The following is a 143415-nucleotide window of genomic DNA, read 5'->3' as shown; positions in this document are numbered from 1 at the left end:
CCTTTTCTTTTTGTTGAAATGGTCAAAGAAGGTTCTTAGAACACTGTGCTAGTGTACCTCTTACCAAGCCCTTCCTTCAAAGTTTTTTCAAGAGGCCTAATGAAGATCAGTTCCATCTCTATGAGTGTTAATCTTTTAAACAGTAAACAATGGATATATGATCCTCTAGTTGAGGGGTTTTTTTTGTCCCCACCTAAATCTTCAAAAAGCCATTAACTCTAAAAACGAAAAACGGGGAAAAGGCGAAGGCTTCAACCCTCTTCTGTATCTTCCTTTTCCCTCTAAGTCAAAAATTTCCTTCACTCCACCAAGTCAAAAAGTTCCTTTTCACTCAACTTTTTTGCTTGGGTACGTTTGTTTTGTAACGTAAATTATAGAATTCTTTATCACCACTCCACCCCTCCATTTGGTAAGATTTTGTTATCCTAAGTTTGTATTTCTTTAGTTAATAATTTGAATATACTGATGTTAATATAAAAAAAAAACCATCAAAACTTCACATTTATTTCGAAGTATTTCCAGGATTGAGGGGCTGTTTCGTAACTTTAGAGTGCTTGTCTCATAATTCTAGATCTCACATACTTGTATCTCTATGTACCTAAAAGCATTATGAGTTTAAATTTAAAAAAAATAAAAGCGAATGAAATCTAAATCCTGCATTCATTTCAAAAAGAGAATCTGTTATCTATATTTCATGTCAAAATATGAAAAGAGGATGTCGCTTATGGACCAGTTCTTACACAGAACAGGCAAACCTGGAAATATTTTTCTGTTCCTTTCCGACCCCCAGGGACGGACAAACAATTGATTTTTTGTATCTAATGTATTCGAAACTGATTCATGAATCATTTAGTCGTCACTGGATTAGCAGCCTGCCTGATCCCATTCAATTTCTGATCTTAACAGGACAGCATGAAGCCACCAACGTGTTGATTTCACGAATCATCTTTGCTGCTGAATATGATATTATTGTTATTGATGGATTGGCAACTGAAATAATTCTGCTCTAGGAGAGATTACTTGCTCACAGAGGCTATTGGACTGAACTGGGTGTTGGGGAAAGTCCGAGATCAAGCAATTAGCAGCAGAGAAACACCTTCCATCAACCAATATCAGCAATGAAAGTTTGAGTAAGCCGCCGAAAGTTGAGATTGCCTCCTTGATATATAGAATCACTTGCAGAGCTGTCTTGAATTTGATGGGTCTTGCTGTAAACGGGGACTGTACAAGCGTCAAGGGTCGAGGTTGCCGGAACTTGCAGTCTCGCCGGCATGAGGAACTCCAGTGAACTGCACGTGAGTTTTCAAAGCGACAACCTTTTTGGTGATTCTATCTCATGCGGCCAACTTCTCTTCTCAGTCCCCACCTGTTTCAGAGTTTCCTAAATTCAATTGTTTTAAATTTCCCAAACATATTTAAATCACCCATCTTAATTCTTAAGTAATCTCCAAAATATTACATACATGAGAGATACATGCCCTTTTCACTGTCGCCATAAAAGTACCAGTCCACCAAACTCTGATTTTGAGTATATAGGATTATTCTAAGATTGGTTATGGGCCCATGCTTCTTTGATTGTGTTGATTATATGTTTCAGGTGAACAGGGGTTAACAACCACCGCCTGAAAAAAAAGATCCTCCTTCCTTTCCTCCTCCACCCCAAATTCCTCCCTGCCGGCAAAATCCTGACTGCATCAAGAACTTTGGTGGGGAATGGTACACCCTTTAATGAATACCATGATCATACCATTTGCTTTCTCAAGCAAGTAGCACCTATGAGAGTCAAACTGACGAACGTGTCACCTTGTTAATGTTTTATTTACTGTAAATTTGATGAACATGCTCCACTTATTTTAATAAGTTGAGCCACAATAAAGGCAGAAAGAAAGACTGTTCAACGTGCCAACTTCCATGCATCCTTCTTTACCTTTCTATCCGTATCTTCCTTAACTATAAACCCATAAAACCCAAAAGAGTTGGATATGATTCAGGAAGTTTCAAGTATAAGCTAAATCTGAACCGTTTAAGCTTTGATTCTTTGGGCTTTTGTACGTCATCATTCTACTGAACCTTTCATAACAAAGGTGTGAACAAATTTAATGCCAACGATAATAAACGGTATTGTTTTCAATGTGTTATTTGACTCTTTCCGTCTTCTAAAAGATTCTACTGCTCTTCAAATTTTCGCTTCGTGTTAAATTCATGGCTAAGTTATCACCATGCACGTCCTTCCTATATTTTACATAATGAAAGGTTTGAACGCGCAGCAAATTCGGGTTTGAAGTTGAACCCTGTTTGAATCCAATATTCATGAACCAGCATTCCAATTGAAACTTTTTCACTGAATCAGATAGTGACTGCAAATGAAATTAGATATAAGTTATCCATCTCCAATGGCGGACCCACACTAGAGCCATAAGTGGGAACACACCCATCCTATCCAAGAAATCTTTACCCAAGTTGGCAAGTATATCCGCTCCATATTTTTCTTTGTGCACGTCTTTTTTCTTCAAGCCTCTCTCTCTCTCTCTCTCTATAGTTAAGGCGAGATCCATGGTTTTAACAAACACATGATGTCAATTCCACGCATAAATTCTTGCGGGAAACCCCGCACTTTTTTCATCTTCCTCCTCCCTTTCTTCTTTCTACTTTACCAATTACTGGGCTTAGTCATTCTTCCACTTCAGTCAATTTGTAGCAAACCGCAGCAAGATTAAAAACAGGGTTGTGAATTTTTCAGAGAAATCGACAGGAGCACATCTTCTCTAGGTCTCTCTGAATCCCTTCTTCCCTGGGTTTCAGAGAAACCCTTGTCGGAAACCCTCGACAAGGGTTTCAGAGAAACCCTCATCAACGAGGGTCTCTCTGAAACCTTTGCTGAGGGTTTCAGAGAAACCGTTCTGGACACAAAGAGAGAGAGGGAGAGCGAGAGAGAGAGAGAGAGAGAGAGAGAGAGAGAGAGAGAGAGAGACTCACCATCGTCACGAACAACCCCGCGCCATGGCTTCGAGCTTTCGTCCATTCGAGCTTGCTCCGGTCGGTGAGAGAGAAAGTGAGAGATGTTTCGATGATATCAAAAAAAAGTTTTTGAAAACCTAAGTTAAATCAGCCCTGGATCTAAGATCCGGGGCTACAAACGCTACCTTATCATTTAAACCTTTTGGATTCCGGTTGGGTAATTAACTAGTTAACACTAATACAAGCGGGTTACTTTGCTTCTTATTCACTGATGAAGTTATTTGATTTTTTCTGAATTGTGAAATAAAATTCTGCAAAATTTTAAGTCTTATTAATCGGTAATAATTCAGAATGATTCAATTTTCTATTCAAAATCCGGTTCAATTTAAAGCCTATTTAATTAACGTTCTTCTCGTTGATACTAAACAATGGACACATCACTTACCCACAAAGACAAAAACAATTAACATCTAAATAAAATAGTCAAACTAAAGAACTCTGATGAATCAGGTAGACAAATCACCCAGAGTCATGTTTATGTATGGCATGGATGATTCGGCAATACATTAATAGCACGAAGAAAATGATGAATTCTACTCATTCGCTGAGGAAACGAAGGCATGTACAACTACGGCAAGACATTAAAAACACAAGAATAATGATCAAGTCAAGCCATTGCTACCACCACGAGCTTCACAAGAAAGAGAGCAAAATTGCCTGCTTGCTTGTCACAGAGCAGCAGAATCTGGCCCCCAAACTTTCTCTATAGTAGCTCCGGCCTGCAATTATCTTCAACTTTATGCTGATAGATACGGCGCGCTGCCACCATGTAAAAGACTTTTCCAACATAAGCTTCATCATACTATTAAATACAAGCTTCTATGCGCACACACAGACGCGCATAAAGAAGCTAACAAAAGCTTGGTAATCAAGAAAATTTCACAAGGCAAAACATAGCCCTTTCTGCTTCTTGTCGTTGCAGATAAGGATGCATTCAAAAGCCAGGGCATGCTTGCTGGTGTTTTCCCATAGCGTCATCACCAAACAAGTCGTCATAAGCTCCACAGCAGCACAAGGAAAGGTCGCGGGTCACAAACATGGGTACCATATTCATAGAGATGGATCTAATGATACAAGTGATACCCACCTATAAAGTACATGTTTCATCCGGTAAGGAGCCATTCTCTGATTAATCATCTTCACCATTTGAAGCAGCTCTGGGCAACCATTGAGTTGCAGAGTCTTTGCATTTCTCTGCAAACTGTCAGGTTATCCCATCGTTTGGTTGACATAGTTCACAGCCATTTTTACTTTTAGTGACTCAAAATCAAAATGAAGCCGCTTAAACCATTGTGAATCCTGCTCCAGCAACCTCAGAACCCACTCTGCGTTCTCCATGATGCACCCCAGAACTTGATTCAGATGTGGCCCTCAAATTCTCACCAACCTCATGCTTGCAGAGTGGACACAATGCATTGATCTTTAGCCACTTGTCGACACATTCTGAATGGAACAAATGTGTGCACGGTAGCTCTCTGAGTTCATCATTGTCGACATATTTTGCCAAGCAAATACAGCAGACCTGAAAAAACACAATGGCCATGTCCGCAAAAGCTTGAAAGCTATTAATGCAAGTTTGACAAGTCACGATGCCCATAACCTAAATACAAGAATGAGGAAGAAAGACTAAAACAACTTTGCAAATCACAAGGGCCATGACCACAAAAGCTTGAAAGCTATTAATGCAATAGATCAAGCCTGTGGCAACATGACTCAGACACATAGTCCACCAAGCACGATGACCAGCTCAGTGCAGCCGGTTGTGTCAACCACCCTGGTCACTGTAAGTGCATGCTCCGAATTTAGCTCTCCATCTTTAACAATCTTTAGGTGCAGTTTTTTTGGCCAAATTAAATGTATGCTCAGTTACTGCCCTTTATGCACGACCAAATTCACTGATCTCTAACAAGGTCTCCTATTGACACACAACCAACAGATGGATCACAGACTACGCAGTCAATTGGTTCTGGGTATAAAACATAGCACATGGAAGAACATGCAAGTGACTTGAATTGAAGGACAAGGAGAGACAACCAAAGGCTGTATTGTTAGGTCCATAATCTGATCTCTCTTTTTTGCAGGAAGCACCAAGCATGTTTCACCTATTCAAACTTGTAAGGCTAGATCAACCAAAACAAACCAAATGAGTACGAAGGCATAAACAGTGCAGACTTACAGCATCCTCTGCAGAAATCAATCTCTCCCATTCCGTACCAACTCCTATAACACCACCATCAACCGAACTGTCACTGTGGATCTCATTCTCATCTTTGTTTCCTCCATGGCCATGTCCGGCCTTGAATTTGTACTTTGGAAGAGCGCTGATATCTTCTGGACTTGCTCCTCGGGCATGAGATTGGTCCTCCCGGAAACCAAGAATAGATATTATACATGGCAAACAGCAACAGATGGTTGCACAAAGAATAAATGGCATGGCATATCCAATGCAGCTGAAGGTCAAAAATACTATACATAGCCTGCGAATGCAAAAACATAGACTCAATTAACCAACATAATGGAGAAAGAGAGAGAGAGACAAACGCAAGATGAGCTTAGTCAAAAGAGTACCAGCCATACCTATACAAGTTTGGAGCTTCAGAAGAAGAGGAATGCCCACCAAAGATTAAAACATTACCAACCACAAACCAAACAGCAAAGAAGCAATCCAATGCCATCTTAAGGTAGTCTACAAGAACCCTGATCCTATCAATAAGGAATTCAAATAAATATTTGAACAAATAAATAAAATGGCAAAGGATAAATTCATCAGGAATAAGTCCATAAACAATATCTTAGTGTACAAATGAGAAAGCGGAACCCATGGTTCCAGGTGCAACTGTACAAAGAAACACACTAAATATATAGTCCCCTTTAAGAAACATAAGTCTAATGAGTTACCATGATAAAAAACACAGGCATAAGGCTTGTCCTTTTCCAGATCATCCAAAATCACAAATTATTTTCCGAACTCCTTCAACTTTGCAGTGGTCACTAGCCTAAGTGCTACAGACAAGCCCTAAACCCAACCAACAGATTTGTTAGCAAGCCTGCACCTTCCACACTGTTGGTATCCCATTGAACGTCATGGATCGAACTCTGGATGACATGCTCACAGAGATAAGTCAGGAGCAATACATCCATATACTGAGATGGAAAGACAAAGGAACTTAGAGCAGCTATGTTGCCCTAAGAGGCTCAATATCATCCCAGGAACAAATGGGTATGGGAGTTCCCAGTGGCTTTGTTTGATATGCTTCTGACCTGAATGAAAGCATATTTCAGATATAACATGGCATAAAAGAAGAGGGCTAGGATTCTGCGCATTCAACAAACAAGACCAGTAAAGATGAGTTGCTATTGCTACTCATCCCATAACCACTAATATCAACATGTTGCCTTTCCTCATGGTGAAAAACAGCTAAAGAGAACTTAAAAATCAATCAAAATTCCTAGTAAAACAAGAACAAATAAAACAGATATGATTGACATTCTGAGTCAAACTAGAAAAATGGAATTACATGAAAGCATTAGTACATAAAAGTGAAATTGGTTTTCTCAGAGCATTTTAAATGGTAAATGATCATGAATTTGTGTGGTAGTATCTTTTATGCAACTTAATGTAAATTTAGAAAAGGAACTGGTCTAGCTGTCTAAGTTCACAATAAACAAAAACATGGAAATAAGTACAATGAATAGTCAGACACAGCCTGCAAGCAGGTTCTTTGGTCTCCTTACAAAGGTAAGGTAAACTTTCGCAGCAGCATAATTTGCTTTAATACAACGCTATCAACTGATTCAATCCTACATTAGCCATGAAACCGTATGGTTGCTTGAGTAGCTTAAAGTCTGCCTGCTATTAATCTATTTATAGCTTTCTACAAGGCATCAAAATTCACCAGTGATGCAGAAGTCACCATGGGTTCAAGAAGCTTCCACCTTAGAAATTACACTGTTGGCGAAATGGCATAAGTACAGCGCGTTAAGCACTTGCCAGGTCTTCTATCTCAATATTGGGTTCTTCATTATTGAGAAAATAGATATAACAACTAAATTTGATTTTCTATATTAGCAATGTTTTAAATAATTTTCTTGAATAGCTCACAGAATAATTACTTGAACTATGTTCGCAGAAATACAGTACCTTGAATTTTGCGAGGCATTTTGATCATTCCATGAGATTGCACTGTTCTGACGACCAACCTCTTCTTCAGGAACCGGAGAAGTTGATGTTGCTCCATGAGAAGATGATTCTAAATAAGGGTTGCCTGCATCAGAACCAGCATGTGCCTGAGCCTGTTCCTGTTCTGACGTACGGTTGCGTGAGATATAACGCCAATAAAGAAGTGGCAGAGTGGCGAGACAACCAGAGGCATAACCCACGACCCAGACAAACAGCGGAGCCTTAGGCTTCTCATGTCCTGATAACGATAAAACAATTACGGATGCAATTATCTGGCTCATTGCAATCGCAAGTTCAATTGAAATCCACAACCCTGAATTGAGAGGACTCCTACGTCGTCGACCATAATTATTGCCTCTTCTTAGACTGTTTCTTGCAGAAGGCAAGGCAGATGATGGAGGGTTTCGGGCATGCATACTGTCTCTTGCCGTCCTTTCCTGTGATGTTCCTGAACTGGTTGAAGCGTCAAGTGAATTTGATGTAGCTGTAGTTCCCTGTGTCATGCTTATGACATGCTCGTCTACTAATGGGCTCGATGGTCTATCCATTAATAAAGGGTGCTCGTCGTTCTGGTCTTCACAATCTACTTCAGAAGAGGCCAAGTCCATGGAAATGCCAACGCAGCAGTACAGGCGGATGGCACATAGAAAAGGAAGTGCAGTATCAGTTTCTCAAGGCACTTGTGCTGCTTCTGGGAGGAAAAAAAGCCAATTTTCAGCCTATAACATCATCTTTTCATCCAACTGCTGCTACAAAGTACACAACTGAAGACAGACTTTATTATTAGGATAGGTGCTCGGCACTTTTCTGAAACTAAACAAATAATAAAACATAAAGTCTACACGTGGTTATTCTACAAAAAGCCACATTAGAATAATTAAAAGACCAAAGTGAAAAAATTGAAAACTAATATGTAATTCTATGCCACGAAAGTTGGAGCTAGGGATGGTAATGGAGATGCACAGCGGGTATGTATAACATGATTAGTGAAGGTCAACAGTTTTCGTGATTGTATAAACTACATCTTACTAATTAGCATGAAAAAAGCTTCCAGAAGTCATGTGGCAAACATGACACCCGACCATTCCATCAAGTAGACCTGCACTCAGAATTTACATTAAACTTGATTCCCCACTCAAGGTATATTGAGCAAATGGGCATGGTCGAAAAGATGTGCTTAGGGAACTCAGACAGGAGCTAGAACATTTATGCTTTCACAGCAAACTCCAGGGTCCAGAAAAAGTTTTTGGTGTGTGCTCGAATGAATCAACTTATCCACGCAGATATAGTTGTTACGAAAGTTCGAATCATGCTCTATTAACAATATCAACTTATCCAATTTTGTCTGGATAGTTACATGCATCCACTAAAGATTCAGGTCCACACATACACCAACAAGATGGTGAAAATAACCATCTCAGGAACCGATACTTCATGCGAATATTCATCAATTTGCCGCTGGAATGCCGCATAAGGAACCAAAACTCACAAGCCGCAGAATCAAATTCGATTACTAATTAGTAAATGAAATGGAATAAGCAAGGTTAAGAACGACGAAGAAAGTTCCAGAACAAAACAATTATTAATGGGAACTGAAAGATATTTTTGAAATGAAATTCGCCACTGACTTCAGTCCCTACAGTCTTCATCAAACTACTGAAAACAAAAGATGTCCCACAAGATGCCGCAACTCCCAAGTCCTCGGAAAAATTGGGGAAGAAGTGAGGGGAAGAAAGAAGCAAAAAAAATCAGATGATCACTTCATTAGTCACAAAAGGAACCCCAATTCCATTAAAAACTTCACCTCGTTAAGTAAGCTAACAAGCACAATCCGAGATGCCCCAGAGAAGAGAGAGTAGCAGAAGCAATGAAACGCCACTGATTCACAATCCGAGGTGTCCCAAACCGAGAGACGAAAGGAAAATTAGGGCGAAGGGAATGACAGTGAAAAGAAGCCCGTTCTGAAGAGGATTCGAACGATAACAAAATCTGAACAGGAACAAGAAGTAAAACTAAAACGATCAACACTCAGGAAAAAAATGGAAAAGACAGCCTGAGAGAGATACGGAGAAGGAGAAAGAGAGGGAGGTGGAGATCAGGAGATGGGAAGGGAGAGAGAAAGAGACTCCAAGTAATCCTTAGTCAGCAGAGATTTTCGTTTAATTAATTTAAATAGAAAAAAAGCAAAGTGTGGACGTCATTTTATTTATTCATTTGTTTTGGTTCCTAAATTTTTCAAGTTCCTACAATACCAACGCCAAACTCCCTCGTTTTGCATTTACATTTAAGAATTGCACGCTAACATAATAAAAATTCAATTAATGGGTTGTTTGTACGATTTTTTTTCTCATAAAAAAAATTAGATGTCAATTATTTTTTTCTCTTTGGCCTTCATAAAATTTTGCTAAACTTTATATTTGGGTTTATCGTGCTTGTGGTCGGGCTTGCTCCGCCGCAATCGTATTGCGGCATATTCTCACAAAATGAAACTGTGACCAAGTGGATTTGTTTAAACCATATGTCAGAAAGTCGCTTGAGCGAAGCCAATTTTACGAGGTTACGTTAAGCATTGTTTATGGAGATTTATGCAGAATTTCATCTACACAGTAGATTTGAATGGCATATAATTTTGAACAATCTAATTATTATGACTATGCTGCTAGAATCTACAGATTTGGCTCTCTAGTAAACGTAATTATTTCTTGGTAAAAGTGGTTAATAATTTTAAGAAGTTTTTATTACACTAGTTTACCTGCCATGAGATCCTCGACGGTTTGGATTATTCTTTACACCTTTCAACTATGCATAGTAGTGTTTATAAGAATAGAATTGATGACCGGTCTTTTATTGTTGCATCAGTCTGACCAACTATATTATGTCCCTTGAAACTATTTACAAAACTTTAAGAAATTCAATGGTTTTTATAATGTAATTTCAAATCAGCAGTTGTAAAGTTTACTATTTGCTTCAACAGTGAATTGCACCTAACGCAGATCAGTAGGCTAGCGTCCATGTTTTGACGTGCTATGCTGTCAAAAATGAAAAATTCTTTTATATCAAAACCCAACAAATAAAAATAAGTACAGCTACAAAGTCTCTTTAGCTGACCATGGTTGGTCCCTTGGGCAATAGAAAGTTTGACAGTTGTTTTTTAGTTGCATAATAGTTGTTACAATTTCAATGGTTGCCTTTAGATAGGCAGAATTTTAGTTTCATGCACAAACAAACATGAAACTAAAATGCTAGGAAGAAAAAGTTCTAGAAAATCAAACAATGCTACGTACCCAGCATTCTGATGCCCGGATATTTAGTTCCAGGTATTCAAACACTACCTGAAAGTTCCGTCTCTAGAACTGCATTCGCCAAGGGGAAAATAGAGAGAGAGCGAACCAAGATTTTACATTCAAATGATTCTTGCTACATGTATCAAAATTTAGCCATGTTAAAAGCACCAGGCAAGTATGTGCAAAGTTTATATTGGTGGACATGTCATACTGTACCTGGCTATGCATGGATATGAATCTGGCCAGTTTGTATCCGAGTTTCAACGTGATCCAAATTTGTAATGGGCACTGACTGATTTCTTTTCCCTCTTCTGGTTGTTTCTCTGTGTAAAGTTCATGCCGATTCTTCATTGACCAGCAAGAAGGTCTCCCTGTTGCTCTATGACAGAAAAGGCAAACTCTGAGTATTGAACTCCAACGAAAATCTGGATACCCAGATTTATAAAGCCTTCTGGATTTTTGGCTTGGATAATGGTGAAAAACGAATAGTCACAAACGCAAACGTTATTCATGAAGTCTCTGATTAGTTTGATACATAACCTGCACTGAGATTTGCACAACTGAGAATTCACCAGAAAACGGACAGATGGTCCAGAATATTACTAGTGATGATCAATACGTATTTGCTCTGAGATCTTTTGGGCCTGTGCGGAAGGAAATATCTCATTGTCTGAAGCCTTCCTCCTCCTCCTCCTCCGATCTTGATCTAGGGCCACATTGCTACCTATGCATACCAGTTGTCGTCTCCTCTGCTGCTGCATTTTGCAAAAAACATAATACTTGAATGGAAACTGATCAGTATACACAAGTGCCAGAGAGCGACGAGTTCCCAAATCTCAAGTGCAGTTTCCACGTGTTTGAAACAGCAAAGTTCCGTGTATAAGCGGGGTCATTGTTAATATTTTATTAATTTATTTTCATCAGCTGCTGTTTGACAGACCTTTACCTACTCATGCCAAGAGATGAATTTTAAAATTGGAATAATTCAGAGAAGATTTAGCACCCTCTCTCTCCTTCTATCGGGCGCATGGTTTACGGTGTTACTGGAGACGAAAACTATCCTGTTTTTGAGAGAAGGATTCTTCCTTTTGGGTCACCTTGAGGTCAGAAAGGTTATCGCGACTCAAAGTAAATGAATTCAATCGAATCGGAATTCTCTTCTGTTCGTGTTTTAGATGCCTCTGAATCCCCACAACTTTGCTCAGTTAAGAAAAACAAGTAAATGGCACAGTTTTTCCTAATAATTGACAGATGGGTGAAAGTTAACTGGAAACAAAAGCATTCAAACACTAATACAATTCGAATATAGACAATGTCCAGAACATGATTCATCCTTTTCGGTGGCCGTTGAGGTTAGAATTGTTCTCGTTACTGAAGGTAAACGGATTCAATCAAATCGGCATTCTCAGAACATGACCTTGACAAATGCACATGATGAAAAAAGGAAGCCATCAAAGTCATAACCAAACAAAAATATACGACAGGGTAGAAAGTTTAGGCAGTGATATAAAAAAATCATTGACTATAATATATAATAATTCTAGTGGCAAACTAGAAGAAAGAGTAGATAAATCTGTTTTCTTCCCTTCTCTTAATTTGGGGCTTACAAATAGGCATCGATAAAGTAAACTCATAGGGACGCCTGCTCGGTGCTCACCGAGAGGAAGAGAGTACCGTGCGAACATGGATGAGCTGACAGCGTCTGCCAACTGAAGTGTGTGCGAATAAGCTCGATAATCAGCACCAGAATTTTGCTGCTGCTTCCGATGGGCGGTGAAGGTAAAAACTAGGAGGAACTACAATCATGTGAATATTGTTTTTGTATTTTGCTCAGCACTTCAGTGTTTTACATGTTCAATGCGAACGATTTCACTAGCCACAGTTATATGTAATATTTCTTTTTTTTTTTTTAAATGCCCACACTGAACGCCTTCTCTTTATTGTAAATTTCTCTACTTTCAAAAGAGAAACTAGATCTACAAATACTGCTTTTATGCAGTTTTACCATTAAGAATAGTGAGTGCGTGAAGGGCACAAGACGGGTAAGGTTGAAAGAACACATGACCAAGACGATCATTCCCGGAGAAACAGGCCCTACATCCCATCACAAGACAAAAGAAATAGAGAAGAGATACAGAAAAACCTCAGTGGCAGCAAGCAACCAAATTGCTTTCTGGCAGCTTACAAAAAAAGCACTAAGTTGGAGTCATTTCTCCAAAATTTCTTCAGGTTATTCTTCAACCATGGGAAGGTCCACTGTTTCTTTATAGAACACTACGAATAAATCAACTGGAAAATACAAACAAAATTTGACAAAATATAAGAAACTAATTATACACATCCAAAACATCATTTGCCCCTTCCTCAAGGTGTGACTCAATGGAATAAATTCCACAAGATTACAAAGTCAAATAAGAATAACGCAGGGACCTTGACTTACCTATATATATTGGAAATCAATGTGCCAAAGCTCTTCTCGATGAAGCATGAAGAAACTGCTGCTTCAAAATCTCTCTGGAGAATTCAATGTACCGAGTGCCAGCTGGCTCCCCAAATCTGTGCAGTTACTTTCCGGGGTTCAAATTTCTGAATATGCCTTGAGAATTAAAAGATGGACCTCGAATGAGCTTCTCCTACTGGATATTCAAAGCCTTCAGGGAACTGATGTTCCCATTTAGAGAATGGGAATCTCGAACACTGGCACCACAGTGCTCCATACCTCCATTCTCTGGTGCATTGTTTAAGTTACCATCAACTGGCTTCACTACAGCAGAACTGCAGACTCCTTTGAAGTATGTCGAGTAGGGAAAGTGCTCCGCACACCTAGTACTCCACCCTATATAGGGAGAAAAGAAAAAAACATAAGCATTAAGCTTTCCCAATTAGACTTCAAATCAAGATTGTGGCTCCACGAGTTATGGGTAAAGCACCACACTGTCTGTAACATATATGCCTCTGATACACGGATGCCTACTGTATCAGCTATCAACAAAGCTACAAGAGAGGTCATCCACCCAACACATGCACAGGCATGCCACCCGAGAGAGTGAGAGAGATTATCTCTATGTGAAATGGGCTTAACTACTACCAGCCAATCACATCAGAGAAAGAGATCTATTTAATTTTTTAAGGCAAGAATTTTAGTGCATTTTGGAAGGAGAGAAAATGAGTTGCAGAAAAACAATATCCAAGCGATTTCAGAAACACGATATACTTACGATAGAAAAAAAAAAAAAAGGAAAGACAATTCTTAGTCTCTTATATATAAGATCAAGTATATTCATGCAGCGTGCTGAAAAAAACAAGCAATGTTGTGCACATCATAATATGCTCATCCAAAATTACTCAAGCAGGCATAAAGGACAAAAGAAACACCAAAATAGAATATAAAGGCCTAAAGAAAGTTTTTTAGGTACATACTAGAAGCAGCATCAGGATCAGCAAAAACTGTTCCCAGCAATTGGTGCACAGCAATACAATCTTTAAGTTTCCATCCCACACTGGGTCCACTAGGACTAGATCTGTTCAGAATCAACGTATGGACATGTTCAAACATGAATAAACTATTGAAATGAACAAAAAAGCCAGAGGAAAAGAGTAAATGCTTGATCAAGTGAAAATGTACATTGGACCACACATGAACGATTCTTCCACAAGCTTAATAGCCTCAAGTTTCCTTTCAGGGTCTAGGACAAACAACATCTCAGCTGCGACAGCTCTATGCATCAAAGAATCTTCAGAAAGCCAGAATATTAGTTCAAACATACTTCAATCACAAAACTCAGACTGAAAGAACAAAAAAAAATAGATACTGACCCTTGTGAGCATCAAGGAAAGATTTGTTTGCTTCAACAAGAGAAGATGTGTTCTGCAAGCCTCTGGTAAATATACAGCCAATGACAAGGTTAAAAACTGGAATATAATAAGCCAAATAAATGCCACTATGTACCTTAGTGTAGGCCGTTCTGCTTCTAATACACTCCATACAAGTTTCTCAGAGTCTGTCACTGGTGATGAAAACCCATCGAATTTATGAAAAAACAATATCTGAAAATATCAAAAGGCCACTTAGAAATTTTACAAATTTATACCAAATTTCTGAGAAGCATACTTATAACCAATCTCAACATTGATATAGAATATATGAGAATGCACTATTGTCTTCCATACTTTGCAGGATACCTTCAGCTATGAATAGATTCAGGAAGCAAACTAATTAAACATCCTATGCCTACAAATTTACTCTTGGCAAGTCAACATCCAGAAAAATTATTCCCCCCTTAATGTGGGACAAAAATCAAAAGATTAATTAATTACAGTAAAAAAAAAAGAACTTCCATTGCCAATGATTTTTTTTTTAATACAAAAAAATGGTGTGCAATTATGAGAACAAACTGTCATTTTTCTGTGCCTGCTCAATCAAGCATAGGACCATAGGAGCATATCAAGATAGTCATGCCACAATTACGAATAGACAATCCAATAACTTCAAGGCACAATGATGCCAGTACCACAGGACGTATATATCCATAATTCGAGAAGAAACAATACAGTGGAGACTTTGGTGTGAAATACATTTTTTTCGTAACAATGGAGGAAACTTACGCCAAAATTTTGGGTATAAGCTAAGACAACAAATAATTTACTAACATAATTCATCTAAACATTTTATTTCATACATTATATATATATATATATATATATATACACACACACACACACACACACACAGAGGAGAGAGAGAAAGAGAGAGAGGGGAAATAAACAACAAATAAGAAACGAATGCAGATGACAACTGGACATTGCAGCAAACAGCTGATAAACATGGATTCTATGCAGGAAGAAGCATTTGAATATAGAGATCAGGAAAAGCAAATCATAAAAAGAAATGAGTATAGATAAGAACAAGGACAAAGTAATGTAATGAACAGTCGATACTACAGATATTTTATGTGGGAAAGCATTTCAATAAAAACAAGTGATATTTAGTTATTGCATTGAAACATACCAAGCAACGGTGAGTATCTGGGCTATCAGGATCTAGTTTAAGCAGTTGCTTCACAGCCTGTAACTCAATATAGTCATTTTGTTAACAAAAGAAAACTCCAAAGAACACCTTCAACATCTAAATACGTGCAGAGCTTAGATGGAAAGCAAAAATATATCAAATCATATATCCAGGTAACATAAATGATGAAAGCGAAAAATTAGAGAAGTCATGATTATTTGACTCGATGTTGGTTCCAATGCCTTAAAACAAAAATCACTTAGCTTCCATTTGATAGCCCCGGATCTTAGATCCGGGCTGAATTAAAATCCTCAGATCTAAAATCCGAGAATTTTAAAAATGTTATTTTTAGAAACCATGTTTGATGATCATTCTCTCTCTCTCTCTCTCTCACCTGACCACCATGGCGGTGGCTGGTTCATTTCTTTTTTCCTGATCTCTTCATCACAAGCGAAAGGCAGATGAACTCGACAATGGAGGTAAGTCGGTCTCTCGTGGATCTGAAATCTGTGGATTAGAGACCCACAGTTTGCTTTACCTTCTATCTTCTGAGCAAATCCGACCTCGGATCTAAGATCCGAGGTAATCAAACACGGCCTGATGGAATTTTTTTAGGGTATACACCAATGACTCAAAAAGATCTAAGCAAATCCCACTGCTAAGGAAACATTTCTGCAATTACACAAGCGTGATGCCCAAAGAAATTTGGTTCAGCAAGCAAATTACATGCCTTCAACTGACAATTCATGCAAACAGTTCACCATACTTGCAATATCTTGAACTTTTAAACTGAATATTTTTTTTATTTGTTTTTCCCTTACCAACCAACCCGTCATAGGCAAGCATAACTTCGGTCAGATGTCCCCAGGACATGCATGAATACATGTTATCACGCAGGTTAGATACTAATTTATACCAGTAGTTGTTTAATATTTCTAACGATTTCAATGTTTTTCCACTTAGAAACATTCTTTAGTACTAAAACATTGTAATGCATTTTCTACAAAGTACTTGTGCCAAGTTTGCATGATCCTAAGTTGCTTTTGAAGCCCATATGACAAGTCCCACAAATTATTGCAGCATTGAACCAGCCAAAGCAAGTTTATTCTACTGTGCTACTTGCATTTTATTTAGTTGTCAAATAAGGAAAAAACAATTTGAGATTCTCAAAAAATTAAACCAGCAATAAATATTTTTATAACCGTACCAGTTTATTGCTTACTCAAGTGAAGGAAGAACTTAAGCTCGCCACCTAAAAAAGGCAACTGGTAAATAGAAGGAAGCCAACTTGAGGACAAACGCTCCAGCCACCATTTTACGGTGTAGGAAGGAGAAAACAACAGATAGATTACAGACTGAAAATCATCTGTTTAAACGGTTGTATTTCTAGTTCAATAGTATCACCAATAATAAACAAGTCTACTCATAACAGGATACGCCCATGCTAATAATTTAGACTTGAAAATATACCTGAAATGCTAGTAAAATCTTATGCTTCCTCATGTTCAATTCAAAAGAAAGAACATGTGTTTCCACAGACGCTGATGAGTTCTTTTGAAGCAACTTCAAATACTTAGTAGCTTCTGCTAGAAGGTCTTCAACCTGTTAGGAATAACAATAAAAATGGGATTCAATTTTTTGTCATTTCAGCAGAAGTCAAACTTGCTGTTGCTTCATTATGCAATTTTCACAGCAACAAAAAATTGATAATTTTCTGAATTTCACCTGCAAGAGTTTCTCTCCATGAGGATCAGGATCCACTGGCTTCGCATGTTGTCGCTTAGTATTTTTGGATACACCTGCCGCACTTGACTCCTCCTCATTCTTCTCCTCTGCTTCCTACAGAACAGCCCAAGATTCCAATATCGTAAACATGGGACCATGTTTGCCAAATTTCTGGACCATCAATTATCGTCGTTCCATTCACCAATTTCAGTGAGGTTCTACAAGTCTACTAGGATTCAGAAAGTAGTATGGCCAAGGGCACTGGCACCTACACAAAATCACACTACTTCTCGAGAGACATCTCCAGATTTACAACCAAACATGAGGTCTCTTCATTCACTTCATTGTTTAGAAACTACAAACTAGTTCTTGACTCAATACAATTTTATAATTGATGTAGCATGTAGTGCATTGATAATTAAAGGAGCACAAACACAAACTTCCACACATGGTAAACACTATATGATGCCAATGCAGTAATAATCCAGTGTTCAATAGTGAAGCCAATGGTATGAATGCCCATAGCCTAGCATATAACATAAAAGCTGTACTCTTAACACCAATGTCACACCCATGCCATGCCCTCACCTATACCTCATGCAAACATGGCACTAAACTGATAACAATAAGCAACAATCATGAATAGTTCTACAAACCCTCTTAGCACGAGCTTCAGCCTTCCTCTGTTTCTGCTTCAATTTCTTCTTCTGAGAAGGAGGCAGTTTTGACATCTCATCTTGATCTTCATTCACCAATTTAGCCGGAGAATCATACAACTTCATATAACATCTGCACCTCAAGGATCAAACTAGTTACACAAATTGGAAGATATGCTCTGAGATTCCAAAATGATGAGCTTTAACCAGTAGCAGCAATCAAGAAGTTACAACAACCAGTTTCATTCATAATCTTTTGGCAATAGGCCATACCTAATAGCCCCCACTGCTGCTTTATGGAAGTAGGAATGAGAATGCAAACGATCCTGAAACCTCAACATTTCCACATAAGATCGCAATGTCATTTTCCTCAAGCAATAAGAATGAAAGTCAAATTGGTCCTCTGTCATATCTGCATAGTGCTTCTCAACAGCCAAAAATTTCTTTAAAGCCCGTCCCAGGTCACTCTGCCGAAAGTAGCTTTCTCCTGAAGCCAGTTCATACCTTACCAAGAAGGAAATCGCAGAAGCCATAAGACATCCATATACTCAAATTTGCACTTATAATAATCAGAATTACAGGTAACAAGGGCTAACCACATGCACTGCATGTCATACAGGTTATTGTGCTGATCCCCATCCTTAGTGAACAATACTGCAGTCTTCTCTGCTAAACCCACCTTTTCAACAGTATTCCCAGTGGAAGAAAAGTAGTTAACAGGTAATAAAGATACAAATCGAAGCATGGTCGAGAAAATAGATGCACCATGTGTTAATGTAAACCTGATCAGCCTGGAGCATCCGCTTAACACATTCACTGTTTATGAAACGATCTGCCAGATCCATTGAACGTGCTTCATCTGCCAGTGCAGATGCTGCAGCTAAATCACCAGCATGTTTCAAGATTCTGCCCTGTGTCCAACAGAGTCCATGTTAACTCTACAGCATAGAAATGACAAAAAGTAATAATTGTCTCAACAGGCACAATATGTCACATATCTCAAGAGATTCAAGCTGCACATAGGAGCCGTATTCCTCAAAAACCACTTAAAGAGAAAAAGATATATTGATTGTTGAAATTCGCAGGTGATAGGAGAGGGAACGGGATTGGTAAGAGACTAAGAGGAACATATATCAGGTTTTCAAATTGATGGTGGCAAGTGATTTTAATGACAATGAGGTCCTTCACAATTCTGATCCAGCAATTCCAGGTGTAGTATTGGAAGTGGCTTCTTCTAAAGCCAGGAAGAAAGCAGTAGCTTGCTGCCACTATAATGTTATATCACATAAAATAACCCATTTATATCCGCCAATCCTAAGGCCAATGTCAACTAGAAACTACCAAATTATTTTGACAGAAAAAAAAAACACTCAAATATCAAAGTCTGCCATTAACCACTTGTATATCTTAGTATATTTATTAACTCAAGAGGTTACAGGAAATTTCCAACTTGTGTTTGTTATCACCAAAAGTCAAGTGTCTTTATGTCAATTTTTCCTCATAGGATCACATAAACCTGGCCTCAAAGGAAGAGAAGTCAACACTTTGATCTGGTTTAAAATATTTTCTTATTTTCACATGTTCAACAGTCTCCTGGACTATAAGTCCTCAATAGACAACCGCTTTCAAAACTGTCAAGATGTGGGCTCTGTAGATGACCCAGCCAAGTTGCAGAATGTTGGACTTCATGATGACTCATCCAAATTGCAGAATGTTGCACACACGGACAAAATATAAAATGATGAATTACGTGCCAGTGCCCCAAATTTAAATTAAAGTAAGCTCTTATAACAGGCAGCTATGAAACCAAAATTACTCAAAAACCTCCAGCATTACCATCATACCATGGACATTATATAAAATGACGATTTATGTGCCAATGCCACAAATTTGAATTTAAGTAAGCTCTTACCACAGGTAACTATGAGACCAAATTACTCAAAAACCACCAGCACAGGTACGTGGTAACAATTTTGAACTTCCAGAAACATATGCCATATGCCACGGAGTCACAGACACTACTTGGAAAAATTGATCCAACAATGAGTCTTTCATGCAGTACGCTTTAATGCCTTGAAAATGGTTTTGTACGTACATACCTTGACAGTGTACAAGTCAATTACAGTTGGGGTGTGAGCAATAGCCTGATCAATTTTTGCCAAAGCAGTATCATACTGCCCTTGTCTGTCATAATGCTGCCATAAAAAGAAAGTTTCAAAAATAATCAATAGCTAGAAAATGAATGGACTAGGAACATAAAAACAAGGAGCTGTGGTTATTACTAAATATTGGTCAAACCTGAGCCAACAAAAACAAAGTCCACATAAAAGTTGAAGGGGGCTCCTTCTGTGCACTGCGGTTCACAAAAAAAAAAATGCCTACCAAGTCAGGAAATAGAAAGACAAATTATTACAGTCTAATATGTCCATATCCTTTTCTCATTTTTTTTTATAGACATGGAGTTCTGGGGTACTACTGGAGAATTCAAAATCCAAGAACAGAAGCTCAACAACAATGCATAAACGATATAAAGTAATGTGATATCCAGTTTAACACCTTTTTCCAAGAAAATTGGCTCACACCCAAAACCAGTCATACATGTCAAGAAAATGAGATGGAAAAGACCAAATAAAAACACAGATCGAATGCAGAAATTTCAACACCCATTTGTCAAGCAGATGAGAGAAAAGATGGGAAGCAACAAAGGAGCCATTTTTTAGCCTGTCTATAGGTTACCAGATTTCTCCAAGTTGCAGGAAAGGAAAAAACTTAAATAAACAAGAACATGACAGGTTGTCTTCATTTCAACACAGGATATGCATTCTTTCTACCTGTGACACATTTCAAGGAGACAAATAGAATAAAAAATAATCACATCCAAATAAAACAGCATAAACGTACATTACCTTCCAGGAAATTGCCCTGTTGTGCCTACAGAAGCTTCCAGCTCAAGAAACAACTTTTCCAAAATTTTGACCTGTTAAGCAGCTTCCAAAAGAATGAGTTGAGATTTCCACCAAAAAAAAATGATAGCTTCTACTAAAAGTGGAGAAGACATCAAAGCAATAACATAGAATAATACCTTTTCTGGGCAATTGTACAGTGGACGAAGATCGGAGAACAAAGAAGGAACACCCTGATTGCACATGTTGCCAGCAAGATTAGAACTACAGTAATAAAGGAAGAATTGATGGCACAAACAGTCCAGAAGTCAATTTTACATTTTTATAGATCCATATGAAGAGGAAAACAAGGAAACTGTGTGTTTCCAACTACTAAGAAGAATGAAAACACCCATCTGAGAAACAAAAAGATTCACCTTGGTTAGAAATGGCCTTATATAGTTGTCTGCAGCCTCCCGAAACATTTCACCATTTAGGTAATCTAAAGGTATACGCTGAACATAAAAAAATGTAAACATAAGATTAATGGTTATACCAATTTCATAACTTATAACCTAGATCTGAGCCCGAAAAAAAACAGCAAGGAAATCTTGAAGGAACAAGAATTCACTATTAACCAAATAATGCCAAAAGAAACAAATTTACAATCGCAACAAAGGGAAAAATGAAAAGACATAACTCCAAAAAAGAACTTTGCGTCTCAAGAAGGCTATGAATTAGGATAGCTGGCAGTACAGCACACAGGTATACAAACCCCTGAAGGTTTCTCAACAATTTTTAATTCTTAAGTCCTCCCACACAAATGGAGTGTTTCAGTTACAACACATCTTGTGCATATCAACACGTGCTATAAGTGTTAATAAAAGAATTATAGTTAAAACTACACATCACCACCTGATAGAAAATTAATGCATCTTATGAAATTTAAGGTGTCTAATGATCTAACTAATCCAATCCAGAGTCATTATCATTAATTACCAACAAATACACTTGGATCAAGTGGTTTCGTTGGGAAAGCAGAAGCACGTTCTCCACCACAGGTTCATTAAAACACCGCCCAAACATTTTTATTGTACAAAATAAGATGCATTCAAAATTTGCACCTGACATAGCACATCTTCCAATGTCGATATATCTGAATTTTCAAATTTTTAACAGTTTACATCGATTGTTAATCCATAATTTATGTTCTAGTGACCTCATTATCTATTGGATTTAGCAATCCCAGAAATTTCCAAACTCCTTAATGTGAGGGAAAGCAATCATAATCCATGTGCACAATCTTCAGATGAGCAAGAAAACAGAAGGCAATGTAGACCTTTTTAATGGGCCAACTTCATTTCAGTAGATCGGAGATATAGAAGCCAACAAACTACAGCAGTATAGACCACCCAAGAAAAAAATGAATGGCAATCACCTTCACTGCTGATGACCAACTAAACTGCACTTTTAGAGATTTGTATAAGTTGTTTAATCGGTCAGCTTCATCTGGTGAATATCCACCACTTTCAGAATACAGACCTAAACACTTCTGCAGACCTTCATAGTATCTGTATAAAAGAAATAACATAAAATCAAAAAACAATTAATCTTCAACATTGTCCACCATAAATTTAGTGAAAGCATTGACGGAACTATTATTCCTTGTAAATAAAAAAAAATATGCATAAAATTGCTAATCTGTCAATAACAACCACATCTCCAGAAGGGAAGAGAGACAAGCAAGCCACATAAGAACAGAACATAAGGCTAAAATACATGCAAAGAAAATACTGGCATCAAATAAGGCCCTTTAACCATAAAATATGGAATAGAAGGAAAAATCAGATTGTAACACCAAAAATCAGTGGGTATCATAAAACCAGTGTGCAGACAGGCATGTCAAGAAGTTAAGCATGAGTCATGACTCACTCATCCATAATTAGCCATAAATTTGAAGCTCCCTGTATTACATGATGGGAAAGAGAAAAATAAATTTTATCACCACACACACAAATAGTGCAAGAATAAAATTTTCCACAAAAGAAAATGTAGAATAAAGAAATTCAGTGGATATCATAAAGCCAGTATATGTAAACAGGTATGTCAAGGAATTTTGCACAAGTCATGACTGACTCATCCAGGCTTGACTATATATATATATATATATATATATATATATATATATAGTCAAGCACCAATGTTTTCAAAACTGATATTTCACATTGTTCAAGGCTTCGCCAGCATCCTGCAACGCTAAGTCACAGATTGCATCTCACTATGTTAAGCAATACAAGAATGTTATTTTAAACTCATATAGTTACCATACCAGAATTAGTGACATTTTGTAAAGAGCTTCCACCATTAGCAACTGCTGATCATGTAAAAATTTCAAGTACATTCCAATATAAGTTATGTGACACAAAAATCTTTCTTCACATAGGTTTTCTACATTTTTTTCAGTTGTATTATAAAAAAAAACTAATAAATTTTTTCAATAGTTTGAGCAAGAAAATATCAAGCCTGTTAACTGACACCCTTTTGATAAAAACATTTATTCTTCCTTTATTAAAACTTGAGGATAAATCCAGGTAAAAACATTTTCCAAAAGAAACCCCAGGAAACCGCGATCTTATATCCCATCAATGCCTCAATTTTTTCATACCAGTGCATTTTTTTCAAATAATTCCACCATGTCACCTCCTGAAAAAGTAAGGGGTCCATATATAAGAATCCACATAAACTGATAACTATTCAGGCACTCCCTCATTATTGATTCCTCAATGTTTTCATGGAAATCTTGCAAACTAACTTCGTATATAACTTCATTTATGGGGTCAGAACATTTGAGGTCACCACTTCTCATTTCTAATACCAATATTCCTTTCCCATGTACGACTAACGATGTTTGCAAGCACAAATTTTGTGTATGCCATTATTCAGCACAATCATTTTATCTAACGACACTAATATCTAAAAGGATCATAAGCACCAATAAATAGCATGATATTGTAAATTCTGCGCCAAGATGTAATATACTTTGCTCAAAGCCTCAAACTGAAAATAGAATCATTAAAATAAATAAAAGCTAAACCAAAAATCTAGGACATGCAGTTTAAAATATGCATCTCACTATTTCAACACAATCAAATACAATACCGGTAATTATCTGGATTCATGGCGAGCAAAGCTCTATAAATCTTTTCTGCCTCTTCCAATTGACCAGCCTTCACCAATAAGGAAACAAGCTGTTCTCTGTATGCCAATTTATCTACCTGGAAATGAACTTCAACATGTCAACATCCATAAGAGGAAATCTAAAAGAAAATTTTAAAAAATCAAACAGTTGTGACATACTTACAATCTTTGCCTCCTTTTTATGAAGCTCATCCAATGCTCTATCATAAAACCCACATTCTTCCAAAAGGGAAACCTTCAAGGAATTTAAATATTAAAAGATGAAGAAAATGCACAGTTGCAAGATCACATCAACAACAACCATACAACCACACGATAATAGAGTAACGATAAAATGACAACAACAACAACAAAAACCCCAATTAAAACCAGTTCCACATGTAATGTTCATGGATATTTCATATCTTGAAAACCACAAATTGCATTCACTATATCAGTTTGAACTGAAATAATTTTATTAAAGGTTACAAGTCCTTGTTAAAATTAGGAAAATCTCAGATATACAGTCGACAAAAAAATTGCAGACAATGAGAACATGCAATTGGATAAAGATGAAAATGAGTGGAAGAGAGAAGTGAAAACACCATAAAAAAGAGAATAAACAAAACATGAAACACAAGAATGGGTTGTGTGACTTTTAAAGGGGGTGATTAAAACGCACACACTCTCTCCCCTCAATGCTTGGATCATAGCCCAACAGTCTATCAGATTTAGGTGCAAATAGGGTGCCAAAAATGGGTTTGACTTCAAACAGATCAAACCCAACAGGATCCAGGTTTCCTAATGAGAAAAGAGACCAATTAGTATTTAAATCAGACCCACAGAGTTGATCAAAGGACCAACGACGCCAATAGACATCTGATTAGTAAGTCAATGAAAATTTATAACACCCCATGTAAATCCAGGAACCAACTAAGTCACCATCATTTGTAATGTGAAGAGATTAGTCTTAACCAGGTCCAATAGAGCAATTTCCATATGAAGAATGAAAGTAAAAAAATGGAAGTAAAATTTTATGATTAGGAGGATGGGAATTATATTCTAAAATGGATGGAGTTTTAAAAAAGTGTATTTGTATTTGTGTAAACTAGTTTTGACAAATACTAAACAACAACACCAAAAATAATAACACTGGAAAGGTAAAGGAACATAAAACTAACTGATCTCACCTTGTACAAAAGCATTTCTCCATGTTCATAGCGCTCATTGTCAGGAGGATAATCATCTTCAAGTGTACCTTCATATGCTTCTAGAATTTCAACTGCTTTTGAAGGACTAGAGAGAAAGCGAGAGAAGTAAAATTAATAAGTGTATATGCTGAACGATTCATGAACATCAGACCAGACAAATCCACTATCATGAGAAAAATAAGAAGTACGACTTCTGTGAGAAATTAGTTCAAGAAAAATTCTACTGTCACATGGCAATGCAAAATTTTTTGTTAGTCTAGAATTTCAATAAATTACTTTTTTTCAGTAACCAAACAGAATAAACCAAACAATAGGTTTAGCTAGATTCAGAAATAATAATTTTTTAACCATAATCTCTTCCTTATTTCTTATAAAAATCCCATGACGACTAGGATCAAGAATTTCGCTACAAATTCTGGACCTCAACATCCTGCTGCTCATGGCATTTAATGATTGGTATTGGAAATGAACGATTGTTTCCCTAAAATAGATCCAAACAAAAAACAGAAGCAGAAAAAAGATGGCAGAGGTACAGCACCATCCAACCCACACAAAAAGTTCCAGAAGGATAACTACTTTCTACTTTCAGTATTTAAGGCAAACCATAATATTCTCAAAGCATGATATTGTCATACTGTTTTATCTTACTATATGAAATAACATAACATTTACAGTACCGATCAGCTAAGAAAATTCACAGTTCTCTATTTGCAGAAAGAAACCATTTCAAATCACTACCAACTATGAGGAAAGCTACATTTATCATGTTTAAGTTTTGTGCAATTTATAAAAATGAAGATCTAAAACGAACTATAGACGTTAGCTTTCATTCCAAGTCTACTCTTATTGTTTACTTTGCAAGTAGAAGGACAAAAATAATGCGCAATATTTCTAAGGCGCCTTTCCATCTTTGAAGTATGATATCCTTCAGTCTCTCATTCTCAGTGCCTCAGTCCTTAGACCTAGCCTAGGAGTCGGGTCAGCTCTAGGCAATATCCAACCTAATCCATTTCTAGTGACGTAGTGATTAGAGTTTCTCACTCTAATCCCCGCGGGAAGGGCACCAAAGAATGCAAACAAAGGGGAAAATTACAGGAAAACAAGGGCAATTCAATAATCAAAAGAGAATTAGGGTTTCTTAATCATCCACTTTACTAAACTTGAATGAATCACACGTTCCACTTAAATAGCCTTAAAAATGGATCTGGATAAAAAACAAAACTCTATCAGAAATAAAAGATCTAATAATCCATAATAAAGCAGATACATAAAATGGACCCTCTACAAGACCCGCTCCCAACATATCAGCCCTGCGTTATCTAGTAACCAGATTTGTACTCAGGTTTGGAGCAGGATAAGATGGAAGTCCATTTAAACAAGAACCAGTTCAACTAGTACTGGGTTTGTCTCATATCCAATTTGAGCTTAAATTTGGAAGTGGATTGCATTTAAAAAAAAAAAACTGAATTGAATTATTAACTAGATCCTGTATTTTTGCTATGCTTGAATAATTGGATCCAGCATCAGGCCATTAATCAGACAAGCACAATGCTGTGGCCCACTGTCACATGGTTGTTGAGACATGGTTTAGTGTTAAGCCAGGAAAGACTTGACCAAAGGATGATATCAGAAGAGTACAAATAACAGGAGATATCAGAAAGTATGTTGACTGTGAAGGTACATATAGGCCTTTCTTCTGTGGGAGTCACTAGCTTACTTTGAATTTAAATGGTGTGCAACTGCAAAACCTATCCAGTTCATGCGATGATTAGGCTTTAACGATAGAAGTTGCTGTCTTGTCTCCACAAACCCTGCCAAGTCCCGCATTTGTGCCTGCACAATAATAAGAATTAGCAAAGCAGTCAAATCTATATTATGTCTTTCTATGAGAAAGCAGAAAAGAGTATCAGTCAGGTCTGGTACCAAATGAATTAATGCTTACTAACTTTCAGGAAGTTCAGAAAGCAATGGAAACTTTTACAATGAAAAAGGGATCATTTTAAAGGTCAAGTTGTCAAAAAAGAGAAATGAAGAAAAATACGTCATTCAGCTTCATCCTTCATATACAAAGAAATGTGTTAAAAAGAGCACCCGCCCGAGGCTTCTATGTGAAACAGAGTTCAACAGTAACAAATGTAAGGCCCATGACAAAGGAAAACAATCAAATGAAATAAGAAAATGGAAATGACAAGAGTACAGGTGGACACTTCAAACAAAGCATAAGATCTCAGCATGACAGGCTATATGACAACAAAAAAAGGGAGCAGACTCATCCTAAAAGACAGACTCATTGCTCAATAATTAGGAGAATAGATCATCTAAGATGTACTCCTGATATATTACCCATCATAAGACACCCATGTTATCCTTCTCAATGAAGCACAAAGGAGTAAAAGACCTTTGGTGGACTTGCATACCAACTGACGCTGTCTCTATGGCAGCAAGAATACATGGAAGCTGTGACAGAAAGTTAAACTGCATACAGGAAGCCAAAGGCCAGATTTGGTGCTGCCTGTCTTCCCATTAGGATAGATTATAGTTTCACTAGTTTACCACAGTAGTGTTTTCCTTTCCAAACAAGGTGTTTTCCTTTCCAAACAAGGTTATAACCTTTCAATCATTACCACCAGCAATCTTCACCTCAGGTACAGTACCATTACCCTCTTCCATATGGCATTTTTACCATCGCCATGTATTTTCCTTACCCAAAGCTGCTTCATATTGTCTTCTACTTATTTCCCATAGACCATAGTCTTAATTATTGCATAATAACAAGTATTGGACTAAGCGTTTAGTAAGTTTAAAGTTTTCTCTCCAACCCTATTTTGCCGACTAGGGAACCAGTTTGTGGAAATCAGAAAGCTGATAAAATATTGAAAAATAGGTCTGGACACCATGTGCAACATTTCAAAGCTTGAGAAACTCTTGAGAAGCGATCAAAATGCACAAGTTAAAATAGTACTGCATCTGTCTAAAGAGATGTAAGTTTTCCTTTTCTTTTCAAATAGGCAAAAAAATGAGCCCAATAAGAAGTTAAAAGTCAAACATTGCCTCAAAAAGCAAAAGAAATAAGGAAACAACCCCCACTTCCATTCAGTTTGAACTTTAAGTTCATTCAGGCTGACCTGTAGAAGTGATAAATCTCGTAAAATCTCAATATTGTCCGGGTCAATCCTCAAAGCGTTACGGTAACATTTGATTGCTTCCCGATATTCCCTATCTGACCGATAAAGAAGGCCATAAACATGCCAGCACACATGACTTTTCAGGTCATTCTGCAAAGGAAACAAATAAAATGTTCAAAACTAGGAACAAAGTTCAAAGGTGAGAAAGTTAAAACACGAGAAAAAAGTTATTGTGCAATGCAACTTTTAGAGAAAGAGGCTGGAATACCTTAAGCCCACGTCTCACAAGCTCATATGCTTCAGTCTTACGATCCATACAATTTAAAGTTAATCCCTTCATCGATAAGGTCTCTACAGAAGCAAATCGCAGGACAATCGCAATAAGTTCCATGTCAAGAACCATAGCATTGATGGATATAGAAAGAAAACAACCACATAAGAAGACTGTATGTTATGATGTGGTCCTTCTACCGAACTACATCATTTGAAACAAATTAAATAGGATTCTGAACACAATCAAGAGTCCAACATCACGTCAACATCATTAAACCTACTGCCTTAAGGTAAGCTACATTTTTCATGTTATCTTCTCCTTTTTATGGAAGCCATCCAAGAAAAAAATCATCATCTTGTGAACAAAACCATGCATATATGCCTTTTCCTGTGTCAATGCCAATGTCCATGTTGTAGTAAAACCACAAGCTCAACTCATCCAGAAAGCAAATCCAACTTGGACGGGTATCAGCACAAGCAACCCAAGAAGATGCACCCAACATTCCAAAAGGTAAGACAACATTCAAAACCATCTGCAGACAGTTGCCTTTTCTAAACCAAGCTGCATTTGGCCTGAGAAATCTAGTCTACCTAATATAAACATTTTTTTTAGTTGCTGGAAACGTCATAGATGATACACACTAAGAATCGGCCTCAACCAAAGAGGTTAATGAGGAGCATTGGCAACGCTATAGAACTAACATGATATTTTTGCAATTTCCAAAGCCAACCAATATTCAAACTGAAAACACCGAGGACAAACCTGAACTTTCCTCAACATTTTCCAATATTTCAACATTTCCATATTTTTGTTAATTTCTTGATGAGTTTGAAAAAGCAAACAACTACCCGTTCTTAAAGAAGAAACAGAAAAGGACCACACTTTGGCTGGCCACCAGTGGGTGAAACCCTTCAAGTCATCCTGCCCATCAAGGAATAATTCCGGCTCCAATCTCAAAAAATCATATCAACTTGGTTATCTTTCAAGTCGCCCTACCAACTGAGTGAAGACGCTATGTCCATGTATTTTCTCTCTCTATGTTGAAAAATGTGTCAAGCTTATGATTTATATATGTGAAAGGAGAAAAAATCTGTGCCAATTCTTTTTATCACTAATAATGCATCGCCAGTGTTTAAAACTTCCAAGAATTTGCTGAGACTTTTCCGAGGAAAAGAATATGACAAAGGAGGTCTAGAAAAAAAAAAAGGAACCGTTGCCAAGAATTTGCTCAGAATGACATTGATGACTATTACCTCAAGACAACAATTATTCATATTGACAAACTGTTTGACAAGAACGTAAATATCCAGAGGATGTAGATGAGACAAGGCCCGCCAGGAACTGAGGTAGGCAAGCAGGAAAAGGCACCGTTCATGCATAAACCAGACTTAGTATAATCACAAATCAAAATATGTTTATTGGTATGTTTAGCAATATGCCAAAAAAATGAAATCAAGAGATCCCTGAATTACATGCACACAAAGATATAAACAGCTTCATTGTTTGTGGGAACAAATAAAACAATATATGCTTTTATCAGTTCAACTTAACCCGCCATAAAGTTGACACCAGTCAAGTAACATGTTAAACTAGGGCATCAATAAGTATACTAGAAAAACACAAGACGAACACTATACTTAGTTACATTCATTATCACTTGAAAGTATAGTCACAGAAAACACGTTTTTTCAAAAAAAATGCAAAAAAAAAAAAGCGATCAATTAACTAGCCATTTAAAACTTAAAAAAATACGTTTTTTTGAAAAAAAAACATTAAAAACGAAAATTCACGTTTTTTCAGTTTTTTCATTTTTTCAGTTTTTTTAATGTCAAACAGCTTTTTTTTTCATTTTCTATTTTTAATTTTTTGCAAATGTACTTATCTTTTGATGTTTGTGTTATTGGTTTCTCACTTATATTATTTGTCCCCCATTTTTAGTTTTTCAAAATTTTTAAAAATTTACCATACTTTTCCCTTTTTTTTCAAGCTCGCCGTATTTTGCTCGAGCAAAACCTCGCCTTTTAAAACTCTAAAACTCTGAGACTTTATTTGTAACTATGTTGAAACATCCATCTACAGTCCATCTGATACATATCTTGATTTAACTATAGAAACATGATTCCACAAAATCGTAAAAAATTATCAACTGAATATGCTGATTCAACATATACAAAAAAGTTCCATGTCAACATAAGAATTAAATGCAGTAAGCTTAACAAGATAAAAGCATAAGTACCTCCATGATCCGGAAACTTTTTCAGTATCGCATCTGCAGCCTTCAGGCCCTTCTTATATTGCTTGGTTTCATAAGATTTCTGCAAAACGCCATGTCATAGCAAGTTAAAGCAAAAAAACCAACGTACAACACCGTCTGCTAACACAAAATTATACATCGATAATTTAAAATTGAGTTTTCTGAACTATAATGACACATTTCAAGAAACAAAGAGTTTGTTTCTATTCGATTTTCCCAAACACTCTGGCATTCTGGTTCTGTCATTGCACATCGTAATATACCTCAACGTATCCCACCTCCACCTCATAAGCACGAGCATCCAACATCCTCCCATATTCAAACCTTCCGACTGGGATTTCATGAAATTTTCCGAAGAAAAAAAGGGATAAACAGAAGAAACTATTGCCTCTGTAACTGCTCGATCAGATAAACCACAAACTCGTAAAGATAATAGTTAATGACTTCCACACACCCATCGGAATTGACAAACATGCATCTTGGTCTTCAACTAAAATTTCGCGCCAAAAACATGAAAGACTAAGTGTCACATTGCATCGGACCAGCTCAGACCCATTCTATTATATTCGAAGCTAGCAAACTCAGCACGTTGATAAGGACTTTCAACAGACCAATCCAATGAACCAGACCAATTGAATTGTCAAGGCCCTTTCCGCCCGAAAAACTTCAACAGACGACCCATTTCCAGAGCAGTGAAACTTAGATAATTATAAGCCCTTCAAAAAATTCAGTTAGCCGAAGACAACGACAATTTGACTTCCACTATATCATTAACCAATACCCTAACCCTACAGACCACAATAGACAGACAATATTGCGTTAAAGTAATCGAGCGAGCGAGTTAGTGAGTACCACAATGAGCTTGAAGAGATTCGATTCTTTTGGCGGAAGGGATGAACCCATTATTCCTTCTTCTTCCTCCCTCGCGTCTTCTTCTTCTTCTTCTTCTTCTCCGCAGAGAGAGAGAGAGAGAGAGAGAGAGAGAGAGAGAGAAACGTGTGTCAGACGAAGAGAAAAAGAGTGACGAGGAGAAAATGGAGATGGAATTCTAGGGTTTTAGAGAGAGAGAGAAAGATATATTTTATCTGAGACCCTCACCGCGAAGAGCCTATAGTTGTAACTGAAATTAAACATATGCAACTGAAATCGCACTCACAAAACAAGGCGGAGATTATCTCTTCGTCACGTCATACATAAACTCCTTTTCTAACAAGTGGCGAGAACTCGTGAATGAGCTTGATTTTTATGTTAGCACCACGTCATCACAGAACCCAACTTGATCAACCTGCGGATACCGCAATCCAAGGACGTAGAGCTCAGCTCCAGAGTCGAGACCAACCTGAGCATGAGTCCGGTGTGGGTTCTTAGCTCGGGTCAGCTCGGTTCCAGTTACTTCTTGGACGTCCTTAACTTACGTTAGCTTCACGAAACACCATCATATCGATGTGATTTCTAACGGATCCACCAAGTCGCTCTTTCCAATGTAAATGTGTGATCCTTGATCCCAAATTTTGACATGTTACAACTATTGTTCTTAAAATGTTAAGAGACCTTTCATACTTGACTTATTTCATTTTGTTTTTCCTTTTTGCTGTATTTTTTCATGGTTTTGTGAATCAATAATGTAAGAAGTTATAACATTTCATCGACCTTCTAGTTGTAAGCAGGCCTATAAAATTTAATGTTGCTTTCATAATGTTTGTGGTGGGGTTTTCTCTTTAGCTAAAGACAGCTGATATCATTAAAAGCTTTTGCAATCGAGTTTCTTATTTTGTGACCAATGTGAACTTCGACCACCAAGTCCTACCGGGGCATTTGGTAACAAAATTGTTGTGTTCTTTGAACATGGTATTTAATGTATGGATTCCAAAAGGAGACATTGAGCACTGCATTGCAAAAAGCACAGTAAAACAAAAAAAAAACAACAACAACGCCCCTACGAGGGCAACACTAGGAAAAGTTTTGGTAACGATAATGATGAAGTTAAAACTTAAACTGACGTATCTTAACTTGACAATCTTTGCATTTTCCTTGCATTAATTCCTAATGTCCTTTAGTGTTTTCACAAATTTGAAGCTTGTTGTACTCGATGGGGTCGTTTGGAGACTTTGGGGTTCTTTGGCTTGGGGAAGATTCGTAGAACTATTGTACAAATGTTTAATAAATATGCTCTTATTTTAGGACAGATTTGTAGAACATTCGCACGATATTCCTAATGTCAAACAGCCCTTTCTTGTCACATGTGATTCATTGAAACATTAATCCTCTTGTTTTATAAATCTACCTCAATCTTTGGTAGAGATAACTATAAAATATTATTTCATATATCTATCTAAAAATTGAAACAGATATGTGAAACAGTATGGTACTGTTTTTATTACCAAAAGACCCCTAAATGTCATTGAGTAGGATGTGTATTTGATATCCACTTTGGCCTAAGCCCAAACATATAGCTATGAGCAGAAAACATTTTATTAATTAAAAAAAATAGATGCTAACTATTTTACCCCTTAATACCACATACCATAGGTTATTTTGATAGACAATCTTTGTTTATTTAATAATCAAATCCCATATTGAGTACGGGTTGTTAACCTAAAAGCTTGTTGGAATGTATGTTCCTGGAATTTGAAAAGTCAACTCTTATCGAATCAACTGTGTTGATGACATCTATATAGTAGAGAAATATATCGCAAGTATTTGAACCTTTGAGATTTAAATTGAATATTTGCATAGATTTCTCCACGAGCTAGCTTTAACTGGAGTTAATCCGAGCAATTCTCAAATATCCTAAGGTACTCTTCGTTTGGCTCCAGATTGGATGAAGCTTTTTGTAAATAAATATTGCACACAAGCAAAAATATAGCCAATTCAGTTATCAAACAAATGATAAAGAAGTCAAATCTACGGAAGAATTATTTTAATTTATTAGATTGTGACATAAATAGCAAATTGATTCATAGAAGAGACGCAGCCAAGAGCTTGCAAAGTCAACTAAGTTAATAGGACATAAATGAAAGAACTCTGATTTGGTTTCTATATAGTTGCTTGTGAGAGCAATACTCGTCTACCATATTAAATTAATTACAATTGAGAAAGTATTAATCCACCTCAATTAATTTGACACTGTCATATCAATTATTGCCTAGATGCATGAATTAATGAAAGTGAAAATGTTAGCAATGACCCAAAATCAAGCAGTCTGTATATGGTTAATTTTGATATTTTGGTTTTCTTAGTTGGCTCAAATTAGATCTGAATATGACTTCTCATGTAATTGGGTTATCCAAAACCCAAACTGTTTACATCCCCACTGTTAGTCTTATAACCTAGTGGATCTAATACAGTGTGATGAAAGGTTTTGTCAAGGGGGGAGAGAGAGAGAGATACAACAAACACAATTCGGGTTTGCAATTTCCATCTGAAATGTTTGGATCCACAACATTTAAGAAACGAAGGGTTTGTTTTGAACTATAAAAGAAGGAATATTTGTCAATATGAAACATTGTCAAGAAAAATGCTTCCATTAATACCAACATTGCTAAGGCAGTGACAAACATCCCTTCGAGTGACAAGGGTTTGACCCACTGCTCGAAGAAGGTCGAATCCTCCACCCAACCACTCACGAGTGAAAAGCATCCTTTCAGTGCTCTTTAACTAGGTCAAGTGATAATATAATAGATGTTGGTTCCAATGGCCCAAATTTGGGTCCGGTAATTGGCTTCTGACAACAAATTAGATATAAGCTTGTCAGACTCAAAGTCAGATCCAAATTCGAATTAGGTAATTGGCCTCATAATTTTAGTTTGGAAAATCTATTAGCTAGGGGAACGTACCATAAAGTTCATTTCGAGTCTCCAATCAACAGTTCGGATTCAAATTTCATAAGAAAGAAATTTGAGTTTATTTGAATTTTTCCATATATATATATATATATATATATATATATATATATATATATATATATTGTCAAGAAAAATAGTTGCGTCGCTATCAAATTGCAAAGGCAGTCAAAAGAACGCTACTTTAATTATTTCTTTTACAATAGAGGCATGAAGCATGGTACTTTGACAATGGGTCCGGTTAAATAATAATCTAATATGTGGGGATGCAATGGTCGAGACTTGGGTCCGACATTAACTCATCGATAAATCAGATATGAGCTCATCAGACTCGAAATATGGATCCAGATCCGAATGCATAAACTGAAGTGTTCTGATCTCGATTTTAGTTGGGAAAACCTAAACCATTTCGGACGTGTATGATTGTTTCCTCCAATAAAATTTCGACTCATAAAAACTGGATTTGGATCGGATGCAAAATGAACTTCAATAAACTAGCCCTCCTACAAGTAGGTTTGGTAGACCAACTTTTTAAATGTACAAAAGTTTATTCTTAAGGGGCTTGTTTGGTTTCTCTTGTCCCCATCGGATTTGGATATGGTTTTCAATATGCTACGTCCAATGAGGCTATATATTGTTAAAATGGATCCAAATTGGCCTGATTCAAATGGAATCATGAAAGAACAGTTAATTGGCATAATATTTAATAAATGTCTTGAATTTTATTATCTGTCTAATAATTTTCTAGCAAGCATTGGTTTTCTAAACATTTCAAAATTTTTAAATTTTCGGATTTTGGTTCTATTAAGTTCCGCCAATTTTCTTGAATCTTTTCGGAAAACGAATCGATTCCAAGACCCATGCAACACCGATAGAATAAGAAAAGGGTCCGAACCCACTTGATTTGTGGATGTGAGTCATATGATCCTTGTCCCATTTGCCATGAACCCTTTCATCCACATGGAAAGAAAGCTTCCTATCAGCAGGAATGAAGTTGGTGATCCATTAAGAACAAGAAACCGAAAGGAAAATGACCCCACACTGGATGGGGAAGTTGGCTCTTTTTGCTTTTCTTTTTTTATGTATAAGTTTAAATTCAAAGAACTTATAAAATTATTTCATACTGTCAAGGATTAAATTGGATTGCTGAGAACTATATGTATATTTTTTTTGTTAAAAGGACAAGTACCTAGTTTTTTAGGTGTATAGGAGTCTTCCATATAAAAGGAGGTGCATCTCTACCATTTCCTGTTCTAATTACTGCTCAATGTAAAGCCAACAAATATCCATCTCCACTTCTTGATGAAGCGTAGATAGAGATCTGATGGATCGGGTATACCCGATTAGCACTTCAATTTCAAACCCGTTTAGTCAAATTTGGTTAAAAAAAAAAAAAAACTGGGTACAATGGTGAATCATATTCAAATTTTCCATGCATTATCGTTACTTTAGCTGAATTTGAGCTTGATATCTAACTGAGATCCAACAAAAATTCAGCTCAATTACTTATTTACCTTAGATGCTATGCTGGTCCCATATTAATTCAGCTAAAAGAAGAGGACACCACTTTCAGCCTGGATCCAGCCTTATAGGGACCAATTAAGTAGAATTCAGTAAATGTGAATTTGACCTCCTTAGCAATCCGAGAGCTTGCAGTCTAATAGGGCGTTTGACAAGAAGAACATTGTGTTTTAGGAATACATCAATTCTCTGTTTGATGAAACATTTTATGATTATGTTCAACATTTGGTTGTTGGAGTTAAGAACAACATATATAATTACGCTATATATTCAGTAAGAGCACGGTATCTTACAACATGTTTTCTAAGAATATTTGTTTCATTTTCTCAAACGCCTTGTAAATGTTAAACTGTGCACCTTGTACGCACCCTTCTGTCAACTTGCATTGAAAAACTGTTGATCAAGGAACATTCAATTGCTTTTGACTTAACTAGTTCAAGAGACCTAGCTCTATCCAATAACATCACTTGATTAGAATTTAGGAAGAGTAACATAACATCCAGGTGTAGAGGCGGAGGCTTATTTGTTTCTTGTATCTTCAACATATTAAAGTAACTTTCGTGTGCATCAGCAACGTAGTTTTCATACGAGAAACTGTACTTCATCCATAGACATTTTCGCTTTTGACTGGGGAAAAAAAAAGTAAGAGAATGTCGTCAATATTGGTGTGCAACGGTCAGTACCAACAACAAAACAAAATGACAAGGGACTGAGACACGCCAGCCTTCAGAATATGGAGTCCACATGTTGCCTGCCTCACCCAAATGTAAAAATAATAATATAAAAAAAATGCTCTTTTGGGTTTTTTTTTTTATGTTAAAAAAACCAGTTCTAAATCACAGATATGAGTTATCGGAGGCAGGGAGCCTCTTTTTCTGGCAGCAACCTCTCGCTCACCTAAAAATCGCTGATATGGGTTGAAGCACATCAGTGCATATCAGTCGAAATATTGCATCTTTTGGTAAACGAGACTCTGCAGATACTGACATTCACAGCATCGCTAACAGGCACTAATTAGTAATAATAATAATAATAATTGATTATTAATGTTATTTTGGTTAATTTTAAGAATAGGTTTGTTGGTCTATCTCGCACAAAATATCTTCCTTAGCTTCTCAGCGTGCTGTATCTTTTTATTTTTCCTTGTAGACATCTGGATTGGCACTTACTACTCAGGCACCTCCAGTATGAAAACATTATATGCATACAAAATCTATAACGAAGGTTCAATTAAGTCACGCTCTACCCTGAAAATAATGCACATCCAGAGGCTAACGAACTGCAGCTTTGATATTAATCTGATCAGAATAACAGCAGCTTTGACATTAATCTGATCAGAATGTGGTTTTTCCCGTCATTAATATCGATGTGCATTGGATTGGTCCACGTTAACCGATAGGCATTGTATTGCTGACAAAATTTACGAAATGAAGTCCAAAATGATGTTATTAAAATATATGAAGTGCATGGGCCAAATCGGTCTGTATTGGCTCACATGGCTCCATTTTAATGGATATGTTTTTTTGAATGGTAAAAGTCCCATCATCAACTCAATTCTCATGGGTATTACTTCCTTGGATTGCAAACATGTGTCCAGCTCCCCACCTAGCAACCCACTGAAATTAGGGATGAAAGAAATGAAAGAAAAAGGCTTTGCCCTTCGGTGTTCTCCTAAAACAACATAAATTTGTAAGCAACAATTGAATCGGAATTTGTAATTTTGTACATGGACTAGTTGGTTGGGTGCCAAAATATATTTACATAATAACCATAAATTCCATTTAAACAATGAACAAGGGATCTCGGTTCCCACAATGAAAACCGCGCGGGAGTTGTATGATCGTTTGACCACCAAAGGAAGACGTGCACAAAACAGGCAGGTTAAAAAGGACAGATTTAAAGAAGGAAAAGAAACTTTAGCTGTATATTAACAAAATATATCAACCTCACTTATTACAAAGAATAAGCATCTATAATACAAAATGGATGATACAGGAATGAACTCTGAAAATTTCCACCCGTGGAATAGCTAAACACCAAATATAATACAATCAAAGAGGAAAAGAAAACTCGGAACTGTACAATAGATTGTACAATGTATATTTCTCATCCACGCCTATCACTCCCCAACTCAACGAATTATATTTGTCTGGTCACTCGGTCTCACGAAAATTGATCGTGCCTGTCAGTAGACTCAGGAACAGCAGCCGGCAGTCGATTGAGATTGGGCTGTGCAGGTGGTGCGGTCAAAGCATAAGTGATCCTTGATGATGAGCTCTCTATGAGTCCCGCAACGCCAGCAGCAGATGATTGGGCATTTGAAGGAAGGAAAAGGTCATGCCTCTGATCCTTGTATGCAGTCCAAACCTGTAAGAAGGACGCACTTATCAATATTCTTGGAAATTTGAAACTCGATTAAGATGCATCAGCAAACACGTACTTTAGGCCAAATAGAAAGAAGGTTGCAGGGATCAATCTAGAGAGAGAGGGAGAATAATGTACTCATACAGTGGAACACATAAACCAACTAAAAGGCCCGAAGAACACACAAGAACTTCACAACATATGCATGTCCAAGTTACACGTCAGTTCATTATCAACAGTAATTCACATTAACTATATTTGCAAATGCGATAAACCAAAGGTCTACATAACGTTCCTCTGATATTTTCATAATGAATATATTCATGTAGTTTTTCCCGTTTTGCTTCAGCGTCTATAGATTTTCTGGTTGTTTTCCTTGTTCAGAAAATTTCCAGAAATTGTTTTTTAGACTGTCTTGACACGTGCTGCTCACTTATCTTTTCTGATAGAAGGTAGATGGAGAGTCCCCAAGGAGGTCGTGGAGGAAGCTGCAAAAAGTTTATCAAATTTCATATGTTGGTAAAGTTGGCAGCTACATTTTATATAACTGCGAGTTTTTTTTCCCACTGTAAGTCCTGCAGTTTCTGACAAAAGAAGCTAATTCCAAGCGACAGTTGACAGCGGCATTCACCAACATCTTGCAGCACTGGGAATAACTAGAAGAAAATGATGCAAACAAATAGCAATAAACCAATGCAATGCAAGAATTGCTCCTCAAGCATCAGCTTAGTTAAAACCCTGATTAATCTGACTAGTTTGTGTTGTCAAACCAGCAATTAGTTAGTTAGAGTAGTCTACTAGCCAGCAGACTAATCTCTGACCTTATGCAATATATATATATATATATATATATATATATATTTATTTATTTATTTATTTATACAGGTCATTGGACAGTGGGAACCAACGTATCTCACATATTATCAAACATTCCTGATATATATCTAGAAGATGTCGGTTCCCACAAACAGTGGGAACCAACATATCTCATGTATCATATATCGAACAGCCCCAACCAATATTCCTCTCTTCAGTCCAAATCGTATGCCCTGCATCCTCATCCATTTCTCTCTCCCTCTCACTCGCCAAAAGCATCCCATAGAGTCTTCTCCCCCAGCCCCAACCTTTCTCTCTCTATCTCTCTCTTCGCTTTATGTCTTCTTCCTTGGCCCCATTGCCGTCTTCCACTCTGTCTCCCCCTCTTTGGCCCCATTGCCGTCTTCCACTCTGTCTCCCCCTCTTTGGCCCCCTTGCCGACAATTAAAAACTTCAGCATAAAGCTAAAAAACTTGATATCAACTTTGAAAGATTAAAAAACAAGGCCTTGATTTTCAGGCGGACATTTAAATGGACTCAAGAAAATTTACCACAGCTAAATATTTTAGACAAGGTATGGATTACTGTGTTCAATTCCTTGTTCATTCTACTAGTGCCTTCACAGTCTTAGTTTTATCAACCACACAAACTCTTTAAAGCCATTATTGTAACTTCTGAGTACTTCTTGTGAGCGCCCTCCAAAAGCACTTGAAATATTTCACGTTCAATGTTGTTTGTAAGCCTTGCTTTAGTGTAACCTCTGCTAGGGCATTGTTCATAGTCAGCCACCAGAAATAACCACAACAAAGAATAAGCGGGGAAGCATCTGTGGCAGAAAAACCGAACACCTCTCAATTAACCACTGTTTGTTTGTAAAACCATCATGCAGTCTACAACAGCACAAGTTCATTGGAAAATGCAAATCGGGAGTCCTCTGACTATTATGAATGATTACTCTGGGTGAAGAGGGCAAGCGTAGAAATAGAGGTGCAGATCGTCCAAGCATAGGGAGGGTAAAGGAAAAAAAAAATTAAAAAAAGGTACGTGAGAGGTTTGAGAGCCCCTCAAAGAGAAAGAAAAGGGCTGCCAGAGGGCAGCCCCAATCTAGAGGACTGAATGGGGCTCTCTAACCCCCCCACCCACCCCACCTTTTTTCAAACAAAAGAAAGGAGCTCTCTGGCAGCCCCAATGTAGAGGATAGACTGGGGCTCTCCAATAACCCCTGCAAGCTCTGTCTGTGTGAGAAAGAGAGAATCCATGGGGAGGTCAGGGCTGGGAGAGGTTGCTACGGGATGTTGTTCACAAGAGACAAAGACAGAGAGAAGGCATATGGCGCACATGAGTGAGACCAGAGAGGAGTCAGCGAGAACACATTTCATTGATTGGGACCATTCCATGTATGACACATGAGTTACATCGGTTCCCACTGTCCATGGGAGCCGAGGCTCTCTCTCTCTCTCTTTCTATATATATATATATATATATATATATATATATATATATATAAGTCAACCCTGCCAAATGCCATATAGTTGCAGGATAACTGAAATTTAAAAATTCATTGGTAAAAGGACCATAAATCGCTAAAGTTATCATAAACCATCGCCACACCATAAACGTAGCTATTGCCAATTTAGTGATTTTTTAATGGCATTTTTAAATTTTTAGCCATTTGGCACCGGCACAGGGGTGGGAGGGAGGCAACAAAGGAGACAAGAGAGAGGAGGGAGTGGGTGATACTCCACCCATCTCTATCCCCACCTCGAGATACGAGAATCTCCCACAACCCCCTTTCTACCGTCTTCCTCGTTCCACCCATGGCGGCACCGCTACCCTACGCTGGCATGCTGGTGCCTACCTGACACTGGCATGAGATGGAATGAGGCAGGAGAGAGAGGGAGTGGGACAGGGGGAGAGTGAGAAAGAAATGAAAAAAAAAAATATAAACCATGTGAACCATCTGAAATGATGGATGGCTCAGATGAAATGTCCATGGAACGTCTACAAACATGGAGTCAATGTTCACATGTATTTATTTATAGTCAATCAATGTGGACAGATTTGGACTGACTAGTGCCAACTAGTCCTATTATGGTTACCATCCTGCCCCCAAACCTAATCTAAGAACTCGTATGGGAAAAGCCACAATGATGCAGCCTTCACTTTTTTTTCTGACGGATCTCTTCTGCATAAATGCCCCTATTTTATTAAGAACGACAGATTTAAATAAAAAATTAGGAAAACGAAAAAGCAGAAACATCATAGATCACATGATGCTGCATTCACTTAAACCTCCTAATGCTCTTAATGTTGAGCAGGTGAGAACGATAAGAGCATTTCAAGAAAGAATCATGTGAATCTACAATATGGTATAAAAGCATATCTAATCAAATAATGTAGGAATGAGATATGCCATGTACATTGTATGTCAGCAACCATGTGTGCACGATAACAGTGAGAAGATTTCAAAGGCCAAAACATACATTAGTAACAACAGGCAGCTTTGGACTAGCAGGAAATACAAACGTATCTTGATGAGACCTACCTCTGAAGCATTCAATATGTCACGAACTTTTGTACAATGGGCTCCTTCTGTTGCAAATGCATGTAATACCTGAACACAGATAACCATTTCCAATTATCACAAGATACAAATACGAAAAGAAAAGGTTTAACATGTTCAAAGTTCTCATTCTTTTCCATGCCAACTGCCAAATAAATATGGAATATGAGTCATATGACTAATTCAAACTGGTTTACATAGCCACCCTCATAATGTACAAGGGAATCTTAATACAACCTCAACAGCAAGAACTCGCCCAACAGAAGCTTCTGACTCGTTCCATTTCATTTGAGCACAAAGACCATGTGTACCTCCAGCCCTCCAATCCAACAGCCCAAGAAGAACTTCAACGAGGCCAACTCTACATGATCCACTACTAGCCCATAAGCGACAAGTTGGACATACAGTCAAAGAGAAGGTACTAAAACTATAAGAGTGGCTTACTTTAATCCTTGTGCAACAAGCGCATCCCTTGCCCTGTTTCCTGCAACGACAACTCGTTTTAAGGTTTCTAGTGCAAGTATGCTACCACCGGGCCACCCAATTGCTTTCATCAACAAGGGAACAACCTATAGAGATAAAAACATGTAAACCAAAACTTCATGAGAACAGATAAACCAATTCCAGATAATTAAAAGATAATAAATGCAAACAAAAAACTTACATTATCTTCAAGTTTTTGCAAAAATTCAGACATTAATTTAATACACCTGAATTTGCAAAGGCTCACTTTTGTGGAAAAGATGACAGTAATAAACTCTGATAGCAAATCAAAGATATACAAGTTTTCTTAATAAAAAAACTAGGAGATGACAAAGTAAAATCAAAAGGACTGTGAATCCAAAATTTATAGAAGACATGGTATCACAACATGAGATCCTCCTCAGAATATGCTAATTGAAAATGCTATTTTTAGATGTAGGTCACAAATTCAGAATAAAGGACAAGAAAAAGCTTCATCTATTTTGACTTTTGTCATCAATCAAAACCTTTCATAGTTTCAAAATGGAAGAAGCAAGTTAAAAGAAAAGAAAAAAGGAAAAAAAAAAAAAAGAAAACTGGACCATCAACCAAGCTCTACCTATAACAATTCGAGCAATTAACCAAGAAGAGCACTGAATTTCATCAAGAAAGTTGGAACTTCGGTGAAACATAAATTGTGGTATATTTGGAGTCTGGGACTCCGGAGTATATAGTAAAGGCCTGAACAATTTTTTTGGACTTAGACAGACAACTGCAGCAGCATAAAGTTTATAATAAAAGATAATGCACCCACGGAAAGTACCAGCTCCTGAATGGACATTCTTTTTAGTGCCCCTCACATAAGATTTTTAAATTTCTATTTGTGGTGATCCAAAGGTAACAATAAAAATTCCCATGGTTGTTGCGACTGATATTGCAGAATATCATCCCAGGTATACTCATAGCTCCACAAATTTTCACAAAGACAAACAACTTCCAAGTACAATAGTGTAACTATTTAAGTCACTGTCCATGTCCATACATGGGTCTGCCAAACATCATGACCACTTGTAGCCTGGTCAATCTTTAATTTGTCGCATAAAATGAATTGGTCAACGTCTAATGAGAATATGAGCAAGCTAACATAGATGAGCTGTTTGGTTTGGCTCAGTTAGACTTGAAGCTTATTGACAGAATAATTAAGTTGAAACCAGATTCTTGCAGCCACATCTACATCCAGCTAGTTGAAAGTGTCAATTCAGTAAACAATTAGGGGCAAGATGATAACAATTAGAAATATCTAAGAGAAAATAGCTGATTCTCTTACCAGAAATCCCTGGGAACATCAGGCCTAGGTTCCCTGCCCTCACAAGAAAAATAAGACAAGGTCTAACTAGTCCTAATAATTTGCATGCTAGCTCTCTAAATGCTTCACACGCACAAAAGTTTGAAACTTAAGGATCTCATAAATCTTAAAAGATATCTCTCCCCTCTTTATTACGAACTTTTGCACCCTGGAAATAAAGTTTAATAAGAAGCCTTCCTAATAAGGCCAAGAGAAGCCAGTTATCAAATGCAGGTGTGAGATAACATACACAAAGAGAAATATTATGACAGCATTATTATCATATACCTGGGGACTTCCCACACTTGTGGCCGCCATCGCTTCAGCGCAAGCTGTGCTGGCTGCAAGTTGGTGTAAAACCCGTAAACAACTGAGACGCACACGCTCCTGCGGCGTCTGTGTACTAGCTTGCTTTTGTTCATCTTCAGATGCACAAAACCCATCAGATTGGACATGATTCTCATTTTGCATTTCAGCAGATGCCATTGTCTCTCGTCTTCCTTCATATGCCATTGCTGCAACAAGCTTGGGAACGTATCCCAGATATCCAACATGGTCAGCAAGAGCAGGGTGCACACGTAGTAAGGACACCAATGCAGCGGATAGAAGTAACGGCAACTCAGAATCAACAGCTTGCATGTCATAATGTGTTGCAGCAATGGATGATACATACTGATCTAACAATCCTTCTAAGAATCTCTTTGGATTTCTTAATGGAAACTTAGGGTCCTTCAAGAATAATCTTACATATATTCCACCAACCTGCTTATAAACAAAGAAGTAAATACAGTTTTATTACTTTATACAAAGTAAAATTGCAAGGAAAGGCTTAACACAAATATTTACCTGTGGTTCATCCCTCATCTCCTGTTGAGCAGAAGCTTGTTCAGGAACATCCCAGTCAACAACACGGCCTTTCATCTGCTCACGATATAAATCAGCTGCCATGGTTGAAATCTGAGCAGCTAATGATGCTGCCATTGCAGGTGTCCAAACAAGTTCTGGTGTCTCTGTTGTCTGTTCAAGAGCAGTGACAACCATTTCACCAGGTCCATCTCTTATTGCAGATACTAAACCATCTGGCAGGAACCTTGCCAGAGTTATTGCTACTCGTGGCCCATGCATTGGTTGGCTGACAAGCTTTCCCAGTAAGGATGCACATGCTGCCCTTTGCTGCAGAGGGATTTCCTCTGCATGGCATGAAAAGCAAGCATCAAACAAAAACTCATGGACAAATAAATAAGTAAATACAAAAAAAAAAATCCAGAAAAAAGAAACCGAACATGAAAAAGTACAACCAGCATAGATCTGGTGCATACAAGATCTTGATAAAAAAAAGACTCGCCCTCCAACTTCAAGTACTTGTATGTTTACAATAGGAAGACTTGAGTTGCACACATGCAAGCCAACTATTCCTGCCAACCTTAAAAACTAAAAAACGAACAAGGAACCTCTACTACAGAGAATTTGACAGTAATAACTGTTTAAAACAAATTGCTATTCCTAGGGGACTGATGGTACAGTTTTCTGATAAACCAACAATAGTGATAAACACACTATATATCTACTCTACAAAACTTATCCATGACCCATTTATTTATCCACTCTTCTCTTCATCTTTTTTACTTCTTTCTTCCTCCCCCCTCTCTCCCTCCAAAACATTCAGAACTCAGAAGCATGACATCAACAAAATATGTTCATACAATTAATATTCCAATTCATGCATACATTACTCTGACCACAAGATCCTACACCCAAAAAATTACCTTGCAAAGGCAAAAGAAGTTCTAGAATGTAAACAACGCCACCATGTTTGGCTGCAACCCATGCAAGCTCAGGTGTGCTTGCCAATGCATATAACACATGAAGAGCTGCTTCTCTGCAACTGCGGGAACCATGCAGCATTTGCAACAAAAGCAATACACTTGCACGATCTGCAACCATAGCCTCAACACAAGGAGCATATGCAGTTAACTGTGATAGCACACTGAGACAAAGCTGAGGAATCTTGCTTTCAGAAGCCACAGGCACAGAGAAACACTTAAAAAGAGGAACGAGCTGTTCTTTGGTAGAAAATGTTGCAGCAAGCTGAGGATTACTTGTCAGCAAATTCTGCAATTTGCAAAAGACAGTCATGTGTCAGATCCATAAACTGGAATCAGCACTAAATTAATAGAGACATTACCTGAAGGGATGTCAACCCAATGTGAAGATGCCTAACAACTTCTGACTCCTCTTTACCTTCCAGCTCCCCGTCAGAGGCTACAGAAGAGCCAACATGAATTTCTTGTTCCTCATTCGGTAATGTTACAGCATTTGAACCAGATTTAGGCGACTCGGTGACCAAATCTTTTATATTGTGCCCCTTATCTTCTGATTCTACAGTAGCAGTTTTATTGTGCACCAATGTTGATATAAAATCAAGGAGAGCAACACAAAAATTGTCTGGCTCACTTATATCAAAATCTGGCTGTTCATTATACACTCTTAAGTATACATTGCCAATATGAAGCTCTTTAGATAGTGCTTCATAGGAAAAAGCCTGAGCTTCTAACAAATCATATGAACCATCAGGACCCTGACTTCCCCGCTGCTGATCCACAAACTTTAGCAATTCTGATCGTGTAGATGAATTCCAGATAATCTGCATTGAAATTCCAAAGCAGAAAAGAAGAGCAATGATGCACAACCATGACACAGAAACAAAGAGATGAGAAGTTATCCATTAAGGTAATGTATGTTGAATCAATGAGCATCAAATTGAAAACAGAAAATAGCAGGCTCAGACAGTAGATCCTTAACTAAAGCAACCATAAGTGCATCTCGACGGAGCACCTAAAAGATCAGTAGAGAAAAATCAAATATCATATGCAACTATTATCCATCATTGACGCCATCGGCAAGTTAAGGCCATAATTACATATCATGAAGCCAAACCAGATTATAAGGTGGACTGAGAAATGAACGAAGACGATGAAACCATGAACCTACACCATATGTGAAAATTTTGTTCCAAGGCTGCATATAAGCTCTTTCAAAAATTATTGAAAGCTGCATTTTCATACGCTAAAATAACCACTGCATCAGCTAGATACCAAAAACTTCTTCTGTGGTCAGAATTTCAATGCTGACTTTTAAAGGCATCATGTCACAAGCAAAGTGAACCGTGGAACTTATCAAAATGACATGACATGACGGACTACAGGGAAGCTCTTATCAAAAGTCCCAATTGTTTCAAACTTTCTTTCTATTTTTGGAATGGGATATTTACGGAATCCCCATGAAGAGGATCAATATCTATATAGACACATAGATCCATGGATCCATACATCTCGATCGGAAAATAATCAATAGAAAAAGAAAGAATCATATCCCCAAGGATTGGGGCCACTTTTTACAGGTCAGGTATCCTCGATTAGTTTGGTGCTGAACCTTATGGGTCCATGAAATAGCTATAGTTTGATACATAATTGAAATTCCCCTGATCGTATTTCTCCAGAGATAAAAGAAAAGATGGGTAATCTGTCTTTCAGCATAAATAGACCAATCAATTCAATTTAATCAGGCTGATCAAGAACAGTATGTTTGCTTTCTGTCAACTTAACAGGTCAAAAGGTGCAAACGGATTCTTTCCCTATGATAATAGAACATGAAATGCAAAAAAGAATAAGAGGTTTGCGGGTTATCTTTCAATTAATTTATCTGCTCATTATGATGGTTCAGAAGTTAAGGTCGTTAGCTTACTGTATATGGATCATATCATCAGATCGAGAGTCCAAAGTCATTGATCTCATGATGTTAAATCTTTTCCAAAAGAGCTTCAACATGAAGGACATGAAGAGATTAAGTGGTTCCTTGGCACAGTGGTAAGCAGAACTCTACATATCTACAAGTGGCTCAATAAAAATATGTAGCACATATTAGTGCAGCATTTTGTAGCCCAAGTAATATAACTGGATCATTCAGCAGAATGAACAGAAAGCATCATAGTGTGTATAACATACCCAAAAAGGTGTAGAGAAGGACAGCTAGCAATCTAGAGTATGCTTCAATCACTCACTATGATATATCATATAACATGGTAAGCAAGTACCCATGCATTAACCCCAAAAGTTTTAGAGCATTCAAAATGATAATGAGGTTTAACAAAAACAAACCAAAAAAGACACAGGAGCTTAATTAATGGTGCCTGTCAAACATGAGGCAAAACATCAAGTATTCAGCATGATGCTGTACAAGAATAAATAAACACAAACTGATTGATAAGGAATGATTTTGTGGCTAGAATGCAAGTCACAATTATATGGAGACTGTTGTAAGTAAATAAGCATGCAGGCTCCATTTGAACAAAACCAGATAATGGATGATGGAATATCCTATGTGGTGCAGAATGTCGGACTTCAAAATAATCAACGGGTCTTCCCTCTGGCACAACATACGTTAACAGTCAAAGACAACAAGGTATGTCATTTTGTCTGTATCTAGTCAACTACATCAATAAAGTGCTCGGCCGCATCATAAGAAGAGGAAAAGAAGACTAAAAGGTGGTGCTATTACTTAAGGCAGACCATCCAAGACCCAAATGGTACCACACAGATTTCAGTAACAACAAAAGCCCGAAAGGAGGAACCATATATCCATGGCAAACGACAAATAAACGCTGGAATGGTGATCCTTGCAGTTTACCTCAGGCGACTCCAAATTTGCATTCAAGTTTGACAGAAGATCTCTTGGAGACGGGCTCTTAAGCATATCCGCAAGTTTTGGAGTCAGCAATGCTTTAATTACAGCTGCTGCTGGTCTATTAAGTGGTGTACTGCCGCTATCCCCACAATATCCACTCAGCCTTGATAAGGCTTCAGCTGCACGAACTGCATGCATATTTTTTGCTGCTTGCACACTAGTGCCAACTCCATGTGCTTCGGTTACATCAGTTTCTTCAGCAGTAGAGTCATACTGAAGTAGCAATGGAAACACATACCTAGCATAAAAGCAAAAAGCAGCACCAGATGAAGAAGCAGCCAAGGTGTTATTTTATCAATGCATGTACAACAAGCCAGGTCTCCTATGCATGAGGCACATGATGAATTCATAAATTATTCCTAGAGTTACACAAATGCAATTGGAGGAAACTATAAAAACTAAAAAGCAATAAGAAAGGTCACACAAACATCCTCAAATAGCATTTTCGGATAAGAAGATTGATATAATAAAATTTTAAAGATTTTCCAACATACCAAAGTACACCAGCCTTTAACAAAGCCTCTTGCAGTTCAGATGAAACTGAAACATGAGCAGCCGTTTGAAGAGCAGCATCAACAGCTGCTGGTACAAGTTCCAGCTCTGTACAATGCACAATATCCTCAACCAATCCGCCAAAATTCAGTATTTCAGATCTGGCACTCTCAAACTGACTTAAAACAGAAAATGTGCGCATCACATTTGCAACAATTACAGCAGATGGTTCACTAGCAGAAGTAGTAGGCTGAACAACACACATGCAGCGAGAAAGAAGGGTTGCAAGAAGAGGTATTCCACCATCCCTCACAAGCTCCTCACCATTTAATGAAGATGATGCGCACCTACCAAATAAAAATTAGGACATGGTTTCAGTGCTTTGTTTCACTAAAAGGGTTTATAAAGAAAACGCAAACATAAACACTAAAGCAAGGACTGAAGGAAACATTACATACGTCAACCATATAAGCTCAGATGCAGCAACAAGGAGAGGAACTCTTTCAGAGGAAAGAAAATTGCTGTCATCCTTGTCTACAGTAACGGCATTCAGCAGCATTGGATATCCAGCATATTTAAATGGTTCCAGGACATCACCATATCGCCTATATAAAATGCATTGTCCCTTCAGCAACAACAGAAGCCTCCAAAGTTGAGGTCCTTGCAGTCCTTGCATGGTAGCCTAGGAAGTCACACAAGAACATGATACATGTATTAACGCCTACAGAATCCCAGATGCAAGAGTGAAACTTCAGATACAGAAACCAATCTCTCAAACAGTTGGAATTCCAAAAAGGAATTAATGCCTCAAAATTTGCCAGCCGTACTAGCTTAAACAAGCAACCAAGAAGAGAGACCAAAAAAAAAGGAAACTTGTCAAAAATTAACAGATGAAAAATAATGAGAAACGCAAAACTGGTAGAAAATTTTATTTTAATAGTTTCTTGTTAAAAGATAAACCTCATTAGTACACCAAGTAATTTTGGAGAACAACAAGAAACCTATGGAATTAGTGAAAATAATCAATAAAGATTGAGACCAACAGGGGTTAAAAAAGTGAAGGATATAGATTATGGTAAGGCATAAATCTACCAGTTATTGAAGGGATTTTTTGTACAATACTCTCCCTTGTAGCAAAAATGCAGGCCTTTTTAATTTAAAAATGTCTTCAAGCTAATCTATGTTAATCGTAAAGTGTAAAGTCAAATGGATGAAAAATGAAGACACACATAGAACATTATCAAGCCTAACAGAAAAATACACGAAGATAGCAATACACATTGATCCTGCAAGTCAGTAAACAAGAATCCAAGAGCCCATCGGAAACCAAGTAGGGATACATAATGTTTATATTACCAAATAAAATAAAAAGAACTTCAGCACACTAATAATTTATATGTGAAGCTATGATATACCTGAAGACGCTCATAAGCCTTCTGCACAGCGAGAAATTTTTCCCTCCCTTCAGGATTTTTGTCAGGATGATATCGCATGGCAAGTTTCCGATATTGGCGCTTAAGACACTCTTCATCAATGTTCTCTATTTGCTTAGATTTGTTGTATATATCACTTTCTGTTTCCTGGATATGATTATCAGTGCTGCCACTTGACATATCACTATCTAAAGGAATCTCCAGGATTTTGCAAGCTTCCTCCTCTGACAGATCCATGGGCCGCCGAGTCAATTCTTCACGCCACATCACCAACAAGGACTGCAAAAACTCTACATGCTCAACAATTGGCCAATTTGGAAAACGTATCTCATCACACAGGTTGCGAAGGTAATAGCGATGGCACCACATTTCATCCCGTAGCTCTGGGTATGTCACTGGTGGCATAGGAGCATAGTCATATAATGCATGACAATGCTGTGAAAGCTTTTGTGGAAAATCACCAAGATGTTGTAAGACCTAGAAAAAGAATCAGGAAAGAGTCAAGCGGAGTCCTCAAAAAATGAAGTACAGAGAAAAGATGCTCCACTATTTTGTGCTTCATTCTTTCCTTTCCAGAAGCATATGTTTTCGAGATAAATTTAGCCATGCCAGCATATGGACCCATGGGACAAAACTGTTTATTCCATGCAGATTTCAGACCTGCTTCAATCTTCGACATGTCAATTGTTTTCATCAAGGATCGTCACTTCAATCAGATATCCCTCAAGATACAATAGGTGTCCTCTTAGACTCTTATGAAGCCAATTAACCATAAATAAACTCGACAAAGTTAACTGGTAACATTATAAGACAAATGTAATTCAAGATAAATATAACATTTACTTCTGAATATATAGCTAAGAAGCCAAAGCATAACAAATTGGTACTTTTACTAGATTCAACAGCACTCACTTGACGAATCAAATGCTCTGCCCTCATCTTGTGCGTCCAGATAATCTCTGGAGTGTCAGAATCAGATACCATTGCTGCTGCAAATGCAGCTGGTCCACTTCGGTCAAGAACATATAACAATGATTCAGGCAAGAGTCCACCAAGAACGCTTCGTTTTGCTAGAGGTAGTGATGATGAAACTGCAGCCTCCTCACCACCATGGAAAGCTTGATGCACATGTGTAACGGCAAATAGTTGTGCAATAGAAAGGAGATTGGAACCAGGATATGATAGAGCAAAGTAAAAGACGCCAGTACTATACAGCCGCATCATAGCTTTTGGGTTCCGAGTTACAATGGACTTAAGCAAAGCAGCTGCCCCATCAACGATACTTGGTTCACCAGAAAGAATAGACTGAAGCAAGAAAAAAAGTTAAAACATTGAAATCATGAGGTAACAAGCCACTTATAACAAAGTTTTTTATAATCAGAGCGTTCAAATGTTTCTCCCACAAAAAAAGAAACTACAACGAACTACTAAAATAGCTCAAGGATTCATATAGGAGTCTAGGACAACTGAAATAGTTCTGACAGCTATGACAATACAAATCAAAACCAATACAAAGATATCCTAGACCATGGACAGCTAATAGCACCACTAGCTACAAAAGAAATTGCACAAAGATACATGCATTACTACCAGCAGAACAAGCTTCGCGGCTCAGGTTTTTGTGTTTTCTTACCCACCCAAGCATGACAACCAGCCAGAATTCATTTTCCATCTTCCTGAAATGCACATGAATTTAGTATCCTCAAGTACTAAAATTACCTGTTTCTCTCGGCAAATAAAATTCCAAAGCAACAGAAAGGTAAAGTAAGCAAATCTTACTAAGTGAAATAAGGCAATTCCTAAGCTCTTTTTTTTTTTTTTGCTCTTTCCCCATATACTGATAAAAATTTCAGCAATTTTGCTCCACAACCATGCAGGTAGGGCTCATGACAGATCATGAACTTGATAAGACCAGTGCAGATTGCAGCAATAACTAACAGCTCCAAAAACATCACTTGCATATCATGTCATATCACGCAGTCAATGTAAGAAATATTACTTGCTGTTGCAACCAAGGGATATAATTCACACCAGTTCATGTGACATTGCCTGACCTGAATAAGTAATATTTTGGATATTTCAACTTCTTGGCCTGGCAGATATTTGTGTGAGTCTTAAGTTCATCTACAAATAAATGTGTTTTTTCCAAAATTGTACCTTTTACTGTCCTGTATCTCCTTGCTGAAAGATTTCAAGACTACTAAATATGAACTATAGTTCCTCAAATGTTTACTAAATGAAATCCATTACTGAGCAACAAACCTTATGCTAAATCCATCAGAGATGGGGCCACAGGTTGATCTGGATAACAAAAGAAAACAAACCTTTATGTGGAGTCCGGACTCCACTCATTTAGAACCCTAATAGAAAATCACAATTTCCAAGAAGTGGGAACTTATAACAGGACAGAACAAAAGCAAGCAAACATCCAATTCTTCAAATCCACCAATTCACTAACCATAAAATTCAAATTGCTAATCCACATTATACCTGTGCAACATGAGGAAGACAACGAGCACTTGACAAAATCCTTTTCACTCGAGGAGTTGGAGTTACAATTTCTCCAGCATCATCCAGATCAGAGTGTGCAGAGACCATGCTGTGTAGAATTGACAATGCAGCCTCCCCTACCTAAGAATGACAAATTTTAGTCACTGTAGAAAAAATCAACTAGGCAACTATTATAGCACAAAATGGAAGTAGACGGCATCACTAAAGTCCTTGAAAGCACTCTTTACCGCTGTAAACAAAGTTACCTCTGCCACACAAGGCATAACAAGATTAAGAATGACCATCCAGTATCTACAATATCAACAACATCAAGCAATAAAACCAGACACTGAAGATGGATGGTATTTTCATGTGGTCCTAGATGAATCTAAAGATATAATGCACTTGCTAGCTACAACTAAATTTCATGTGCACCGTATGAGTGAGTGAGGAAAGGTGAGTATTTAAATGTCCAAATGCATGCGGAACAAATCAGCATGTCTATAGGTGTTAGGTGCCTTTAGTTAAAAACAATTACAAAGTTGTATGAATATCCAGGCCTATCTATTCATCGAAAGAGAAGGACCAACATGAAGAAACATATCCACCTTTATTGAGATTCTCCATCACTATTTCCAGCTGTTTTTAAGCCATAGCTCCAAGCGTCCATGGTTAGAGGGGACACTTTCCAATTCATTGTGTATGTTAACAATGGACCCAAAATTGACCCAAGCAGAAGGTCCGGTGAATCAAATCTACCCATATTGTAGTAAGGAGGACTGAGTAAATGAGTACCATTTTCTACAATTTTGTTTATAGTTAAAAAATACTCTCAATTCATTCCATTATTCACGATGCTACATTCCACCCATTCAACTAAGTTCTCAGTGTGAAATTATTCTCAAGTCATTCCTATACATGGGATGTCACAATGTGTTGTTTTGCTTTTGTCTGTAATTGTGCATGTACATATATGTCTATGGGTGTATGTGTGTCTCTGTGTGTTTGTGTGTGTGCGCATGAGATTTAAATGAAAACTTTATTCTTTCAACCAATTAAAGTTTATGAAACAACTAAGATTCTTCTGTTTCATCAACAATCTTATAGGGCCTCACATTCAACGAAGACAAAAAAAACAGTTCGTTTTCTTGTATTCAAGACTCAAGTCAAAACCTATTGTCTCTTAGATGCAAAAATATTACGTGGAAGATGCTAAAACCACGTCCAGAACCTGTTTTAGCATCCAAACTAGTTTTTTGGAAAAAAAATATATAGAAACTAGGTTTTCCACATTGTTCTAGTGACACAAGGGCAGCCCATAAACAGGACATTTGTTTAACCCTCTTAAAGCTCTACCAATGTCACAGGATTTCAGGACAGTTCTGTCATTCTTAGAAGCGTTGCAAGAGCACAACAAAGATAATGTTGAATTTTCTTTGCTTGTTTAATTGGTGAAAAAGAGAATAGTTCTCAACAGGAGATAAAAGACATAAGAGCATGTGGTATAACGTCATTTTTTTTTCCTTGGGGGAACCACCCCGGGTTGAGGGACTTCGCTGCTTTTTTTCTTTTCTTCCTTGGGGGAAACCATCCCAGATTGAGAGACATTGGCACTCACCTAGGGCGTAAAACCCCAAAGGCCATCCCCATCCCCATGGTCCTGGCATGTGTCAGCTTCCGCAAGGGCAGGCACCTTTGAGATGTGAACTAGCAACTGGCTGCCTACCAGCCGCTGGCCCAACCAGGTGCACCAAACCCATCGGGCAAAGGGGAAGGATGTTACTTAAATTGATCCGAGTCATCTGGCCTTAACTCTTCTACTGCTCCTGCTCACTTTCTAGATTTCATGTTAGCTTTTGTTTTCCCTTCTGTGATTATAATCAGCTCATCCTTCTTTTATGGTGATATCTCATTGCTATAACAAGTCCACATTGTGTATACAGAAAGCAAAGAAAACAGAAAAAGAGAGCTACAATACAAGTCATAATATGGTGCAAGACTTCAATTGCAAAATCACACTACTTGGCTGACAAAGATCTAACTAAGTGTAAGGTTGTTTATACCTGTGTTGGCGTAAGAACTGGAAGACGTAGTGCCAATGCCCATCGCAGCTCGCGGATGTCTCTCAATCTCTTCCAATCTGTCATGCTTGATGCCCAACACTTGGAAGTCCAATCAATATTCTTTTTCGACCAAGCCCTCCTTATTGCATCTTTCTCCATGGGTCCCACTTGCACACCATCCTTGCCAATATACAGCCACTCCTTAAGGGGTTCCATAAAAGCAGTAGCTGCTAATAGATTTGATTGTAAAGGAATCGCTATCCTTTCAGATGCTTCATGGGCTACAGTTAGAAGATCCACAGCCAACACACAACCCCCTACCAACACGCATGCTTCAACATTAGGAAGAACCTTCATCAAAACCTGCTCAAGTAACGATTCAAGGCACAAATGTGAAAAACAAGAAAATGGATATAACACTCAAATAATATTTCACTAATTTATTAGCTTTTCTCGAGTCAAACAAAAAGAAAAAAGGGACTAGATATGCACCCACTTAAGATGTTGACTGCCCCACCAAATCATGTAAAATAACCAAACACTACATCTTGTATGATGGTTCACAGATCAGATCAGCATTATCAAGGATAGGTCACATCCGATAGCAGCAGGCCCAAATTCATTATCAATTTACCTTCAATAGCAGCAGCAGACGATGTCTTAAGGCCCGATCATCAGTCCTGTCCAACAAAACAGTCACATGAGCAGTCCCATCAAAACCACCAATCACTTTGTAATGCTGCTCATACACAATCGCCATAGCTCTTGCACAAAGCTCTCGAACAGAAGACCCTCCACCTCCCCCAAAACCATCTAAACGGCCCATGTCACACCAGTCATCAGATGAGCCCAACTCATCAGGAACAGTTCCATCTACAGTGAGTCCCTCATCAGCATCACAGAGAAAACGATGGTACAATGCCCTAAAGAATGCAACCGGATCTCGCAAAGGGAAATCTTGTGCCCGGCCACTGCTTCCACTATCAAGCAACAGCCGCAAATAGTATTGACCTACACAAACCTCCTTAAATAGACTAGGATAACGAACAGAAAACTCGGTGTAATTCCAAGATATTCTAGATGCATTATCTTGCCCAGACATTGCCTCTACCACCGTGCTTCCTGGAGTGATATCTTCAGTTCTTTCCTTCTCAACATCCAAAGTGTGAACCTCTGTTTGCAGAGCTTCCCTTAACTCTTGCCGTGTTCTCTCATTCCAGATCAGATCAGCACGGTTGTGATCCAGACTAAACTCTCTCCAAAATTCAGGCCAGTTACAAAGCAATCTGCCAGATCCCACAGGTGTATTCTCCACAACTACCTGCGCAGGAGCAGGCACACCAGGATTTACAGAAGCAGCTGTATTTCCGTCCGATTCAACAGAACTGGAAAGAGTTGAATCTAATACTTGTTGTCCATTAGGCATGGGCATAGTTGAAGGCGGCACCATATTATCACTGCTTGGAGCCATATATGAAGCAGAAGGATTTTCACTAACCATGTTTTGGCTTGAAGGTATAGAAGCCTGAGCAGCTGAAGCCAGCCCAGGTTGCCCCTCAACGCTAGAATCCTGAATGCTTTCTGTCAGTCTAGAACCAGAAAGAATCATGTTCCTTGTAGTATCACCAATTTCAACATTATTGGCAGAAGCATTTTCATGAAAAGGCATGCCTCTAGCTCCCCTAGTCCTTCTCTGTTGAAGTATGCGCCTTTGTCTTCTCCCAGATGAAGGCACATCTTGATCAACAGGAATTTGCCCATCTTCTAGCAATGTTCCATCATACCGAGTGTGCAAGTATGCCACGAGTCCAGGAGGAAGAACTCTTGATAACAAATCAAGAGCAGGTTGATAAGAATCTGCCCACAAGGCTACAAGTTGTCGACTGACTTCACGACGTTCACCAGCAGGAAGAAAAAATGCATGCACTAGGTGTCTCACCAGAGCACCATCTCTCAATGCAGCCTCACGCATTGACTCCGCTGCAATGGCATCTTCTTCTGCAATAGTACGCATAATCACAGCAACTGTTTCTCTAACACTTTCAGCAGGATGCCCAAACAAAGCAAATAAGCGCCGGCGCAGACCTGCAACTTGTCGCAACAACTCAACAAATGTTGTATATTGAGTGGTCTCCCCATTAGGTTCACAAAGCATTGCCTCCAGTACTTCCACAACAGCCATAGACAACAATGGAGAAACTGAAAAAGGTTTCAACCTATTTACAAGAATGGTGACATAAATTTGATGCCCGAAAAGCACGGACTTTGCATGCATGAATATTGCATGGCGTTCACCCTTAGAATCTGTCAGGACATTAGTTCCTCCAGGTCCACCACCAATGAGGACAGCAATAAGGCCCGCTGCCTCAGCAGCAACACCCTCTGAACCATTTCTCAGAAGTCCCATTATTCTCCCCACGGCAGCAGGAAATGACATCACATGTGATGCTGCATTTCTTGAAGCCAGTAACCTGCGCAAACATGAGATGAAACCTATAATAGTAGCAGCTGCTTTGGGAGAAGGTGGCGGTGGAGGGGGGGAGTCAGGTGGAAGATTAGGTGTTGCTGGCAACATAGTAATCAGAGCCATCAAAGCAACTTCAGGAACATCCATATTAGGTGGAACTCCAGTATATGATATGCAAGCATTAAACTCCCTTATACGACGCCATAACTTTGCTCTTGAACCTGGAACAGAGCCACCTTCAGCTACAGCATCCTTGGCAGCTGTAGCTAAATGTTTCAAATGCATGGAGGCAACTTCCATATCAGGAGCAGAGCGCGGTGGTCCACCTGTTAATGGCTGAATATAGGCTCTCCCACAAGGAGGGTCAATGCAGTGACCAGGCATTGTTAATCTAGGCAATAAAGGCACTGACGTTTGTCCCTGAATAATTTGCACAGCAACGTTATAGGAACCATCAAAATCATTAACAATATATTATTGACCTGTATGAAAAAACTCTCAGAAAAAAGACATCAATAACTTCTTGGACAAAATTCGGCCTGAATCGGCCAATTTGAATCAAATTGGTGGCCATGAGATTTGCTTCCATGGCTGATTCAAGAATGCCATGCCTCAAACCTTAACTAATTTTTAATATATTTTATTTTTATTTTTAACACTCAAACAGTCTGCAGTTTACTATTTATAAAGAGACGCCATAAGCTATTGCAAAACGTGTCTAAAGAAATGTATCTACCTACTTCTGTTTGTAGAACATCCCGAACAGCAGCAAGCAGGCTATCCCGTGAGGTACTAGCATACACCTGGAATTGTCAGCCATAGAAGGATTAGATGCTAGTAGCATTAATCAACCAAAATAATAAGAACCACGACTTACATGGGTAGGACAACCATCATTGAACTCAATAGCAAACATCTGTGGCTCTTCCGCAAACCGGACAAGAGAACTGATAGCAGATAAAGGTCGAACAATGACAGCCTGTAAAGTAAAAAGTCCAGTCTTAAACTATGGCAAATTTCAAAAGGTTTCTATTACCTAGCCTGGAGTACCAATTTAACTGAATGGGGGTTAAAGCAAAAAGGTAAAAGAAAAAGAAAGGGCAAACAAACAGGAATTGTAAAGTGCAAAGTCACACCACCTGGTGGCCCAGACTTGGTGTTGAACTGTTGATAGCTCCACAATAAACATAGACAAAATAGGAGATCTATTTTCTTGTATGACTATATATTTTATTGTTTTGATCTCAAAGTAACTAAACAAATCAAACTATCAAAGCTGAAAAAAGAAACCCTCCAACTTTGTTTCCTCCATGGTTAATAACATCTACTTCTTTTCCAACACAACAGATAAGAAGCTTATTCGTCCACCCAATAATTATGAAACTGTTACTGCTAACCATCACATGGAACCTATCCCACCAAAATGATTTTGGTAACAAATCACATATACAAAAAACAAAACATGGTTGCAGTTCACTAATTCTCTCTCATCAGCAGGGTGTCCCTCGGCTAATTTTTGGCAAGGTTATTTTCCTTGGAAACTTACAGGAATTTTCAAACAAAATCACAAAATTAGTTTTTTTTTTAATCTTTAAAAAGTCATACAAAAATGTAAAGATCAATGACTAAATGAGTCAGAATTTGTTAATTAAACAAGCAAAATGCACGTTGCATAACAGTTACCAAATAAGTGATAAATGATAACAAACAAGTAACATGGTAACAACTAAATAGCCATAAGCACCAAAAGTTAGCTATGCAACTCAAATAGTCATAATGCCATACCAAGGGGCAATATATCAACAAAACATAAAAAAATAAAAATTAGACAAAGTCTAAACAAGTTTTAATATTCAAAATAAAATTCAAAAATTTTAAAATTTCAAGACATGCAGATGAAAGGAGGTATGACACTCAATATTTTTTCATAATAGTACAGTGATATCGTAACGAGAAATTTATTTTGGAAATATTTTTCAAAAGTTCACGATATGTTCCCAATAAAAAAAAATTTCTTCATTTTCACAATAACCATGTGATATTGTCAAAATATAAGCACTAGCTGTGACTGAGGACACAGTTATATTAATAGTTCAAAAGGTCAATTTAGCATCCAACTAATGACCATGAAACTGTTACTGCTTAGCATCAAACAGAATCTGTCCCACGAAAATGATTTTGATAGGAACTACACAAATGTATAAAGTGATGAATAACATTGGCAACTCAACCAATTGGATTTTCAAGAAAATACAGTTAAAACCATATAACGTAAGCAACCCAAGATTTTCCAAATTGGTTTCTGCAAGTGACCAAGAATAAATTTTATTAGGAGCTAACCTCATAGTTCTCTGGTCGTCTTTCGACAAGAGAAGCCTTTGTGAGAATAAGTTGCCTCGACACAGCATCACCATGTTCACCAAGCCCTCCCTTAGGCCCAATTCCTAGACTTAATCCCATGATGTTTGATGTTCCATGAGCAGCAGATCGCAACCTGGTTACAGACCAACCACCCCAAGGAGTTTCTTCAGCTCCAACTGCTTCTTTAGCTGCATTCAACAAAAGAGATACATGCAAATCAGAAGTTATAAAGCACATTAACTATCTCAAGCAAAATAACTAAAGTGCGATCTTAAGTTGTAGATCAAGTACACCCCAGTAACAAATGATATTGCATAATTATCAAAAGAATGTGCTATAGGTGTACAAATGTCAACATGTGTACCTCAACAAAATGGATCACCAGCCATAGAGAAAAGGCTAAACATAGGAAATACCATTGCATTCTTATGCGCCAAATTTTTCCTTAATGAACTCTGAAAACAGAAGGCTCTGCATTGATTCTTAGACCAGAATAACCAAGATCACTATTCTTTTTTCACATATCTAAATTCTCAAAATCTGGATCTAAAACACAAATATTGGGAAGATGATGTGAGATTATGCATCATTTCATACCTGTGGGATTGTCCATGCGTTCAAGGATTCAGTTCATATGCAGTTTTAGATCCAAAGCCACCAAAGAATTAAGGAAAGGCCATGATCAAGAAAACTGAAAACCTCGCAACTGGCAAACCAATTATTTAACATCATAGGAAGTAAAAAGACATCTGTTGAAAATTTTTGTACTAAAGACAGAAATATGTTCTTCAGGATGCATTTCTCTTAGATCTCACTTTCAGAAAATGAAAATGTATTGTAGAATTTTAGGTTCTCTTTGATTGATCAAAACCATTGGAAATGCTTACTGTAGTTTACTTATTTAACAACATACACTAAATCGAATGATAAAGAATTTCAATACCTGCTGCTAAAGAGGTGGGTGTTCGTATTGCACTGAACTTTAGTAATAAAGAACACTGTTTCTATTATGAATTTCATCCCATGAATGTAGACCATGAGGATATGTGAACCAATTATGAACATCCAATCAACTTGACGAACGATTCACAAGGTGCCACTTGTCATGACTTGTCATATGTTACAAATTAAGTGGTGCAGCTCATGCATAACCATGGGATGAGCATATGGAAGCTATGAAACACACCCTAAGGTAATGACAAAGCACATTGAATGATGGTATTAGATACAAAAAGAGACAATCTTCTAGTTCTCGTTGAAACTAGATTGGGCAGGAGATCAATTATCAACTTAATTTCATGGAGTAGCAAGAAGCAAAGGACTGAGGCATGATCTATTATTCTATGGCATCACTAACTGCAGAAATAACATGAAACACTACAATGAAGCAAAGAACATGTACATTAATCATTACTGTGATAATCAAGGTGCCACCAATCTCCTGGAACCCAGTTAGTCCTGGGAAAACAACACATGTCCTTGTAGACCAACTTTTTATAAAAGAGAAGCTAGAAACCACAAAATGGAGGCAATAGAATCAGAAAATCAGACTGCAAAAACTGGTAAGTAGGTTCTAATCATGAAAAGGACCATTTTTTAGATAAAGATGGAAACTATTATTTATGTCTAAATTGCAAAGCATACCTCTTCTTTTAAGGAACTCCGCAGTCGTCAACGTCTGAGAAGTGTCAACAACCAACGCTAACCCGACCATGGATTTTGCAGTCTTTGTCTGCATTAAACAAGAAAAATCATCAGCCGAAAAGAGGTGGATAAATCAGCTAAAGTATCCTCCACCAAAGCCAAGTGGATGCACGAAAATGAATAAATGTAGATTTGGAATAGCACAAGCAGATAGCAGGAAATGTGCCTGACTGAAACTTACCAAACTTGATACAATCGCAGTATTTGTGGTGCTTGACACTGCTGTAAAAGCTTTCCACTTTCTACCATAAAGAGGACACAGAACAAAAGCTGCAGCTTCAACACTTTTCTTCCCATATGCATCAGACAAAAGTATAACGGCAGGCGAATCCATGTCCCTAAAGTCCAGACACCAATGCAAGTCTCCATTTTGTCCATCAATAAGTTCAACTCCCACAGCAGTAATCCTCATTTTCTGCATGTATCATTACTTCCATCAAATCAAAGACAGAACTAACTTAAACTAAGAAAACCATTATACACACACACATCCCTGAGAAGAGTATCTGATGTTTTGCACGACATAGAAGAATCAAACTGCATGTAATGGAGTTGCAAATACTTCTATACAATCTTGCAGATGTACCACTCTGGATATAGGTGAATTGATATCCCCGGAATCACTATTCTAAACTGAAATATCTAAAGGGAGAACACTAATGCTGGGTAACTGGCAACAGCATTGTGGAAAACATAATGCATCATTAAGAAGAAAAAGGTCAAGACTTAGTCGCGTACATAAGGCACCCAATCAGATTTCCTTCTACGTAGATGGTGTACAGCAAATTCAGCAATGGCTTTAGAGTTGTATGATTGTCCACCAATCTTGCTCCACTTTATTCTGTGCAGCTCAGTTAAAATGCTCGTCCTAAGCCTGCAATAGAGAATGACAATCACAATCTAGCAGATAAACCAGCAAAATCAAGCAAAGAGGACACTATTCAACATAAGTGCAACTTGGTGAAAAAAAGAGCTCGTGAAAAGACAGGACATGTCCTTTTGCTTGTTGACAAGAATTAAATTTCAAAAAAAACATGATTCTTGTTAACAAGTTCCCGATCTACAATGTATACGAGTGCTTGTGTAACAAAAAACACAACCAGACATTTCATGCTTCATAAAGTAAACCGGCCAAGAAGATGGTGATGTCTGTCTTATAACAAAAGAAAGCTTTTAAACCATATCTAGATGACTACGAACATAGTAATTATGTTTTATATCAAAAGTAACCAAGGACCAACTGAGAGACATTTGGAAAAAAAAAAAAAAAGCACTACCTATGAAGATGGTTAGGTAACAAATATGAGGAGGTTATGGTTCAAACTTGAATGCTTAAAATAACCCATTAGAATACTTTCTAACATTAAACTCCCATATTCATACAATTGGACCATTGGTAGGACATCATTAGACTTAAACTCAAAACATGAGATGGACAACCATCAACCGATATCCTATGCTAACCACACTTTACCATGCCATACACTCAGGAGCATTCGTGCAAATTGGATATCAGCACAAGTCAATAATGAACTCTATTAACAACCTAAACTTATATTCATCCCTAGAAGTCATATGTAAGATAATAAGGGTACACAAGATTTGGTCAAGAAACTATAAAAGCCCAAACATGGAAATGCTTGTTGTTTGCACAGAGGCCTGCTCACACAATTCAGAATAAGTTTCAAAAATGTAAAGGTAGTCTACTAAGTTTGGCTTCCATCTTTTCTTCAGCATAATGTACAAAAAAAAAAAACAGTCTAGCATACATTTTAATGACACATATAGTCCTGTGTGCTGTTCGAAACTCTTCTTTCTTTATTAAATTGTTTTAGACTTCTGCTTCACCTCTCACATTTCACTTCAAGTATGCTAATGTAACTTTTTTTTTCTCAGACATTGCTTTCCCGCCTCCACTACACAAGCTGTTTCCCATATCCATTTTGTTTGCTGGTAATTAGACAACAGAGTCAATTCTCCGAGACTTGTCCTCTTCTCGGTGCTGCTTCAAACTAGTTTTGGTGTATGACCATGACAAGCGAAAAAAGCTCATCAAGGAAGACAGAAGCACTTTTTGAAAAACTAAAAACGCGATGTCAGTCTCCAATATCTGCTGACTTTCTTCAATCATTGGGCATGATAGAAGAAGGAAACACGAATAGATATAATAAAAAAAAAAGCAAAGTAAATTTTGGTAATTTTTCGTATTCCTTTGCGTTGATAGGATTGAAATGAGATAACTGTACATGCTGATTGAAATGAGAGAACCGTACACACTTCCTATTACAGTATATCTAGCTACTATTTTTTTCCTTGACACCCTCGAAAAACAACAAGAAGCAAAACTTGGTGGCACGTGCACGTCGATAAGGGAGAATAATCAAATCCAAAATCAACTCTAGCTAATGAAGAAATCCGATCTCATCTAGTTGTGATAATGCTTCTTGATGACGGTGATGAATGTAAAGATAGTGCCAATCATCTACAATCTAATTAACCAACATCTTCTAATAGGCACTATATATATGTTTTGCACCATTACCGACCTTGAGGAGAACTTAATGGATTTGAACTTGCCACGCCCATCGGTCCGGACACTCACTGAGAATTCCTGCGAGTTTTCATCCCGCCCAAAAAGAGGAGTTGCACCATCATAGTCATTCATAAGGTCGTATGAATTGGTCACCACGAGCGTGGACGGATCCAAAGTAATAATGGCCACATTGGAAATGCACATGATCCTTTTATACCTTCCACGCCACGAATGCTTGACCACCATGTACCTCGCAAAATACTCAGGTTCCTCTAAGGTGGCAGACGAAGGTGCCGAAGAAGAAGGAGCAGAGTCTGCTGGAGGACCATGGTGGTCGGCAGTGGAAGTAGTGTGCCGGCTCACAAAATCCATCTGCGGGAGAAATTGGAGTTGATGGTGAGCCGGGCGAGCATTAGGTCGAACGAAGAACCAGAACGCCGGGCCGGCCTTCGCCGCCGGGCTGCTGCGGGACTGATTCGCACCCAGCGCTCCTCCTCTCGACCCCCACCGATCACAAATTCTCCACCGACTCCTTCATGAATCAATCAACGTCAAATCGGACGCCCCAGGCGCACCCGTAGAGCAACAAGCTTCATCCAAAATCATCAAAATCTCGAAAACTATCAAAAACCGCAGAGTTCGTTCAATAGCCACGAGACAAACTCCCGGTTATCTACCTAAATTGCGTCGGCCACTAAACTTATCGGAATTTTTCCGACTTCTCCGGTTTCAAGAACCAAGAAACAGGGAGATTCTCTGATCCAGGTTTCCGTATATCCAATATATCGAAAAATGAAGAGCAATCGCCTGACAGCGATGACCAAAACCTGATCAGGCTGTCTATATAGATTTCCAGTTTAGAGAGGGAGAAGGAGAGGAAGATTCAGACACGAGACACGAAGGATTGACGGTGACGGGGAAGAAGGAAACCGAACGCAATCGGTTAGAGATAGAGAGAGATGAAAGACTGCCCTCAGCACTCCGATCCAGCAGAGGCACTTGCCCTAAAATAAGGACCGATCTCTTTTTCTCTCTCGCTCTCTCCCTCTCGCGCGCCCGCGCTCTTTCTCTTCCCTCTGCCTCGCCCTTTTTCTCTCTCCTCGTTGTCTTAAATGCGAAGATATTTTTCAGATGCATTGACAAAGAGACTGTAACTTTCTGGTAACCCAAGAGTGAAGCTCGAAATATAAGCTCGATTCTTCTGCTGTTCAGCCATATAAAAACAATTATTTCGATTTTGTTCTTACTTTATTTCACAATAATGTTTGGTTTTGTTCTTACTTCATCTCACAATAATGCATCTCTCTCTATATAATATTTAATAATTGGTAGATAGCAAACCAGTTTGGTAGAAGATAAAAAGCTATACATTTTAAATTTGTGCTAAATCTGTGTTAACAAGTGCTTCTATACAAAATGTGAATCTGCTAATGTGTTTATAACCACTAACTTAATATAAATCATGTTGTAGTTAAAGCCTTTTTTGTGAAAAAAAATTACTCTTCAACTGTCAATATTTTTATTGTAAGAGCCATTCAGAAAATATTATTTAGGTAAAAAAAAAAAACTAATAACTTAATATATGTTCCTCACCAAACTATAACTCATACGATCATATTTATAAGGCTATATTGCAAAAGTAATATTTTAATAATTAATTTTATAGTGTTGTTAGCAACAATTTATAGTGCATTTAGCAGCATTACATGGAGATCTCAGTGAATTTAGTGACCGCTTCAAATTTTCTTAACATCTGGCGACTTCTAGTTGTAGACCAAACATAAACACACACATAGGAAAAAGGGTTCAACCCATGGCGCTGGCCAATGGGACTCGATCTGATTCAGATTCAAAATCATAAATAAACATTTGGTTGGACGGATTTGGATTGGGATTGAAGTTTTAAATAAGTACATCATATATAATATCCTTACATTTTGAAAGGTGCCTTAATCTTTGGGCTCCCATGTGAATGTAAATATTGGATTAACATTGTGAAATCGTATATAATTTTTTCTTCAATCACAGTATAATTCAAATTTTGAATTCAAACATCGAAATTAATGGATATAATTAAAGAATATATGTAATTTGACGATATCCATTGGCATCAGGCCAAGAATATGGTTGGGCGCTGAGTACGATCGGGCCTATGTCCAGGTTAAAAAAACCAGCCTGCCCGATAATGTATCGAGTTGGTCAGATGGGGCTCAATTCGGTTTGATATATTTTAATATTATTTTTATTTTAATAATGATAAATATTTTGTTATTAAAAAATAATTTATATTAAACAATTGTTTTTATTTTAAATAGTAAATTTTATTTTAATAGGAGATCAGATTTAAAGTGTCCTGCTAGACCCATAATCAAGAGGACCATCCACTAATCATGATTCGAGAGCCTTGTGGGGCGTCTATGTCTTGGACCCTCCAACGTGTGTGTATCGTGCGTGTATGTGAAGTCAATCATGTCACGTGCAAGAGAGTTGTTGAATGACTAAAAATTTATCGATAGAATGCTAAAGCCATGATTATGATAAACAACAACATTAACTAAAGCCATAACTAATGTCAATTTAGTGACTTTTTTTATGGACAAAATCTTACATTTTAAATTTTAAGTATTTAGAAACATTCGGACGACAACAGCATTAAACTGCCATATATATATATATATATATATATATATATATATATATATATATATATACCGATTTATTATGATATGTTAAAATATTTTATTGTGTTTTTGTAAAATTTCAGCTAACTAACACGCAGACTTTAAAAAAAAGCCCAGTTATGCAATGCAATCAACCGTTCAAATTCATTATGCAGATCACGTCCCTACGGTTATCTTTGCATAAGAATCGGATTACCATAAGTTCCAATCGGCGCGCATTATAGTTATGCACCTGGCGAACAAGGCAGCAAGTGGCTTGTTCTACAAACTCAATCACGTGTGGGTGACTTATTATTTTTGTTATTTCCGATACCCACCTTACAGAACCGTTCCCAATGTGGAGGTGGACTGGTAGGTTCACATGCGGACCAGGCTGGGCTTCGCCATTGACCCACTAAATAATTCAGCATTGTTGCATCATTCTTGGGCATCAGATTTATATCTGGCCTCTAATTTAATGCACTATAAGCTTGACATCAGTAACAAAATGTCATTTTTCATTGTATTTAAACGCAAATAACATTGTGTTACTGTTATCAAGCAACCACTTGCGCATCCAATTCAAGAGCACCTTACTTACTGGTAGTTTGCACAATTACTGAATGTGGATTAACGTAGCAGCTTTATTGATCGAATTGGTTGTCGGGTTCTTAGGTTTTTTTTGTTTAAGTGGTTGATATTTTGATCTCGTTTCGATATGTGCTAAAGTGCCTGAAAGCCACATCATTTGAGGGCAATGCAGTGAAAACAGGTCTGGAATCCAATCAGTTAAGTTCGGGAATTGGTGAATCGGCTATGAACTGGCAAGAAGAATACTGAAATTTATTCAACGATGAATATAAATAATATGTAAATAAAATTTAAACATTTTTTCACAAAAATATCTGCAGGATATCGAACAAAAAACACGTGAATACTTTTGAATCGGACACTAAATGGAACTGATTTGCCATTTTGATCCAAATCGAATCCAACGGCTCGATATATTGTTTTACTGACTTCGGTAATAATCTATATTTACCTACATCTTTGGTGCGTTGGTGATGGTCCCTACACCAACGCGCTGCTTCGGTATGTCGGTGATGATTTTTTATCGACACTCTTTCCAGCAACAATCAATGCAAGGGTGACCATGTTTCACCGACATTTTTTAGCTGTAGGTAATGCCTCAGTTTTTTTTTTGTAGTGCATGCCATATTTGAGAAAAAGTGAAGCTTTATATATATATATATATATACATGGGTGGGAGACTTTAAATCTATCTGATGTTATGTTGTTGGACGGCTAAAAACTAAAGATCTATTAATTAAAAACATCACAAATTAACTATTATTAAAAGTAGCATAAACCATTATTATACAATAAATCATTACCAAATGCTTTTTAGCGGCATATCGAGGGAGAGAATTGTGCATTAGAGGGACCGTTGGATACATTCCACAAGCGGCTGCTTTATCTATAAACATAGACCTTCTTCTATTGATATTTCAAGTTCATTTCTTCAACCAGAGTTCTTGTTAGAGATTAATGGTTCTCTGTTTTTCGAAACAGTGAATCTCAATGGCTTTTTAACAGCAAGTGTGAGCTTTGATCATCAAGCCTTATCATGACAACATTTTATAAGACTCGTATGATACAATAGCATCGTTGAGGCTTCATTCAAGATCCTCAACTTAATACCTTTCATGCTTCAAAATGTTTTTTATTTGCTGTAAAATTCAGCTACAACTTTTGACTACAACTTTTTTTTTTTTCAAAATTCCTTTGGTGCATATTTGTTGCATGCATTAAGGCAGTACATGGAACTCCATCTATGGATATATATGCCAAGCATTTGCATAGGCTGCTGCTTTCTTGAGATCAAACACACTATTATCTATTCATGTGGATATACCGTGGCATATTTTTGATGACGCGGCAAATAATCAAAACTAAAATTCATAGTTCATCAAACTAAGGATCTTAGGTCGAAACCGGTCTAGAAAGCGAACTTTTTTACACAAAAAGATGCAGTCATGATGGATCCGCCGCAGTTCAAATCCACCCGTCCAGGACAAAAGAAATCACTTTTGTATGGAGAAATCTGTAGTTAACCCCGATTAACCGAGCGGCGCCTCCCATAAGCAAACCCGTGAATCTGCCTAACTCTGTTTTATACTTCTTCTTCTTTTCCTGTTGCTGCTGCCTCTGCCGCTTGTTAGACGTAGCTGGTGATTTTTCTGTTGCTGCTGCCTCTGCCGCTTGTTAGACGTCGCTGGTGACCGTGCTGCACAGAAAAGGAGTTGAACAAGGTCGCCATTCCACTGCTACAGTTTCCCAATAGATTTCTTCTAAATCCAATATAAACAAACCCGTTGAACGGATTTGCCTCTGATCCCAAATCCCCACCGATACCATACTTCATGAAAATCCAGACCTGGCCAAACGGATAATATCTTATTTCTGCTCGAGGTATTGCTATCGGCAGATATGATCCAGATTCCGATCGATTCAGATCTGGATCTCGAATAGAACGCAAGGCTTGGGATGCCCCGTTTAAAACCGGTTGTGAATCGAAACGACGGACCCGATGAGGCATTGGATCTGAAACGGGTACGTTTTAGAGGAAAACTAACCCGAAAAGAAAGGAGGAGAAAAGACAAACGACGGGCGCGTTGTTTGTGCGGTCGGCGAGCTTTTTAACGGCTAGCTTTTCGATGGCGTGGTTATCGTGCGGAGGCAGAGGAGTTTTCAAGAAGAAGAACGAAACGTTGAGAGACTGCCTTTGGTTTCTAAAAACGTTTCAAGAATGCCATTCCCTTTTATAACTTATTCCTTCATATGCACGTAGGGTTTTTAATAAAGTTTGAGCGCGTAATTAACTGCATGTTTTGCAGGACTCATTACAAGCTGCAAAGCAAAAGTTTATGAGTAATGCCAAGAGACTAAATTAAACTTTTATTTTTTTCAAGTTAAAAATTTTAAAAACTAATTTTTAAAAATAAAAATACTTTTGTTTACAAAAAGTCATTTCAAGAGCGTTTAGATGATATTAAAATTGAGTTTTTCAAAAACTCATTTTTTGATAGAACCTGGGTGTGAATTCATTTAAAAAAAAAACAGTTCGGTCCTATTACCCAAACACGCAAACTAGTTTTTCAATACTAATAAAAGAAGAATATAGCTTGGTCCTTTTGGCTAAGAGAGAAAGATTGTGCGGCTGTGCTCCCTTGTCTCTTTTTCTTACTCATCCAAATTGTATCTATAACTTGATTTCTGCAACATAATTAATTGAAATAAAAACATAAACAAAGTTACGCTTACTTGGCTCTAAGATGATCTAAAACACTCGATCTGGATGAGCAATTTAAACTTGAGAGTCAAATCTCAAAATGCTTTCATTGGAGAGCTTCTTCTAATAAAGTTCAAGAGAAGGTGATGGTTTTGGAAAGTGTTAGGCCATTGCAGCTGGAGCCAATATGACTAGACCCTCTTGTTCAATATGAACTTACAGTTGAAATGAAGTTAACCATCCATTAATTCCATTTCGAAGCTTGAATGAGCCAAAACGAAGACACAAAATCCACTACTTATTGTCACGATAAAAGAGTACCAATAAACCTATGACATAGTCAAAATCCAGTGCCAGTGCAGTAAATCTTCTACCGGTGCTTCTTTCTTCTTCATTGATGTTTCTTTTAGCTTAAAGAACACTGTAATTAATCTTGCAGTGAAGTCAATCAAGCGCTATCAGTGGTAGACCCGTAGTTACTGTAAGCTATAAGGGCTCCTTGGTGAAAACCTTGCTGAAAATCGGCTATAAATTCAGACATGCAGGAAGCAAGACGCTCAGCATCGAACTGCCATGGAGTGGATAAAAGGGTGGCGGTTTTGGGCGATACTAATGGTTTTCTTCTGCGCAGTAAGCGGTTTTCCGGCGAGGAAGTTGGAGGAGGTCTCTGGCGCTGACCCGCTTTTACCTAATTGCTTCAACGGCTTCCCGTCGCTCCCGCCCACCGCTCAGCCGGTCAAAGCCAGCGCCGGGATCAGCTTCGGTGGAGGAATACGAGCTGGGGGGGGAATGGGGATCGGGAGGTCCGGCATCGGAGTGGGTGGTGACTTCGGCTTTGGCGGCGGAATCGGCGGTGATGTCGGCGGCTATGGCGACGGAGGGTCCAACTGCATGGCTGATTCGGACGTCAAGAAGCCTTAAAGTGCGTCTTGTGCACAGGGAATACTATGGTTAGGGTTTTATTAGGGTTTTCAACTTTTCATGTATGAATGGTGGTGTCGATGCGATGCATGGGTGTGATGATGCCATGCATGCATGGGGTAGTAGCTGATCGGCGCATTTTCTGTGTCTGGGATCCTGGTGGTGTGAAATATTATAGTTTCCATGTATATGTTATGTGTGCTATGGCATGCATATATCCGGTGCATGTTCGCATGCATGAATATATCGTTTGCAATATGATATAATATACAAATATTTTAGGCTCTATTTATGTTACGTGTTACTTGTCATGTATCCGATCAACGCTTGCATGCATGAACATATGTTTGATTGCTCGATCGTTTCCAAGAAGAAAGATAGATTAAATATGCACCACCATGCCGTAAGGAAAGACTCTATCATGAGTTAAACTTGAATCTACAACATTTTTTACACAGTTAATACTTATTTAAAGTATTTTTTAACAATAACTATGGTATGTTTTTTCTTACTTCTCTCAAAATATGTGCGTGCTACATGTGTGACTTTTGTGTGTTGTGTAAGACTCAAACATAAAATTCTGCTTCAAATAAAAGCAAATTGTTTAAGTACGGGTGAGCATAACTTATTTTTAATATATTTGTATTGAATTATACATAATTAGATACATTTTATTACAATTAATTGTATTTGTAATTATTTTATATTAGAAATATATTTTTTACATTCAATGACGTCGGGTTCGGGCTTGGGTTTCAAGTAGTCAAATCAAACTCAGGGCGCAGTTATGACTGTAGCTCGATGCTCAGCCTTGTGTTTAAGTGCATGAAAATACTAAAACCCCCTCGATTAGTCACCCGCAAAATGAAAAAAAAATATATATTGAACAAAAAAAAAAGATTACTTCGTTAGTCTACTAAGTGGACATGGCTTATTATTTAAAATAAGTTAAGTACATGAATTGTGTGTGGAAATTGACATGGCTTATTTAGCGGAAATTAAATGCATGAATTGTCTGTGTTGGAGAGTTAATGTGGGCATGCATACGTTATTATCACTTTATGCATCCTATACTATCCGAGGGATAGAGCCATGATTGTGATCAATTAGATAATGGATATGGATTTTGGATATGGATTTTATGTATGTGGATAATGGATATGGATTTTGGTTCCATTGATGGGTTAGATCTAGATATTCACTATAAGTATATGATAATGGTTCCATAAAAAAGGTTTACGCTACAAATTATTTGAATTCAGTTCCAATGATTCAGCATGGATAACTTTTGTATTTTGTATTTTGTATTTTGTCGGGAGTTTTCCCAACTGTGTCTTCTACATAAAAAGAGTTGTGACTTCTACATGAAGAAAGAGCGTTAAACGAGAAAAAAAAAAAACTTGAGATAAATCACATTAGAAGCTTCATTCATCCCCCAATTCGAATCGAAATAGTAGAATATCAATTGGAAATTAATTTTGATGCCGCTATGTTTGATACTTAATTTGTTAATATCTTATTGGTTTTTTCCTTTTTTCTCTTTGCTTTTTAGCTTTTTTTTTTTAAGTTTTAAAGCCCAATAACACCTTTTTTCAATTCAAAAAACTATCAGGATTTCAATTTGATTCGGCCGATTCCCTGAACCCTTTTGAGATTAATTCTAGCGAACTGATCATAAGTCGTTGAGCGTCCTCCCATGGACGTGAATTTTTTTCAAAAACTCAATTTTTTTGCATGTTGCTTCACATTGTTCTAAAATAATTAAAAGAAAAATATTTAGATATTACAAATACAAGGCTTTTTATTTGATTCTTAGATTATTAAGCATACTGGTCTCACTTATATGACTAGCACGATGTGAACAAAGCAAAATAGTTGTCAATTATTTTCATGGTTATATAGAATAACTTATAGCTTGCTACATTTTTCATTCAAGTCATCTTGCTTGAGAATATGATATATGACATTTATTTGGCATAAGTAGTGCATCTATATTATGCGGCCCCTGTAATATTACAAAGCGATAGAATATGGTGCACCATGACGAGGTGGAATGAAATGAGATCCTCTTACCCTGTTCACACCTCGCACTATATCCGTATTTATATACTACATGAAAAACAAAGTTCTTCTGAATATATATCTAAATATATAAGCAACCAATGATATCATGCATAAAGCTAAGTCATATGGGTGCTGAGATAAAGGTGTGGGCTTGGTCATTGTAGAAAATGTGGGTAAATGGGTATGACATACTCTCTCTCTCTCTCTCTCTCTCTATATATATATATATATATATATATATATATATATATATATATATATATATATATATATACACCATAAAACCATTACTATGTAGAGACTCACTATGGTGGGCTTACATATTCATAATTGATATGAAGTCCAATTGGAAGAAGGGGCTGGGGAGAGGGAAAAATAATTCAAATTACAGATGTTCTCTGGTGAACTTCAATTTAGCAAATGTATTCTATGGTTGTACAAACACTTTGTGAGTGTCTCATAAATTTGTTATAAAAATTAGAGCATAATTGTAAAACAATAGTTCTAGTGTTCAACGAATGATGTAACACTCACTGAGCCTTCCTATTGCCAAACAGCTCTTAAGTGGCTCTTTTTGGCAGCTGGAACACTCTATGATTGTTCAATTAATTTACTTTAACATTGATAAGTGTCTATGAATCTACCTCCATTTTTTAAGAAAGTTCATTAAATACTTACAAAATGTTTTGTTTGCCGATCAACCTCTAAGGTGTCACTTGGAACACAATAGTACTAACAATATTATGAACCTGTCGTAAAAGATTGGTGTTGTTTTATAAAACAATGCATTTTAGTGTCTCTAATGGCAAACATTTCTTAAATTTTATCTGAAGTTACTATGAAGTGTTTGGCAATAGTAACAAGTTAGTATCGTTTCGTTTCATGAATTTGTCTAAAAAATTAGAACAACTTTATGGAACCCTCTTTTGGTATCGTTTTATGAATAGCATAGATTTTAATAAGATAATAACAACTTGCTACTATTACCAAACTGCCACATTGACTTTTTTAACCACAAAAAAACTGACATTATAAAAAAAAGTTGGTAGTAACTAACTTGGATGTCTGAAGGTTAACCCCCAAAAATCTAATATTTACTTTTTTGATGCAGTGTCCGCTGAGGCGAAAGACATGATTTGTGCCACTCTTGGGTGGCCTTGTGATGACCTCCCTACCTCTTACCTTGGGCTGTCTTTGTTCGCTGGTAACTTAAAGATGAATGGTGTCAACCACTCATCAACAATGTTGAAAAACGGCATTCTTTGTGAAAGTCAGCCACCCTCTGCTATGCTGGCCGACTATGCCTTTTTAAACATGTCATTGGCAGTGTTATTGGCTTATGGACGTTTGTCGGTGTATGGGCTACTTGTTGCATCTATGGCCATTTTTATGGGGGGAGATGAAACTCTATAACTATGCACCTTATTGCTTGAGACCAAGTTTGTAAACCTTACTATGAGGGAGGTGTGAGATTATCATGTCTCGAAAAATGGTTTAAGGCGTGTCAGGTAAAAATGGTCCATTTCCATCTGTGCCCATGAAGTAAATTGGGTCAAATTTTGCCACAAGAAATATGTTACTCCTATGAGTTTATGGGTTATTAAGCCCAAAGCGAAATAGTCCTGGTTTTTCAAGAATTGCATTATGCCTTGTATCCTGTTAAGGGAAATGTTGTGTGGCAGATCGGTAGAGGTGAGATAAGCTATTGTTATGGTAAATGGGGAGGTCATGTTCTGGCTGATGCCCTCTTAGAATAAGAACTTTTATTCCTTCAAGAATCTAAAAAAATGACCATCCAACAAATTTTAGAATTTGATCTCTTCCTTATTCATGAATTCAACGCAGTTCTTCGTATGCTTTAGATGACCAACCTCAATTGGGAAGTCATTTGGATGTTCTTCATTGTGCTGGGAGGCCTGCCCTCGAAGCTAAGGTGAGAGATACCTGAGAGGATATTAGAGAGAAGTGGCATAAAGAAACTTCAAAGGAACTCATTTGGAACAAAGATGTTCATCCTCGTAGCCGTTGGTTCACCATTTAAATGGTCGTCTCCCTACTCAAGTCATACAAAAGAAGATGAGACTTTCCCTAGCAAATCGCGCTGCTGAGGAGTCAAATGGGTATGTGTTTCTGGAATGCCGTCTTGCTAAGAAAATATGGAATTTGGTTTCTAAGAAATTTGGAAAAAAAATTGTGAGATGAAGCAATATCATCGAGGAATTAAAGCACTGGTATAGTTGTAGCTTTAAGAGAGGTTGGGTCGCTCGATGCTGGAGGATTTGCTTTCAAACTGTAATCTGGAGTAAATGGAAGTGGAAAAACAAGCGATTTCATGGGGGAGATAGCAGATCCGTAGACTTCATGTGCTCGCAGACATGGTTTGACTGTGTCAACAGCTTTGCCGCCCTCTTTGATAGCTCGCCTGCGAAACTTTTGGAAATGCGGTTTTAGACCAGTTTCGGCATTCTTCGGGCAAGTGGCTAACCACTCATCCTAACCATGAAACTATCTAAATAGCATCTAGAAAAACTAATGGTGCTTGATAGGTTGCAGTAAAGGTAAATGAAGTCAAAGATGTTTTTAAAGTGGAAAATATTTTCTGCCACAAATTGATATCTCCTTTCCCTGAGACAGAGATGTTAGCTTGGACGCTTTTTACTTTGACTTCAATGGTTGCTCCATCATTACCATCAGTGCGAACAATAGGAAATGGAAATTCTGAGGTAAAAGGGGAAATAGAACTGCTCTCCAAATTGTGGCTAACAAAGTTCAACTATTTTGTTTCACAAACGAAAATCCAGATATGCATACTCTTTCATTGCTGCCCTTAGTTTGAGGTTCAATGCTCTCTCTTGTGTAAGTTGCAACAATTTTTGTTAATTATCCTATAAATATTGTTTTTGGCACCGTTGGATTAATAAAATTTATGGAGGTTTCCTCTAGCAGGTTTGATGCGGAACTAACTTGGATTGCGTTTTTATTGTGAGTGTACTCTCGTGGGTATCAATGTTGCAATAATTTCAACATAAACATACAAATAATTCATGTGGTTGGAGGATCAATTAAAACAGGACTTGATCTCCATTGAAGGCCTTGCCGTGTGGTGCAACCGACACGACCAGCAGACCTCTTCAAAGTCGTGACCATTTAATATTAGGTCCCATACGTATGACAATTGAAGGGAGCATTGATAAGATATAGTCAATGTCTCTGCAAGCCTGGGCCCTCTCGAGACTCGATCGTTCAACCTTCATACTGCCTTTGCTTCAACAACAGTTTCTTTTTTTTTTTTTTATTGCCATGAATGTAGCATTCCAAAAAAAATGTGAAAAAATAATTAAAAAACATTAAACTCAAAATCGAGTTTCAACTCAAGGTCGGCTTGTTTAAGCTCGTTAACTCGAGCTCGGCTTGTTTAAGCTCGTTAAACTGTCCATTTAACTTGATGTCATTCTCTTGTTTTAAGTTATGAAATTATATATAAAAAAAAAGATCTATATTAAACAAACTTACTTGAGCTTAATAATGTTGAGCTGGAACTTGACTAGAACTTGACTCGTTTATTAACTCAAGTTTTAAGTTAAAGCTTTGAGTTTGACTCATTTAAATTTTTAGTTAGCTCACTAGTTATGCTACCCTAGATTCAGGTTTAAATAAATCTAAAAAAGGTGATTGATTGTAACTTCTGATTTCATTTTCGATGTAAAAGCATTAAAAGTTTTTTTTTTTTTATAACGACTCCGATGAGTGATTTTAACGAGAAAATGAGACGTGCAAACCAAGAAAAGCTGGAGCAGATCCACGCACACGTGCGTGCGTGCACGGGACACGGAGCCACCTCGCGCTCACGTGACCGGGCGGAACATCAATGGACGAGATAAAAATATCGTCGTTTTTTATTATCCTTGCTTTTTAAATAATCGACCACGGGTGGGAATTTTTCGTTAGCCGTGAAACACCAGGTGAAGGTTTATTGCGAGGGAAACACATATTGCGGGAATTTTAAAAACCGTATGAGGTTAAAAATAACGTTTTTTTATTGCGTGTCTCGAAAACGTGCAGCACTTCCCTTGTTTCTCAACGTCCAAGCGCCCTCTTCTATAATTTTTTTATTTTCTTTGGACACTTTTTGATAGGACAACTGAAGTATTGAACTGGAATCCTTCAAAAACCAATATTTTCTTAGATTTCATTGGATTTAATATTGTTTTTAGATGATTGCCATCTTTTGTTTAGAACGCATGTACGATTAACGTGATTGATTATCAGAGTTGTTTTAAATGAATGATATATTTTGTTTAGAGGCATGTATGATCTAATATGAATTCCAATCAGAATTAGGTTCCAACGGCAAAGCCACATGGTAATTGTTGTGGGCAATTGTTCATACCAATCAATCGCTTATAATTTTTTTATTTATAAGTTGACATTTTTAACCATTTATCTTTATACATATATAAGTGTCGTATGAGATATAAGTATTTTTAAATTAGTGACAGAGAGAAAGAAATAAAGAGAGTGAGTGAATGGTAATCTAACTATTCCATAATCATAACGTGCAAGATCAGGTGGGGAAAGACTTTCACCTCCTTTTATATATGTAAAAGAATTTAATTTATCTTCCCACTTATGAGTTTATTAGATGTAGAATCTAAAAGTATTGAGGCATTACGTGCCATTTACCATAAGAAACCTGATATAATCACACTAAACTAAATTTTGTAAATTTTGATCCAATCATCTTCTTTTGCAATTTCATATTATTGGTATTTTCTAATCTGTAATACAAGTCAAGTGCAAGATGGCTAATAATTAAAAAATCATTATTAATGTACTATAAATCATTTTTAAAAAAGCCATTAACCATTTGTACACGCAAGTCCGTTTAATTGTCTTGGATACCCAAATACAAGCATTAAACAGATATTGCTACTCGTACCCAAGATTGTCGTTTAAAATGGGACTTCACCGAGTACTTCCTCATAAATGATATTAAAATTGGAGAACTACGAAATGCTTTCTCATTCAATGTAGTACTTAGACAGTCTCGATTAAACAAACAGATATTGCTACTCGTACCCAAGATTGTCGTTTAATGCCGTTGGTGTTTGCATAAATAAATTTCAAAATGCCTAAATCCAAATCCAAATCGTAACACGGGTCAACAGAATCACCTTCTTCGTGTTTCCCTTCTCGAAGGTCCGGACTTATTTATTCAGCTCCAAAAAACTAGATGATCCAAATACGCTCATTATTTTATTCCCCCACTACGGATCACGATTCACGACCCAAATGGTACGGTCCATCTTGGCCGTTCGAAAAAGGCAGGGACACGACGACCATTTCTCAAATTGACCGGGCGATTTCCGAGAATTCGCCCTTAAGAAGGACGGGGGAACTTCGGGCATTCAGTCCCCATACGTATTAATGCGCTTGCGCTAGCGAGCAACGGCAGCCGTCGATCTGGGAGAAACGTCGAAGGGGAACCCATCTTCCACCGTCCACGCGTCCTTCGGGCTCAGCGGAAAAGCAAGACGCGTGGTGGCTTCCGATTGCTCCTTTTTAAAAGAAGGGAGAGCCAAAGAGTCAGGTTCGTCAGTCAGTGGAGAAAGAACGATGGTCAGGTTAAACTCTGCCCCTGGTTAACTTGGGGGACGGTGGGCCCCAGCCGGTGACGCGGGGCCCACTCAAAAGCCGACGCGATGGAAATGATGCGCTAACGGCGTTGATAACGCCCGTCCACCGCCGTGACGGTGGCCGTGAGGGATTGACTGTCGGTTGGGGTCACGGATGTGAAAACTCGCCGAGGTGAATCCGCTCGGGTCAACAGCTTCGGGTCTAGGACGGTTTCCCTTCCAGAACCAATATACCGAATCTGAGCCATAACGAAGCAACGGATCCGATTCCTGTCAGCCACTGAACCTGAATTTGGACCCGGTTAGCAAATCCAGTGATATGTTGAAAACTGACTGCCAAAATGTATGGAGATTGGATACAAGATATTTGATTTGAATCTCTTGGGCAGATCACACTATCTGGTCAACATTCGGCGGACCCCACTGGATCATGATTTGATTTTTCCATAAATGGATCCTTTGGACCTGAATTTGGACCCGGTTACGATTCCAAGCGTACCCGGATCCAGTACGACTCTCGTCGGTGGATGTCCTTTCTCTAGTGTCTCGTCTCTTCAATATTTTACATTTTTCCTCTTGGACGTACTTCGGGCCGATTCAATTCGAACGAATCGCCGATTACTCGGCAGGAACCCGGTAAAAAAGCGAGTAAACCGTGGGGTGGGGTTAAAACTTTAAAAGCGGAAGTCGGACAAGCCTCATAATTCAACGCCACAATCAATTTTTTGTCGTTTTGTGATGCTCTCAAGGAAAAGGGTAATGCTTCGTATATACGCAGCATACCGTAAAAGCTCTCTTCAGGTATATTAGATTACCATTTTACCCTTTATGTTTTAGGAACTAGCCTACCCCTTCAAGTTCTAGAAGGTACAAGGTTTCTCCACAGCCACTACTTAAAGCGCAGCAAACAAAAAAAAAAAAAAAAAACCATGTTTAGAAAAGTACTCGCAATTTTGTGTATTTAAGATAAGCCTTCCTTTTTTTTTTCTTAATTTATCGTTTAAGCTTTAAGTTCTGAAGTAGGTTGTATTCGATTTGCTTAGGAACTAGTCAAGCTTGAGCCGAGTTTACTCAGTGAGTTTCGGTCAACCTTGAGTTGGCTCGATTTGTTGTGCAGCTCTATTTGTATTAATTTTTAAAGTGACCCTTATAACAATTAGTTTCTTGACTATGGGACTTTTTGATGCAAAATTTGTGGCTCTGCTCGCTGCACATATCCACATATTAGTGTTTTTCAACCATTTTACTCTACATTGAAATAATCCAAATTTTAATTCCCCAATGGTCTAAATTAGGCGACCACCCATGGATAATAAATACTTAAATCACAAATGGAAAACACCATCGTGCACTTTAGGCAGATGTATATATTTGAAATGCATTTGTTGAGAAATAGGTGTGTCATGCAAAAGCATATCTTTTTTGGTAGTTGATAAGTTAGTTCATACCGCTTTAGGAAAACAATAACAGTTTAGGAGATTGGAAACATCCAGTTCCGTGTTTCTGAATTTTGAAAAAATTTATGGAAGATGTTACGGCTCACGAATCCTAATTATCCACTTTGGCAGAAAGAGTTTTCCTTTTCTTTTCACGTTTCAGTGAGAAGCCGAAATTTTTAGAAAATTGGAACTGCGAGAGTGCAAAAAATTACGGAAAGATTATATATATATGTTTTAACACAACAAAAATTAAAAGTACCCATAGTGAAATTAGTCTTTTTACAAATAAACTATTTGGATCTAACTACGCAGTGGATGATTAGATTAAACAGAGCAGTTGCTTTAGAAACAGGACTTGTCATCTAATTCTCCACATTAGACGACGCCAAATTTTTTAGTTGGAGGTGATAATCAATCGCCATTGTTGCAACATACGTATATTTTTTGATGACGAGGAATCCTCTAGGAACCAAACCCACTAAATGGCTTATCCAATCAATATTCCAATACGTGCCACAAACAAAGATATAATAATCTATATTTATCATGATCAGTATAATGCATCGGGATGTTACATTTAAGTTAAGAATCGACGAAAACATATCCTACATCAGAATAATATCAAACACCTGCATATTGTTTCTCTTTAGATTTGCAACTAATTTATCTAAAAATCCTTGTAGTTGAGGGGTTTCAGCTGGGGTAATATGATGAGATACCCATTTCATTTACATTGAGAAAAAAAATAGTCTTTTATTGAGAAGTGTATTAATATAAATGATAAAACTAATGTAAGTTTTTGACTTATTTATTAAAGCAAACACAGACAGGATTTTAGTATTGGCTACATACGTCTTTCTTCAACAAATAAAGCTGAAATCTACAATATTCGATTATTGAGGCACAGGTAATACTAACTTGGAAACAGAAGAAGTAGAAGACAGAGAGAGGGGCAGTCGTCGGTCCACCTCCATCGTCAGAGATAATGAGTTGGTGAGAACGTATCTTTGCGCAGTAGACGAGAATCCAAGTACTTCCGTAAGTAGAGCATATGAATAGTCTTGCGTATATGTATACGTTTTCCCGTCAAAGTGTTTTGCAGGCCTTGGCTTATATACGAAGTCTCCTGCGCTCGCTGATTTTGATGCAGAACACACAGGTGTTGAGAAAAGGGAAAAATAAAAGAGAAAGAAAAGAAAAGACCAGAACAGGGAATAGTAGTGCGCAAGATTCATCCTTTGCTTGTTATTTATATCATCCTAATTTTAACCACATTTAGCAAGCTGATCCATCTTTCCACCCGAAAAAGAGAACAGGTTGGGCTCTTAGTCTTACACACACATTCACAGAATGCACAAGCACTTCTGTGTCGGCAGTGGTCATCAGATCAACCCATGTGGGTGCTAAATCTTTTTTGATCATCTGGACCCTTTTGTGATGATTTTGATATTTCGATCTGCCTGGTGAACTTCTTCGGTTGATGGTGGTGCATTCTGCTGCTTTCTAGTTTCTTCTTTTGTGGTGCTCGGTTGCCATGCTTGTGTTTCCTGCTTTTTTGGGGATTTTCTCCAATTTTTTCTTGAGCTGGTAATCTTGTTTTCGGTTTTTCTGTTTGTTTTCTCTTTTGGGTTTTTCTGTTTTCAATTGCATTGGGGCTACCCTTCCTGCATGGGGACGGTTCCTGGTTTGGTTTCAATCATGCTTCTGGTTTCCTTCTTCTTCCTCGGCGTTATCCTCTTCCTTTTGCCTTTCTTAAAAATAAGAATCTTAGTGCGTGGTTTTGATTCACTATTAGATAGTCTTACTCCTTCAACTGAGGCATTCAAGGGGGTTTTAGTACCTCGCCTTCCTAAGAACGAGGTCCTCGTTCATATTCTCCTAACGCCGGATTGGGGTGTTGTCTTTCTAAGTTTATGCTTGGAAAAAATGTCAGTTTATGGTTTTGGTGTAAGGAATGAAAAGTGATATTTTCTTCCCCTTTTTGCTCTCTGGTGTTCATCATGTGTTCCTTAATTTCGGATTCAATTTCATTTTCTTTCCTGTCTATTTTTTCAGTTTGATAACGTGCGGTTTTGTGCAATAATTGGTGTTATATGGTATGTGTGCTCCTTTGGGGTTTTTCTTTTGATTGATTTGTTTTGTTGAAAAGTCTTCTGCTTCTGGTCTATGCCGGATAGGAAGGACTATCTGCTTCGTCCTCCTGTTCCTCTCCTCCTCACCTTTCTCTGATTTACTGTTTTTCTTTCTATTTCATGTTTGTGTTTTCTTCATTATTGATCATCCTTTTTTTTCTCTTCAGTCGCCTTTTCTGTGTTTTCTTTGTCTTCCACTTTCTTGCTTCTATTGTCTTGCAGCGATGTGCTTAATTTTCTTCTTCTTTGGTTGCAGATTTGAGAACACCCAATTTTGTTTTGGGTTTTGAGATAATGCTGCGGAAGGTTCAGAAAGATCTTAGCAAGGGTGAACTCATGTCTGATTCATGCTCAAACTTGTCTCCTAAGCTCATGAACACTTCCTTTTTCAGCATCCCAGGCTTGTTTGTGGGCTTCAGTTCCAAGGGTTTATCAGATTGTGATGCTGTGAGAAGTCCTACTTCTCCTTTAGATGCCAGGATATTCTCTGCCTTTGGAAGCTCATTCTGGACGCAGAGGTCGGACCTTGATGGTCTCCAAAGCCAGACAAAGAGCTGGTCTTCTAAGGGCATAGGCCTTGGAATTGTGGACTCATTGAGTGATGTAAGGACCCATCAGCCTCCAAATTCTTTAGGGAACGCAGAGAGCAAGAGCATCCTTTTCGGGCCACAACTGAGAATCAGTGTTCCTCAATGTAACGGAAACCAAAATGATTGTTTGGAGAAGACAGGTTCGTGTGTAACAAGCCCCAAATCGTTACCAAACTATGTCTTCTCTGCAAAAAGTTTAGCAAAATCTGGTCTTTCGCATCTGGGATGTCCCCACTTTGCAGTGGAACAGGATGTGACCTCATCTGAGACTGTACAAAAGGGGAAGTCGTATCGATCATGTTCATCTGAATCGATCAATGCCAGTGCTGAGTTCTTGTCAAGACTTTCAGAAAATGGCTTGCTCCCTTTTCATTCGGGATTCGCCTCGCCTCAGCCAAATGTGGGTGATCGCCATCTTGCTGCTAGTTCTAATTGTAGTCTTAGTGCCAGTTTTTCTGCTGGAGAGATTGAGCTTTCTGAAGATTACACTTGCGTTATCACTCATGGGCCAAATCCAAAGACAAAACATATCTATGGAGATTTTATCTTGGAGGAAGACCATTCGCTTGAGATCCCTGTTACTAATAAGCCAGAAGAGTCAGGAGGAGGAGTGGCACAAACAGGCTGCAACTCTTTTGGGATGGGTGATTTTCTGAGCACCTGTTATACCTGCAAAAAGAAATTGGCTGATGGGGAGGACATCTATATGTACAGGTATTCTTTAATTTATTTCAGGATTACATGAAGATAAGCATTAGTTTAGAACCTTGCCAACATGTTTTCATCGTGACACAGTTATGTGAAGTTACTGGCTGTTTATATAGTTGCTTCTGTGCTTCATACTGCAGATTCCATTACTGCGTTTGTTTATTTGTTATATGTAATGGTTCTGCGTTTAAGGGAGATTTGTACTTCCTGCCATGCTGATCTTTTATCTATTCATGGTCAATTTTGTATTTTTAAGGTTTGCTGGAAAAAACTGCCGAGGAGAAGTGGGAAACAATGCCAGCAATCTGCATGGCTCCTTGATATGATTATGCTTTGTTTTTGTTATTTTACAAATTACAATTCTATTCTTCTACTACCTTCTGCCTGCCACTGTCGCCCTTTCTGGTTATTCAGTAGCAAAATCACTATAAAACTCTGGCTGCGAGGCTGCCACTAATTAGCTTATTGTCATTTTACATTACTTATAAATGGATACTTTTTTTTTCTAATGTGTGCCATGCTGTTGTGGTATTCAAATTTATGGCAGCTCGAAAGCGAGGTTGGAACCTTGTTCTCCTTCCAACTTGTTTTGATTTTTTTCCTGGATTATACTTCCGATATTTGTTTGGTACTTGATTCATGTCAGATTAGCTTCTTTTTTCTTATTAATATTTCTGCTGATTGATGATTCGTTTTCTAAGAGGTATATTCTTTTGTTCTGCTAGTAAATTTTAGTTTCATATACTAGTTCATGGACTTTACGATCTTGCTTTTAAGAAATGCATCAGTGTTTTATGTCTCTCTCTCCCCCTTATCATATTCAGGTTTGAAGTTAATCCTGAGTTTCTTGTTTTCTGCATTTCTGCAGAGGCGAGCAGGCATTTTGCAGCCCTGATTGCCGCTGGCAAGAGATTATGATCGATGAGGAAGTGGAGAAAAAGACGGTGAATTCACATCCTTCATCTGGATCAGCCTCCTGTGATACATTTTTCTTCCCCGGCTTGGCAGTGGCAACATAATACATAAGAATATAATTAGTTCAACCATAATACCAGTATAATGAACTTGAAAGTAAAAATATTTGATCATCTGTTCACAAAGAGCTGTATATCTTTCTTCCAGGCAGCCACGGATGCTCATTATGTACATTTTTTTTGTTGCTAGTCAACACGTAGCAAATAGACACTCTTGAATATACCTCTAGAATAGACTCAGCCTTTCACAGGGAAGGGTTGGTAGTTGGCAATTAGGGTTCCTTTGCTCATGTTTTTTCTAGTACTGGCAGGTACCCATATTTGTGTTTGGGTTGGTATAAGCCCTGAACTGAAGAAGAGTAATGAATATATATGTTATTTTTACGCGTGGGTGTTCATCTCCTTTGCATTTCTCTCTTTTTTTGCTTATGTCAATTCTTTCTGTAAATAAGCAACCGGTGAGAAGCGAGAATTTTACTTAGTTCTGTTTATTGGTGCCAGGCGTTCATCCTTAAATACAACTGCAATGACGTTTTATGTACTATTACCACTTATGATCGACCTTTCATCGAAATCTTACCATTGATACCCGATTTCGGCTGTTTATACATCAGGTTAAAGCTCGAAACAACTTTCAATTATGAGATCAAATGGGGCATTTTGTGTATAGAATTGCAGTAAGCTTTAACTGCACCCCGGTTAAGAACTTAAAAGAGTTGACGGGTCCTCCTGCTCAGTGATTTGCACTCTCTTTCTCATGAGTTGCTGCATTAATTGTTGCATGGTGGAGTATATAGCTTGGCAGGAGCAATTCCGTCCTCCTGCAACTCAAGTCCAACATCGGTTTGGCCTCCAATCCAAGCTAATGTCGCCCCGCCTGGACCCTTTTCTCTCTCCGTGTCCCCATACACCTTCACATCACTTGACTCTCCTTTGTTGCCTTCTGCTTTTATCATTGTGACTTCTTGTCAGCTTCTCCGAACATCATTTTCCCTTTTTTAGCTCTCTCTCTCTCTCTTGCATGCCATTCGTATACAAGGCTCTACTCTTTACAAAATCCTATACGGGATTTTGGGCAGTAGCTATCAGTCTTTTTCTATAAATTTACTTGGAGAAAACCACCTCAGGCTTAGTAAAACCGCCGGAAAACCCCCACCTCTTGGTGAGAGAATCCGTGGCTCGCCTTGCCTGAGGGATAAAACCCCAAGGCTATTCGTGGCTCGTTCTCTCTCTCTCTCTCTCTCTCTCTGTCTCTAAGAGAGAGCAGCAATGGCCTCGCTGACTTGATTTTAGAACCATGACCATGAATCAAGTAATTTCCTGGTTGTATATCACGCGGTTTGCAGGGAAACCCACTTGGTTTGTACCCTTTGTTCCTTTCGAAAAGAACTTTCGCATGAAAGTGAGAGGAGGATCCGGTTCACATGAAAGCAATGTCTTAACCCCTGAAGGTCTGAGCAAGTGTTCTTGTTTGGGGAGTCTGCAAACACGCCATATTTATTTATTTGCTCAAGTAGGAATTGCGCAGGCCCCTCCGACCGACTTGTGTCCGAGAACCCCAATGGGTATTAAAAAAACTCTGGACTTCCTTCAACTTGAAACCAACCTGTGTCAGCGGATGCCACTGGGGCATTAAAAAAAATTGGATAAAAGTCTTAGTTAGGTGGATGGAGCTCTTGTTGGCTTGCAAGCACGTCGCATTTCGGGTGCACTTTCTGTGGGCTCACCTGAAAGGAACTTGGCACCTTCCACTTTTGATCCTTCTTCCCTTGAAAAACTCTTCTCAAAAACTCCATGCCGTGAAGCAATTCTTGGACTAATCGTTCCTTTGAGAAACTCTTTTCAAGAGCTCCATTACGTGAAGCAATTCTTGGACCTTTCTCTTCTAGAAACAAGTTCTGCAAAATTTGCTTTCTTTTTTTTTCTTCTTAAATTTAAGCTTCGCATCATTCGAGCACCAAAATACTTAATAATCGGATAAATGACATCACTGAGATCCATTTGGTCGATCCAACAACATAGGATACTGAAATTTGAAAGAAGCTGCGATGAGTCCTGGCCAAGTCCAGACCATTAGTTTAAGTTGATCCATTCCCATTTAAACCTTAGTAAAAGCTGCTCGAAATCGCAATATGGCTCTAGACATAGGCTCACCCTTCCAAAAATTTAAATTGATCTACATTTCGTTCAATTACTTATTTCAACATAAAAATCATAAATGCAAAAAAGAAAAGTAGACTAAGTGAGAAACAGCAGAACAAGAAGCCTGCACAATGGGGAAAAAGTGAAGAAACAATACATGATCCTTTATTAAACCCAAAGCGGATAATGTCAGGAAGAAAAGGTGAAAAAGGGCGGCTGAACTTCAATGCTAACTTACTGGGGGAAAAAAAAAGTGAACTTCAAATATTAAGCTCAGGCGACCACAGTGGGAGTCGAACCCACGACCTTTTGATCCGAAGTCAAACGCGCTAATCCACTGCGCTATGCGGTCACTTTGATATTACGTTTCAAAATTAAATACTGAACAGCTCTTACTAATTGCTTTAACGAGCTGTACCTATCCGACTTACTCCCAGAACTTTTAGAGAATCGTTCTAATCATCAGGATCGCGAACTAACAAAAACGCTCCGAAATCTGATCGGCCGGTTAAACGAGCCCAAAGGACAAGTAAAGTTTACCTGGCTCTGTCTGATTCATCTTATTAGTAGGCCACGCTGCAAAGCCAACAGGTGCGGTTTAAAAGTGAACAACCAGACGCTGGTGCAGCGGACAATCCAGTGCTCAAATGCTAGCTAAATCCAGGTAGGAGAAGGATATGGACCTTGTTCAAGCTGAACATGGTGTATCTCCCGTTGCCGAAGGGGTTTCACCGCAGCTCACAAGGATTTAGTTTCGAGTTTCCCTTCAACTTTTTGGTAATCCGTAGAACCGACCAAAACCGTTTGCTATGAAGTTTCTGGTGGACCGATATCCGTAGAACTAAAAAAAATTTCGTTTTCTCTTTCGAATCGAGGGTGAGTTCCATCCACCAAGTCTTTAACTAAAGCAACACCAATCGAATGTGAACTCTTCACCACCTTATATCAATCTCAGCACAGAAAAATAATTTCACTTACGATGGAAAGGATACGAAACTTCTTTCGATAAATTTATCGAGAAAGAGAAAAGGCCGTACGAGAAAAGAAGTCCTCTATGAATCCCATAGGAAGAGCAACGTACGTGACAATGATGTGGTATGAGCTTCGGGATGAAGTCTCTTGATGATAAGTTGCGGTGGCTTGCTTGGCCCAGGATGAACTCACATCACCCGACCTTTTAAGGTCAATCAAATTACCTGTAGGCCAAATCCACCAAGGCAATCTATTCGAAGCCCTCATGGGCAATCAGGTTCGACAACCTTACTAATCAGTTGTATAGTCCAACCCACGTTTACTTTCTTTTTCTGCTCTTGGAACCATGATTGATCTCAACGCAACGCCGGCAAAGCCAACTAGACAATGAAGCTCTGAAATATGAGATCCAGAGGGACACGGAAAAAAGTGAAGAACCCATCTGCAAACTTCACGAATTGGTCGAAAGTTGCGAGCACAAATAGAAGAATCTAAAGGAAGCAACAAACCCGGCTCTTCAAATTGCAAACAATTGCAACAAATTTCATTGTTTATTTACAACAAGAACCGGTTCCCTGAAAGGAGGAGATCCAAAGCTTCAGCTGGAGCATGATGCGGACGATGGGCTAGCACCTCCAGTCTGACGCGTATTATACGACTTGCAGTTCAAGCACTTCTGCGCGACAAAGTGAAAATTGACTAGGGAGGTTGCTCCACAATCGTTGCATAAAATCCATACCTGCAGACACGCAAACACACATTCAACGGCTTACTAAAGCTTCTCCTGCAAAGCCCCAAGGATTCAGAAGCAACGAGCAGTAGGGCACGTGCAATAGGACGACAGTATTTGAAACAAGATAAAGATGATCAGATCCTATCCATTTTGAACTCAACATGATCTTCCTACAAGACAGTTGACTTCTTACAAAACCAACAGCGTAGAAGCAATTCAGTGCTTAACATGCCCATTAATTGTGTAGTTCCATGGAAATTAGTGACGTTTTGCCAATTTCCCTCGACTTGTGGAAACATGAAGCATTGCCTAGCTACACATCTGTCAGTAGATCCCGTAAGCACCGAACTCTTCAACTGAGAAAAAAAAAATGCTGGCATTGTTGATTAATTCACAAAATTACCACTATCGACCGTATAAGCTGCTATCCATCATATTGATCTCTGGTCCAAGAGAAAGGCTGAAACCTTTTTCTATTTTTACATTTTAAAAATTTATATTAGATTTCCTTAAAACGGAAAGAAGAAAACCTTGATCTAACACAGCCCATACAGCTCAATTAACTGTACCATTTTGCAAATATATCAATAACGACAACATCGTAAGTAAAGTTCAATGATGAGCTTCACGGACAACAATGCAACACGCTCGAAGACATGTATGCACCGGCATGAGAGAGAGAGATTACCCTCTTGTTTTGATAAGATTCAGGCATTGGCATAGATGCAATTTCCGTATCAAGCTTTTCCCATACTTCTGACATATCCATCACGGATTTCGAGCACAAAGGACATGCATACCTAGAAATTGAGAACAGTTCACAGCTTCATCATTCAAACTGCGATCAACAAGTCTATAAACATAGAGAGAATGCAAATATTGGGACTTACTGCAAGTGATGTTGCATTTCTTTCAAACAGTCCATGTGAATGGTGTGTCCACAGGGAAGAACTACAACATTATCCGTGGAGTCAAAAAGGTACTGCAGAAAGTGTAAACAAAACACCACCATCACATATGTGACAGACGAAAAGGTAAGCAAAACACCACTTGTCGCATTACAAGCTAACTTCATGATTAGTATTGACCACCAAAGTGCTGCTGGTGCTATTTCACCAAAAGACAAATTATCAAATGAAGATGTTAGCGGCTAGCAAACAACCACAGACAAATTTAAGTTGAACAAAGGCTCAATGTGGACTGCACCCACAAAAAGGCAGACATCAGATTGGGCCTAAAGTTGACACTTCTTATCATTCCTAAATTAGGCCTAGATGCCTAGTCAAGTCCCAAAGAGGGCATGCTACAGAACATTACTAACCGTATGGGTGTGGAGGCTCCTATTTGACATATACACTCACCTCAAAACAGACAGGGCAATTATGATGCATTGCTCTTTCCACACAAGGATGGCTGTTCTTCAATACAATAGAGTAACAGCAGCCTGCCATAACACAAACGCTTCAGGAAAGCTAAAAAGGAAACCAAAAAAGAAAGGGGAGCATCAAGCACAAGCATGCTCGTACAGTAACTAAACAAAAAATATTAAAATGCTGAATAAGGCATGTGCTTTATCAGGACTAGAAAAATATTCAGAGCACATAGCAATTAAACAACAATAGTAGCATTACATATGAATAAATTTGAGGACAGAAGAGGAAAAAGTTATTGAGCTATTAACTTCAGAATTATTTGAAACTTCATTTCAATATATATATATATATATATATATATATATATATATAGAGAGAGAGAGAGAGAGAAGGAAACTAAATCATGCCCACCATACCAACCATTCTTTTTTCTTTTTTAAAAGGTAGGCCCCACCATCACTCTTTATGAATAAAAGTTTTAGGGAGTGGTGCACAAATAGTGGGCACCATTCCAACACACAAATGCACACAAATGCATGAACGTGTGTGTTCCAAGGTTACATGTAGCATCTGCAACTGACAGGGTTTTAAAACCCTCAATAAGCTACTTTTTAGTCATCACTTATGTGTTGTCACGTGCATGATAATTTGCTGTATTGCAGAGAATGCAAACTAATTTAATTTTAAACAAAGAAACAAATGCCACTGCCCATGCAGATTGTGTAGATATTACACTTGCAACATTTAACTCAAGCTAAAAAAAAGCCACTCACCACATGTGAAACAATGGAAAAACTGGTCAGCACCACCCGTTCTGCAGTATAAAATAAGCAAAAAATGGGAAACTTTAGCTAACACAGGTAGACATGACACTAGAAAAAGCAAGGACAATACCACAAACCTGCATATTCCGCATCCATTGCAGTGATACTGTTTCTTTGACACCTACAAGATGAAGCAGCCAAGAACAGTAAATATCTGCCATGCCAAGACAATAGAACAGTTGTCATCCAAAAACAATTTAAATCTCTATATTGACTCACATCATCATCATAGAACTTGCATATGTCACAGAAATATTTCCCCATGCAGACACCACAATTAATACAAAATTGCCGAACCTGACAACAGAAATGATGGCAAAATATTAATCCATTAATTGACAAACAATCCAGCCACCAACCCATAAAGCATAACTAAAAGCTCAATAAGCTTAAAAAAAATGATCAATCAGAACATATGATCAAATGTTAAACTTGGCTGACATATCAAAATGATGACAGAGAATAAGTAGCGTTTTTCTGATCTGAATGATGAACTAAGTTGTCAATTAGAAACACGACACAAGTTGTTCAAGACCCTAAAAGGGCCCCCTGAACTAGTCAAGGCTTGTAGGTCCAAGACAATTGACCATGAAAAACAAATATATACATGGAAATAAATGCAGAAAGTCAAAACATATAATCTATTCAAAGAATGCATACGATATTTACAGGTCAGAAATTAGCCTGTTGAACGACAACCAGGCTAATGAATCAATTATTCTGGCCACCTAACCACTGGTTTGAAAGTTGAAATTGAAACACAGATTGGTTGATAGCTGACTCAACCGACTATTCAGACTAGTGAACCCCGACGATTCAGATTAGTCAACTGACTAGCTGAGCTTCTGACAAGTACAACTAAGATGCTCAATGGAGATAAAATGTTTGGGCCAATATGTGGTCATTATGGACACAACATGTGATGGCATTCAACTCACCTCCTGTTCAGTATTGCAAAGGGAGCAGATAACCTGAAAGAAATTGATAGGAATAAGAAAAATATCGAGGCAAGTAAAGAGACAGATAAAAACAAGAAATAAGAAAGCAATCACAGATAAAAACATTGGGGCCAAGTAAAAACAACACACCTGCTTCACTTGATGACGAGGAAGCTGGTGTCTGTGGGAACTCTCAACATTGATAGAGTTCTAAAAAGATCAGATAAAAACAGAAGAAAGAACACAGAACATGGTTAGAACTGAAAAGTCAAAAAGGAAGTTACCAACACAGCCACGTTGCCTTCTTTCTCCCTAAAGAAAGATAGTAAAAGCTTGGTCATGCAACATATCGCATGATTGCACATGTGCATCAATGTGTGTGTGTGTGTGTGAGAGAGAGAGAGAGAGAGATGTGGCTCATTCATCATGAAAGGAACAAATTCTTACTTTTACTTCGTTGTGACAGTGTCTGCAATCGAAGATTTCATTGCAACAAGGAGCCCTTATGCGGCATCTTCGTCTATAATGATGGCACCTGCCAAATACTTATAAAATCAGAAGAAATAATGATAAAGCAAGTTGGCGAAATTTATGATGATTTCAACAAAAATCATGGCATGCTATCTCCATTTCAAATAACACCATCAAGAATAACTGTAATTTCAGTTAAACAGTGCGTACTTGATTTGGCTTCAGCTTAAATGATGTAACAGATCCTAAAATGTTTAATTGCATAAACTTGCCAAGGCATCAACATAGACACTAGCGATGAATGTTACCTGCCTTAGGATGTGTGATAGAGAAAGCGGCTGATTGATCTTAATCAAAGAGAGACACACTAATATTTCTGATGAACCAAAACTGATAGAAAATTTACTCATTCTTTTAACATTTTTCCAAGCTCAGGAAGATTCCGACTTCTACCAAAGGCACCTCTTTAGGCATGGCTCTTACATGTGACCAACATATAAGGTTTCCTACAATGATATCTGGCAATGAAATATCCTGTTGCATCCTTTTATGCTTTAGCAACTATAATGTTTTCAAGGCCTCTCATGAATTGCTTATTCGAGGGAAATTATATCTTGTGAAAAATAAGCCCCTTGACTTGTATGGCAGGCCTCTCACTTGAGAATGTCATGCACAGTTTTTTTCCTTCTTCCTTAGGTACCCTTTGTAAGAATGCACTGGAGCTTCACAATAACCAAGTCAAAAGTTGACTTAAAGATCTCCCAACACAAACGCAACAACTTACAAACGCATAAAGCACAAGTGCCCTATGGCATGAATATTTAAACATTTGTTGCTCCTAACAAAGTCGACAAGAGGGACCCATCCCTCCTTATATACACAAGAGGGGCTAAATATGGCAGCCCCAGCCCAAATGTTCCAAAACTAATTTTGACCAGATAAAAGAGGAAAAGAAAAATAAAATATACAAAACACCTAAAAGGAAAGAGGAACTGAATATGAAAGCTACAGGAAGACCATACAAAAGTACATATATATGGTATGTAGAGTATACACATATAAACACACATATATATAAGCAAATATATGCATATTATTTAAATCTATACACATATTATTTACATATAATGTCTAACACCCTTTATATCTTTTATTGCAAAGGAATTTGTTAGATATAATATGTGGGCGCTTGGAACAGCCACCTTGACAAACACAGGGGCCTGGTGTAGATTTCCACCAGATATAGCCAACTTGGGAATCCAATAAAAGGGATATCATGAAAGAATCCTGAAAACTGAACAACCAGGAGAATCTTCCACGAAGAAACCCCTGTAAAATCACATTGTACAATGTGACCAAGATGACCATATACCTGTCATCAATTGCAAAACCACTTACAGAGCCAGTCATCAAAATCATTTGTGTAAAAAAGGCCCAGCTCTTGTCTTCCTGGAAATGCTCTGTCCCCCTACTATCAAGGGTAGAGAAGAAAATACATGCACACTTTCCATATCCTAGGAAGATGCTCTCACCATATCTACTTATCATCCCTAGGACCCCTCTGCTCTTTCCTTTCCCCTCAACCACACTAGCTGACATGGGAAACTCAGATGCGACACTGGGACCGACACAGCAATGCGCAATCGATATGTGTTCCACCTCTACCCTGAACTAAATTTTTTTATTATAAGTGGTAGGTTGCCCTCTATTGTCAGTTTCCATCTGAAGAGTCTCTCTCTCTCTCTCTCATACAGTCATACAAGCAACTAAGCAAGGGCAGTAGCAAGCAGGTGAATTAGTATGCATCTTCTGCATTAAAGCACATTTTTCTGACACAAATATCCACGAGAGTCTGCACTCCCCACCCCCCAGGCCCACCCAAATCAAAAAAAAAAAAAATCCCACATTGCAACACCATAAAATTCTCTGCAATGAATCTCAAAACCTTATAAGAATAAAAGAAGGCTTCACATACCCATAATGCATGTATCCATTATCTGAATTATCATTTTTTTCTGCACCATTTTCTCTTGGTTGTGAATTGTAAGTGCCTTCCAAAACTGACTCCTTTAAGCATGGAACCGTGTCTCTGTTTTCTTCATCCGGCCCAGTATCAACATCATTGCTTCCAACAGAATGACATATAGTACCCATTTTGCTGGATATCAGCTTCAAATTGGCACAGCAAAGCAATCACTACAAACTCAGAACACCTGCATGTGAAAAGATGTTAGGTAACGTGCCCGAATGCCCCATAGCATTGAGTTAAGCTGCCCCATTACAGGAACACATCACATGAAATTGCTGATTTCCGGATACTGCTGCAGCCAATTAAAGTCAGCACATAATCGAACAAAGTTGACAGCTCCAATCAGCAACAATACTTCGAACACGATTCATCAGAACATGATTCAGAAAACCCCAATTAATAAACATGAGGTACCAATTCCTGATTCTCCAAATTTGATTAGCAGTTTCGACATTTCTATTGTAGCAAGCGGACATTGCAGCATGAACACTTGATTGCTTCAATAACTCTGTAAATTAGAAAGCAATCGCCTGAAGTGAACTAAAATGTGCACCGAGTTCGTTCGTCCAGCTTCTGGTAAAAGAAATACATCAGAATATCAAGCACATGTGAAGAAAGTCTAGAAGAAAAGGAAGGGATTAAGTTTTGAGAAGATTATGAATGGAGGCACCATATGGACCAGCAAGTTGGTGAAAACCTACCTTCAGGTGAGTTTGGGGCTACCTCCAGATCAATGTTTCTTTAATAATGTCACAATGATGTATCAGGTCATTGATGGTGGTGAAAACTGACAACCATGTAACTCTTTGTCATTATGAAAATATTAACATAAGTATGGCATTGATGATAGCATGGCTTCTCTGATGGGGAAGAAAAAGATTATATTGAAGATTTTGTAACTCAGTGTTCAACCTTCAAAATGCTGACACCAACTTACTCTAGGCTGTTGAAGAGAAAAAGCCACTAATCTACAGAGCGAACAAGGATGAGATTCCGAGACCTGACCTAGGATTCACATGTTCGCATTTTAAGTGACAAATTTTTTGTGGTAAAAAACTCCCCAGAGCACATAACTGGAGAAAGCCCAGAAATGTGCAGGATTGGCATTAATAACTGAGTAGAAGTAAAGGTGTGAAGTTCCATCAAATAGAAAACCAGTTGTAATCGCGTAAATAATAGCAGTGCATACTTGCCTTAGCTTATCCCATATCCTCTTTTTTCAGACAACAAAGGGCTTGCACAAAAGCATTAAAACCCTAAGTTTTGCACGCACAAAACAGAACTGATACAAATAAAAGTATACGCTATGTTTGACACATGAGGATTTCATTAAAACCTATAAGGTTAAATCAAAGTATTGTCTGCAGTACACGCATTGATTAGTAAGCTCTTAAACCAACTTGTAAGCTACATAATATTACTTCATCTCAGCTGCAGAAGTTAACCTTCAAGAAAGACAACAAGAATAAATCCATAAGCCTGGTCGTGTTAAGGGAGTCATATGCAAGGATATCATAAAGCATATCCTATTGGACAAGCTTGCTAAATGTATGAACCTAGAAATCAGCATACATGTTATGAGGAACAAAGCTATATCGTAATTAGCCATGGCATCTAAACATAAAAGTGATGAACTGTGATCAGTCGTCGCTATAGATTCTTCTCCAATACTACTTCAGCAAGTATGGTTCACATGGACAAACAATACATCTTTGACAAACAAACTCATGAAGCTTAACATGTGCCTCATCAACCAAACGTGCCTATTTGACTGCATCATGAACGATACTGTGTAGCTGATTAACTTGCTGACGTGAATTCTAAGACAAGGGGCAGAAATTGGAACCTTTTGGCTGTCTTTAAAAAGCTTATCAGACAAGAAAAGTTGCATCCTGATCTAGTATAACTGACAACCATCCATACACAACGCATGAATGCTACATATGAATTATGCTAAAAAAGCTAATGGAACCACTCTTGTGCACAATTCGACCGATTCATTGAGTCCCTTTGGCACGTAAGTAGCATAAACGCCCAACACGCACGAATTTGAATCGTTCAGAGTGGGAGTTCATTTAAGACAGATCATTTTAGCAAGATGATCCATACGAAGGCCCAGCATTCTCACATACTGCAACCGATAATAAAGACAAAAAACAGATAGATTAACTTGAACGTGTCAAATCTTGAATCAGGAACCGGCCCAAACCTGTGCATTCCTGAAGGTTAGCCAAGGTAATTGAATAAAGTATGCAGGTCAAACGGCTGATACCTCAGAACTTCTCCGCTTTTCCACGATAAATATATCAGCAACAAAGGGAAAAGTCCCAAACATAAGAATCTTCGGAAATTCTCGTTCTTCCTTAATTCACGTTCATAAACAATGTATAACTCTTTTAAACCATGGCTAAAACCCTTCCTTTTTTTTTCCAAAACCCAAAGCTGAGGAACGCACCGGAAAAGAAAAAGTACTTCCTAGCAAAAATTAAGCACATTATCCTTAGAATGCTAATACTGTCTTTGTCCCCATTTCTCATCCAGTAAGCCGAACACCGTTACTTAATACATCTCCATAATCGTGATCATCAACAAAACACTAAACCTACGAACCAAGATGCTAACCTTCATCAGGAGACAAGCCACTAAATCTCAGATACTGCAGTTAAATAGACTCCCATTCAAAAGTTGCCCCAAAAATCAAAAGAAATAAACTAGACCAACAATCAAGCTTTAAACAGCAGAAATACCGAACAGAGATATTGCCTAATTTAGGGAATTTGGACAAACGATAGTGATAAAAGGAAATATATAACAAACGGAAACAGCAAAGAAATGGGCAGAAGCAAGACGAAAACTTCCACGTGAAAAACGAACTTTCGAATCCGGAGGGACGAGAGCCGAAAAATGGTCGAAAGTCCTGAAAATTTTCCCGAACCGGTCGCCGGTTTCTGCTTGTCTCCGCTTCTTCACCTCGTTTCGATCAATCTGTCTCTGGGGAGGACGCCGTCGCGGGAAAAGATATTTATCGCGCGTAACTCCACGTAGACAGCTCTCTAGAGAGTTCGGCGTTTCGTCTGCTACGCTACGAATTTGTGATTTGTAAAATTCAATTCAAACCAAAACTCCTTTCCTTGAAATTTGTGAATTTGATAGATCTTAAATTTTCCGGTGCTCGATTCAACCGTGTTAGATTCATAAACCCCATTTTAATTCAAATAGTCCAATTTAAGATCTCTATTAATGAAATTCATCCAAACAAATCAACTGAAATACTTGGTTGATAAGTCCAAAATTTTGAAACGATCAACTACAGATTCTCAAATCAGATTGAACTCTAACTAATAGTATCTAAGTAAATCAAAAATAAGCTAAAATCCATCTCCCTTAATATCCTATTTGGATGAAAGGAAATAGAGGAATTGACCAATCAATTTTTTGTTTGGTTGATTAATTAAAAATTATAGAAAATAAATAAAATTAAAAAATTTGTTTGGTTGAAAGAAAATAGAAAGGAAAGAGAATACTTTGAGCTGGCCAAGCTCGGACTCAACTTATGTGCAGCCATATACCACCCCTTTAGTTATAGTATGAATCTTTTTTTATCTTTAGTTTTGTTAAGGGGGTGCTTGACGATACGGGAATTGTGTAGTTCACGGAACTAAAATTTATGAAATGATAATTGTACTATCAATCAAAGAATTTGGATTCTATGTTTTTTATTGAATCAAATTTTCAGAATTGTTATTTTACCATAAGGGTATAATTATAAATTTACAACTGTAGACCTTTTTCATATCTCTTTATAGCACATATCATGACAGTTTTAATTTATCAGTTATTGAATTATAATTACTATTTTGTCAAACACGTCATTTTCAATCATGAAATCTAAATTCTGGACTATTAAAGACAAATAGAAACTAGAACTCGAATTCATTCCAATTTCAGTTCGAAATAGAATTTTGTTTCCATAATTTTAATTAAAAAACCAACATTCGAAACTAAAGAACACCTCGTAAAGTAATTATTGTTAAGGAGAGAAATAATGATTATACACAAGGGAACAATTTTAGGTTCTTCATTTGTCTACTGTCAAACAGCACTTTGCTCGCATACGTTATTAAGAGGAAAAAAGGGTACTTAGATTCAATTGTATAACCGTGCCAACTAACTACAAGGGACACGAACAGTTGTGCTGTAACATGTACGAGAACGTAGTAATGGTGGAAATCTTTGATTAGTGACTATATAATTGAGAAATTATAATCTTTAAAGTAGTTGTTTTCCTTGTTCTTATCAGGTGAATTCATATAGCAAGCCGGAGGACAATATTAACTTGCAATCTTTCTTCTACCACATAGAAAAAAGTTATATCAGACGAATAAAATGTAATTCACAAGTTATATCAACATGTTCGTGCTCGTGCACGTTTGGAATTCAAAATAACTGAAATACGATCGACGATGAACATGAATAACATCCGTTGCAATGACGAACACAAAAAAGAAAAAAATCGTTTTTAAGATTCATTATATTGGAAACTATAGTTTTGATGATACAATTACACTGTCAACTTCATGCGACAAATGCAACATGTTAGCAACACCATCGTTTTCATGTATCAAGATAATGTGATAATAACATGGAACTCACTCCCCATTTGCCCTGTCAACACTTTGTTCATAACTGGGAACTTTATCATTGTATTTTGATATAAATGTGTCGTAAAGATTATAGCAGATTTATAAAACTCTAAAACACAATATTTTATAAATTTACTCCAGTATATGGGATAGATTGATGTAATATTATATTAATGTAACCATTGCCAAACACCCTCTAACAAAACAAAAAATTATCTTTACTGGTTGGTAAAAAGGAAAAGTACTTTCTATAGAACATATTGTTTGAGACAAAAAACATGGTTCTTTTAGATCACGAATCGTAACTATGCGCATTCTACGAACACACTGTTGTCATTGTCAAACACCATCAAAATCAACCGTTGCACAGTTGTGCCGATCTCCTATTGCCTCGAATTCCATGTTAGAGTGCATCTAAATGGCTAAATTCTTTGTACACTTGGCGATAGTTCGAACTCGGACTTGATTTAAAGGCGTAACGCAGTGTCAACCAAGAAGAGAACGAAAACAAGTGTAAAGCCGAAATACACCCGAGAAGGACGACCGAAACTACGAAGACCCGCTTCGTTTATTCGCTTCTTTTAGTGCAGGCGCAGATTCTCTCTCTCTCTCTATCTTCCCTCATTCGCCATTTCTCTTTCTCTGGTTCTCATTCGGGGAGCAAAATGGTATGGTTCTTTTCTTGCTTCTTCACTGTCAAGGGTGTCCCTTACAGCAGTAGGGTGACGCAGATCCGACATAGGCGTGATTGTTTTTCGTTTAAGCAATCCAATTTTCATCGACCTTGATGACTTTGAGGTCGGATTGGTTGTTTTCCGCTGTTTCTTGGGATAAACCCCTATTCTAGTATACGATCGGAGATGTCAATCGACATGATGTCAAATAGGGTTCATGACACGGATTTAGTGCGACATTTTGCGACTGTCACGGTGTTTTGGGTGATCGGTTCGGTTTTGTTCGTTTATACGGTTTCCACTTGGATTATAGCAGCTACTGATCATTTTGTTTCATTGTTTTATCCTGCTGGTGTGCCTCGCGATGATCCGCACAGCCGCTGAGGCTCGAAATTAAGGTGCGATCTCTCTCTTTCCCTCTCTCTCGTTATTGCGCGCGCATTTGCACGTGCACTATGCGTGCTTTTATTTCAATTTATGTTTATTAATGATTTTTAAGCGAAACCGGTGACGCATATTTTCATGTCTTGTATTGATTTACTTAACGTTTACTAAGTAGACGTCTCTCTTTTGGTCAGAGGAAACTTGCTCAGAGATCCGAGAGAGTGAAATCAGTAGATCTGCATCCGACAGAGCCATGGTAATTATATCGTTCATTCTTCTGGATCACTTCTTTATCTTCTTACCGCAATCATTGGATGGCTTGGTGTATAATACAATATATTTGGATAGGAATACCGGCCAAGCGCACTGGAGATGTGGTAACAACTAGTATCCAGTGACTTATGCTTATCAGCTTAATGACATTTTATGCCAAAACTAATTATCCACTTAACTGTGTTGAATTTGCATCTCATTACTCTCAAATCTCAATCATAGTTCAGAGTATAGACATGCATTATGTTAATGTGTTTTTCTTCCCTCCCACCCATAATTACGTGTTATTTTTCCTTTCTTGGTTCTTTTTGTTTTTCTGAAGAGGAGGGGATGCCTTGGTTTGTAAATATCGATAAAACGAATGGGGCAATTTTGTTTCAGTAATTGGCGAAATGGTTTTTATATAAAAGTGGAAGTGATGCGAGTCTGTCAAATTTGCACAAATTGTTTGTACAAGAGGCCAGGTCAAAGAGATGATGATGTTGCTTGGTCGTAGAATGATAGTAATCATAATAGTAGTGCAGTGATAATATCAATAGTAAATCAGCAATGACAAAAAGATATTTGTTTTCTTGGATTCGGATAACTTGAAAAGGTAAGCATAAGTTGCCGTGAATGATGGGGATGTTGCTGGTGTAAATTTTTGACTTCCTCTGAATTCATTACAAAGTCTCATGGGCCTATAACTGGAAGAGTTAAAAAAAAGATTATATTTTTGTGTTCACCGGTGTCTTTTGGTGTTGTGAACATGGGTTTTTAACTTAAGTCATGGTTTAATCCTTTGCAGGATTCTAGCGAGCCTTTATTCTGGATCAGTTTGCATCTGGAACCATCAATCACAGGTAAGTTACTATATTCATTTTACTCACTTTTATATTTGAAGATGCCCTCTGTTTTTAATCGATTCCAGTTTCTTGTATCTACTTTATCAACTATGTTCTTACAAAGCAGTCTGGTCCCTTGCTGTTGTGCTTAGGCAATTTAAATGACTTTGATTGGGGACACGATTTACTATTTTAACCTAGGGGATTGATATTACATTCTCCATCTCTTCCAATCCAGCAATTTGCCTTTTTTCTTGTGATCTGAGATGGATATGTCATAATGAAGGTTTGGCTGTTTATATAATACAGAACCATTGTTTTTATTGTTGCTTTCCCACCCCTCTGCCCGCATTGCTAAAGAAGGAGACTCTCTTTTGTTGGACTTAGTTTTAACCATTTAGATCAAATTATGGATGTTTGGTCTTCGTGCCTCTTGTAACTGTCATTCACCAGCATTGAGTGCATATTTTGTCATTATATAGAACAATGTTAATGTTCTAGGGATCTTCTTTTCTGCTGTCTATCCTATTATTTCCTTTTTGTGTGAGCTTTTTATTTGACTCCAAGAAAAGCTGAACAAAGAAAAGCTTCAGTTTACATGGATTCCTTAATTGTAGTTTGTGGGCATAAGCTTGCAACTATGCTATGAGTTTTAGGGTTTCTGGACATTGTTAAATCTCCTGGATAGTTGTTTTCTAGATTATCTAATTTATAGCGCTTTGCCTTTTTTTTTTCCCCTTCTTGTTGACGTGGCTTATTGTGATACTCCTTTTACTTTATGCAGACAATGGTGAAGTCATTTGAGGTCACGGAACTTCCTGGTACGTTTTTGTTATTTTCTCCCTTCTTTGTTTTTAACATTTCTCATGGATAGTGTTTTGAAAGAGCTTTGACCATAACAAAGAGTATCCTGTTCATATTTTCTACAGTGCGATCTGCAAAGTTTATAGCTCGAAAACAGTGGATAGTTGCTGGCGCTGATGACATGATAATTCGTGTTTATAACTATAATACCATGGACAAAGTGAAGGTATTTGAAGCACATACTGATTACATTAGGTGCGTGGCGGTGCATCCCACATTGCCATATGTGTTGTCATCATCTGATGACATGCTCATCAAGCTCTGGGATTGGGAAAAGGGATGGATGTGTACTCAGGTTTTCGAGGGGCATTCACATTATGTCATGCAAGTAACATTTAATCCGAAGGACACAAACACTTTTGCTAGTGCCTCTCTGGATCGGACAATCAAGGTCTGTTGATATTTTTTGTTTACCTGATATGTGTTTTTCTCTGGATCTGATCATATATTATTATTGATGCAATCTGAACCTACTTGCAGATATGGAATCTGGGCTCACCAGACCCTAACTTCACTTTGGATGCCCACATGAAGGGGGTAAACTGTGTTGATTACTTCACTGGAGGAGACCGACCTTATCTAATTACAGGATCTGATGATCATACAGCCAAGGTACGATCCCCAAGTTGAAAGGGGTGCCGGTGGATCCTTTCAAAATGCTGATCCATCAAATGTGGAGATGCTTCATAGTGCTGGTCCCATAGCAGCCCCTTTGAACCACAATTTAGATCTTATACTTGATTTTCATATTTTTTTCTTCTTTTATTGTGTGAAACAGGTGTGGGACTATCAAACCAAAAGTTGTGTTCAAACCTTAGAAGGCCACACACACAATGTTTCAGCCGTTTGTTTTCACCCTGAGCTCCCCATCATCATTACTGGTTCTGAGGATGGGACTGTTCGCATATGGCATTCAACTACTTATAGGTTGGTCAAACTCTTCTCTGACTGCTTCCAAGAATATGAATCGGTGGAACCTATATATATCCATGCCAATGAATTATATATTATTGTTATTGAGCAATTTAAAATTAATTAATGGTTACTCATGATCTTATTTTGAAATTTTTTCTGTGTGGTCAGGTTAGAGAACACTCTGAATTATGGCCTCGAGAGAGTCTGGGCAGTTGGTTATATTAAAGGATCTAATCGGTAAGTTGATATTTTCCTACATTCTTAATGTTATGGGAATAGCATAGGCATCCTCTTTTCCGAATCAAGGTGATTTATTATGAGTTGTCATGACATCATACATGCAGACAGCTTAGGATTGATGCTTGCATTAATTTTTAAAGACCAATTCCCTCTTTGCAGTGGGATTCATCTCCACATTGAATTTTCTTTTGTGGCTTCAATCTTTATGATAGGGTTGTAATAGGATATGATGAGGGCACAATTATGATAAAAATTGGCCGTGAAGAACCAGTGGCAAGCATGGATAGCAGTGGAAAGGTCATCTGGGCCAAGCATAACGAAATTCAAACTGTTAACATCAGAGCCGTTGGAGCAGATTATGAGGTTTTACTTCATCCTCGCTGTGTTTCTTCTTTGGGTGTCATAGTTTCTTCCATGAAAGACATGGTTATGTTGATGTGGTCTGGTTGCCCTATGTGGTGGTGCTTGCTTTTCAGGTCACAGATGGAGAGAGATTGCCTCTGGCTGTTAAAGAGTTGGGAAGCTGTGATTTATACCCTCAGGTAGATAGTTTACTACTTTACATAGCCATACAAGGACCCATGATTTCACTCTCTTATACTGTATTGGTTAATTTATCTTTACCTGCCAATGCCCCTTAAATTTTGGAAACCAGAAAACAATGTCTATAAGTATCAAATCCTGTTTGGACCTGATTAAGAAAGTACATTCAAAATCAAGAGACAGACTATTGGCTGCTTCAATGTTCTTGGGATCGCTCTTTCTCATAACCCATCATATGGCAGGGTACTTTAAAGTTTAAACATGGATAGTTTACTTTGTTCTGTCGTTTCTAGCTGCTTTATTTATGGTCATTTTGTACGTCACACTAATTTCTGAATTAACCACTGATTTGTGCGTTGGTCTGTTTGATAGAAGATTTGTTATAGATGCTAACTTTTTTGTTTTCATATTGCAGATTGGCTGTTACCTATTTCTTTTATACCTTTGATTTGACTATAAAAGTTCAATTAATATGTTGGCATTTTTTGCTTTGGTTGTCTATCTTTTCAGAGTTTGAAGCACAATCCAAATGGGAGGTTTGTTGTGGTCTGTGGAGATGGAGAATACATCATTTACACGGCTCTGGCATGGAGAAACAGGTCTTTTGGCTCAGCCCTTGAATTTGTTTGGTCATCTGAGGGAGAATATGCTGTTAGAGAGAGTACCTCAAGAATAAAAATATTTAATAAAAACTTTCAGGTTTGTGTCCCTTTTATTGGTTATGTTTGTTGTTTTACAGATTGTGCTAGTGACTGCTCTCTTGATTTGTGTTCCTGTACGTTAAATCCTTGATAGAGATTCAGTAATCTTCTTATCTTAAACTGCTATTCAGTCTTTGATAGGGTACTGGTTTGATATCAATTTTCATTTTAAACTGCTAATCATGAGAAAAAATTGATGATAGACATGCTTTGATACATTGTAGTTGTGTAATATCCATAGAAAGCTCACTAAGGTTGTGTTTGTTTCACCACGGATCTGAGATCCGCAGTGATCTGAGTTCCTTAGGATCTCAAATCCATGGATGTAAGGTCTTACCTCCCCCCATCTGACCTTAAATCCATGGTTTTTAACATGTAGCATGGATTTTAATAAATCCATGCTACTGAGATCCTTAGTTTGCTTAAACCGACACACCTTTTTATGCGCGCAGCCTAAAGTTGCCATAGTAAGAACTGGAATTGATATGGGAAGTGGAAGCAAGAAGCTAGGGTTTACTCATATCCTTGTGAACCAAGAGTAAGTGATTTAAGGCATTTCAGAAATGGGCTAGGAAGTAAAAGTCATTGAGGCTTAAAAAATAAAAAATGGAGAAGGTTCTATTACATAATTATTAATTATTCCATGACAATTTAATTAAACTATTCTGTTCTCAAAATACAGAACAGATGAATATTTGTGATTTTGGAATCCAACTAGTTGTCTATATCTTGGAAAATCATTAGGAATAGCTCACTTGTTGCATGACATGTACTCCTCTTAGCTGAAGATAATATACACATTTAGGAGCTCCCAAACAAACAAAAAAAAAACCCTGTGACCTCACTTGCAGAAAGAAAAGAAAAATTGACCTGTTGTGGACCAGATGAGAAGCAAAGAAGCCTTTCCACAAACAAGAAGTCTGGAGAAAAAATAGCATTTAACAGACAAGAAGTACAAGGAGAAATAATGCATAAAATAAAAAGGCATGCATGGTGATACTTTAAGATTTCATACTCTTGCAAGACATTTATCTTTTGCATATACACGAATACACACACGTGTATTTTACTCAATTCAGATTTCAGATATTTACACACGTGTATGCTCATTTTTGGCTCATTTTTGGACTTCTGTTTTTTTTTGATTAGCCTGCTTGTGCCTTGGGCTTTCTGGTTGTTATGTCACTTTAGTTTGTAGTTTTATTTGCCATTGAAATACCATGATATGAATTATATCACAAAAATCTCTTAGCCTTTCGCCTTTTCAGTTATAGGAGTAATTTATGAGTTATGACTGCCAGTTTCAACTTGTTACAATTGAATAACATGCTTTCTAGTGTTGAATCTTATTTGTGAAATTGTGATATTTTGAAATTCAATGGGGGTTCATGCTTGCCTACTTATATAGAGTTAGTATCATGCCCATGCTTAGATGACTTTCATGAGTTCATGATTTGAACACCTATATTTGTGGTGGAACACCTGCTTCTTATAATGCTAATAATTGTAAAATTTCAGGAGAAGAAAAGCATCAGGCCGACGTTTTCTGCAGAGCGAATATATGGGGGAACTTTGTTGGCAATTTGTTCAAACGATTTCATTTGCTTCTATGATTGGGGTGAATGTAGGCTTATCCGTCGCATAGATGTTAATGTTAAAGTGAGGGAAACATATTGTGCTCAATTTTGCCCATGAATTGATTTCATGGACGACAGGCTGCAGTTTCTGACAATCTGTGTATCTTTGCAACAGAACTTGTATTGGGCAGACAGTGGGGATCTGCTTTCAATTGCTAGTGATACTTCCTTCTACATTTTGAAATATAATGTACGTTAAAATGGTTGCATATGTTTTGCTTTTCATGTCTTTGGTTCTGCTTGTTGCTGTCCCTTGCGCACTATTTCTTAAATATCTAATTTATATTAATGATAGGAAAATGTTATTTTGAAGATTTGGATATATGTTATGTAATTCATGTTATTATGAAGTGATAGTTCTATGTTCTCGTCTAACTTGCAGAGAGACATTGTGGCTATGCATTTAGATAGTGGAAATTCAGTAGATGAGCAAGGTGTTGAAGAAGCATTCGAGGTTCTCCATGAAGTGAATGAACGTGTACGAACGGGAATCTGGGTTGGAGATTGTTTCATTTACAACAACTCTACTTGGAGATTGAATTACTGTGTTGGTGGTGAGGTGTGGAATTTTTTCTGCTTCAATTAATTAGACAAACTTCAAATTGCATAAACCTGTTAATGACTATCATGTGATAGTGTTGACTGATAAATATGTTGCAGGTAACCACCATGTTTCACTTGGATCGGCCAATGTACTTACTTGGTTACCTTGCAAGTCAGAGTAGAGTTTATCTTATAGACAAAGAATTTAAGTGAGGCCATCTGGAAGCTGTTGTCTGTTATCCTTTCATTGTTAGGCTTCCCATTTACAATATTTTCCTGTTTGCAGTGTTATGGGATATACTCTGCTTCTCAGTTTGATTGAGTACAAAACTCTTGTTATGCGTGGAGATCTGGAACGTGCAAGTGAAGTATTACCCTCAATACCCAAGGAGCATCTCAATAGGTATTCCTATGAACAAAATCCAATGGCAAATGATGTTGGTGCATTTTTGCCACAACTCTGGCTCACATATGATCACATTTTCTTTTCAACAAAGGTTTTTTTTACAAACAGTTATACCTAAAAATTGATTATTTCTTATTTCAATTTCCTATCTGGTTGATAAAAGTTGGTTAATGTTCACTTGAGATGGCCACCAGCTAGTGCAGCATTAAAGTGCTCAGGTTGCCAAGTGAGATATCATGGCTTCAAACTCTCTGAGCCAATGGTCATGGTTGTCTTTAGGCCGCCTGTTGTCATTGCTCTCAATTATGAGGTTGCACTGATCATGTGGCACCACACATTTTTCCCCCTTATTTATGCCTTGCATAAATTTTGTGATTTTGGCATCCATGAACTACAGACAAGTTTTATGATTGTATACCATTGAGAAGATAATACATTACTTAGATTTGCCTTTAGCTAGAAAAATAATGCTTCATCTAGTCTCATAAACTTAATTTCTTCTCTTGGCAACCCAAACTATCTAAGCAGGAATGCGAGAATTCTCTTATCAGGAAGAGTTTTCTATAGTAGAACTCATCAGTCGTACAGGAAATAAATTACCAAAGGATTGGATGATTGCGTTTCTTAAAGGACGTGTTTATAAGTGAGAAAATGGTTGGAGAAAAGAAAAATAGAAATGAAAAGATAGAGTTTTCTCCGACGTTATTCAAGCAATCCAAATCTTTCTACAGTGAACATGGATGAGAAAAGGAAAAGAACATGTGATAGCCATCTCTGTCCCCTTTCTCAATCGATCCACTTTTCCACGTTATACAAGCAAAAGAAAATCTTCCATAAGAAACTTTCAATATGTAGCTTATATGTTGAAAATTTTTCTCACTTGCAAACATGAAAGCAATTCAAATTTTCTAAGTTGGTACCTTAATCTGCGAATTTGGTGCCAACAAGAGCTCCATTTACCAGACCAAGGGGTTGGATTAAACACTAGTTGGTCCAAGAAGATTCACTAACATAATTAATCTGGTAATTAAGAGCCTCCTGAACCCTCATTAACCTATATATCAAGATCAAAACTCCCCAAAAAAACTGTGTGCTTCCGCTGCCGATCTACAAACTCAACATGCAACATGTTTTTGGGTTTTCAACCTAGCAAACACCGCTGAACCCGAAAAACCCTGGATCAACCGGCTGCCAAAAAATTTTCCTGTTCATCCACTGTTACATTGCTCGAGCCCAGCGGGCACAGTGGAGTCATGAGCCGCCCTAGCTAGGTCCCTGTTCCATTAGAATGTCCCCAGCCAGATCCCAACTACTTTGGTAGTGTGTCATTCATCTGCACCAGCAATACGGAATGAGATGACAAAATTCTTGTTCTGAAAGACCAACCAAAGGGAAACACTGAAAAGTGGTGCGATCTGACCAAAATTTAATGCCCGTGATCTGTGACTCACTTTCTGTTTTGACTGTTTGATTTTCTTGTCAAAGTGTGGCCCGTTTCTTGGAATCTCGGGGAATGTTAGAGGATGCATTAGAAGTGGCAACGGACCCTAACTATAAATTTGACCTAGCTGTACAACTTGGAAGATTGGAGGTAGCACAGGTATGCCAAACATCCCCGTTGGGAAAATTTATAGACTTTTATAGTATTTCTTGTAGGAAATAGAATTTTTATTCAAATTCCCTCTAATTTATATGCCAAATTTACAGGCTATTGCCACTGAAGTGCAAAGTGAATCTAAATGGAAACAGTTGGGAGAACTTGCAATGTCCAAGGGGAGGGTAAGTTGCACAGCTTCACCGAGGGCCTGACTGAATTGTGTAAAACTATTGACAAGCTAACTGTGTTTCAAACTTTCAACATACCTTTCTTCTGCATGATACAAACATTGACTTTTATGGTGTCTGTGAGAAGGTATTTGACCATGTATTGTCTTTCTATTATGATGTAAAGAGTCACGTCTATGATCCATTAAATGAAAACAAGCAGAATATGTGCAGTAAGTGATAAGATTCTATGAATATAACAAATATCAAAGCAGAACATTTCATACTAAAATTTAATTGCAAATCTTGCTTGGTACAAAGTGAGGCAGTTCCTGCACCTGCTTGTATTTGAGCCAAATTGCAGTTGCGATCATGGATTTAAAAGCTTTCACATAGAAAGGGAAGAACATTGCTGGAGTTTGTATCGAAGCAGCTACTCTTCATTTTTGAGATGTGATAGTGGGTCATCCAAAGGAAGAGGGTGCAAATTGCTCAAACTAGTTTGATTTCACTTGACCCAGGAAATTTCTATGATTCTCTTTTCCCTTTCTTCCCGTATGATCCCTTCATGCTTTTTCTCATTTACTTTTATGCTTGCTCTTCTTTCTCTTTTTTTGTTTCTCCTGCACTTCTTACACATTTTACCATTCTTCTGAGCTGTTAAATATGATCCTCAAATTTTAAGACCACAGTGGGGCGTTTTATAGCCTGGGATGCTTCAATGGGTGAAATATTTCTAGCTGTGCAGAGGGACCAGCATTTAATGCAGGTCAAAGCCTGTGGGTACATGGTTGGTTGAATGCTATTAATGAAAATTGTACTTTAGTATTCTTAACAATAGGGACCGAGGACTTCTTGGTACATTATGCTACTACTCTACGTTTGCATACAACTACATTTTTGTTAGTAAAAGGTGCTTTAGATTCACATGATTCCAAGTTAATGCAAGAAGATTTCAGGTCTAGTTTCCCCTGCGGATGTCTAAGACGAGGTGGTATTTGTGATATTTTGGAGCGGGATGGATTTTATTTAGCAGTTTTTTGCTTGTTACTCTTGTTCCTTACATGTCAAAGTGATTCTGTTTGATTGTACAGAATCCAGTGTATAAACAAAATTTTTTATTTGTAGCAATTATGTGGATGAACTATTATGATGGATCAGGTATATGAAAGAGCATTAGTAGCCTCTGCTCATATCCTAGCACTTCTGAGAGCTAAATTTACCTCATTTGCTTGTCTCTTCTTTACTCAAGTTAGCTTCACCTCTTTCAAGGGTTCTTTAAGTTTTCGGCGGATCAATATCAATACTCTTCTACTAATTTTTTAAAGCTCTGAATTCACAAAACTTGATTTTTTTTTTTTGAAAAATTTCAGGCATGCTTGATTCAAGATGTATTGGCAGGAAAAAAAATTCACCAATCCAGTACACCCTGAATTTCTTTTCAAGGCTATCAAGCATCCCATAATTGATTATTGATACCAGAAATACTGGTAATAAAAATTATGATTTTCAGGGTAACAAATTAATTAATGACTTCTGTTAGTTAGACTTAGACTTTTTTTTTTTGTGGAATCTAATTCTCTGTGCTAGTTTTATTACAGGTTTTACATGTCTTGTTCAAGTGGTCACATGATAAAACCTTACAGATATAGTCTTGAAAAGTTTCATTGAACACCAAAGAGTATGATTGTGCTAGTTGAAAAAATTTAAGGGCATGGAAAGAGTCTATTTGTTTCTCATTGTTTGTATTGGTGATTCTCATTTCCCTTCCAGGTGATTCTGTTTCTGAAGCAGAAGTTTGGTGATGTTTCCAGTTGAAATCTTGGATCCCTTCTATGTCATTTCATGTTTCCATTTGCAGTTGCTAGAATGCCTCGTGTTTTACTTCTCATGTTGTCTTTTGGGGTGTGTTTGAATGTCTGGTGAAGAGAGCTTGCTGTCCTTTTGGCCTTTCATTGCATGTCTTAGACACTCTTTCCACAATTTGAACACGTTGTCACGTCTTTGCCTAGTAAGGAGCTTTTGTTGTTTACCAAATGAATAATCATTTTGTATAAATTATGGCATTGTGTATGGTGCAAACTATAAGATAGTGTTCTGCGAAACTGTTTAGGATAGCACGGAAACATAATTCTAATTTTCTATACCAAAAGATATATGCTTCCAGAGTGATTCAGAGCCAAATATTTACTTAAAATTCCCAAGTTTTGACAATTGTGAGAGGTTTCACTGACAGCCATTTTTTTGCTTTTGGATGCAGTTAGAAATGGCAGAGAAATGTTTGGTCCAGGCAATGGACTTGAGTGGTTTATTGCTTCTCTATTCAGCTCTTGGAGATGCTGAAGGAATGTCAAATCTTGTGGCACTTGCTAAGGATCAAGGAAAGAATAATGTTGCCTTCCTTTGCCTTTTCATGCTTGGTAGATTGGAAGAGTGTCTTCAGTTATTGGTGGCCAGGTAACTATCTGCAGTCATATTGAAATTAGATTTTTTGGCCGGATTCTACTATACTTTTCCCAATTTAGTACTTCTAGGATTCCAAGTTTCTTGCATTTGTCTTCTTTGAATGACTGACCTGTCGATTACTTTGCAGCAATAGGATACCAGAGGCTGCTTTGATGGCACGGTCTTATCTTCCAAGTAAAGTTTCTGAAATAGTGGCTCTTTGGAGGAACGACCTAAACAAGGTTTGCTTTTCTCTGAATATAATTCCCGTGGTTCTTATGTGTATCACCATTCTTGGCTTTTACTAATGCCTGGTCACCACTTACATAAAGAGAAAGAAACATTATTATTCTAAAATTGCTTATATGTCCACGATCTGAAGGTGAATCGGAAAGCTGCAGAGTCATTGGCAGATCCAGATGAATACCCTAATATGTTTGATGACTGGCAAATTGCACTTGCAGTTGAGGCTGGCCTTGCCGATGAGAGGTGCTACTCTTTCTTTAATGTCTATTCAAATGTTTATTTCATGTTTTCCTGATTTACTTTCACCTTAAGTTCTTGATTATTGAATATTCTTGAAGAGGTGAACTGGATGAACAAGGGTATGCAACACTTTGACTTTTCAATTGTCGTATATTTACTGCTTGATCCCATTTGCCTTTTCATTTTGGGAAAAGTGATGACAAATTGAAAATTTGTTAAGACCGTCTTATCTCTGTTATTGAATGGTTCCAAAATGCTGGAACCTTGATTCATTTAGATCTGTATTGGAGAAAGAAAGTGATGGTAAGGAAAGCATGGAAAATCTCTGAATCTCTGCATGTTGATCTCTTAAATTCACACCCAAATTCTATCAAAAGCACCTTTTTTGCCTTCTCTTTTCTATTTGTTCTTCTTTTTTTTTTTTTTGGGGGGGGGTGGGGGGGGGGTGGTGTGGGGGAAGGTGATTCTTTTGAAGTTACTTCATGTGTCCCTACCAAAAGTGGCTAAGGTTTCTAGAAGTTTTCAGGAACACAAATTGGAAAGCCTACCACTTCAGTTGTATTGATGTTATATTATACAATATGCCTTGTATTGTGTAATACTGTAATTATGCAAGGTGGGACTGAAGTACTCGTATGCCCTTAAAACCAGTTTCAAGAGTAGATACATTAGGATGTTGGCAACCCTGGAAATGTGGAATGGTATGATGTGAATGACATGATTTAAATACACAAATATATGTAAAAGTTTATACCACACCTACCCAAAGTTCTCTCAGAGAAACACTCACAGCACAGTGAAATTAAAATCTTTAAATAAATGACTGAAGAACTGCTTCGTGGAAAGCATGCACTGATGTGGGACAGAAATACCCAATTTATAGAGAGAAGCTGCAACTTCTCTAGCTGTTGGAGGCTATTCAACAGCTAAAAATACAGCCATTGGAGCCCCTAACGCCCAGTAGGGACCAACTGAGAAATGCTGAAAACATGAAGACAAATAAATAGAACCTAAGCAAAATACAGAAAATATACAAAAGAAAAGAAAAAGAGCATGCATAATACAATAAAAGAGAACCCATATATATATATACTCACGTTTTTAACACATGGTTATTTTTCTAGAAGGGTGTGATGGGGCAGTGGATGTGTGTCTTGCATGTGCAGTTGCAGATATGCTTCCATGGGCCACAAATCATTTTCTAGATTGGAAATCAAAATTGTATGACTACAAAGCATTTGTATAAGCCCCCACAAAAGTTGGAGACTTGTAGGCACTCATTTTCAGTATTAGAAACATCAATAATAACCGAGAATACATGCTTTCTGAAGCACCAAATGCTTATGTTGCATGAACACTTCAAAAGTATGAAGTGTCGGTGTTGCGCATGTTTGATACCGACACCAATGCTAACTACCGGACAACGACATTTATACTCGTCGACATGCCTAAGTGATGCGAGCCCGGTCTAGGCCCACTGCCAGGACCCCAGGATGATGCTTGGCCAGGGGCGACAGAGTTGCCTTGCAGCCATGCTTGGGCCAAGCCAAATTATCAGTCTCATAGGCGCAATGTTATAAAAGACGTAGCGCGTATCGAAGATGTATCGTAAAGGTTTCTTTGACCTATACGATATGTATCGTACGATATGCGTCCATATCGTACGATACGGATAACAATGCACAAAAGTGGCTGTACCCAAGCATCCCACCCTTGGACGAACTTCACCCTGGGGTTCTGGCAGCGGGCCTATGCCGGTCTCACATCACTGGGACACTCCATTTTTGAACTATGAAGTGTCCAAGCTCCAGCATGCATGTCTCTTTTTCCCATATCCTCTTTCCTCTTTCTCTTTCTCTCTCTGTCTCTCACTCTTTTTCCCCTTTCCTTTTCTTCTTATTTCCCCCACCCTTTTTTTAAAGGATCACCTCTCTCCCTCTCTTTGCACCCTTTGTCATCCTTTGGAAAGGACAACCGGGGTTCTCCCATCCTTTAAAAGGAAGACGGGGGTTTGTCATCCTTTACAAAGGACCTCTCTCTCTCTCTGCACCCTTTGTCATCCTTGGAAAAGGATGCGAGGGTCTGTGTCATCCTTTAGAAAGATGACATTTTAAAACCAATTATTTTCTAAAAATTTATTTTATTTAATCGTATTTGTAAGTTGACTAAAGTAACCTTAATATAAAAAATATTTACAAATGTTGACAAATAAAATTATTAAACTGTTAATTAATTATGTAGTAGATTTTAGTAACTAGAGATTTATTTGCTACATTTTGTAAGTTTTAAGCATTTATTTGGAATCATGATAGTATGGCTGTGCATTGAAATATAATGTGTGCTGGCTTGTTAACGCTATTTTCTGCTTTTTTATCTGCTCATGTTTCCTCTCTCTTTTTTCCTATGTCACACGGGTGCGGATGCGATACGGGTGCGGATATGGCAATTTTCAAAATTTTCGGATACGCGGACACGGCTACATTAAATATTCTAAAAAATGATAAGATTAAAAAAAACAAAAACATTAAATTAATAGTTCACTCTTACAATCTTGTGAGAAAATGTGTTTTATCACAAAAGTACTGAATATTTGAAAGGATTGTTCATGGAAATAATTGGATGCATCACAAAAAATTGATAAAATGAAAAAAAAAACATTAAATTTTTATTTTTTATTTTTTGCCGTGTCCTAGCCGAGTCCCGTGTCGGCGAGTCGACACGGGTACGAGGCCTCTTTAGCCGCGTTCGCGTGACATAGCTTTTTTCCTTTTAGTCAGATATGATATGTGATATTTTAAGATGCAATGGAGTTGGGACCTAGTATAACTTGGTTATGTCTAAGGTCTACGAATCACCTGGCTCTCCGAGAGGATGCCAAAAGGAAGTTTACATTGCTCTGAGGGTGGAAAAAGAGCAGAAAGAATTTGCAAAATACTTTTAGCTGATTTATCAAATTTGAAAATCCCTTTATCTTGCTACTGATTTGAAGTAATATGTGCACTTCTTTTCTTGTGAATCTAGAATGATCAGATAAAATGGTTAAGAATGATGTCTAATAATTAATATGGTTATCCTTGTCACCGGTTGTCGTATTGCTGCCATTATGTTTGTGTAGGACTAATATGTTGTTTTATTGCTCATATAACTCTTGCAAATACTGTGAAACAGGGGTCATTATCCACCAGCTGAGGAGTACCTAGATTACTCGGAAAAACGCCAAATCAACCTTGTGGAAGCATTTAGGAATATGCAACTTGATGATGGCACAACGGTGCCGATGCAAAATGGAGATTTGGTCCATGAGGTTTGTAATGCCTTGTTGACACTTTCAATGACCTGGTTGTAAAGAAGTGCACTTTGTTACAGTATGATCCACTTGGACATGCAGTGTGGGCGTCTCTTGGGTTAGAGTTGACAAGAAGCTTCCAATTAGCTATTCCATGCTTGTGCCCATGGATATACGTTTAGAGGTTCTCAAATACAATGGGGATTCGTCTCCAAACCATTGAGATGGTGGTTCACTCAGCATGTGGCATGGTTTTGTTGGTCCTAGTCTCTTAGCAGACTCTGACATCTGCCTAGTGGAATTTCTTAACTGCTTCAATACCTTCATAATAGTCAAGATTCTGTTTTTTGGCCTTGGTCGACATGCTGAGGTTATAGCATGTTGTTGGTGTAAAAGCCCGAGCTCGAATGTCAGTTTATGTGACTTGTACAAGCATGGCCACATCTTTTTCTGCTGTTGTTTTTGGCTTGGAATTGATCTCCTCATTTTTCATGGAGAACGTAAATTCATTTGGCTCTTTCACTGGTTTCGTGCTTGGCATATTTTCCATCCATCATGTGAATGCATGCCTAGGAAACCCCTTATCGCTAAAAGGCCTGCCCTTTCTTTCCCTAGAGTTTTGAATTAAAGTTTGTCCATTTCTTTGTTAGTGGCTAAGGCAAGTTTATTCTTGTGGTTATTTTCATCACTTTACTGTAACTGTAGTTTTTATTTTTTGTTAAATTTTTGTTACAGGAAGTGGAGGGAGAAGTTGAGGAGCAAGTTGATGTAGAAGCAGAAAATTCAGTAGACAGTGCCATTCTTGTCAATGGTCATGAGACTGATGAAAAGTGGAGCGTGAATCATGATGGAATTCCGTTGGCGTAGCGTTGATCTCACTGCCAATCACCGCTTGGCAGCGTAAAGTCCAATTTTGCTTCTGGTGACTAATTAAATATCCTTATCTGACTACTCTCCTTCACTCTCTCACTGTTGTGATTGTTCTCATTGCTTTCAGTAATGGTATGCTGATTGAACAGTCAGGATCACAGTGTCATGCCACTACTTGCATTCTTGTTGGATGCCCCTATGATGCACATAATCCAATTTTGAGAGTGATGTATGCGTCCTACTAGTGTCTGGATCAAGTGCAGCAGGCCAGGTGATTGGACTTGTCCAAGCTGCATGAGCACTGTGGTTATGATTGCTGGTAGGTAGGAATGACCTAGATGACAATATGAATTTTACGAATTTGATTTCTACATAATTGGAATCATGCAACTATTTTGGAGAGTATTGGTGCGATTACACCTTGGCAGTATTCCTAAGTTGGCAGTTTTTTAACCTTCTAGATGCCAGCTGAAGAAGTACAAATTACGAAGTTACAAACACAATGGTACATGCGTTCAACTTCTAAAATATGCAGCAGTTCAACTAAACTTCAACTTCTAAAATATGCAGCAGCTCGTCTATTACAACTTATGCATGGAATTACAAGGCACACAAACGATTCTTAATATTCGCCTTTTTTTTCACTGTTCAGTTCTGTGGTTATACATTATTGTTCCTTATGGTTACAGTATATGAATCCCCACATTCACCAACCGTTTCAGAAGTATCACAACCATTTGTTACTGAAAGCTTTTCTGGTTTAAATATCTGTTTGATTCCTTCTGCTACTTCTTGTCTGTGTCTAGTGGCCCTAACACCATGATTCTTATACCTTTTTCTTTTGCTTTTTTGGGGCGATGTGCAGCCATGCCAATAGTTCTCAGGGGGTTTCAGATTTCACCGATGTTGCAGGTGAGCATCAATTCCATTGCTCCACTGAAATCATTGAAATATTTCACCTTGAATGGGAGCAATCTTCTTAGCTGGTGTCAATACCTTTTTGTGTCTTGTCTTCCATCTACTTGCACCAAGTGGTATTTCTAGGTCATCTTATGTGCAATTTTCTTTGGGTTTGGATTGAATTCATTTTGTTGTACGAAAATATTGATAATATAATGAAGGTTATGGATGTGGAGACATGGTTGGTTCTCGGTCCAGCCATTTATGGGAACTTATGACATTGTGGTGGATGCCCCATGCTTCCTGGTCAATCACAAGTAAACTTTTTGCTTTATCTGTTAATCCTGGAGCCCGTTTGTGGCTCCAATAGTTGCTTGATTGGCTTCAACTTGGTTCCCCATGTTGGATTGCAACTTATTAAGTGCTTGGTTCACAGTCGTTCCTCTTGTTTGTAACAAAAGCAAATGAAATCTTTCTCCCCATATGATACTCTGGAAGTGCCAGCTCCTATAGGGCTGGCAAAAAGGGACACATCGTTTGCATTACCACTTTTTGCAGTTTGGAACCAAGTTCTTAACATGGTGACATCCCCCAGAGCATCCATTTACTTATCAATCTACTCTGTTAGTTACTGGCAGGCTAACTGGACCAAATGGGTGGTTTATATTGCTAAATTTGTTAGTTGAATATTGACTTCGTCTAGATAGTCTTAGCATGCATTTGCTTAAGCCCTTGGGTTTCCTGTCATGCTTGGTATGCCATTGGTTCAAACGGTGTGCCATTGGGTCACACCTTGTGATCTACTTGAATTTCCTATTTGTTGCATTAGTTTCTTTTCTTTTTTATCAGATTCATCAGACTGTGTTAAGGATGTGAAGCAGCCTAGCTGGTGCAATTGATGGTGCTAATGACATTTCTTGCCCTTGCCTTTGTTTCCAGGCTCCTGCATGGTGAAGGGCGTGGAGTTGTTGGTTGGTTATCAGTAGAGATTTTTTTTTTCTCTTTCCATGATTTGTTCAGTAAAGAAAGTTGTATTTCTTTTTCCTTCTTCCTCCTCCTTTTCGGGGTATGGTGTAATCGTCAAGGTTAATTTTTTGTAGCAATAAAACTCATTTTACCATGGATTTTGTGGTGTGGCATGTAACGGCACAATTAGAAATTCATGCTGAAATGATATTTTTTCTTCAAAACATGACCTTTTCCATTGAGAAAGGAGACAGACCCATCTTGAAAGCGTCAGTAGTTTGGCCCTCAATGTGAAATGTTTTGCTTGTCTTTTTCATAATGCTAAAACTGATAATAGAAGGTCTTTATTCCGGCTAACAGGAACCTGTTCAACTGGGAAGTTGAACTTAAGGGCTTCAAGTTTAAGAAAGACGATAGTGGTGTATCTCTGTTGGCATAATTTTGTAGGAGCCTGCTTAACCACAAAAAAAAATTCAGCCTTCTGGCAGGTACTGCACTTTTTTATGGGCTTGACTTTTACGTTAGTTTTGGATTCTTCTCCTCCTTTCTGTACGTAAAATAAGAAAAGTAATAACGTTGTCGTGGTTGGGGATGGGCTTGTCCTTGGAGCTTGGCCTGTATTTTCTTTCTCCGCAAGTGTAGGGGTCAAGATGGGGATTTTGCTTTGTCAAGTTATTATGTGGTAGACGATGTGTGTGGACCAATCAATAGTTTAAGTTACGGATACACGTACGTAATGTAAGTGGTTTGATGCTATAAATAGTTTTTTTTCTCGACCTGACCTTATCGAACTTCAGTTTTCAGTTTATGACTAATTCGTAGCGTGGATTGACAAAGTTGATTTCTATTTAGGTTGGTCTGGAGGGTACGAACTCTTGAATTGCCAGAATCAAACATGAACACAAGATTTCACAACATTTAAAAAAACAGATGGTGTAAAGTACCAAAAGTTGGTAAATTTTTTAAAAAAAGAATGTAGAGTGACTCACCATCTGAAGGTGGATATATCAAATTGTCCTTTTTTTTACATCTTATTCAACTTTATTCAGACAATTGATAATAACTGTCCTCTTTGCATGGTGTTCCTTACAGTGTGTTTTCTGGGTCCCAACATGCTCTCTGAGTGCCTTTATTGTACTGGCAATCTCAACGATCCCTAAGAATTCCACGCAGGACTTGCTCCTTTTCCTTTCAGTAACGTATTTGAAGACAGAGTGCAGGACAGCAATCATCTGTTTGCTTATGCTTTTGATTTCGGAAACGGCCCAGTATTTTTCAGACTTCTTACTGTATTTCTACCCACTGATTATGGTTCATTCTTTGTCAAGTTGAATGAGGGTTCCAATTGCGAAGAAGAACATGAAAACTTTATTTCTTTTCTACATGGTGGGCTTCAGTCTGTGGTTTGTATCTGGTAGTTTTCAGAAAACCCGTAGCACAAGTAACAAAAAAATTCTAAATCGAACCCACTTTGGAATTAATGTTCATTGGTGGAAGGCTGGATTCTCAATGAAAATTCTGAAAGAGTCATAGAACAAATTTTTTCTTGATCTTGATTAGTACGCTAAGCCAATCTGATCTCAAACTTCTTCTTTTTTCAAAATGAAAAATTTGCAGCCAATATCGAGTTTTCTGCTTCATAGTTGCAGACGGTATGAACATTGTTCAGTTCTGTTGGCCTCAGATCTGAACTCTAGCGAAGCAAGAAGGACCAATCTGTTTCATAGAAGGAACTCTGGCCTATTTTTGCTTCAAGCCTCCCCAACTGTTCAAATCGAGCAACAATTCAAATCTTGCTTTGCAGTAGGAATTTCTTGCCATAGAAAAACTAGGGATGCACTTGCAGTTGTAAATTAAATATGACATAGATGCAGATATGAATTATACACCAATTGCAGGATGATTTGTTTACTCCGGTTGTTGGTTGGGTCTGTTCAACAAACTTGTGGTTCAGTTTCCAAGTGAGAGAAATCAACTGTACACCGGTAGCGGGGCTACATATGGTTTTAATTTTGGTCTCATTATGATGAAACTGGACCCATATCTGGCCACATGCGATGCACACATCAGACACGGGTGGGTGATTCAAGCGCCCATCAACCAAAAAATCCTGGCTCCGCCACTGATGTACCCAATTATAAAAAAATTTATTCTTAATATTGAAGTTGTAGTATAGCGTTGATATCCAACTCTGAAATACTAATGCTCTGCACGATTCAAATGGTTCTATTTCTATGCAAAATTACGTGTATCACTACTCACAAGAAGTCATAATGGTTTGAGGACCACAACTTACTGCATCACCATTATAACTATCATTTCTTTTACAGGCTGTAAAGAAATAATGCTAAACACGATTTAATTGAGTTCTGTCCAATATTTAGTGTCTTTCCACAAGCCATTATGGTTGAGGTCCACAACGTAGTGCATTACCATTACTCTCTCTCTCCCCTTTTCAATTTAAAAATTAACAAGAAAATGATTATTAGAATATTTTCCTCATATGTACCATTCAAAGGGATATTGGTGGAACATCAATGTCCTTTATTCTGTTCATTGAAGAGCTTCTTATTGGTTAAGCTACTCATTGGCTTGACGCTGTTCGAGCTGAAAGGGGAGAATCCACAATAATGAATGACTTCTCAGGTATGTTTTCTGAGCTTTACCAGGAAAAAGTAGGATTTGAGGTGTAGAATCATTTTGCTTTGATTACCAAAAGATAATTAAGTGTATTCTTGTTTCTTTGGAGTTCTTAGACTCTAATTAACTGATTGTTTACTCGTGCAAATCTATAATGAAGTTCTAAGATTAAACAAATTAATTGTGCCATCATCTTTGATCTCCAAAAGCTGAACCAGTGGAATCCCCAAGGAAGAAAAGGAAAATTATTGTCTTTTTCAAAAAGTTGATCCAAATTGCGCACTTAGTTTTTAACAGCGGTTCCTCGGTCCAGTCACCACGTACCCACAATTCAATGACATCTAACGCACCTTCAATCAAGATGCTGAAATTTTCATCTTACCAGCACATAGTAAGATAAATATCGACATAGAAAAAATTTTAGAAGAATAACTTTTCATTTTAAAGTAAAATATAGCGACAGCAAGTTAATCTGGTACTGATATCGATACTGACCGCAGTACTGGGTACCGCTTTATTTATTTGATTGTGGCATAGACTTGGCTGTTAGAGAGTTAGAGGAAACGAATAAGAAATATGTAATAAATAAAAATCATGAAAAACTGATGTTTAAATTAGATTTCCTGAACTTACAAGAAAAATCTAATACCACGAATAACTTATCTGCAAGCTTTTTCATAACCTATTAAGAAAAGGCTCACGATGTTTTCTAGGGTTTTTTTTTGATATTGTGCTTACCACGCGAAAATAGAATGAGAAAGATGTAATGATCAGAAAAATATTTCTCTAACTTTTGCAAGAATTTGATCTAGGGAAGTCGATATCCGTAACAGACCCGTATCTTTTTGTTGAGAATGACGTTAATTGGGTGGACACGGGCGCCGATCGGCCTATTTTCTGTTTTTCGTTTAAGCTAATAATAAAAAACATGTACAATTAACAATTAGGGTGTGTTTTTTAATCATATATTTCAAATTCGTTAGTGATTTGAAATCCAAATCCATGAATTTAAGGTGGGACCTCTTGGATCTGGGTTTTAAAATGTAACGTCACCATAAAGATCCTTAATTAGTTTAAACTAAGGGTTTTGGAAAGCACATCATTCAATGCATCCGCTATCAAATGCAACTGGGCCTGGGCATCCGGCGGGGCTGGGCTGACCCGACCCGCTACAAACATGTTCGGTTCCGACCGGAGCACTTATCGGGCTAGCCCGGTACCTGGCCACCTTTAAACGGGCTGGGCCGGGCGGGTACCGGGCCGTGATCCTTCAGCCTAAGGCCCGGCCTGGCCTGGCCCGGCTCGTCGCGAGGACCATCGGCGTCCTCCTCTTGGCAGTCTTCCTGGTTTTCGACGTCCACCATGCGATCTACACCAGGAAAAACCCTAGCTCTTTATAACTCCACCCTAGGCTTAAAGGTTCTTTATTACCAAATCTATAGTATGAACCACAGATGGTCATTCCACATTATGCCAAGCACATTTATTTTGGATGTCGACGTTGAAAAATGAATTCCTAACCGTAGATGTACTTTCTGTCAAAATCCTCTCCTTCCAAGCAAGTTCCTCCTCCCTCCCTTCTTCTTCTTCTTCTTCTGAAAGTTAGTTCCTCACAAACATTTCTTCATATTACTGTTTTACTCTTCACCTTCTTCAGCCAGGTATCTGCTGATGTTATGTGCCTCATTCTCTCTCTCTTTCTCTGAATTAAGAAGCGCTTCGACATTTCTATCCCGCAATTAGTACTCACTTTTCTGCTTCCATGAGTTTTTTTTTGCGCAAGTAGAAACTGGTTGTACTTCTTGAGATCGGAGAAGACGTACCTTTTTAGTTCTTTTCCCATGAGAATATCAGAATATGTACAAATTACGTATTAAATACAATGGAATCAGGACTTTCATGATGCTGGGAAAAAAGGAAAAAACAGATATTTATTGCGATTCTTATCACAGAGTTAGCTAAAAGTAGAAACCAAACATGTTTACCAAAGTTGGCAGAAATTCCCAGTAGTTCACGTTCTTGGGATTTTGAACTTTTGATCTAGTTCTTAAGTCCAACCCCTTGTGATCCTAGCTCCAACTTAATTGTGCTTTATGGCTGTAGAACATGAACTAACTGTTTGCATTTTGAGAAGAGGGCAACGTTCTTTGTGTGGTATTAACTAAGGTGAAACTAATATTGCTAACAAGAGTACCTTGGCTCACTTGATGACTAGGGGTTGGATTTAGATATCTCTCAGGCTATGTTTGATAGCTTTGGACCTTAGATCCAGGGATCCAAGGCTACCCAGATCCACAGATATCTTAAAACCGTACAGATGCATGGTTTTTATAACGTAATGTGGCTCTTAATTAAATCCACAGCTGTGAAATCCACCGTTTAATTCAGTAGTGGATTTCTCCTAATGCAGATTTGAGATCCCATGCTAGCTATCCAACATAGCCTTAGTGAAGAAGGTTGAGCTTATAAGCTACCAGTTCAGAGCCAGAGATCTGAGAAATGAACAATTGGTGGATCCGGATCATGAACAAAAGCTTTCATGAACAGCATAGGGATGCGATATACGTTGGACCAAGGTTGGAGTTCTGCCTCTTTTTAGCTCTACTATGTCCAATCTGTGATTCTCTATGCATTTCCTGTTATCAGATCAATAAGTGAAGTTCAGTACAGTGTGGAAAACTCCACTAATCTCTTGCACTTTCTCAAATTAATCTGATTATCTTATAAACATGCATAAGCATTCCTTCTTCAGCAATGTTGCGGAGAAATAGTGAAGCCGATTTGAACGTTCAATAACGAAAAGACTAGAGCTATAGCATGCAAGTGATCAGCAGGTTAAGATATTGATGATTCCTTGAGGCCTTCTTCATACTACACGAATTCATCTCTATATGCGGGAAATTAACCAGAAAGGCGATGAAAGAGCTCAACTAATTACCAAGCTCTGTGATCAACAGGTACTTAATTACTGCCTTTCAGTTAGCGAAGTGGAAGCAATTTGGTAGGATTCGGACTTCTAACCTTGTGATCAGGGGATGAAACTTGAGATTTGAAGTTGAAGAACTTTATAAAACTCAGTTCGATTACCCACAGCAGTGATGCAACCAGAAATTTAAGCTACATGCAGGGCATTCATGTCTAGATTTTAAATAGCATATCTTAACAATAATAATAGTAATAATAATAATAGAAATAATAGCAGTAATAACAATATTAATAATAATAATAAAGTGTCATTTTACCAGTCTTATATATACTTGAGAATTGTTCCCCCAAAATTGAGAAAACACGTGCTACCGAAATAGTGGCCGTCTAAATGTATGGGTTCATAAGCAAAAGAGCGTTAGCTCGGGCTTCTCCTGAATTTTTTAAAAACAAAACATAATCAACTTTTGTTTAGTTTTATCCGCACCTTGAACTTTGGATAAAATAGGAACAGCATCTTAGCAATTGTTTTGGTCTCGTCTTTGCTAGTTATACATATTTAATAAAGAATATATATATATACCTGATATTCCGGCTCCTTCTGACAAAAAATAATCTGATAAATACCCAAACCAAATTGTATTGACTGTGAATTCACCTAATCAATATCGACTGATTATGAGAACAGCTATATGAAAAGCGTAGCATGTGTCGACGGTTCCCCATTTCATCCGCCAGAGATGATTTAGTGCCCTTGAAGGAAATGAATATTTGGAAAACTTAGTCCTTTGAGTTGGACATTTTCGGTCCTAACATACGGCCTGCCTCTTTCAGAGGCATTTTGAACCCGCCTTGGATCTGATTTTTATACCAGTAAAATTCATATGACCCAATTAACTTACTAATGACAATCTGTAAAATTCTTTATATTCGCCTTTTTTTTTTCACCGTTCAGTTATGTGTCTGTGTTCGGCGCAACAGACTGAAGCTTGTTCAAATGAGAATGAGGATGTGAAAAGGAGGAGGTTATCCACTTCCGCCTTGTCCCGTTGTCCGGTGCACGGCACTGGCGAGCGACACTTAACTGAGGATCTCACCACTCTCACAAAACCGATTTGAAACACCTTCAAGCAGCTTGAAGTTTCTCTACATCGAGTTCGCTCAAGGGAGGCACAATGACAACGACAACTCCTCATGCTCTTCTCTATCTTTAAGTGAACTTTTCAAGGTGTTTCGATCTTGCTCAATCATGAGGAGTTGTCGTTGTCATTGTACCTCCCTTGAACGAACTCGATATAGAGAAACTTCAAGCTGCTTTTCAAGGTGTTTCAAATCGGTCTTGGTGAGAGTGGTGAGATCCTCCTCAACAAACAATTCCTCCATAAATCGTGGATGCAGCGCCCGCAGCGTCGTATATAACAAACATTTCCTCCATAAAATGTTTGGTAACAGAAATATTACAAGGGCCGTAGTATAACTAATTGATTTGAGTGTCGCAATAATAACATGTTCTTAGTTGGATTAATATGTGTATTAGTCATTTGAACCACATGCACAACATTCAAATTAAAAGATGTACCATAATTGAGCGGAGCTCTGAACTTTAGGATTGAGAGGGAGAGGAGTGTCTTCGCTCTTTCCAAACGGCCAACCAAACACCCTCTTAGAAAACAAGTCCACTTAATCTCATTATCATTTATCATTTGCCGTCACTGAGTCTTGCCCAACTAGACTAATCTCATTTTGTGGAGGACAAGTGGAAAAAGATACAATCGTCTGTTCTTACAGATAAACTGAATAATTCAAAAGCCTGAGGCATGTTTATCCGGATTATGCGCTTTGAAATGAAAAGGTAGTCTTATAAAGTTTTTTCTGTGTCGATATTTATCTTACTATGTGCTGGTACGATGTAAATTTCAGCATCTTGATTGAACGTACGTTGCCTGTCATTGAATCGTGAGTGTGCGGTGACTGGATGGAGGAGCCGCTGTTAAAAACTAAGTGCACACAATTTGGATCATCTCTTTGAAAAAGACAATAATTTTCCTCTTCTTCCTTGCCTTGTGGAAAGACACTAAATATTGGACAGAACTCAATTAAATCATGTTTAGCATTATTTCTTTAAACCCTGTAAAAGAAATGATAGTTATAATGGTGATGCAGCAAGTTGTGGTCCTCAAACCATTATGACTTCTTGTGAGTAGTGATAAACGTAATTTTGCATAGAAATAGAACCATTTGAATCGTGCAGAGCATGCTTATTAGTTTTAGTATTTCAAAGTGATATCAACGCTATACTACAACTTCAATATTAAGAATAGTTTTTTTTATAATTGGGTACACCTGTGGCGGAGCCAGCATTTTTTGGTTGATGGGCGCTTGAATCACCCACCCGTGTCTAATGTGTGCATCGCATGTGGCCAGATATGGTCCAGTTTCATCATAATGAGATCAGAATTAAAACCATATGTAGCCCGTTACTAGTGTACAGTTGATTTCTCTCACTTGGAAACTGAACCACAAGTTTGTTGAACAGACCCAACCAGCAACAGGAGTAAACAAATCATCCCGCAATTGGCGTATAATTCATATCTGCATCTATGTCATATTTAATTTACAACTGCAAGTGCATCCCTAGTTTTTTTATGACAAGAAAGTCCTACTGCAAAGCAAGATTTGAATTGTTGTTCGGTTTGAACAATTGGGGAGGCTTGAAGCAGAAATAGGCCAGAGTTCCTTCTATGAAACAGATTGGTCCTTGTTGCTTCGCTAGAGTTCAGATCTGAGGCAAACATAACTAAACAACGTTCATACCGTCTGAAGTTATGAAGCAGAAAACTTGATATTGGCTGCAAATTTTTCATTTTGAAAAAAGAAGTTTGAGATCAGATTGGCTTAGCGTACTAATCAAGATTAAGAAAAAATTTGTTCTATGACTATTTCAGAATTTTCATTGAGAATCCAGCCTTTCACCACCGAACCTTACCACGCGAAAATCACATAGAAGCACTAGAACAAACTGATTTCCCTTTACCCATACTAAAATCATTAAACTAAAATTGACCAATAAACTTGATGATCATGATGATGATTTGCAACAAACTTTCAAACCCAAACTAAGGAAAACAAGCCGAGGGTGGAACATTCCCCACAAAAGTATATATGAAGAGAACATCTGTTGTGCAACCAAATCCAACACTGTCGCATATGCTCCTCCCTCCCATGCTTCACCCCTCTCAGTATATGCAGTACTTGTATGCTTAAGAAGGAAAAAGAAAGAGAAAGATTTGCAAATGCAAAGTATAACGATTGCCGCTGAACTCTTTTAAGCAGTTTTATACGACAAGCAAACACATAGAGATTGACCTTCATTTTTGTTCGAGAAAAATTGGCTAAAGGAGATTTGAAAATTCAATACATCTCTTCCAAAGATCAGATTGCTGATATTTTAACTAAGCCACTTAGTAAGCAGCACCATTATCAAATAATTAACAAGCTCAATCTTATTGTTGGAGCATTGAGCTTGCGGGGGGATGTTAACAGAAACACCAAGAAGGCTCTCAATGTAAATTATTTGAAAGATGAAAAGTCATATCTCTTGAGAGATGAAAAGTCATGTCTATTGGAAGATGAAAAGTCATGTCTCTTGAAAGATGAAAAATCATGTCTTTTGAGTGATGAAAAGTCATGTATGTTGAAAGATGAAACGTCATATCTTTTGGAAACTAGAGACCCCTTATGTAACTCCTTTATATAAATGAGCCTCTCCACCAAAGAAAGGCAAACAAGAAATGATAGAGTAGTGGATGTAGGCCTATTGGTTGAACCACTTTAAAATTTCATGTCCCTTTAATTATTTATTCATTTTGATTTTTTACAGGGATCTTGGTTGCAGTTTGATTGAGATGACTGGGGTTGTTCATGAATTTGTTGGTGGAGATGGCTCTCATCCTCGGTCAAAGGCTATTTACTCAAAGTTGGACGAAATGGCAAGTGAGTTGAAGTTAGCGGGATACGTGCCCAATACATCAGAAGTGTTGCTTGATCTTGGGGAAGAAGAAAAGGAGGATGCACTTCATCGCCACAGTGAGAAGTTGGCACTGGATTTTAGCCTTATCATTTTAGGTCCAGGGACAACCATCAGAATTGTGAAGAACCTACGGATGTGTCCCGACTGCCATTCTGCCATCAAGATCATATCAAAACTGTACGGCAGGAAAGTGGTCATCAGGGACCGCACTCGTTTTCACCATTTCGATGATGGTTTCTGTTCTTGTAAAGATTTTTGGTGATAGTTTTGAATCACTCATACCCATCAAGTGGTCAGTTGATTATCATGCCAATGCCGATGGACGAGTGGTGAAGGCCCCCTTCTTCTCAAATGGTTCAATTTATTTATATTAGTTAAAGCACGAGCATTTTTTAGCAAATTACCAGGGGAAGCTTTACCCTAGAAACAGTCTAGCATTGGTTCGAGTAAACACGTTAGTTTAGTGGCTTCCTCAATAATTCAGCCAAGTCGGTCACAATGATCGTATTCGTTCAATTCGTTGTTAAGTCACCGGAACTTCCATTACTGGCTTATCTCCACATGATCTTGTTACTAGGGTTTTTTTAAATCTTTATGGGACTGCACATAGATTATTTATTTAGCTCTCTGCAGCATGCAGATAAGACATCTCTCTCTCTCACGTTCATACATGCACAATTTGAAAGGCCAAACAGAGCGTGATGCTACTTTGTATCGAATCACATTAACTTGAATTGCGAACATCGATCTACAGCAATCACTGAGCCTGTATGAGACCGGCATGTGTGTAAGCATGGTGTTGAAGATAAGACATGGAATGGAACCATGGGTTAACAATACATTGATTAGAGAACTTGGCAGAATGTAGATGGAGCGGTAAAAATTTGTACGGGCGGGTGAAATTTCACCCGCCCGACAAAACAACCATCAAACAGGGTGATTTTTCACCCGTTTAATGTAAAAAGGAGCGGGTGAAATTTCACCCGCTCGACAATGCTTTCACAAACGTCCTCCCTTCGCAGCTTCTTCTCCCTCGCATTCTTGCCTTCTTACCGTCGCACCAGAGGCGTCGCCCCTCTCATCGTTGCTCCTCCGCCATCTCCGCTGGCAACATCGCCGCTCCGCCGTCACTGCTCCGCTCCTCCACCGTTTCGCCAACCCACAGTCACCGCCAAGTAAGATTTCGTTGTCTCCCTCTGCTCAAGAAACGCCCAAATTTTTTTTCTCTGTCTCTTTTGCTCTCGTTTTCTCCCTTTCTCTCTTGCGATATATTTGGAGGTTCGTCAACGCCACATCGTCGTTCCGCCCAAGGAACGCCCAAATTTTTTTTCCCTGTCTCTCTTCTCTTGCTCCTCGTTGTCTCCCCGTCTCTCTTGCTTTAGTTGTCTCCCTGTTTCTCTCACTCTCGTTGTCTGATTTTTCTCCTCTTTGGAGTTGGGGATTTGCGTTTTGATTTTCTTAGTAGGGTATTCGGGATTATGTGCAGCGGTCATTGTTCATTTACGTTTTCCTTGCTCATTATTGGGATTACGTTTTCCTTGCTCAATCCATTCGTTTAATCTCTGCATATTAGATCAGTTCTGATTTTATGTATCGTTGCATCTTAGAAGCAGTTTTACATTCCCAAGTTGAGTGCATTATTCATTATTTCCTCGTTTCTGCAACAACCCTTTCTTCATTATTTTTGACGTATTGTTTCTCCCAGTTGAGTGAATTATTCATTTTTATGCAAGCGTACCATTTTTTTTCCCTTTCTTCCTGTCTACTGGGAAATGCCACAACGGTGGACAACTGGGATCGTTGCATCTTCTTAATTTATAGAAATTATGAGATCTGCCTCAGGTTTGCTCAAGATGAGTTTTTTTTTTTTTTATTGCCTTCCATGACCTAGGTATTCTGAAGAACAATATCAGTGATTACAGTTATGTATCGTTGCATCTTCTTAATTTATAGAAATTATGAGATCTGCCTCAGGTTTGCTCAAGATGAGATTTTTTTTTTTTATTGCCTTCAATGAAGAGCCTGGCCTAGGTATTCTGAACAGTAACTTACAGTTTTCTGAGTCACTGGCGTTCACACCAACAACCTCCAATGATTATCAATCATGAGAAATATTAGATTTGGATGATTTCAACATCGAAAAAGCGATCAAGAATACAAAGTATGTACTAGAAAAGCCAAATAGAAGTATAGATCATCTCTGCTTCTGCAAAGGCTTGGAGTGCAGTAACCCCACAGTCTCAGCAGAGCAGCTTCCTGGTAGCTCATGTTTGTGGCCACTGAACTGAGAGTGAACAGCTGCACATTCACTTACTTTTATTCTCAATGAAGTGGCTAGAGGCATCTACTTTTATGTATTGCCGACCTGAAAATGAAGTGGCTAAAGGAGGCGTCTGCTTTCATGTATTGCCAATTTGCTTTTTGTTACATATATCATGTGAATGGTCGTCTCTTTAATGAACTGGTTGTATGGTGATTTGTTTTGGCATGATTCATGAAGAAATATATGGGTTCTGCAGTCCATTTTTTGTTTGTTGGTTTTGGCTTGGTGGTGGTTCCATGAGGTGATGATCTTTCTCGTTTGGTGGTGCATCATTTTGCAGGTTAAATTTTTCCTGTGCATCAAACAGGGTTAAATTTACCACGTTAAATTTTTCATGTTCATCAAACAGGGTTAAATTTACCACGTTAAATTTCACCCGACAATCAAACAGGGCCTCGTTTTGGAAGAGGGTGAAATTTCATCCACTAAATTTTTCTAGAAAAATTTACCATGATAAAATTACCGCGTTAAATTTCACCCGCCCATCAAACAGGCCCTAAGGAAAACAAGCCGAGGGTGGAACATTCCCCACAAAAGTATATATGAAGAGAACATCTGTTGTGCAACCAAATCCAACACTGTCGCATATGCTCCTCCCTCCCATGCTTCACCCCTCTCAGTATATGCAGTACTTGTATGCTTAAGAAGGAAAAAGAAAGAGAAAGATTTGCAAATGCAAAGTATAACGATTGCCGCTGAACTCTTTTAAGCAGTTTTATACGACAAGCAAACACATAGAGATTGACCTTCATTTTTGTTCGAGAAAAATTGGCTAAAGGAGATTTGAAAATTCAATACATCTCTTCCAAAGATCAGATTGCTGATATTTTAACTAAGCCACTTAGTAAGCAGCACCATTATCAAATAATTAACAAGCTCAATCTTATTGTTGGAGCATTGAGCTTGCGGGGGGATGTTAACAGAAACACCAAGAAGGCTCTCAATGTAAATTATTTGAAAGATGAAAAGTCATATCTCTTGAGAGATGAAAAGTCATGTCTATTGGAAGATGAAAAGTCATGTCTCTTGAAAGATGAAAAATCATGTCTTTTGAGTGATGAAAAGTCATGTATGTTGAAAGATGAAACGTCATATCTTTTGGAAACTAGAGACCCCTTATGTAACTCCTTTATATAAATGAGCCTCTCCACCAAAGAAAGGCAAACAAGAAATGATAGAGTAGTGGATGTAGGCCTATTGGTTGAACCACTTTAAAATTTCATGTCCCTTTAATTATTTATTCATTTTGATTTTTTACAGGGATCTTGGTTGCAGTTTGATTGAGATGACTGGGGTTGTTCATGAATTTGTTGGTGGAGATGGCTCTCATCCTCGGTCAAAGGCTATTTACTCAAAGTTGGACGAAATGGCAAGTGAGTTGAAGTTAGCGGGATACGTGCCCAATACATCAGAAGTGTTGCTTGATCTTGGGGAAGAAGAAAAGGAGGATGCACTTCATCGCCACAGTGAGAAGTTGGCACTGGATTTTAGCCTTATCATTTTAGGTCCAGGGACAACCATCAGAATTGTGAAGAACCTACGGATGTGTCCCCACTGCCATTCTGCCATCAAGATCATATCAAAACTGTACGGCAGGAAAGTGGTCATCAGGGACCGCACTCGTTTTCACCATTTCGATGATGGTTTCTGTTCTTGTAAAGATTTTTGGTGATAGTTTTGAATCACTCATACCCATCAAGTGGTCAGTTGATTATCATGCCAATGCCGATGGACGAGTGGTGAAGGCCCCCTTCTTCTCAAATGGTTCAATTTATTTATATTAGTTAAAGCACGAGCATTTTTTAGCAAATTACCAGGGGAAGCTTTACCCTAGAAACAGTCTAGCATTGGTTCGAGTAAACACGTTAGTTTAGTGGCTTCCTCAATAATTCAGCCAAGTCGGTCACAATGATCGTATTCGTTCAATTCGTTGTTAAGTCACCGGAACTTCCATTACTGGCTTATCTCCACATGATCTTGTTACTAGGGTTTTTTTAAATCTTTATGGGACTGCACATAGATTATTTATTTAGCTCTCTGCAGCATGCAGATAAGACATCTCTCTCTCTCACGTTCATACATGCACAATTTGAAAGGCCAAACAGAGCGTGATGCTACTTTGTATCGAATCACATTAACTTGAATTGCGAACATCGATCTACAGCAATCACTGAGCCTGTATGAGACCGGCATGTGTGTAAGCATGGTGTTGAAGATAAGACATGGAATGGAACCATGGGTTAACAATACATTGATTAGAGAACTTGGCAGAATGTATACACGAGGAGAATGTGATCGCACAGCAATCACTGTGCCTGTACGGGACAAGTATATATATATATATAAAGCATGGTGTTGAAGAAGAGACATGGAATAAAATCAGGTGTTAAAGTACATTTATATATATATATATATATATATATATATATATAAAGCATGGTGTTGAAGAAGAGACATGGAATAGAATCAGGTGTTAAAGTACATTTATTAGAAAGCTCCATGCTACATATTCTCTAGCAGAATGTATACACGAGCAAAATTGCTGAGGCGACCGTCAGCTTGGTGTCCAACAGCCAGCTCTATGCTACAGCTCAAAAGCAAAACATCCCTGCTTAATATTTAGGATTAAGTTCCCACTCTGTAATTACTATTTTGCTGTGAATACTGCCTGTGCAGACATGATGATGACTACGATCACCCCGAACAACTCAAGTGCGCTACCAAAGATCTCAATCACCAGTATCTTCACAAAAAGAGATTAGTTTTGAGCATCTGAGAGAGCGCAGCTGCTTCCTATTATTCCTACACAGACCCTGTCATAGAAGATGTGATCATGCGAGATGAACAGTCTCCTCAAAATTAAATAACCTGAAAGGATAAGATACTCTACCCGCAAACCAGGTTGGCAAAACCAACAATGATTGCAGAAGCAAAGATGGCATATCCTGTCCTCAGAGAATCAGGAGCATATATCTTTGAGGGTGGAACACTTTCTAGCTTCGTTTGTAGAATGATTGCTACAATCACGCCATATATAGCAACAGCCTCACAGAAGATTACACTGAAATGGAGAAGTCAAAAACTACTTCCAAGTAACAAAAATTAACAATAGCAGGGAAGGCATGCAGATTCAAATGATGAATAGAAGCTGCATCTTCTAGACAAACTAAGAAGCATGACACAGAAGGCACAATTTTCTAATTAAGATAAAGCATGACTAACTACAAGCAGCCATCAGATGGAATCACAGCCATTTGAATGTAAGCACAATCAGAGAGCATGCAGGAGAGCAGGTGCCATACACTAGTTACGGGTATGATGATTGTTTGGTAAATTCTAAGCAGGATTTAACTTGGAGTACTTTTAACATGCACAGGTTGCTCTCTGATGCGCATGCCCCCATAATCACGGCCTAGCAAATATAGACAGATTCTAATGTTCGTTCAAGGATACATAAGTGGAAACATATATCGAGATCGATGAACTAATCACAAAAGCCAGATTTCTTCGGAGAACTTTCAAACGCATGCTCCAGACAAACATGTCCATATAACGTGCAGGAAAGAGATTTATTGCGCAAGGGGCTTTACATAGTGGTCTTACATAGCTTTCCTTTTATGGTTATGTCGAAATATGACAGAGTTGCCCAGAAGTTGCTAGCAAAGTCGCCATTTTATACGTTTTATACAACATAGTCGGGTTTTAAGAAGCTACAGTCGAGTTGTTGATAACTGGATATAATTCCCACTCCATCTTTGATACAAGTGCCACCAGATATGTTGGTAGCATGAGATCATGGCAGTTTTGTAGAGAAAATATTCGTTTCTTAGGGTTACTGTTGCAACAATAATGAATGAGAAATAGAGAGTATCACATATTATATCTCGTTCACAATATAGTGATACTCCCAACAGAGGATCCGACTAGTTCCAATGATGCAGTTCCTGATGTATCCAATGGTTCGGTTGCCAATGCTTATAGTATTCAGTTAAATATAACCTTCCTAGAGATTTCAACTGCAATAACATCAACGAGGGAGGAATTTCATGCGATTTAGACAACCAGACATAATCTAGCTGGTTTCCACTTTCAACGTTTCAAACATACTGTAATACAAGCATAGTAGGGTGCGCGGATTACAGTGACATCCTAAGGAACAACAACCATGACAAAAAAAAAAGTTTTTATCTGATCAACATCTAAATGGATTCTCTATGGGAGTTGGAAATTACGCAGCAATTTCTAATGGTCACGAACTATTGAGATCCAATGGGGAACTAAAATTGAATAATTTAATTTGAACATTTGATTGCAGAGAAAAATTGATAAGAGTTAAGCGTGTGAATGCCACACTGAAAATGTCAAGTACATCGAATCCACACCGCTGTTACATACAAAACGAAATATATATGGAAATATTACTCCTCACAAATATTTAGTGCAAAGAACCAGGGAAGAAGAAAAGGAAAATGACGAATCGTATATTTCAGAATTGATACCCAATTAGATTTTTGGAAGTGATTCGAGGAGCCTTAATCGCTGCGCTGATGAGACTGCTCCCCGTGATGTAGATTCCCCTAATATATAGCAGCCGAAAAAAGAGTCGAACAATACAATAATAAGTAGATGGAAAGTCTGGTTTTAAGTCGACGGTTATTAAATCCTGAGAATTTTAGATCAGATGCAAATAAATGTCATCTAAGCACTTAATACATCTCCAAGAACAACATGCAAACATAGACAACTTGGAAGTATATAGGCTAGAAGAAAATCTGGGCGAAGTAACAATTTAAGTTTTCAACCAGATAAGCCTGTCCAACCAACCTCAACTAATTTGAGTCTTCAGCCATTACCAACTCCATTAAGTGTTTAATTTCAATTAACATATCATTAATCTCAACTTTATTAATTTCATTGCCTAATATCGCACTTAGGCTAAACTAATTGACATTTGAAGTTATTTTGCATCAAGTTGACTCACATCCGCATAAGTTTACAGGAGGACGCAATTAAGAGTGGCACACTTGATTTGACCGAACGTGTATGAAATTTGCTGAGTTTGTTCAAGTCAAGGCATCAATGCAGTAAGATCTTATTTTTAATTATAGCACTAAACATACCAGTCAATTTTTGAACACAAAGGCAGTTGAATTCCGCGTATTCTGATTTGAAAATTCAAAACACATTACAGGGCTTCTCCAGGTAGGTTAGGTCAAATTAATAAGAGATAAAGTGCTTCATTGTTTGTACTTTGTTTTGTGTACTATTTGTGTACTACCTGCATGTTGTTTGTCTGATGAATAAAAACCTTTTTGTTTGACAATAAGTGAACTCCATTATGGAGCATTTGGTAACCTCAGATTTGAGATCACTAGAATCTCAGATTCATGAATTTAAGGACAGATCTCATCACATTCAACCTCAAATCCGATGTTTTTGCCATAAGTGACTAGGAAACAAATCCTCTTTTTTCACATAGTAGTAAAATCCAGTGTTTGTTTCTACTGTGCATCCCACGTAAAAGGGATCTTAGCCAGATCAGCTTTGGAATTAAAATATGAGGCTAATTGTCAAACACACTCTTAGTATCTAAAGATGAAAGATGTGATCCAAAGGAACTAAGTGTTAGATATGTATAAAATATTGAACCACACATGTCTGGAGGTTGGCATCCCTTATACACTTGGACAGAGTTTAGGTTTAGATTTAGAGCTTGGCTCGGAGTAGTGGGATGTTGGCTGCTTTAATTTTCATTGAACTTTTTGTAATTGTTTAGGTAAAATGAACATTTAATGAGTTCCTTGCATTGTATTGGCAATATGCATTACTGAAACTCATTTGAAGCTTTACTACTTTGTAAATAGCAAACCCAAATAGACTTAATTACTCAAACTGGCCGGATGTTTGATGTCTGTGGTGTCTTGTTCTTTTATTGCTCTTTTGAAAGAAAACCTTTAGTTTGTTATGTCTGTGAGTTCTATGTGTGCAGTTTCCCTCAAAATAGATGTTTATGCCATGTGTGAATTTCTATTCCCATAAATTGATCGTCCTCCTACTGATTTAAATCAACAATTATGAATATATGATGCAATTCTTGAATTTTTTAACTAAATAATTTGAAATCCTTGTTAGTAATCAAATATCTATATTTGAAATTTAAAATATCAAATATGATCTCTTGGACTTTTCAAGCATGTTTTGGAGATGAAAATGGAGAGTGTTATGCAAATGTTTTAATGTTGTAAAAAAAAATCTTTTCAATAAAAGAAACGTTATTATTGTTAAGGATAATGTGGCGACTTATAAGAGAACGACTTCTATGAAAGCAAAGATGTAATAAAAAATAATAAAAACATTATTATCAACGAGCGTGGTCATCCACTTGAATTTGTAAAAAAAATCAAGTTTCTTGACCTTATTGTAAACTGAGAGTTTAAATATCAAATCTAACAATATTGATGTTACACAAAGTGTTTTTACTCAACAAAAGAAATGTTATTATTGTTGACAATAATTTTGCAACCTATAAGGAAATGATATCTATAAAAATAAAGAAACCAACAAAAATAATAATTGCATTGTTATCAACAAAGAAATTCGACAACCCAAAGTTGTAAAAAAAAAGATATGCGTAGAGATTATTGCAAAAAGAGAGTATAAATATCAAATCAAACCCTATGATCCTTAAAGCTAATGGTGGTCTTCCGTGGTGGACAACCACGTTAAATCTCATGCTTTCATTACAAGGCCTTTTCCAACTTTTCTTCATGCAGTCCTACTTAAAGCAAATGACTTTTCTTTCTCTCTCTCTCTTTGGCTATCCAACTGAACGATTACGTCCAAACCGTGTTATCATTTCTTTTTCCTTTTTATTATGGTGGTCTAGGAGTTGCACATTCAATACTTTCTAAGGGCATCGTAATCATCAATATCGAAGGGCATCGTAATCATCAATATCGAAGGTATTCCTGTTCTCAGATATTGTGCACCGTTTTTTTTTTTGAATTGCATCATTGCAGTTCTTTGAAGAACTGGATGATTTCTTTTGGGTATCATCTTATACTCTGGTTTCTAGAGTCACCATGGCAAATGAAACTATTTAGAGTTCAGCGGCAATCGTTATACTTTGCATTTGCAGATCTTTCTCTTTCTTTTTCCTTGTTAAGCACACAAGTACTGCATATGCTCAGAGGGGTGAAACATGGGAGGGAGGAACATATGCGATGGTGTTGGATTTGGTTGTACAACATATGTTCTCTTCATATATACTTTTGTGGGGAATGTTCCATCCTCGGCTTGTTTTCCTTAAATTGGGTTTTAAAGTTTGTTGTAAATCATCATCATGATCATCAAGTTCATTGGTCAATTTACTTTTCTTGTTAGGTGATCCGCTTTGCGTAGGAGGGGATGTCGTCTAATTCAGATGATTATAGTGATTTTAGTGATGGGGAAATCAATGTGCGAGTTAAGAGAGAGTGATTTTAAAATATGTATATTTTAAGCTTTTAACAGTTTTTGATTTCTTAAAAAACTTTTTTTAGTATTTTAGTCATTATGCACCCTATGAACATAACCTGTTTTTTTGGTCTGCTACCTGAAAAAAAAAAGAAAAAACAACTCTAAAATCTACAAAGGGTAGAGTTTGAGGATTAATTTATGAATGAAAAGAAGTGCGAGTAAAACCACCAGCCAGTTAAGTGGCACATCAAGAATGAACAAACTTGATTGCCTCACCACGTTTTGGGAGAGTAGGAGGAGTATTTGAAGAATCAACCTAACCCCTATCTCCTTTAAAATACAAGGCATGCATTCTGTGCCTTTTAGGTGGAGCCAGAGTAGGGTTCGTAAGGGCCATGGCCCCACTTAAAAAAAAAAAAATCCACATGTAAAATTTTAAGAATTTTCGCTTGTTTTACGTAAAAATTTTGAAAATTAATATTTTAGCACAGATCAACATTTAAAAACTTTAATTCGACCCCCCTCATAAAAAAATGTTTGGCTCCACCCCAATGCTTGAGCGCTACTTAAACTTGCACATCAATGACCCATCTTATGTAGCGTAGAAAGTAAAGTAAAATCGTGATTATGTCTCTATCAGCTAAGAATAAGTTAGGATTTATTGATGACAATAGCATTCGGTGCAAACCCACAAAAGGAAAACCGCCTCTTTCTATTCAATCACTTGAAAATAAAATTAATTTGGGCTGATTAATATTATATTAATCTTGATATGTGTTAAAATTATAAATTTCAAGTTAATTTCTCCTAAACTGAGTTCCTTATAATGGTCTGAGCTCCGTATAATGGTGCAGCCGTGATGTCCCTTGATCCGGTCGTTGCTTTTGCATGCAAAAATTGGAAAAAAATGAAATTTTATAAAATATTTGAATTAAAATAAAATTGATTTGGGTTTAAAATAAATTTCCAATTGAAACAAAAATGCAACTTTCTTATTTACTCTATTGTTTTATTTTATTTCCGTATTATTTTGAAGGCAACCGGAGGAGGACAGAGTCAGATCGGCATCATTGTTAATTTTTTTTTGGTATTTTTGTATCTGAAAATCACAGAGAAATCCATTACATAATATATATACCAAGAAATTTTTTTTTACAACTCAATAGCAAATGATTTTCAACAAAAGAAAACATAGAAAGAGACTAAAATTTCGAAGCATCAAGTCATATAGCAACTAAACAACAACAAATGATGCCGTCGACAGAGTCATTACCGACCGTCACACACACACACACTCTCTCTCTAATTTCAAGATCCATGGTTATAAAATCCACGTTTGCTAAAACAATGGGTTTTTCACCTGAAATCCTGGCCTGCATGTGCCGTGACCCATTTAATTCGGCCTTCCTTATGAAAAATTTCTCATTTCACTCCAACCTATGCCTACAACCATGAATAACGCAGTCGACCGATCTCTCCTTGCAACTAAACAACCACAATTGATGCCGTCGACCGTCTCTCTCTCTCTTGCTCTTTGATTTCAAGATTCATGGTTGTAAAATCCACGTTTGCTAATTTGAAATCGAAGACTATCAAACAACCTTAAGAGATAGAGAGGAAAAGACGCGTGACTTTACCTTGTCAAATATTATTCTGTTTGTATTTTTTTCTATTAAAAATATTATTAATAGGTTATTATTTTAGCTAATATAAATAATCGGTATTACCTAAAGTGGGTATTATCATCATTCAAAAAAAATTTGTCAATACCTGGATATTAGCAAAATCCAATTTTAATAGCAGAAAAAATATGTATATAATTTTAGAGAAATCAAAACCTACTTTTGACCACACCTTTGCCAGTTTCAATATTCATCCCTTGCGGTCTGCGGTCTTCACTTGTTTCGAAATCTTGTTCTTTATATGTGGTAAAAGCAGATATTTTTATGAAAAGTCTGGTAGGTGGTTTGATTCTCACTTGATTCTCCAAAGAAATGAACAAAACATACTGAGCATCATTCCTTGAAAGTAGCTGCCCCACTGAACAACGGAACGCACCCTTCCAAATTAGGGTAACCAAACATGGAAACGGTAGGAAAACCAAGGTACAATCGCAAAACGAACAAACAGAAGCACGGAACACAAAATCAAAAAGAGAGACAATAAATCTAACAAAATCCTCACAAGAAAAAAACTTGGTAGCAAAAGATTTTTCTTTTTCTCTTCTCTTCTCCACAATATCAAGTCCCCTACAGACTCGTCGATACCGCGGGGATCCTGGATCAGCCCCTACAGACTTGTCGAAAGGATATCCGCATCCAGATCCATAATTTTCAAGACCGAACAAAAACCTACATTTATCGCCCGTTCGGCCCCTATCTCGGCCTTTTCTTTAACAGAAAAAATCAACAAAACCATCAAAAAACCTCATTGCAAAATTTGGACATCCGATTTGACTTCACTATATGACTAAAAACCTCGTATACAAAGTTGAGAGAAAAGTCTTAACGTCAAATTGATAACAAACTTGAATCACCTCAAATCTTGGGTCCGGAATAAGCAAACGTCTTTCCCATGTTTTGGGACTAACGGATGTCCAAATTTTGCAACGAGGTTTTTTGATGGTTTTGTTGATTTTTTCTGTTAAAGAAGAGGCCGAGATAGGGGCCGAACGGGCGATAAATGTAGGTTTTTGTTCGGTCTTGAAAATTATGGATCTGGATGCGGATATCGTTTCGACAAGTCTGTAGGGGCTGATCCAGGATCCCCGCGGTATCGACGAGTCTGTAGGGGACTTGATATTGTGGAGAAGAGAAGAGAAAAAGAAAAATCTTTTGCTACCAAGTTTTTTTCTTGTGAGGATTTTGTTAGATTTATTGTCTCTCTTTTTGATTTTGTGTTCCGTGCTTCTGTTTGTTCGTTTTGCGATTGTACCTTGGTTTTCCTACCGTTTCCATGTTTGGTTACCCTAATTTGGAAGGGTGCCTTCCGTTGTTCAGTGGGGCAGCTACTTTCAAGGAATGATGCTCAGTATGTTTTGTTCATTTCTTTGGAGAATCAAGTGGGATGTTTCCTCGCAAAATTCGTCTCAATAATTTCATGTGAACAAACGCAGAGGCGCATGGAGGGTGGTGTTTGACGTGTTTTTTTTAGATATTATGTCTACTTTGCCTATGCATTTGATTACAACGCCTTGAATTTGCAGCAGCTTCCTTAGGATATGAGGTTTCTCTTTCTTTAGTGTCAGTCATTGACAGATTAAAGAAGGGGAAAGCCTGCACTGTTCTTTCAGTCATTGACAGATTAAAGAAGGGGAAAGCCTGCACTGTTCTTTCAGTCATTGACAGATTAAAGAAGGGAAAGCCTGCACTGTTCTTTGTTCTCTTTTATTATATTTCTTATTACATTATATTATTCTAAAAAAAAATGTGCATTCTTTCGTATCCATTTATCAATCAGGTTAACTTATCAAGCTTGTGTTTCTGAGACATGTCCCATTCAAACGCTGTAAGTGTACAACTTGGTTGGCTCTTACATTATATTAGTGGGTGCCCATCAAGGAGTCTTACTGTAGGTCTGATGAGGCAGCTCCAGAGGAGCTTCCGCAGTTTTCTTTAAATGAAATAGAACATAGCCAAGATCAGATCCGTGCCCGGACACATGGCCTCCGCAAGGATGGTTAAATTATATGTTTTTTAACTCCCGCTCTGTAGACATCAATATCGAATATTTGGTTAGTGGGAGATATAGAATATTTCTGTCGTTGTGTGCTTGATTAGGTTTTCTTGATTGAGGAAGAAAGATGGATAATAAGGGAAGGATATTGATGCAAAGGTTTGAGTTAAACCGATTATTGGGTCAGGGCACCTTTGCTAAGGTGTACTTTGCTAGGAATATGAGGACAGGGCATAGTGTTGCTATAAAAATGATTGATGAAGAGAAGGTCATGAGGGTGGGGATGTCATAAGGGTGGGCATTGGGTCGGGGCGGGGCAGCCCAATCCGGCCCGTCGGGCCGATGAGCCCGGGTCTCGGTCCGAGCCCGGCTCATTTAAAATTAAAAAATATTTTTTTCATTATAACATAATTTTTAAATATAAAATATATTTATTAATAATAAATATATATTATTAAAACAAACAAAATTTTAAAAAAATTATTTTTTTAAATCTAAATGGGCTGGACCAGATCAAACGAGAGACATTTGTAATGAGATTGGTGAGACACCCAAACATCGTTCAACTTTATGAGGTTATGGCTAGCAAATCAAACGTCGGTCAGCTTTTATGAGGTTATGACTAGGAAAGACGATTGGAAAATGTTTTAGAACAAATGATCTCTATTACATAGATTTTTTGGACCTTTCATGACCTTCATGCAATATCATCAAAGAGTGTGACATTCAAACTTGGCACCAAAGGCTTGGACATTCAAATCTAGAAAAGATGTCTCATCTTCCCTTCTTGGAAAAGTATTGTCAAAAGAACTTTTGTTGTAATGTCCTTACCTTTTGATAATATAAAATTTGTTACCCAAATGCCTTTTGATATGGTGCATTTGGATGTGTGGGAACCCGTTCCTATTATGTCAAAAGAAGGATTATTGTATTATGTGATCATTATTCATGATTATTCTAGACATACTTGGTTTATTTTCTCAAACACAAATCAGATATTCAGAGGTATTTGCAAACTTCAAGAATTTCTATAACATTATCAAAACCCACTTTGACTTCAATACGAAAATCTTTAGAAGTGATTTGGGAGGAGAATTTATGTCAAATAAATTTCAATAATTTTCAAAAGATAAAGACATTATACATAAAAAATCTTGCCCAAACACTCCACAACAAAACAGAGTCGCTGAAAGAAAACATATGCACATTATTGAAACCACAAAAGCATTTTTTTTTATCCAAAAATGTTCCTAAAAACTTTTGGGCTGAGGCTGTTTTGACATCAACCTATTTGATTAATAAAATGCCCACCAAACATTTGAAATATATTTCTCAATTTAAAAAATTACACAATGTGATAGATTTAAGGTTTTTGGTTGCAAATGCTTTGTGTTAAGTAACAAAGGTGATAAGCTTTCTTCCAGAGCTATTAATTGTGTGTTTATTGGATATTCAGAAACACAAAAGGGCTATAAATCTTATGATTTGGAATGAGATAAAGTATATGTTACTATAAATGCTATCTTTTTTGAAAAAGAAGATGACTTTAAAAATGAGCCCAAGCAACTAGAAGATTATGTTTTTTTGTGGACGGATTATGATGATGATTCTGATAATGAGGAACAAGTGGAAGAAGTTATAGAAGATAGTTCTACTAATATCAATCCTCCAAGAGACATTGTAGTTATAGGAGAAGAGATTATGCGACACAAGAAAATGATCACGCCAATCCTAGGAGGTCCCAAAGAAACATTAGGCCTCCTCAAAGATTCATTTCATATGAGTCTTTTTCTCCTAAACATAGAGCTTGTCTTATGACTCATCATTCCTTTTGTTGAATAATATTTGTGTTAAGTGGTCTTTTTGAATATTTAAAAGTTTAGGAACAACTCTTTACAAATTAGTGTTCTAGTTGTGGACTTCTTTTGTAATTTGTTATTTTACCCTATTCTCATTTAATGTGAGATTAGGGCAGATTAGAGAATACGAAAAAATTCTCTCTCTCTCTCTCTCTCTCTCTCTCTCTCGTTCTCTTCTCTTCTCTCCCTTGCCTGCACGCAATATGGTATCAGAGCCCAACCTTTCTTGGGACTGAAACCTATCTCTCGTCATCAACCTTCTCTCACTGTGATCATCTTCTTCCTCTTCCTCTTCTTTTGTTCTCGTGGAGAGTTTTGAGGGCAAGACAGTTTGTACGTGAATATTAGGCTCGATCTAGAGTTTTCTCAAGCAAAAGATTAAAAAACCCTAGATCGATGCCTTGTTCAAGTGGACGTGGATGAAGATTGGTTAAACATTCTTCAAGCGGGATGGAAGTCGCAGGTGTCTCCCTCACATGGCAAAAGTTTTCTTCGGTGTCCCTGGTCACTGCTTGTTGAATGGAAGTCGCTGGTGTCTGCTGGATGTCGCAGGTGTCTCCTTGTGTCTGATGGATGTAGTAGGTGTTTTCTTCAAGTCACAGAATGTCTCTCCGTTGTCGCTGGTCATTGCTTGTTGAAATCTGGCGTTTTTTTTTCAATCTATCGTGAATGGGGATGGAAGGTCTGCTAAATCTGTCATGAATTAATTGTGGGTGTAAACAGATCATGGAAAGTTATGTGCGATGACCAGTTTTCTGTCAGTCGTGGATCTGCCCTAGATGTTGTAGAGGTATATTTTTTTTATTGCAGAAAACTCCTTATCATCTACATACGTTATAGTCTCTTCCTGCTGCATATACCAGTGCTGGAATCTACGTACGTTATAGTCTCTTCCTGCTGCATATTAGTGTTGGATGTTTTTTTTTTGTGGGTGTTACAATAGAGCTTGGACAACAGTCTAATATGGGAGACAGTCCTAGGATTGAGCCTCATACTGAATACAAAGTGGTTGGGAATCCTTTCTTCTATGCTTCTACTGTGAAAGTAGATGGTCACAACTATGAAATCTGGTGACGAATGTTTATGATGTTTGTAGTAGGACATCGGAAAGACCACATCATTGAAGAAGATGAACCGAGTATTAAAACTAAGAAATATACCACATGGAAAGAAGATAATAGTATTGTTATGTCCTGGGATCATGAACAATGTGCAAATGGATATAGCTCCTACTCTTGCCTAGTATACGA

At 37.7% G+C, this 143415-nt stretch overlaps 8 protein-coding genes, 1 long non-coding RNA gene, 1 other non-coding gene and 1 pseudogene across 30 annotated transcripts; 5 read left to right on the top strand and 6 right to left on the bottom strand.

Moving 5' to 3' along the window:
• Window positions 1–3421: 3421 nt before the first annotated feature.
• LOC116256235 (E3 ubiquitin-protein ligase At1g63170) lies at window positions 3422–9330 on the bottom strand. 3 transcript variants are annotated; one of them, XM_031632532.2, is made up of 5 exons: window positions 9003–9330; window positions 7160–7962; window positions 5596–5721; window positions 5195–5495; window positions 3422–4540 (listed from the first exon to the last, which is right to left on the bottom strand). In XM_031632532.2, exons 2-5 carry the CDS (start codon window positions 7804–7806, stop codon window positions 4301–4303), a joined length of 1314 nt encoding a protein of 437 aa, XP_031488392.1. In that variant the 5' UTR covers window positions 7807–7962; window positions 9003–9330; the 3' UTR covers window positions 3422–4300. The 3 variants fall into 3 exon arrangements, with proteins under 3 accessions (XP_031488392.1, XP_031488391.1, XP_031488393.1); XM_031632531.2 differs by having other exon boundaries at window positions 7160–7889; XM_031632533.2 differs by having other exon boundaries at window positions 5596–5715; window positions 7160–7889.
• A 3300-nt stretch (window positions 9331–12630) lies between these two features.
• LOC116255982 (N-terminal acetyltransferase A complex auxiliary subunit NAA15) lies at window positions 12631–31860 on the bottom strand. 2 transcript variants are annotated; one of them, XM_031632091.2, is made up of 26 exons: window positions 31647–31860; window positions 30777–30855; window positions 28535–28617; window positions 28267–28416; window positions 26859–26974; window positions 25121–25226; window positions 24115–24186; window positions 23913–24028; window positions 22192–22324; window positions 21191–21268; window positions 20954–21007; window positions 20778–20848; window positions 20170–20224; window positions 19971–20066; window positions 18654–18782; window positions 18468–18550; window positions 18145–18375; window positions 17872–18004; window positions 17216–17329; window positions 16961–17092; window positions 15491–15547; window positions 14432–14529; window positions 14299–14360; window positions 14120–14216; window positions 13903–14003; window positions 12631–13318 (listed from the first exon to the last, which is right to left on the bottom strand). In XM_031632091.2, exons 1-26 carry the CDS (start codon window positions 31695–31697, stop codon window positions 13116–13118), a joined length of 2700 nt encoding a protein of 899 aa, XP_031487951.1. In that variant the 5' UTR covers window positions 31698–31860; the 3' UTR covers window positions 12631–13115. The 2 variants fall into 2 exon arrangements, with proteins under 2 accessions (XP_031487951.1, XP_031487950.1); XM_031632090.2 differs by having other exon boundaries at window positions 14108–14216; window positions 31647–31859.
• Window positions 31861–38052: 6192 nt separating this feature from the next.
• On the bottom strand, window positions 38053–65095 carry LOC116255833 (dnaJ homolog subfamily C GRV2). 4 transcript variants are annotated; one of them, XM_050078392.1, is made up of 23 exons: window positions 64007–65095; window positions 62199–62334; window positions 61642–61875; window positions 61401–61488; window positions 59736–59944; window positions 58273–58374; window positions 58136–58198; window positions 55563–57815; window positions 54929–55291; window positions 52866–53006; window positions 51288–51680; window positions 50358–50852; window positions 49401–49624; window positions 48945–49289; window positions 48394–48688; window positions 45893–46351; window positions 45474–45819; window positions 44554–44897; window positions 43996–44469; window positions 42345–42469; window positions 42138–42273; window positions 41883–41951; window positions 38053–38524 (listed from the first exon to the last, which is right to left on the bottom strand). In XM_050078392.1, the coding sequence occupies exons 1-23, from the start codon at window positions 64363–64365 to the stop codon at window positions 38321–38323; spliced, it is 7857 nt and encodes a 2618-aa protein (XP_049934349.1). In that variant the 5' UTR covers window positions 64366–65095; the 3' UTR covers window positions 38053–38320. The 4 variants fall into 4 exon arrangements, with proteins under 4 accessions (XP_049934349.1, XP_031487738.1, XP_049934350.1 ...); XM_031631878.2 differs by having other exon boundaries at window positions 42138–42261; XM_050078393.1 differs by lacking the exons at window positions 61401–61488; window positions 61642–61875; window positions 62199–62334; window positions 64007–65095 and adding an exon at window positions 60121–60363.
• A 16051-nt stretch (window positions 65096–81146) lies between these two features.
• LOC116256839 (FCS-Like Zinc finger 8-like) lies at window positions 81147–84793 on the top strand. 5 transcript variants are annotated; one of them, XM_031633348.2, is made up of 3 exons: window positions 81147–81321; window positions 82394–83441; window positions 84304–84793. In XM_031633348.2, the coding sequence occupies exons 2-3, from the start codon at window positions 82432–82434 to the stop codon at window positions 84452–84454; spliced, it is 1161 nt and encodes a 386-aa protein (XP_031489208.1). In that variant the 5' UTR covers window positions 81147–81321; window positions 82394–82431; the 3' UTR covers window positions 84455–84793. The 5 variants fall into 5 exon arrangements, with proteins under 5 accessions (XP_031489208.1, XP_031489207.1, XP_031489211.1 ...); XM_031633347.2 differs by having other exon boundaries at window positions 81147–81401; XM_031633351.2 differs by lacking the exon at window positions 81147–81321 and adding an exon at window positions 81349–81468.
• A 2036-nt stretch (window positions 84794–86829) lies between these two features.
• TRNAR-UCG (transfer RNA arginine (anticodon UCG)) lies at window positions 86830–86903 on the bottom strand. The gene has a single exon. It is a non-coding gene; the product is annotated as a tRNA-Arg (tRNA).
• Window positions 86904–87953: 1050 nt separating this feature from the next.
• Window positions 87954–96991, bottom strand: LOC116255765 (probable E3 ubiquitin-protein ligase RZFP34). 6 transcript variants are annotated; one of them, XM_031631751.2, is made up of 12 exons: window positions 96753–96991; window positions 93838–94075; window positions 91839–91926; window positions 91542–91601; window positions 91392–91424; window positions 90673–90750; window positions 90531–90574; window positions 90403–90443; window positions 89618–89700; window positions 89147–89238; window positions 88945–89056; window positions 87954–88262 (listed from the first exon to the last, which is right to left on the bottom strand). In XM_031631751.2, the coding sequence occupies exons 2-12, from the start codon at window positions 94014–94016 to the stop codon at window positions 88122–88124; spliced, it is 951 nt and encodes a 316-aa protein (XP_031487611.1). In that variant the 5' UTR covers window positions 94017–94075; window positions 96753–96991; the 3' UTR covers window positions 87954–88121. The 6 variants fall into 6 exon arrangements, with proteins under 6 accessions (XP_031487611.1, XP_031487610.1, XP_031487608.1 ...); XM_031631750.2 differs by having other exon boundaries at window positions 96766–96991; XM_031631748.2 differs by having other exon boundaries at window positions 93838–94464; window positions 94593–96990.
• Window positions 96992–99060: 2069 nt separating this feature from the next.
• On the top strand, window positions 99061–117481 carry LOC116255771 (coatomer subunit beta'-1-like). Of its 6 annotated transcripts, none has more exons than XM_050078231.1 (27): window positions 99061–99202; window positions 99586–99606; window positions 99787–99848; window positions 100653–100707; window positions 101474–101510; window positions 101619–101944; window positions 102034–102165; window positions 102332–102480; window positions 102637–102705; window positions 102921–103071; window positions 103185–103250; window positions 103762–103950; window positions 105471–105611; window positions 105705–105779; window positions 105972–106148; window positions 106250–106341; window positions 106419–106535; window positions 108024–108138; window positions 108246–108317; window positions 110563–110759; window positions 110896–110989; window positions 111130–111236; window positions 114402–114537; window positions 115255–115419; window positions 115517–115660; window positions 116255–116301; window positions 117229–117481. In XM_050078231.1, the coding sequence occupies exons 1-24, from the start codon at window positions 99200–99202 to the stop codon at window positions 115384–115386; spliced, it is 2715 nt and encodes a 904-aa protein (XP_049934188.1). In that variant the 5' UTR covers window positions 99061–99199; the 3' UTR covers window positions 115387–115419; window positions 115517–115660; window positions 116255–116301; window positions 117229–117481. The 6 variants fall into 6 exon arrangements, with proteins under 6 accessions (XP_049934188.1, XP_031487619.1, XP_049934189.1 ...); XM_031631759.2 differs by having other exon boundaries at window positions 115517–115708; XM_050078232.1 differs by having other exon boundaries at window positions 115255–115441; window positions 115539–115660.
• Window positions 116247–127112, top strand: LOC116255908 (pentatricopeptide repeat-containing protein At5g48910-like). The gene is made up of 3 exons (XM_031631992.1): window positions 116247–116301; window positions 117139–117178; window positions 126701–127112. Exons 1-3 carry the CDS (start codon window positions 116247–116249, stop codon window positions 127110–127112), a joined length of 507 nt encoding a protein of 168 aa, XP_031487852.1.
• A 789-nt stretch (window positions 127113–127901) lies between these two features.
• On the top strand, window positions 127902–129371 carry LOC126410175 (uncharacterized). Its single transcript, XR_007573710.1, has 2 exons — window positions 127902–128025; window positions 128870–129371. It is a non-coding gene; the product is annotated as an uncharacterized LOC126410175 (long non-coding RNA).
• Window positions 129372–130310: 939 nt separating this feature from the next.
• On the top strand, window positions 130311–130845 carry LOC116255907 (pentatricopeptide repeat-containing protein At5g48910-like). The gene is made up of 2 exons (XM_031631991.1): window positions 130311–130333; window positions 130434–130845. Exons 1-2 carry the CDS (start codon window positions 130311–130313, stop codon window positions 130843–130845), a joined length of 435 nt encoding a protein of 144 aa, XP_031487851.1.
• Window positions 130846–131614: 769 nt separating this feature from the next.
• On the bottom strand, window positions 131615–136115 carry LOC116255905 (V-type proton ATPase subunit c''2-like; annotated as a pseudogene).
• Window positions 136116–143415: the final 7300 nt, after the last annotated feature.

This window comes from Nymphaea colorata, chromosome 6 (genome assembly GCF_008831285.2).
Source record: "Nymphaea colorata isolate Beijing-Zhang1983 chromosome 6, ASM883128v2, whole genome shotgun sequence".
In the NCBI taxonomy this organism is placed as follows: domain Eukaryota; kingdom Viridiplantae; phylum Streptophyta; class Magnoliopsida; order Nymphaeales; family Nymphaeaceae; genus Nymphaea; species Nymphaea colorata.
This window is presented reverse-complemented; position numbering and strand designations above follow the sequence as displayed.

Excerpts from the sequence above, each read along its gene's own strand:
- LOC116255833 (XM_050078392.1), bottom strand. The coding sequence starts at position 64,365 with ATGGATTTTGTGAGCCGGCACACTACTTCCACTGCCGACCACCATGGT. Across the intron at positions 45,820-45,892 it reads TTGGGTTGACATCCCTTCAG|AATTTGCTGACAAGTAATCC; the intron begins GTAATGTCTCTA and ends TGCAAATTGCAG. Across the intron at positions 41,952-42,137 it reads GGCGAGTTCTTGCTGTTGAG|GTATTACATGCATTTGCAAC; the intron begins GTTGTATTAAGA and ends ATCTGTGTTCAG.
- LOC116256839 (XM_031633347.2), top strand. The coding sequence starts at position 81,356 with ATGCACAAGCACTTCTGTGTCGGCAGTGGTCATCAGATCAACCCAT. Across the intron at positions 81,402-82,393 it reads TGGTCATCAGATCAACCCAT|ATTTGAGAACACCCAATTTT; the intron begins GTGGGTGCTAAA and ends CTTTGGTTGCAG. Across the intron at positions 83,442-84,303 it reads GAGGACATCTATATGTACAG|AGGCGAGCAGGCATTTTGCA; the intron begins GTATTCTTTAAT and ends GCATTTCTGCAG.
- LOC116255908 (XM_031631992.1), top strand. The coding sequence starts at position 116,247 with ATGTGCAGCCATGCCAATAGTTCTCAGGGGGTTTCAGATTTCACCGAT. Across the intron at positions 116,302-117,138 it reads AGATTTCACCGATGTTGCAG|ATTCATCAGACTGTGTTAAG; the intron begins GTGAGCATCAAT and ends CTTTTTTATCAG. Across the intron at positions 117,179-126,700 it reads GATGTGAAGCAGCCTAGCTG|GGATCTTGGTTGCAGTTTGA; the intron begins GTGCAATTGATG and ends GATTTTTTACAG.
- LOC116255765 (XM_031631751.2), bottom strand. The coding sequence starts at position 94,016 with ATGGGTACTATATGTCATTCTGTTGGAAGCAATGATGTTGATACTGGG. Across the intron at positions 91,602-91,838 it reads ACTGTCACAACGAAGTAAAA|AACTCTATCAATGTTGAGAG; the intron begins GTAAGAATTTGT and ends TGATCTTTTTAG. Across the intron at positions 90,575-90,672 it reads GCAAGTTCTATGATGATGAT|GTGTCAAAGAAACAGTATCA; the intron begins GTGAGTCAATAT and ends TTCATCTTGTAG.
- LOC116255907 (XM_031631991.1), top strand. The coding sequence starts at position 130,311 with ATGAGCCTCTCCACCAAAGAAAG. Across the intron at positions 130,334-130,433 it reads AGCCTCTCCACCAAAGAAAG|GGATCTTGGTTGCAGTTTGA; the intron begins GCAAACAAGAAA and ends GATTTTTTACAG.
- LOC116255771 (XM_050078231.1), top strand. Across the intron at positions 110,760-110,895 it reads CTTCAGTTATTGGTGGCCAG|CAATAGGATACCAGAGGCTG; the intron begins GTAACTATCTGC and ends ATTACTTTGCAG. Across the intron at positions 114,538-115,254 it reads ATGGAGATTTGGTCCATGAG|GAAGTGGAGGGAGAAGTTGA; the intron begins GTTTGTAATGCC and ends TTTTTGTTACAG.
- LOC116256235 (XM_031632532.2), bottom strand. The coding sequence starts at position 7,806 with ATGGACTTGGCCTCTTCTGAAGTAGATTGTGAAGACCAGAACGACGAG. Across the intron at positions 5,722-7,159 it reads AATGCCTCGCAAAATTCAAG|GATCAGGGTTCTTGTAGACT; the intron begins GTACTGTATTTC and ends CCTTATTGATAG. Across the intron at positions 4,541-5,194 it reads TGATTTCTGCAGAGGATGCT|GTCTGCTGTATTTGCTTGGC; the intron begins GTAAGTCTGCAC and ends GTGTTTTTTCAG.
- LOC116255982 (XM_031632090.2), bottom strand. The coding sequence starts at position 31,697 with ATGGGTTCATCCCTTCCGCCAAAAGAATCGAATCTCTTCAAGCTCATT. Across the intron at positions 17,093-17,215 it reads ATGGAGAGAAACTCTTGCAG|GTTGAAGACCTTCTAGCAGA; the intron begins GTGAAATTCAGA and ends TATTCCTAACAG. Across the intron at positions 14,530-15,490 it reads CAGATACTCACCGTTGCTTG|ATATTGTTTTTTCATAAATT; the intron begins GTATGTTTCAAT and ends TGATATTTTCAG.